The sequence below is a fragment of the Nycticebus coucang genome, chromosome 17 (assembly GCF_027406575.1).
Source record: "Nycticebus coucang isolate mNycCou1 chromosome 17, mNycCou1.pri, whole genome shotgun sequence".
In the NCBI taxonomy this organism is placed as follows: Eukaryota; Metazoa; Chordata; class Mammalia; order Primates; family Lorisidae; genus Nycticebus; species Nycticebus coucang.
In genome coordinates this window covers 949,813-1,093,991 of record NC_069796.1, presented here as the reverse complement: position 1 = coordinate 1,093,991, position 144,179 = coordinate 949,813, and the positions used below count along the sequence as shown (strand labels likewise).

At 41.2% G+C, this 144,179-nt stretch overlaps 1 protein-coding gene across 2 annotated transcripts; it reads left to right on the top strand.

Annotated features, from left to right (window-relative positions):
- Positions 1 to 39,990: 39,990 nt before the first annotated feature.
- CHD1 (chromodomain helicase DNA binding protein 1) lies at positions 39,991 to 131,333 on the top strand. 2 transcript variants are annotated; one of them, XM_053566637.1, is made up of 37 exons: positions 39,991 to 40,382; positions 42,247 to 42,446; positions 74,116 to 74,317; positions 75,258 to 75,377; positions 76,293 to 76,357; positions 78,312 to 78,458; positions 78,599 to 78,870; positions 79,573 to 79,798; positions 80,723 to 80,823; positions 81,018 to 81,196; positions 82,362 to 82,489; positions 88,659 to 88,875; positions 90,996 to 91,085; positions 92,638 to 92,828; positions 93,691 to 93,879; positions 95,718 to 95,880; positions 96,730 to 96,882; positions 99,671 to 99,742; positions 100,391 to 100,540; positions 101,488 to 101,636; positions 102,563 to 102,659; positions 102,747 to 102,842; positions 104,464 to 104,640; positions 109,555 to 109,715; positions 110,983 to 111,024; positions 112,215 to 112,345; positions 112,995 to 113,133; positions 113,336 to 113,486; positions 115,325 to 115,447; positions 115,776 to 115,901; positions 116,342 to 116,605; positions 116,966 to 117,106; positions 122,590 to 122,768; positions 125,177 to 125,273; positions 127,373 to 127,424; positions 127,935 to 128,145; positions 129,785 to 131,333. In XM_053566637.1, the coding sequence occupies exons 2-37, from the start codon at positions 42,394 to 42,396 to the stop codon at positions 130,128 to 130,130; spliced, it is 5,400 nt and encodes a 1,799-aa protein (XP_053422612.1). In that variant the 5' UTR covers positions 39,991 to 40,382; positions 42,247 to 42,393; the 3' UTR covers positions 130,131 to 131,333. The 2 variants fall into 2 exon arrangements, with proteins under 2 accessions (XP_053422612.1, XP_053422613.1); XM_053566638.1 differs by lacking the exon at positions 116,342 to 116,605.
- The last annotated feature ends 12,846 nt before the right edge of the window (positions 131,334 to 144,179 follow it).

The following is a 144,179-nucleotide window of genomic DNA, read 5'->3' as shown; positions in this document are numbered from 1 at the left end:
TAGTAGCTTTAACAGCATCTAGCTCCTGTGCTCAAAAAAATGTCTCTTAAAAAATATTGCTGAGACGGGGCGGAAACAAGATGGCTGACTGAAGCCAGCTTTCCACAGAGGCTCATTTAGCAAGTAACCTGGTGGATTAGAGCTGCACCAATAGAGAAGGTTGAAGAACGCACATCAACCCTGCTGAGGCGAGCTGCGACCACAAGGATACAAACAAAACGTATAAAATCCATCACCAAGCAGATGGGAGTCCCCTCCCGCATGAGAACAGCTCGGAGTGCCCCACAAACAAACGAGCAGAGTTCAAAGTTCCTCACACTACGCTCCATGGGAGGGACCCTCTAAAAACTGGAACTACCTCCCCTATTAGGGTGCCACAGCATTCTCCTGCCAGGCATAAAACTGTATAAAACTGTATATATTCTCTACCTGCAATTCTAAGCTCCCAGCACTCCCTCCACTCTCACTCAGAGGTCTGGAGACCTGTCCCCCAGGAGTCCAGATTCTTGGGCGATTTCTCAAGGGGTGTGGACAGGGCCTAAACTGCAGCTGGTCAGTGCTGACTCTAGGGCATGGGAGTGAGGAGAGGACAGTCGGCTGAGAGGGAACCACACCAGAGTGGCGGTGCCCCAAGGTGCAGAGCAGCAGCCATCTGTTAGCAACAATAGGGATCACTCCTGGATATTCTGAAGCCACACCCACTATCTCCTTGGGCAACCAGAGGAGGCCAGTCATCTACTCAGGTGGCAACCACCATGGAACAGATCTGGGATAGAAATGCAGGCCCAGTGAGTTAAGGGTATGCCTCAGGCGGTACTGGCCTGGATGGAGCGTGGGGACTAGAAACGCATGCGCAGAGCCGGGAAGTTCCCAGGGTGGGGCTGACCCAGAGGACTGCTTTACTGAGCATAAGACGTGCGCGGCCCTCAGGGGATCGTCAGCCTATAGACAAAGGAAGACAGGAGGCTAGAACTGACAGATAATCAAATACAAACCTGCAGGAGCAAAGACAGGGCCTGAGGCACAAGCTCTAGGAACTCAAAACAGCTTCTCTTCTGCAGGGGAATTTAGCAGGGACAGAAACCAAGTCCTGCAAAGTTGTTCTGTTCTGCTCTGTCAGTAACATCCATCAGGGGAGGGGCTGGAACTGAGTGGACACCCCCCAGCCTCCATCAAGCACCCAAGGTTGTCAGGCCTCACCTCCCCCTGCTAGATAGAGGCAGAGCGCAGCGGCCTGGCTGACAAGAAATAGATTTCCTTGTGATTCAGGCAGGTGCAAAACCCTGGAGTATCTGTTCATTACAGGCACCTGGGTCAAAGCCCTGTGGGGCGATCCGTGACTGCGTATGACAGAAGTGCAAGGTGGGGAAGGAGGCATCAACCTTCTCAGACTGATCTATTTGCTGGGTGGGTCCTCCTGACTCCACGGAGTACCGGAGCAAGCCATATCTGAGTAGTCACCAGACCCCTGCGATCCAGTTGCCAGAGACCTTTAAACTCTCCCACCTGAGACAGGTGCTGACTGAGACAATTGATTTGGACCTTTTGAACTGAGCCAATCACCCGAGGACTATTCAGGTGGTGCCCTGGGTGTGTGGTTGAAGGAAGGTTTGATTTTTCCTTTTCTAATTGTTGCCTGTGGGGGGCGGGGTGACTTAATTGCTGGTATTTCTCCACAGCTGAGACTTCAACCCAGAGTAACTGTTTCACTAGGATCAAACAGAGACCAGCTGAAAAAAAGACCGAACCACTTAGCCCCACCACACCAAGCAGGTCCCCAGTTTCTCAGGCCATAGCACTATATGGGTCCTTGACAAAGCTCCAGGGGAAAAATCAAACGGTGTAAAATAATCATGGGGCAGAATCAGTGGGAAAACTCTGGTAACATGAATAACCAGAATACATCAACCCCCCCAAGGAAAGATATGGCAGATGTAACTGAAGATCCCATTCATAAACAGCTGGCTGAGATGTCAGAAATCGAATTCAGAATTTAGATTGCAAACAAGATTAATACAATGGAGGAAAATTTGGAATTAGAAATTCAAGCAGCAATTCAAAATTCAGAATTAGAAATTCGAGGAGAAATTCAAAAGTTGTCTCAAGAATTTAATGAATTTAAAGACAAAACCACCAAAGATTTTGACGCACTGAAGCAAGAATTTGCAGCCCTTAAAAATCTGAAAAATACAGTAGAATCCCTCAGTAACAGAGTTGGAGCAAGCAGAAGAAAGGATTTCTGACATTGAAGACAAAGCCTTTGAATGTTCCCAAACTCTCAAGGAGGAAGAGAAATGTAGAGCAAAAATGGATCATTCTCTCAGAGAGCTCTGGGATAATTAAAAGAAGGCTAATATCTGCCTCATTGGAATCCCTGAAAGTAATGAAATGGCCTCGCAAGGCACAGAGGCCCTTCTCCATGAAATTATGAAAGGGAATTTTCCAGATATGCCAAGAGATTCTGAAATTCAGATAGCAGACAGTATCAGAACCCCAGCACAATTCAATCACAATAAGACATCCCCCAGGCATATTATAATTAACTTCACTAAAGTGAATATGAAGGAGAAAATTCTGAAAGCAGCTAGACATTACCTACAAAAGGAAGAATATTACAATGATTGCAGACCTCTCTGCTGAAACTTTTCAAGCCAGAAAAGAGTGGTCATCGACTTTTAATCTCCTAAAGCAAAATAACTTTCAACCCCAGATCCCGTATCCAGCTAAACTGAGTTTCATTTATGATGGAGAAATTAAATACTTTAATGACATTCATTTGTTCAAGAAATTTGCCATAACCAAACCAGCTCTTCAGGATATTTTCAGACCTATCCTCCATAATGACCAGCCCAATCCTCTACCACAAAAGTAAACTCACTCAGAAACTTTTGATCAAACTCCAATTTCCACAGTGGCGAAAGAATTAAAAATGTAAACTGGAGTTTTGAAAAACTCAATACCCAAAATTTTACCAGACTTATTAATATTAGCCATTAATGTGAATGGCTTAAACTGTCCTCTAAAGAGGCACTTGTGATTCAGGCAGGTGCAAACCCTGTGACCTTGTTACTGAGCTCAACTGGATACAAAAACTCAGGCCAGATATTTGCTGACTGGATACAAAAACTCAGGCCAGATATTTGCTGCATACAAGAGTCACATCTTACTTTAAAAGACAAATAAACTCAGAGTAAAAGGATGGTCATCCATATTTCAGGCAAATGGTAATCAGAAAAAAGCAGGTGTTGCAATTTTATTTACAGATTCAATAGGCTTTAAACCAACAAAACTAAGGAAGGATAAGAATGGTCATTTCATATTTGTTAAGGGTAATACCCAATATGATGAGATTCCAATTATTAATATCTACGCACTCAACCAGAATGCACCTCAATTTATAAGAGAAACTCTAACAGACATGAGCAACTTGATTTCCTCTAGGTCCATAATAGTTGGAGATTTCAACACTCCTTTGGCAATGTTAGATTGATGCTCCAATAAGAAGCTGAGCAAGGAAATTTTAGATTTAAACTTAACCATCCAACATTTGGATTTAGCAGACATCTACAGAACATTTCATCCCAACAAAACTGAATACACATACTTCTCATCAGCCCATGGAAAATACTCCAAAATCAATCGCATCTTAGGTCACACGTCTAACCTCAGTAAATTTAAAGGAATAGAAATTATTTCTTGCATCTTCTCGGACCATCATGGAATAAAAGTTGAACTCAGTAACAACAGGAATCTGCATACTCATACAAAAACATGGAAGTTAAATAACCTTATGATGAATGATAGCTGGGTCAGAGATGAGATTAAGAAGGAAATTGCCAAATTTTTGGAACAAAACAACAGTGAAGACACCAATTATCAGAACCTCTGGGATACCGGAAAGGCAGTCCTAAGAGGGAAATTTATAGCACTGCAAGCCTTCCTCAAGAGAACGGAAAGAGAGGAAGTTAACAACTTAATGGGACATCTCAAGCAACTGGAAAAGGAAGAACATTCCAAACCCAAACCCAGTAGAAGAAAAGAAATAACCAAAATTAGAGCAGAATTAAATGAAATTAAAAACAAAAGAATTATACAACAGATCAATCAATCAAAAAGCTGGTTTTTTGAAAAGGTCAATAAAATAGATAAACCTTTGGCCAACCTAACCAGGAAAAAAAAGAGTAAAATCTCTAATCTCATCAATCAGAAATGACAAAGACAAAACAAGAACAGAATCCTCAGAAATTCAAAAAATCCTCAATGAATATTACCAGAAACTTTATTCTCAGAAATATGAAAATCTAAAGGAAATTGACCAATACTTGGAAGCACGTCACATTCCAAGACTTAGTTAGAATCAAGTGGAAATGTTGAACAGGCCCATATCAAGTTCTGAAACAGCATCAACCATACAAAACCTCCCTAAAAAGAAAAGCCCGGGACCAGATGGCTTCACATCAAAATTCTACCAAACCTTTAAAGAGGAATTAGTACCTATATTACTCAACCTATTCCAAAAGGTAGAAAAAGAAGGAAGACTACCTAACACGTTCTATGAAGCAAACATCACCCTGATCCCCAAACCAGGGAAAAGACCCAACAAGAAAAGAAAATTATAGACCGATATCACTAATGAATATAGATGCAAAAATATTCAACAAGATCCTAACAAACAGAATCCAGCAACACATCAAACAAATTATATTCATGACCAAGTCGGTTTTATCTAAGGGTCTCAAGGCTGGTTTAATATACGTAAATCTATAAATGTAATTCAGCACATAAACAAATTAAAAAACAAAGACCATATGATTCTTTCAATTGATGCAGAAAAAGCTTTTGATAATAACCAGCATCCCTTCATGATCAGAACACTTAAGAAAATTGGTATAGAAGGGACATTTCTTAAACTGATAGAGGCCATCTACAGCAAACCCACAGCCAATATCATTTTCAATGGAGTTAAATTGAAATCATTTCCACTCAGATCAGGAACCAGACAAGGCTGCCCATTGTCTCCACTGCTCTTTAACATTGTAATGGAAGTTTTAGCCACCGCAATTAGGGAAGAAAAGGTGATCAAGGGTATCCATATAGGGTCAGAAGAGATCAAACTTTCGCTCTTCACAGATGATATGATTGTATATCTGGAAAACACCAGGGATTCTACCACAAAACTCTTAGAAGTGATCAAGGAATACAGCAGTGTCTCAGGTTACAAAATCAACATTCATAAATCCGTAGCCTTTATATATACCAACAATAGTCAAGCTGAAAAAACAGTTAAGGACTCTATTCCATTCACAGTAATGCCAAAGAAGGTGAAATATTTGGGAGTTTATCTAACAAAGGACGTGAAAGATCTCTATAAAGAGAACTATGAAACTCTAAGAAAAGAAATCGCTGAAAATGTTAACAAATGGAAAAACATATCATGCTCATGGCTGGGAAGAATCAACATTGTTGAAATGTCCATACTACCCAAAGCAATATACAATTTTAATGCAATCCCTATTAAAGCTCCACTGTCATACTTTGAAGATCTTGAACAAATAATACTTCATTTTATATGGAATCAGAAAAAAACCCCGAATAGCCAAGACATTACTCAGAAATAAAAACAAAGCAGGAGGAATCACGCTACCAGACCTCAGACTATACTATAAATCGATAGTAATCAAAACAGCTTGGTACTGGCACAAAAACAGAGAAGTAGATGTCTGGAACACAATAGAGAACCAAGAGATGAATCCAGCTACTTACCGTTATTTGATCTTTGACAAGCCAATTAAAAACATTCAGTGGGGAAAAGATTCCCTATTTAACAAATGGTGCTGGGTGAACTGGCTGGCAACCTGTAGAAGACTGAAACTGGACCCACACCTTTTACCATTAACTAAGAGATTCTCACTGGATTAAAGATTTAAACTTAAGACATGAAAGTATAAAAATACTAGAAGAGAGTGCAGGGAAAACCCTTGAAGAAATCGGTCTGGGTGAGTATTTTATGAGGAAGACCCCCTGGGCAATTGAAGCAGCTTCAAAAATATACTACTGGGACCTGATCAAACTAAAAAGCTTCTGCACAGTCAAGAACATCAAACTACAGAACTTTGATCTTATTTGTGAGCATTTGATTTGTGAACAAAAAAAGTAGTCCTCAAGGACATGAATTTTTGGTAATAAAGTTAGGAAAGACTTATTGTGTAGATTTGAACATAATCATTGACATAAGTAGAGTGATGGCTCCATTTATAATTAATTACTAGTCCAGAGTTTTTGTGGATTTAATATCAATAATAAATGCTTTAGGCATCCATAGTTAGCTCCATTAAAGTCTAGTGATTGCTTAGATGTTATCTTTATTTTAAGCAGTTTGCTACCTTGTATTATTGAATCATATTTTCACATCCCAGTGTAACTAAAATTCTCTTAATTATAGAAGCTCTAAATATATGAAGTTTAGGAAAGCTAACTTCTTGGTATAAAACGAAAATTTTAATCAGAAATTAAACACTTAGGTCCTAGCACTGTTGAAACATGTAATGTACAGCCTTGTTATTCATTCTTTTCTCCCTAGATTCTCTTAGGTGCTTAATATTGAATTTCTCTAAGCCATTTAATAGGTTATCTGTTTTCACGTTACACTTCGTTTAGATTAATGTAAGAATTAACCCAGTAGAGATTTTTGAATGATATAATAAGAAGATTCATAATTCACTTTTCAATTAAACACATACTAACTGGAACATTTGTATTTACTGTGGCTTTTGTTGTTGTAGCTGTCATTTTGCTCTTTTACATATGAACCGCTTTATATTTCATTAATTTTTACTGTCTTAACATGTTTTACATACAGGCCAGACGGTTTTCCTTTAGTTCTCTTTTCTAATGATTGAAGTTTTCATTTTATTTTTTTTAATTTACAAGAACACAGTAAGTGAAGCAAGCAGACAGCCCTCAGAATGGGAGAAGACATTTGCAGGTTATGTCTCTGACAAAGTTTTAATAACCAGAATCCACAGAGAACTCAAACATTATAAGCAAGAAAAGAACAAATGATCCCATCGCAGGCTGGGCAAGGGACTTGAAGAGAAACTTCTCTGAAGAAGACAGGTGCATGGCCTATAGACATATGAAAAAATGCTCATCATCTTTAATCATCAGAGAAATGCAAATCAAAACTACTTTGAGATATCATCTAACCCCGGTAAGATTAGCCCATATCACAAAATCCGAAGACCAGAGATGTTGGCATGGATGTGGAGAAAAGGAAACACTTCTACACTGCTGGTGGGAATGCAAATTAATACATTCCTTTTGGAAAGATGTTTGGAGATCACTTAGAGATCTAAAAATAGATCTGCCATTCAATCCTATAATTCCTCTACTAAGCATATACCCAGAAGACCAAAAATCATATTATAACAAAGATATTTGTACCAGAATGTTTATTGCAGCCCAATTCATAATTGCTAAGTCATGAAAAAAGCCCAAGTGCCCATTGATCCACGAGTGTATTAATAAACTGTGGTATATGTACACCGTGGAATATTATGCAGCCTTAAAGAAAGATGGAGACTTTACCTCTTTCATGTTTACATGGATGGAGCTGGAACATATTTTTCTTAGTAAAGTATCTCAAGAATGGAAGAAAAAGTATCCAATGTACTCAGCCCTACTATGAAACTAATTTATGGCTTTCACATGAAAGCTATAACCTACTTAGAACCTAAGAATACGGGGAAGGGGGAAGGGGAGGGGAGGGAAGGGGAAGGGAGCAGAAGGAGGGTGATTGGTGGGATTACACCTGCGGTGCATCTTACAAGGGTACATGTGAAACTTAGTAAATGTAGAATGTAAATGTCTTAACACAATAACTAAGAAAATGCCAGGAAGGCTATGTCAACCAGTATGATGAAAACCAGTGTTAACCAGTCTATAAAACCAGTGTATGGTGCCCCATGATTGCATTAATGTACACAGCTATGAATTAATAATAAAAAAATGAGAATAATAAAAAAAAAAGATTGCTGATGTGTTCTGTACTTATGCATGTATCTTTAAGGACAGTGTGTTCCTAGAATCAACAGCAGTAAAAGGCCCATTGTTCCCACATAGGGTTTAGATGTTGGGCTTCAGACCACTGGGTATGAGAACCACTGTGACGACGTGTCACCTGCAGTGGTCCAGAGCAGAGAGAGCCACATTAGAACCGTAAAGGCCAAACGAGATGCAAGAGCCTTACCTCATACATAAACTCCAATTCCTTGAAAAAATTTCAAGGTCAGGTCAGATAGGCGTAGGTAATGCTTATCAAGATCTCAGAAAAGTGGCCAACATGGTGGCTCATGCCTGTAATCCCAGCACTTGGGGAAGCCGAGGAGGGAGTATTCCTTGAGCTCAGGAGCTCGAGACCACCCTGAACAAGAACGAGGCCCCATTTCTACTAAAAATTGAAAAACTAGTCAGATGTTCTGGTGGGTGACTGTAGTCCCAGCTACTTGGGAGGCTGAAGTGGGAGGATCCCTTGAGCCTAAGAGTTAGGGGTTGCAGTAAGCTGTGATGCCACGGCACTCTACCCAGGGCAACAGAGTGAGACTCTGTCTCAAAAAAAAAAAAATCAGAAGAGGTTAGAATTATAGTCAAAGATTTAGGAATCCATTTGTCCACAGGTGCTAATTAATTTCATAGGACTAACAGAATGGAAAATATTTCTAAGGAGACATATAGAGAAAAGAGAGTGAAGAACGGAAGGACAAGGAAGTCGCAAATTCAGAGATGAACGAAGGAAGATAATCCAGTGACAGCAATGTGGGTACAGTCGCCCCAGTAGCAGGATCTAAGAAGGTGCAGTTGATCTCCAAGCCTTTCTTCTTGTCTTTTCCCCCAGGATTGTGCCTCACGTGAGAGGCACAATTAATCAACCCCTTTAAATTTCTTCCACCTGCCTCCTTCTCCACGTATGCTATCTGTCATCCACCGTGGGCCTGGGTCCCAGGAAACAGACCTGAGATCCTGAGGTGTGCATGCAGGAGGCTTGCTCTGGGGAGGAGGGATCTGTCAGGGACAAGGTCTGGGAGAGGGAAAGACGTTGTGCAAAGAGGTCTTGGTCCACCCAGAGTGCTGAAGCCCCGCCAGAGAAGTTCTGAACGCAGGCCAGGCTAAGCCTTTGTGTTCCCACATCAACTAAGGGGAATAAATGTGGGTGAGGCAACTTCTCTAATCATGGCTAATTTCCAGGGAAGCAGCTATGAGCAGCCAGCATTCTGCACAGACAGGGCGTGAGTGTCTCTCTCGGTCTTCAGGGGCTGGGACGGGGGTGTCACATCCACTGCAGGGCTGAACGATGTCTTTATAGGCATGTGCACATGTGTGTCTATGTGTGTGCACACTTGTGTATGTGTGTGTGTGTTTGTGTGCTCACATGAGTGTGCACTTAGCGAGTCTCTGGTTTGTCAGGAAGTGAGTATTATCAAAACTGATCACTGATAACAGAAGTATCAGTGATAGGCTCGGCGCCTGTGGCTCAAGCAGCTAAGGCACCAGCCACATACACCTGAGCTGGCTGGTTGAAATCCAGCCCAGGCCCGCCAAACAACAATGATAACTACAACCAAAGAATAGCCGGACGTTGTGGTGGGCGCCTGTAGTCCCAGCTACTTGGGAGGTGGAAGCGGGAGAATCGCTTGAGCCCAGGAGTTAGAGGTTGCTGTGAGCTGTGATGCCACAGTACTCCACCCAGGGTGAAAGCTTGAGGCTCTGTCTCAAAAAAAAAAAAAAGAAGTATCAGTGATAATTGATGAAATAAGAGCCACACTGCACCCGCCCCATATGCCGGAGGTGGCAGGTTCAAACCCAGCCCCGGCCAAAAACTGCAAAAAAAAATAAAGAAATAAGAACCACACTGGTAAACCCACTACACCTGCTGCTGTTACCACAGCTACTGGAGATTATTCAACTCATACCCCACAGGCAAAGACAAATAAACTAAGGTGAGAGACTCCTCCCTCCCTAAGAGGAATAAGCCAATAAAAACGCCTCCCCCACCTTCTGATCTTCAGTCTCCTCAGATTGCAGGGTTACAGTAGGAACTGTATTTAATCATTCAGAACAGCTAAATAACAACCCAAGTTTTGCCAGGAATGTTCTGAGTAAAGTTTTTGCCAAGAGTAATTTTTAACAAACATACCAGTGTCACTATAATGTGCTATATATAATGATTCTCTTGGGTGGTGCCTGTGGCTCAAGGAGTAGGGCACCGGCCCCAAATACCAGAGGTGGTGAGTTCAAACCTGGCCCCAGCCAAAAAAAAAAAAAAAAAAAAATCATGATTCTCTTTTATTTTTATGTTTTACAGATGGGCCTCACTGTCTTGGTCAGGCTCCTCTCAGACTGGACTCACGTGACCCACTTCAGCCTCCTCGGTAGCTGAGACCACCGGTTTTGCCCTCATACCTGGCTATTGAGGAATTACCCAAACTTGTTACCACAGTACAAAGCAAACCTAAGAATTTTATCCTTCTAAAAAATATGTTGCTGGTTTGTCTCAAATATCCTATAAAAAATTAAGATGTATATGAATATTCACATATCAATAGAAGAGAATAGTTATTGAAAATGAGGGAATAGAGCTCGGCACCTATAGCTCAGCAGCCAGGGCACCAGTCACATGCATTGGAGCTGGTGGGTTCGAATCCAGCCTGGGCCTGCCAAACAACGACAACTACAACCAAAAAATAGCCGGGCCTTGTAGAGGATGCCTGTAGTCCCAGCTACTTGTAAGGCTGAGGCAAGAGAATCGCTTAAGCCGAAGAGTTTGAGGTTGATGTGAGCTATGATGCCACAGCACTCTACTGAGGGTGACATAGTGAAACTCTGTCTCAAAAAAAGAAAAGAAAATGAGGGAATAAGATAAGGAAAAGGCATCAAGCTTATTTGTGAATTTAGATAATGTAAATTAATGATTTTAGAATTATTTGAATTATCAAGTAATTCTGAATTATAAACCCATTATTATTCAAGCCTAAATTTCTTCAGATCTCCCCAGAATCCACTGTGAAGAGCGCAGCTAGTTTCTGTCACCATACAATTTAAGAAATGTTTGGGGGGGTGGGGGGGACAGGTGCTAAAAACAGAACTGAACCAATCCTGCCATCCAGTGGCTGGGCAGTCTCGGACACCGTGAGAGCACTGCAGACTTTAATTGTATCACCTGTAACATGAGCGGGTTAGAGGGTGACTAAGGACCCTCCATGTTCCAGGGCTGATAGACGCATTCTAATGACTTAGCACTGAGTTTAAATAGTACATAGCATGCATTAAACAGGCTTTTAAAGCAGAATTAAATTATTTTTGCCTCTAAAATGTATGTAAGCTGTAGAATTCTTTACAATAGTTTATGATTCCCTCTCCTAGGAAAGAAGAAGAAACAGGCCAAATGCAAAAGTTTGTATTTTAAAATGGTTTATAAGTTTCTGCCCCCCCCCAGCAAATATTCATTTACTCAGAACAGAGGAAGTACATAAACTCACATTCATGTGAATCTGATCAAACATTACAAGTTTTTAGAGTTAATGAGAAAGCCCAGGGCTCTCATTGCATTAAGATATTGACCTATAGAGACAATTTGCAACACATTAGGCATCATGAATTCACCGCATTAAATATCAGTGTAATAAAAAGCATAACCAGACGGGTGGGGACACAGCTGCAAGAGGGACTCCAGCTAACAAAGGCAAACATTGCAACCTAGTTGTCTGTACCCTCATATTAACCTGAAATGTAAAAAAAAGAAAAGAGAAATAAAAAAGCATGAAAACATTTCAAAATGCATACAGATTTATCATCTAGGCACTATTTTGCATATGAAAAAGTAGCAAGGAAAATCCTATCATATAATATACTGGCCAAAACATTATGTTTCCCAAATATCCTTAATGTCTCCAGACAACAAGGGGTGCTATTAGGCATTTGATTTAAATTCCCTTAAATTTTTTTTTTAATTTATATGGATTTTGTCATTGATATTGTTGTTTCATTCTGAGCCAAAAAAAACTCAGGATTTTAAAATTGCAACAGGCTGGGCATGGTGGCTCCAGCCTGTAATCCCAGCGCTCTGGGAGGCCTACGCAGGTGGATTACCTGAGCTCAGGAGTTCCAGACTTTTGAGAACCAGAGAGAAGAACAAACCAGAGCAGGAATGGCAGGGAATTGAGAAAATAAGAGACATGGATTTAGGAAAGACGAAGAGATGGGATCAGAAGGTTGGAAGCAGCTGGTGACTGCAGCCAGCAAGAAGAGTGTGAAGAGGGCAGTGCCTGTGGCTCAGTCCATAGGGCGCCAGCCCCATATACCGAGGGTGGCGGGTTCAAACCCGGCCCCGGCCAAACTGCAACCAAAAAAAAAAATAATAGCCGGGCGATGTGGCGGGCGCCTGTAGTCCCAGCTACTCAGGAGGCTGAGGCAGGAGAATCGCTTGGGCCCAGGAGTTGGAGGTTGCTGTGAGCTGTGTGAGGCCACGGCACTCTACCGAGGGCCATAAAGTGAGACTCGGTCTCTACAAAAAAAAATTTAAAAAAAAAGAAGAGTGTGAAGAGCTTTATTTATATAGAACCTAAACAAAGTTGCAATACTAACAATGTTGCAAATCAGCCAGGAAAGCAGGGGGAATGTTACAAGGCTGAGGGAAAGTAAATGGATAAGTAAAAGGAGTTGTATCATGAACGATATTCTTAATGAAGTGAATCTTAGTACACGGGGTGAAGATTAACTTTAGGGAGAGAAGGCTGTGTGATTTTAGGCAAAAGATAGGGAAGTACACAGAAGCTTCATGACTTCTGGCAGAGGGAGCAAGGAGAAAGGACTGTTGTTGTTTTACAAAGGGGGGAGAAGGCGTTGGGGGGTCGTTCCTTGAACACACCTCCCAGTTGTGGGGGTTCTGCTGTCTCACAGTCCCGCATTCCACAGAGACCCTGTCACTAAAAATAGCCGGGCATTGTGGTGGGCGCCTATAGTCCCAGCTACTCCGGCAGCTGAAGCAGGAGGGTCTCTTGAGTCCAGGAGTTTGAAGTTGCTGTGAGCTATGACACCAGAGCACTCCACCCAGGGCAACAAAATAAGACTCTGTCCAAAAAAAAAACCTGAAAGTAAAATTGCAACAAATTCCCTTACTTCTATATCCAAAAATAAAACTATGGGAATTGTTCATTCCTTCACTTGACAACTTTTATATGTTGAGATATAATTCACATACCATAAAATTTAAAATTCACTCTTTTAACATGTAAAAGTCTGGTTTTTAGCATAGTTGCAGGAACAACTGTTTACTGAATGCCTCCTGTGTGCCAGGTAATTTGATATTTATGAACTAGAAGCCAGTTTCCAAATACATCACGACACGAACAGTCTTCACCGCTCAGATAAACTCGACAATGTTGGAACACTTCATGTTCCATAGCCATTGTGAAAATGAAATATGCCTCCAGGTTACAGACAGTGCAGAGGACAGAGTCCAGAGCTGTTTCCTCTTGGCATAGCCTGGCTTGCTCTGAGAGGGAATATCTGGGGTTGGTTAGACAGATGTAGGATAATCTGTCATCAGATAGAATTTGAAATCATAGAATTTTAGAGCTGGGAGATGTTCTAGGGATCACCTACATCTTATCCCCTACTTTACAGATCAGGGAATCAAAGATTAGAGAGTTAACCAGCCAAAAGTCACAAACTTGGAGCAAAGCTTTCAGGCTTACACATTCCTCACACCAGCTTTCAACTTCTATTCCTCAGGGACTTGGGATCTTGGAGGAGCCTGCAGGGCTTTGGGGATGACAGACAGCAAATGGAAAAGGCCCTGGATTCCAACCTAGCATCTCTGAGCTTACATTTTTTCACATCATACTTTTCTTTCTTTCTTTCTTTTTTTTTTTTTTTTTTTGCAGAGACAGAGTCTCACTTTATTGCCCTCAGTAGAGTGCCGTGGCATCACACAGCTCACAGCAACTTCCAAATTCTGGGCTAAGGTGATTCTCTTGCCTCAGCCTCCCGAGTAGCTGGGATTACAGGTGCCTGCCACAACACCTGGCTATTTTTTTTGTTGCAGTTTGCCAGGGGCTGGGTTTGAACCCGCCACCCTCAGTATATGGGTTCGGCACCATACTCACTGAGCCACAGGCGCCACCCTCACTTCATACTTTTCTAAGCAAGCTTTTATTTAAAAATAGTTTCATGGGCGGCGCCTGTGGCTCAAAGGAGTAGGGCACCAGCCCCACATGCCAGAGGTGGTGGGTGTAAACCCAGCCCTGGCCAAAACTGCAAAAAATAAATAAAATAAAATAAAAATAGTTTCATTACTAAAAACTATGCTAACTTTTTGAAAATAGAAGTTAGTGGGAAAATGATTTCATACTGATTTCATACCCTTCAAAGAGGGTATGTGCCTATCACTGCACTATGGTTTAACTATCCTGCCTGGAAAACTGCGCACTTCCCAGGTCTCTCAGTAATGAGACGTGTTCTGAGGCTTCTCCTTTCATGCTTACAGAGACTTTAAACACACAGTAGATTCTCTTTCCTAATTTTCTTTCTTTTCAGGATAGATTCTTTCAACAAGTAATTTGTAGTAATGGCTGTGTTGACTTCAATTTTGGAGTGTTGTAGCTATGTTAAAGATTAATAACTATTTGGTCTCATTGAAGCCAACACAGAACTTGCTGCTGTGTTTTTTCTTCAGTGATAAATAAAATACTTACAGAATTTCAAAAAAAAAAAAATACAGTAGAACCTCTACAATGATCACCTCCCTACAATGACCACCTCCATAGTGACCACCTCCCTACACCCACCACCTCCCACAATGACCACATCATCGACCACCTCCCCACTGACCACCTCCCACACTGACCCCTCCCCACTGACCACCTCCCACACTGACCACCTCCCCACACTGACCATCTTCCCACATTGACCACCTCCCTACACTGACTATCTCCCACACTGACTATCTCCCACACTGACCACCTCCCCACACTGAACACCTCCCATGCTGACCACTTCCCTACACCTCCCACTGGCCAGGGCTGGGTTTGACCATTTCCTTATGCTGACTGAACACCTCCTTAAGTGGACCTAAGTTTCACAGACTGGACATGCACCACATGTGCATAACAATACAGTAAGCTTGGGCAGTGCCTATGGCTCAGTGGGTAGGGCACCGGCCCTGTATACCAAGGGTGGCAGGTTTGAACCCAGCCTCAGCCAAACTGCAACAACAACAACAAAAACAAATAGCCAGGCAAAAAGCAAACAAATTAAAAAAAAAACACAAAAAACCTGTGGCTTACTTCCTTCAGTTGACTGCCACTGTACGTTGACCAGTTGGTTGTAGTCCCTTGGGCGGTCAACTTACAGAGCTTTGAAAAAAAGAAACTTTTTTTTTTTTGCAGTTTTTGGCCAGGGCTGGGTTTGAACCCACCACCTCCAGCATATGAGGCAGGTGCCCTACTCCCTTGAGCCACAGGCGCCGCCCTTTGTCACCCTCGATAGAGTGCGGTGGCATCACAGCTCACAGCAACCTCCAACTCCTGGGCTTAGGTGATTCTCTTGCCTCAGCCTCCCGAGTAGCTGGGACCACGGGTCCTGGCCACAGCACCCAGCTATTTTTTGTTTGTTTTTTGCAGTTTGGCCGGGCCAGGTTTGAACCCACCACCCTCAGTATATGGGGCTGGCGCCCTACTCACTGAGCCACAGGTGCCGCCCCTGAAAAAAGGAAACATTTTTCACTTTCTGATGGATCTAAATTCAAAAACTTTCTTTTCAAAACTTTTTTCTGGAATATTATTCTGAATGGGAAATAGAAAAGCATCATCTCAAGATTGTTCTTGAGTTGTTCTTTTTTTTTTCCGAATTGTTGATCCTGTTTTATTACCTGAGTGGAAAACACCCAGGGGGCAGGTGGGCTTAATCTCCATCCTAGCCTCCTCCTCCCCGTCCACCTGGCCCTCCCTGGCACTCTCCTTCCTCTGCTGGCACTCAGTGCTCACCCTTGCAGGAGTATAGGGAGACGGCAGCATGCTCCTGGGAGTCCCGCCTGAGGAGGCAATGGGACATGTGTTTGGGAGCCCACACTTAACCCCCACTTCAGCTCCCGGTTAGGAGGATCCCTTGACAGGACTCCACAGGGTCATCTAGGTTTTGTGACACTGTCAACATTGGCTCTATGTACCTGCCTGTGCCTTACCCAAGTGGAGGATGAGAAACTGAGAAAAAGGCTAAAGTAATTCATTTTTAAAAAAATAAAATACATATAAAATGTTCAAAGTCAAATTTTGCCAAAAAGTCATAAAAATGTTTACACCCTAATACTCAGTGAACGTGAAGATACCCTCAACACACACACAGATCCTCTAACACAGACACAGATCCTCTAACACAGACACAGGTACCCTCAACACACACCCTCAGATACCCTCAACACACAGACACAGGTCTCCTAACACAGACAGATCCCCTAACACAGACGCAGGTACCCTCAATACACACCCTCAGATACCCTCAACACACACCCTCAGATACCCTCAACACACAAGCGCAGATACCCTAACACAGACACAGGTTCCCTAACACAGACGCAGATCCCCTAACACAGGCACAGGTCCCTTAACAGACACAGGTCCCCTAACACAAACTCAGATACCCTCATCACACAGACACAGGTTCCCTAACACAGACGCAGGTACCCTCAACACACACACAGATCCTCTAACACAGATGCAGATCCCCTAACACAGACACAGGTACCCTCAACACACACCCTCAGATACCCTCAACACACCCTCAGATACCCTCAACACACACGTGCAGATCCCCTAACACAGACACAGATCCCCTGACATAGATGCAGGTGCCCTCAACACACACACCCACAGATACCCTCAACAGACACACACAGATCCCCTAACACAGACACAGATCCCCTAACACAGACACAGGTCCCCCAACACAGACGCAGGTACTCTCAACACACACACCCACTGATACCCTCAACACAGACACAGATCCCCTCAACACAAATAGAGATACCCTCAGCACACATCCTCAGATACCCCAACACACACACACAGATACCTTCGACACACACACAAATAACCTCAAGAGCGCAGCACAAGCAAACTTGTGGGGGAAAAAAAAAAAAAACAGGCTTAGTGCCCGAAGCTCAGTGGGTAGAGCGCTGGCCACATACACCTAACCCAGTGAGGGCCAGCTAAACAACACTGACAACTATAACAACAACAACAACATAATAGCCAGGTGTTATGGGGAGCGCCTGTAGTCCCAGATACTTGGGAGGCTGAGGCAAGAGAATCACTTAAGACCACAAGTGACACCACAGCACTCTACCCGGAGTGACATAGTGAGATTCTGTCTCAAGCAAAACAAAACAGGCCCTAAAAACCAAGTAGAGGCATTTAAGTTAAAACTAGAGTGGGGAGTCTGACTGCTGTGCTTGTAGGGGAGGAACTGTGCAAGGGCAGCACCAGGGAAGGCCAGTGATGACACACAGACGTCTACACTGTCGTCCAGTCTGCAGAGCTCTGGACTGCAGCAAAGAGCAGCGGGGGACATTGTGCCCCGAGAGGGTGTGACCCCACTAGGGACCCAACCCAGAGGGTGTGACCCCCCCCAGGAAACCAGCCCAGAGGGTGTGACCCCACCAGGGACTCCGCCCAGAGGGTGTGACCTCCCAGGGACCCCGCCCAGAGGGTGTGACACCCACCAGGGACCCCACCCAGAGGGTGTGACCTCCACCAGGGACCCCACCAGAGGGTGTGACCCCACCAGGGACCCCACCCAGAGGGTGTGACCCCCCAGGGAACCCGCCCAGAGCGTGTGACCCCACCAGGGACCCCACCCAGAGGGTGTGACCCCCCAGGGAACCAGGCCGGATAGGGACCCCACCCAGAGGGTGTGACCCCACCAGAGAACCCACCCAGAGGGTGTGGCTGCAGTACCTCCAGCTTGCAGCTGGCCTCTGCCCAGTGACAGGAGGGGATCTAAAGTTCTCTCTCCTCCTTCAGCAGCTCTCAGCCCAGCTGCCTTGTTCTAGGTGTGACCTGTTCCCTGTCAAGTTCCCCTGCCACTTGCTGCAGGAGCCTGTGAGCCCTTCAGGCTGGACCAGCAACCGTGCAGGGTCACCACTTCCATATCTCTCAGAAAGAGCTGCCCCAGCGGCTGCAGTGAGTCGGGGAGCTGACCAACTCCACCTGCCACACCGCTAACATCTTCTCCGTGTCCCAGTGGAGGTCCCCAGCTCTGGGGCAGCCCCCCAGCCGTGGCTGAGTGGTGCTCAGCCTTGGTCATTTCTGCCCAGGGTCAATTTCCCTAAAAGGCAGTATTTCCTCCTTAGCTCCAAACTGGCTGGCTGAGATTTTTATCAAGTCGGTGCCACAGTCTGATGCTTTTCCGCCCACTTATGCTTTCTCCCCGTCATCATTTTCCCAGGAGACTTGACATCATCTTCTGCCTGTGTGGACACTCCGAGTGGCTTGGCTGGTACGAGGGGAGTGGTCAGAGAAGAGGATGGTGAGGTGGGGCTGTGCCTGCTTGTCTGTGTCCCTCCAAAACGCAGACAATGAGATACTAACCTCCAAGGCCTCACCACTGGGTCACACATGAGGACAGCAAGCTTGTCCCTCAACCCTGAGGAAATGGCCCCACCACCAGACGCTGAAATTTGCCAAGGCCTCGATCGTGGACCTCTCAGCCTCTAGAACTGTGAAAAATAATTTTCTGTTTTTTATAAACTATCCAATATTTTGTTATAACAACCCTGCAAAAAAAAAGGAAAAACAGTCTCCCCCCCCCCCCTTTGCTCATGGAGCACTTATGTGTTATGTTGCGGGGAGAGTTGCCCTCAGCCAGCAGTTCTCCATCAGACAGCAAGTGAGTAGTCGGCCATTCAGTTCTGACACCCCCAGCAAGCAGTGCCGCCCCCACAGGGCCAGGGTCCCGTCCAGCTGAATTGCCACACTTCAGCATCAGCTGCAAGCCGCAGTCTGTTGCCTGTACTTCTGACTGACATGCTACAACCCCGGGCTCCAAAATCCCTTGCTCGACTCCCACTCATTGCTAGAATGGCCTGCAGAACTCTTTTCTCTGTTGTTTATTATACAGGTTATTATATATTTTTTAAAGAATGCAGATGAAGAGATGAGAAGGGCAGGACACAGGGGAGCAGGGGCACGGGGCTGCCGCATGGTCGGCAACCCAGAGCTCCTCAAACCCTGTTGTCTGAGAGTTTGTTTCTGATTTTTTCTTTTTTTAAATTTTATTTATTCTATTTTATTTTATTTTGAAACAGGGTCTTGCTCTGCTGCCCAGTCTTGAGTGCAGTGTCGAATCATAGCGCACTGTGATTCTTGGGCTCCAGTGATCCTCCTGCTTCAGCCTTCCTCGATTCCGGGATTACAGCATAAGCCTAAACCCACCTGTCCAAGAGTTTGCTAAAAGCAGCAGTCCCCTCCTCCTGCTCACTTGGTTTCTCTAGTGATTGGCCTGATCTGGAGGCTATCTGGGGCCCCAGCTTAGGTCATCCATTAGCATAAATTCAGGTGCAATAAAGAAAAGAGGTTCAGGATCGGCACCTGTGGCTCAAGCGGCTAAAGCGCCAGCCACATACACCTGAGCTGGCAGGTTCAAATCCAGCCCTGGGCCTGCCAAACAATGACGGCTGCAACCAAAAAATAGCCGGGCGTTGTGGGGGGTGCCTGTAGTCCCAGCTACTTGGGAGGCAGAGGCAGGAGAATCACTTGAGCCCAGGAGTTAGAGGTTGCTGTGAGCTGTGATGCTATAGCACTCTACCCAAGGTGACAGCTTGAGGCTCTGTCTCAAAAAAAAAAAAAAAGAAAGAAAGAAAGAAAAGAAAAGAGGTTATTATGAATAGAAGGCACGCCTGGCTGGGCACCTGTAGCTCAGCGGCTAAGGTGCCAGCCACATACACTGGATCTGGTGTGTTTGAATCCAGCCCAGGCCTGCCAAATAACAGCAACTACAACCAAAAAACAGCCGGGTGTTGTGGCAGGCGCCTGTGGTCCCAGCTACATGGGAGGCTGAGGCAAGAGAATCACTTAAGCCTAAGAGTTTGAGGTTGCTGGGCAGTGCCTGTGGCTCAGTGGGTAGGGCACCAGCCCCATATACTGAGGGTGGCAGGTTCAAACCCGGGACCGGCCAAACTGCAACAACAAAAAAACAAACAAACAAAGAGTTTGAGGTTGCTGTGAGCTATGATGCCTCAGCACTCTACCAAGGGCAACATAGTGAGACTCTGTGTCAAAAAAAAAGCACTCTTAACACTCAGGAAATCCCACAGGTTTCATCTCTGTGACAAGAATGAAGATAAAGACAAAATTCATTTCCTATTATACCACAAACCCACATGAACTAAGGCAGATGGGGCTTGTGGGCTAAACTGGAAGGGTCCTCCTGTCCGTGAAGACCTCATCTGCCCTGTGTTGGGGGCATGGATGGTCCCTGGAAGAATGTGGTGGCCCAGGCACTAAAACTCCACACAAGTGACCTGAGAGAGTTCTGATGTAGAGGAATGCCCTAGTGGGCAAACATTTAGCCGTTCAAATGTCAGTGTGTATGTGTTTGTGTACCATGCACAAAAGGAAAGTGGAAATGTCTAGCAATTGTGACATTGCACTCAGGCCTACAGAAGGTTAACGACAACCTGAGAGGTACTATAAGCAAAAACCGTATAGGCCAGATAGCTTCTTTAGAAGCTTACAAGGAGGGCAGCACCTGTGGCTCAATGAGTAGGGCGCCAGCCCCATATACTGAGGGTGGCAGGTTCGAACCCAGCCCCAGCCAAACTGAAACAAAAACAGCCAGGTGGGGCGGCGCCTGTGGCTCAGTGAGTAGGGTGCCGGCCCCATATGCCGAGGGTGGCGGGTTCAAACCCAGCCCCGGCCAAACTGCAACCAAAAAATAGCCGGGCGTTGTGGCGGGTGCCTGTAGTCCCAGCTACTCGGGAGGCTGAGGCAAGAGAATCGCTTAAGCCCAGGAGTTGGAGGTTGCTGTGAGCCGTGTGACGCCACGGCACTCTACCCGAGGGCGGTACAGTGAGACTCTGTCTGTACAGAAAAAAAAAAAAAAAAACAGCCAGGTGTTGTGACGGGCGCCTATAGTCCCAGCTATTTGGGAGGCTGAGGCAAAAGAATCGCCTACGCCCAAGAGCTGGAGGTTGCTGTGAGCTGTGACGCCATAGTACTCTACAGAGGGCGACAAAGTGAGAGTCTGTCTCTAAAAAAAAAAAAGAAGAAGAAGCTTATGAGGAGACACTTATCTCCTGTTCTGGGAAAACAGAAAAAGCTTAACCACCAACTCAGAACTGAATAATGAAAAAGATTAAAAATCAGCCAAGCACGGTGGTTCATTCTGTAATACCAGCACTCTGGGAGGCTAAGGCAGGAGAATTCTTTGATCTCAGGAGTTCAAGACAATCCGGAGCAAGAGTGAGATCTGCCTCTACTAAAAATAGAAAGACTAGGGCGGCGCCTGTGGCTCAGTGAGCAGGGCGCCAGCCCCATATACCAAGGGTGGCAGGTTCAAACCCAGCCCCGGCCAAACTGCAACAAAAAAATAGCTGGGTGTTGTGGCGGACGCCTATAGTCCCAGCTACTCGGGAGGCTGAGGCAGGAGAATCGCCTAAGCCCAGGAGTTGGAGGTTGCTGTGAGCTGTGTGACGCCACAGCACTCTACCGAGGGCAATAAAGTGAAACTGTCTCTACAAAAAAAAAAAAAAATAGAAAGACTAGCCAGATGTTGTTCTGGGCATCTTAGTCCCAGCTACTCAGGAGACTGAGGCAGGAGGATGGACCCCTTGGGCCCAGGAGTTGGAGGTTGCTATGAGCTAAGATGTCATGGCACTCTATCCTGAGGGAAGAGAGTTAGAATATCTAAAGAAAAAAAAGATTAACGATCAACTGAAGCCAAGATTAAATTTCTTAATAGAAAACTTGGGATCCAGTTCGGCATTTGTAGCTCAGCAGCTAGAGCACCAGCCACATACACCAGAGTTGGCGAGTTCAAACCCAGCCCAGGCCTTCCAAACAATGACAACTACAACCAAAAAATAGCCGGGCATTGTGGTGGGCGCCTGTAGTCCCAGCAACTTGGGAGGCTGAGACAAGAGAATTGCTTAAGCCCAAGAGTTGGAGGTTACTGTGAACTGTGATGCCATGGCATTCTACCCAGGGAGACAGCTTGAGACTCTGTCTCAAAAAAAAAAAAAAGAAAAGAAAATTTGGGACACTAATACATGGGGTTGGACAGCTAGATGAAAGCCCCCAGAGATCTGGCTCCTGAGATTCCCCTGACTGCTCTGGACTGCAGTGGCTGCCCACCTTGCTTATGGAAAGCTAGTTCTCCACCGAAGCAGAAAGACGTCATGGGAGCTTTCCTGAGCAATGCAACAGAAGACCCTCTCAGAACCTATCTTGTTCCTCTCATGGCTGTCACACCAAAATCTAAGATTAAGTCACGGCATAACCCAGATGGGATAGTGCCAGGCCTAATCTATACCTCCAAAAAGCTGCAAGTATCAGCTGAGATATATTAGTAAGAAAGCGAGGAGCATGTAACTGGGTTTTGACGGTGCTCGATCCAGACAACTGAAACATAAGACTGGAAAAGGAAGGCATTTTCCAGATATGAGATTTAACACCCTAGCAGGACCCTTGAGATTTAACATCCCTAGCAGGGATGATCTAAACTCCCTATCAGGAGGGGTCTAAACTACCAGAGGCAGGTAATGGAGAGTGAGAGTAAAAGGTTTACGGGAGGGAGTGGGCTGGGGTGGATATACTGGATTATGTGAGGCCATTTCTTTTTTCTTTTGCAGTTTTTGGCCAGGGCTGGGTTTGAACCTGCCACCTCCGGCATATGGGGCCAGCGCCCTACTCCTTTGAGCCACAGGCACAGCCCTTTTTTTTGGGTGGGGGAGACAGAGTCTCACTATATCGCCCTAGGTAGAATGCTGTGGTGTCACAGCTCACAGCAACCTCCAGCTCTTGGGCTTAAGTGATTCTCTTGCCTCAGTCTCTCAAGTAGCTGGGACTACAGGCACCCACCACAATGCCCGGCTATTTTTCTGTTGCAGTAATCATTGCTTAGCTGGCCTGAGCTGGGTTTGAGCCCACCAGCCTCAGAGTATGTGGCCAACGCCGTAACCACTGTGCTACAGGCACCGAGCCATGTGAGGTTATTTTTAAAATGAACTCAATTGAAGATTTTTAGCATCATCAGGTTTAAAAATCTTAATCATTAAAATATAAAATTAAGAAATCAAATACTTTTGAGAGGCTCACAATTACCAAGAATAGTCTGTGCCTCATCTCTGTGTCCTGTTTCCTGAAGGCAAACCGTTTTCAGCTACCACAAGCTGTTTCTTCTACTAGCCAAGTTCCATTTTCCTATGTTATACATAATTACTAGCCATTTCTTCATTTATATATTTTAGACATTATCTCTTAACTTGTTAGGGTTTTATCAGTTAGGGTACCTCAAAATCTAGTAATCCCATCCCACTGGTCTCAAGAGATGAGAACTGTGATAGGATCAAACCTGCCCAAATAGGGTGAAACAGCCTAAAAGAATCAACCCCTACCCTCTCCCACGGACATCCCACCAGGGAAAGACAAATGGACCAAGCCCCACCCTTACAACAGATGCCCAACCCAGGAAAGGGAATGTCCCAACCTCCCACCTTCCTGACCTTTAAACCCCCCATTTGCCATTACCCATGTGTGGATTTCTTCCTATCCCACCTGTACCCAGGTGGAATAAAGCCCTTTTAATGTACAAACCGGGCCTCCATTTTTCCTTTCGTCTTGTGCCCCGGAATAATCTTTCATCTTTGGCTCCATAACCTTTCAAACTGTGTTCTCCCCATGGTGGGAAGCACAGTTTTCAGGCAGCTTCAGAGTCAGCCTCCACCAGCAGCTACAGACCCATCTCTCTGTGGTCCCTGCACCACCCCCACCCTGCATGGCATCTTTATCTTTAACAGAGATGTAACATTTCCCTGTTTTATAATGACACACACAACACCCAGAGGGAGAAAAGATGCTCACTCTCTCTGGCCTTTCACATTCAAATACAAAAAAAACAGCCCCCAAACAAATAAACAAACAAACAAAAATCTTTGTCTGAATTCCTGAACAAACCTCTCCCAGAGATGGGATCTAACCTGTCACCCTGCTGGATTACAGTGGTGAGGTAAGACCTCACTGATTGCCTTGAACTCCTGGACTCAAGGAATCCTCTTGCCTCAGCTTCCCGAGTAGCTGGGGCCACCAGCAAAGCCACTGTGCCAAGCTAACTATCCAAATAGTTTTTCAGAGCTAGGGTCTTGCTATGTTGCCCAGGCTGGTCTAGAACTCCTGGACTCAAGCCACCCTCCCATCTCACACGTACAGCTATGATCATAGGTGTGAGCCGCTCCAAACTGAGTCCTATACCCAATTCTAAACTCTGCCCTATGGCCAGGGAGTGCCTTGAATTTACTGGCTTACCTGTGCCCACGTTACAGTCTATTAGCGTGGCAAGGGGAGTAAAATTACACTAATCAATTTAGGTTGATCAGACTAGCTCTATAAAGGTGGACCAGGAGGCCACTATCCTATGGGGACAGGAGAGAATGGATGGATGATGGATCAATAGCAGCAGCTTCCCCCAGGGGCAGTCAGCACTCACACTGCCTGCACCTGCCTACAAGAGCATCACCCTATTGTCACCTCATTCATTAAAATCAGTGTTTACTTCATTATGACACTAGATGGGAAAAGGGTATTGTGATTTTTTTTTTCTGTATGATTTGTATGCTTCACTAGTAATTTTTTAATTGTCTATTTAAAAAAAAATTCCTACAAAGTAGCCAGGCATGGCGGTTCATGCCTGTAATCCTAGCACTCAGGTGGTCTAAGGGAGGTCTGAGGCAGGTGGATCACCTTAGCTCAGGAGTTCAAGACCAGCCTAAGAAGAGAAGACCCTGTCTCTACTGAAAATACAAAAAACGAGCTGGGCATGGTGGCAGGTGCCTGTAGTCCCAGCTACTCTGGAGGCTGAAGCAAGAATATTGCTCAAGCCCAAGAGTTTGAGGTTGCTGTGAGCTTTGATGGCCCCATGACACTACCTAGGGAAACAGAGTGTGTGACTCATAATTGACTGTTAGCATATCCTTACCTTTCCCAAACATCTCCCCATATCAGGTTACCAAGCGGCCTACCTATTAGCAAGGAGAAGACATCAGACAAGTGACAGAGGTAAAATAAGGTAGCTGTAAATCATGGTCATTGCCATGAACAGGGGACTAGAGAAAGTGACAGAGGAAGGCCTCTTGCAAGGAGAAGGGCCTCTCCAGGCTGTGGAGAAGGCTCAGGAGGCCTTGAGCGCAGCATTCCAGGCACAGAACCAACCAGGGCAAGAGCCTGGGAGTGGATGGGGTTTGTTAGGCTTCAGGATGGGACGGCTGGGATGTGCAGGGAGGGGTGGAGCCAGACGGCCTGGGGAGGTTAGCCTGACCTGAGTCCTGCAAGGAAGACTCCCTGGGAAGCGGTGGGTGTCAAGTAGTGAAGTACTAACTAGTCTGAAGTTTTTAAAACCCTTTCCTGCCTCGGGGTCTGCTCCCTTGCTTTCCTTCTGTCACTTTCCACAGTTCTTTCCATACCTGCGTCATCTCAGCCTCCCAGAAAAAGTTCCAGGAAGCTTTCTCCAACCACGGCTACTTCTCTTCCCACTTCAATCTCTCTCTCACCCCCCAAGGTGCAATCTTAGTTCCTTAATCATCTCTCTCTTGCCCTCCTTCAGACCAGAACATCAACTCCAAGAGAGAAAACTCCTGTTCATCCTGACAATGTTTTCCGTGTTGTCCTGCCTAGGCGAGGGACAGGCATAGAGACAGCATCCGAGGGTACTCAACCACTGCAATCCGTGGACTCAACACAGATTTAACCAGCCCACGGAGAGTGTCACCGTGCCCAGCGGGGGTAAGACTACCGTGACAGCCCCTTGAAATCTTCCAGGGATGAGGTGATCGACCCACTTCCAACCAGTTATTAGAAAATCTGACTACATCCAATTTGAGTTGCCTTTTACAGAGTCCTTCAGGGCTACTCCTGAGTAGGGACACTGAAGTTCCTTGCTTGGAACCGGGTGCTCACTTCCGGCTGGTGCCGAGTCCCTCGTGTTGAAGAATGAGAGGTCCTGAGAGGCTGCGATGTCTGTGATCTGGGCCTCGCAGACTTTAAGGCTTTATGGCAAGCAACTGGCCTGTGGAGAATTGCCTGCGATTTTCTTTTAGGGAGATTCCTTTTGTATTTACTTAATGCCAAAGACCTTCATGGGTCAGGTTTCTCTGTCCCTGGTCAATGCTTCTGGACTTCTGTTTCCTAGCAACAGCAGGGATTCTCTCCACTCACATTGTTTTGTGTTTCAGCCTCAAAGCAAAGGAGAAAGTCAGAGACATAGCAGCTTCCCCGCTGGGACTGCCCTATACACACAGAGAGTCCCCATCCCGGCGGCTTCTGACACAGAGCGTGAGGTATCATCACATTTCTGCAAGGCATAGAAGGGGACGGGCAGTGGAAAATGTTTTGGTGGGAACTCCAGGATTAGAGTTGTTTAACATCATTGCTCTTCCTTGAGAGTATTATTCCTAAAGTTAAGATTTCACTTTCTGGTGTTCAGTGTAAAAACTTTAGCGTTAGGGGCGGCGCCTGTGGCTCAGTATGTGAGGCGCCGGCCCCATATACCGAGGGTGGTGGGTTCAAACCCGTCCCCAGCTGAACTGCAACCAAAAAATAGCCGGGCGTTGTGGCGGGCGCCTGTAGTCCCAGCTACTCGGGAGGCTGAGGCAAGAGAATCGCTTAAGCCCAGGAGTTGGAGGTTGCTGTGAGCTGTGTGAGGCCACGGCACTCTACCGAGGGCCATAAAGTGAGACTCTGTCTCTACAAAAAAAAAAAAAAGAAAGAAAAAGAAAAACTTTAGTGTTAGAAGAAATGTGGCAAAAGAATTATGTTGCTTTGGAGTAACTTGTGGGTCTGGTCTTACATTCTCAGAGTTTGTTATTTGCAAACCTCAAACCAAGACAGAGCCCTTTCAGTTGTAATTGGCCGAAATACACACAAGCTAGCTGAAGACACAAAACGTCACTATAAGGGTAAATTACGATGAGAATTCATAAATAGCACACTAGCCTTCCAATGGACTGAGGTCAGGAAACAGAAAGCTGTCAGAAGCCAAGGCTGCTGTCACACCTGAGTCTGACAAGACAGCTCTGCTCTGTGAAGAGTCTGGAGGCAAATTCCTGCTTCTGTTCAGTCTCAGCACTTATGTGAGGCAAGCTTCTCAGTTTTCTTGCCTGTAATGTAGGGATAACAGTACAGGTAGAGTAGCCCTAATCCAAAATCTAAAGTCCAAAATGCTCCAAAACCTGAAACTTTTTGAGCACTGATATGACTCCATCAGTGGGAAATTCTACATCTGATTTTATCATGATGGCTCTTATGTTTCATGCACAAAGTTTTTACAAATATTAAATAAAATTATCTTCAGGCTATGTATACAAGGTATATTACATACAACACAAATAAGTTTACTGTTTACCCTTGGGTGCCATCCCAACATATTTCATTATATATATGCAAATATTCCAAAATCAAAGAGAACTCTAGGATCTGAAACACTCCTGGTCCATTTTAGGGACCAATATATACATGCAAATACTCCAAAATCAAAAGAACTCCAGAATTTAAACATTCAATTTTAGATAAGGAATACTCAATCTGTACCACCTTCATAGTTACAGTATTTAGAACACAGAGTGACTCAGTAAGTAATCTGAGATGAGGCTGGGTGTGGTGTGGCTCATGCCTATAATCCCAGCACTCTGGGAGGCTGAGGCAGGATGATCTCGTGAGCTCAGGAGTTCAAGACCAGCCTAAGCAAAAGCAAGAACACTGTCTCTATTAAAAATAGGAAAAGTAGCTGAGTGCTGTGACAGGCGCCTGTAGTCTCAGCAGCTACTTGGAAGGCTGAGGCAGGAGGATCTCTTGAGCCCAGGAGTTTGAGGTTGCTGTGAGCTATGATGCCACACCACTCTAGCCTAGGCAAGAGTGAGATTGTCCCCCCACCCCCCAAAAAAGTAATCTGATATTATTCTTTCTCTGCACCATTGCTCTCAGATTTTATACATGCTACTTGCAACTGAATAAGGCAGCTCCAGCCTAACTTAGTATTTTCTCAGTTCAAAATGATTAGTAGTCTGACCAGCTTCTCTTAATCCTAATTTAAATTCTCAGGACAATCCTACAAAATAAAATAAAATATTTACTCTACTGATCCACTCACCTCAGCCTCCTGAGTGCTGTGATTACAGGCGTGTGCCACCACACCTGGCCCCTTCTAGAAGTTTTTTTCTTTTAGAAACAGAGTCTCACTTCGTCACCCTCTGTAGAGTGCTGTTAACGTCACAGCTCACAGCAACCTCCAGCTCCTGGGCTTAGGCAATTCTCTTGCCTCAGCCTTCCGAGTAGCTGGGACTACAGGCACCCGCCACAACACCTGGCTATTTTTTTGTTGCAGTTTGGCCGGGGCCGGGTTTGAACCCGCCACCCCCGGTATATGGAGCTGGCGCCTTACCGACTGAGCCACAGGCGCCGCCCCCGTCCTAGAAGTTTTATATAAGAATGTTCAGAGCCAGTCCAGGTTGTGAGCCAGAGTGATACCCCACCTCTAAGAAATAGCGGGGCATTGTAGTGGGTACCTGCAGTCCCAGCTACTTGGGAGGCTGAGGCAAGCAAATCACTTAAGCCCAAGAGTTTGAGGTTGCTGTGAGCTGTGATGCCGTGACACTCTACTGAGATGACAAAGTCTTAAAAAAAAAAAAAACTTCCAGTAGGCACATCCATTCCTTTCTCTTGGGCACACCCTCAGGCGTGAAATCCCGGAGTTATGGGGTTAGCGTAAGTTTAGCTATGATAGGTCCTGCCCATCCATTCCCCAAAGTGGCTGGAACCAGCACACTCCCATTGGCAATTAGAGTTCAATTTCACCATAAAATTTATTTAACAAGGAAAATAACATTATAATCAATTTATTATGCTAGTCACATTTCTTAGTTCTACAAAGTGTATTTTATTTCAACCTCTTACTACTGGCTCTAAGCAAGGGTGAATTTAGGCTGAGTTCTGAGGTGGGTGGCCCTCATTTATCAGCCCCCCATCAAACCCCAATCCCTGTTAAGATTTCACTGAAACATATTACCTGGGCTGCTATTCTTTGTAGAGGGTCTTCTTAGCAGGGGACTATTGTCATTTTGACTAAGATAATTCTTGTGAGGAAAGGGGGCCTCTGATGTCTCACAGGAACCTCACCAGCACCCTGGGCCTCCAACTATCACACTTGCTGGACTACCTCTATCAGTAGCACAAGCTCCTCAAAACCCACCGCTTGTGACAACCACAAATGTTTCCAGATTTTGCCAAATGTTCCCTGTGAGGGAAAAAATCCCCCCAACCCCACCAATGGTCATTATAAACCATTGCTTTATAAATAAATGTCCCTGCCTTTCTACGTGTGATCTAAACAAAATACAGTATTAGTCACTACTGTGTTAACAGGAGGATGCCAAGGGTTAGTCTATCCATTGTCACATTACAACCCCCTCTGGGAGCTCTTAGAAAAGGCATATGCTGAAGACCCGCCTCAGAACCGTGGAACAGACTCTCCTACAGGAGGCGGGTGTTGTTACTGGGAAGCTCCTCGGGTAATTCTAAATTTTGGTATGATGGCCAGGCGCAGTGGCTCACACCTGCAACCCCAGCACTCTGGGAGGCCAAGGTGGGTGGATTGTGTGAGCTCAGGAGTTTGAGACCAGCCCGTGAAAGAGTGAGACCTCATCTCTACTAAAAATAGAAAACAAACGAACAACAACAAAAGAAAACCTAGCCAGGCATGGTGGCTCATGCCTGCAGTCCCAGCTGCTCAGGAGGCTGACGCAGAAGGATTGTTGCTTGAACCATAGAACTTGAGGTTGTAGGAGCTACTATAATGCCATGGCACTCTACCCATCTTCTAAATATATTACTCTTCCCGGGAATAGAGCTTTAAAATAGATTTCCAGAATTAGTAGAGGATGAGGCATAGACGTGTACAATAGGAGGTGCTCAGAAACCCTCAAATCACATCCATTAAGTGACCACTCATAGCCCATAGGTATAACTGGTGGTATTGATTGTTCAGTTTCTGTTTGGAAGAAAAAACCCACAAAACTGGACAAGATTTTTTTCTTTTTTGATGACTAATATGTGCTACTCCTTCAACTAATTCTTACACCTAACTGTTCTCTCATATAGCCAAACCCTCTCTCAAAAAATGTTTCCTATTGTCTTTGTAACACCATTAAGTCTTTCACCTAAGCAAACAAATACCCCATCTTCCATCTTCCCTCCCAACTCAGAGTCAGACCCCCTGAAAGAGACATGAAGACGCACTGATTCCACCTCTTCACATATCACAGTCTGCTCCTCTCCAGTCCGGCATCTGGCCCTGTTCCTCCAACAAGACTTACCTCGTTGAGGTGACTGGTGACCATGACTTCACTAGACCCAGTGGATATTTTTCAGGCTATTCCACACGACTCCTTAGCAGGACTGCCTGCTCTTCACCACTCCTTCCTTGAAGCACTTGCTGTCTTCAATAGCAAACAACTGTCTTTCCCCAGCTCATCTTCCTCTACCTATCCCAAAACAAACAAATTGAAGTTTTTTATTGTGTACTCTTAGGCAGTTTTCCAAGTCTAATTCATGAATACTCAACACTAATTTTTCCCTGTACACTTAAGAGCTTTAATTTTCAGTCTAGGAAGGGATGGTGGCTCAAGCCCCCAAATTCCAGCTACTCAGGAGGCTGAGGCAGGAGGATCCCTTGAGTCCAGGAGTTTAAGAACAGCCTAGGCAACATAGCAAGATCTTGGTTCTAATAAATAAATAAACAAGCAGAATGAAGTAAAATAAAATATTTTCAGTCTAGATCTCACTTAGCGCCACACTTCTATCCAAAAGCTTCTTGGGTGATTTAAAGGCATCAGAAATTCCAGATTACAGGCGTGGTGGCTCACGCCTGTAATCTCAGCACTTGGGGAGGCCGAGGTGGGTGGAATGTCTGACTTCACAGGTTCGAGACCAGCCTGAGCAAGAGTGAGACCCCATCCCTAAGAAATAGCCAGATGATGTGGCGGGGGCCTGTAGGCCCAGCTACTTAGGAGGCTGAGGCAAGAGAATTACGTAAGCCCAAGAGTTTGAGGTTGCTGTGATCAGTGACGCCACAAAATTTTATTGAGGGTGACAAAGTAAGACTCTGTCTCAAAATAAATAAATAAATAAATAAATAAAGGCATCAGACATGCAGTAAGTCCCATAATCCACAAAGCAAAATGCCAACAACCTTCAGAATGGGAGAAGATATGCAGACTATGCATCCAAGAAAGGGCTCATCACCAGAATCTACGATGAACTCAAGCCTCACGCCTATCAACAAGAAAAGAGCAAACAACTGCATCAGAAAGTAGGCAAGAGACACGAATAGAAACTTAGCTCCTGAGGACAGAATGGCCAATAAACACATGAAAAAATGCTCATCCGCTTGGTGCCTGTAGCTCAGAGGCTAGGGCGCCAGCCACCTGCACAGCTGGTGTGTTCGAACCCAGCCCGGGCCCGCCAAACAACAATGACAACTACAAAAAAAAAAAAAAAGCCGGGCGTTGTTGCAGGTGCCTGTAGTCCCAGCTACCTGGGAGGCTGAGGCAAGAAAATCGCTTTAGCCCAAGAGTTTGAGGTTGCGGTGAGCTGCCATGGCACTCTACCAAACTGTCTCAAAAAAAAGAAAAGAAAAGAAAAAATGCTCATTGCCCCTAATTATCAGAGAAATGCAAATCAAAACCACTTTAAGATATCACCTAACCCCAGTGAGAATGGCCTACATCCTAAGGTCCTGAAGCAACAGCTGCTGGTGTAGCTATGGGGGGAAGGGAATAGTCCTGCACTGCTGGTGGGCTGCACACTAGCCCAGCCTCTGTGGAGAAGCATGGGGACACCCTCCATTTGACCCTGCAATTCCACTACTAGGCATCGACCCAGATGAAAGGAAGACACTTTCTCACAGGGACATTTTTATTCAAATGTTCAAAGACTCTCAAGTCACTGAACTGTGGCATATGTACATTGTGGAATACTATTCAGTTCTAAGAAAAAAAGAGAAAATTTTGCATCCTTTATAACAACCTGAATGGATTTGAATTTTAATTAATTAATTAATTAATTAATTTTTTTGCTTCTTAAACTTTATTTTTATCTTTTTTTTTTTTTTTTAGAGGTAGAATCTCACTTTGTCACCCTTGGTAGAGTGCTGTGGTGTCACAGCTCACAGCAACCTCCAGCTCTTGGGCTTAGGTGATTCTCTTGCCTCAGCCTCCTGAGTAGCTGGGACTATAGGCCACAACGCCCAGCTATTTTTTTGTTACAGTTTGGCTGGGGCCAGGTTTGAACCTGCCACCCTCGGTATATGGGGCCAGAGCCCCACCCACTGAGCCACAGGCACTGCCCCACATCTCTGAATTTTACCTGTCATGTGCGGAGTATATAACCCGATGGTATGTACCCTTATATTAATCTGAACTTAAAAAAAAATGGAAAAAATTAGTGCAATATGTCCCAAAGCACACATATATGTGATCTCCCTGCCTACATGTCTGCAAATACATTGCTATTGCTATTCAAGTGAATGTCACAACCTTTCAGCTGCAAATGTTGAACTTCTCTCTTCCTCTGAATCGGGAATCCAACCCCATCAAGTCTTATCTACTCTCTCATCTACTTCTCTCCACTCCATTATACTATCCTAGTCCACCATGCCATTTTTTTTTTTTTGAGACAGAGTTACCCTTGGTAGACTGCCATGGTGTCACAGCTCACAGCAACCTCAAACTCTTGGCTCAGGTGCTCTTTTTGCTTTGGCCTCCTGAGTAGCTGGACTACAGGCACTCGCCACAACACCAGGCTATTTTTAGAGATGCGGCCTCCCTCTTACTCAGGCTGGTCTCGAACTCATGAGCTCAGGCAATCTGCCCCCATTGGCCTACCAGAGTGCTGGGATTACAGGTGTAAGCTACCGTGCCCCACCTCTTTTTTTTTTTTTTGAGACAGTCTCACTCTGTCACCCAGGCTAGAATACCCTGGCGCCACAGCTCACAGCAACCTCAATCTCTTGGCTCAAGCCATCCTCTTGCCTCGGCCTCCTGAGTAGCTGAGACTACAGGCGCCTACTACTGCACCAGGTTAATTTTCCTATTTTTAGTAGTGACAGGGTCTCACTTTTGCTCAGGCTGATCTCAAACTCCTTTGCTCAAGCCATCCACCTGCCTCGGCCTCCCAGATTGCTGGGATTACAGGTGAGAGCCACCATGCCTGGTCCCCATCAGGTCATTTCTTATCTGTCAAAGCCTCCTAACTCAGCCAGGAATATTTTTTTTTATCCACTTTGGTCCATCTCTAATCCTTTCTTTGGATTCAGAGTAAACTTTTCAATTTGTTGATCCCAGTAAGTCACCACCTAGTTTTAAACCCTTGAGGATACACTCTACGTATTGGCCCTGAGTGACCATCATCTTGAGGATGTACTCTACGCACTAGCCCTGAGTGGCCACCATCTTGAGGATACACTCTATGTATTGGCCCTGAGTGGCCATCGTCTTGAGGATACACTCTACATATGGCCCTGAATGGCCAGTGTCTTGAGGATACACTCTACGTATTGGCCCTGAGTGGCCACTGTCTTGAGGATACACTCTACGTATTGGCCCTGAGTGGCCATCGTCTTGAGGATACACTCTACATATGGCCCTGAATGGCCAGTGTCTTGAGGATACACTCTACGTATTGGCCCTGAGTGGCCACTGTCTTGAGGATACACTCTACGTATTGGCCCTGAGTGGCCACTGTCTTGAGGATACACTCTACATATGGCCCTGAATGGCCATTGTCTTGAGGATACACTCTACGTATTGGCCCTGAATGGCCACCATCTTGAGGATACACTCTATGTATTGGTCCTGAGTGACCATCATCTTGAGGATGTACTCTATGCACTAGCCCTGAGTGGCCACCATCTTGAGGATACACTCTATGTATTGGCCCTGAGTGGCCACTGTCTTGAGGATACACTCTACATATGGCCCTGAATGGCCATTGTCTTGAGGATACACTCTACGTATTGGCCCTGAGTGGCCACTGTCTTGAGGATACACTCTTTGTATTGGCCCTGAGTGGCCACTGTCTTGAGGATACACTCTATGTATTGGCCCTGAGTGGCCACTGTCTTGAGGATACACTCTAACGTATTGGCCCTGAGTGGCCACTGTCTTGAGGATACACTCTACGTATTGGCCCTGAGTAGCCTGGCCTCAGTGTGGCTTCATTTTGCTCAGCTGCTGTTTGAGCCAGGAGCACCATGCTTTTTACAGTCCCATATAGCAGGTGATGTGTAATTTACCTTCCAACTCATACTTGCTTCTCAGACACTTCTGAGAGCAAGTAAACCCTGCTCTTGGCAAATGGGAAGTGAGTTGACATATTCTCTCCGGCCCCAGGACTTTTGCCCGTGACGTTTCTTTTATCCGGAAGGAATCTCCTCACTCCCTCTTTTGCCTTCTACAGATCAACCCTTCAGTCCCAGGTCATGTCGTTCCTGCAAGGGAGGCCTCCCCACGAGGTTCTCCATTCCAGGTTCACACCCCAGTGTGTCTGTTAACACTGTGTTTCTCAGTTGTGATTTCATAGTGTGATTGTTTCCTGCACAACACTTTTAACTCTGCAAGTGTCGGTTTTTGCTCTATTATAATCCCCCCACCCTCTAGCAAAATGTCAGGTATACAATAAGTTCTTACATTTTTACTGAACAAATGTCAATGTAAAGCACTGGGCAGAAAGCATGTGTCTGCTACAGGCGCCACAGGGCCGTGTGGAGCCCAAGGCTGTGCTAAGTGGCCATCTGCTTGTATGTCTCTGCAGAATGCCCAGCTCCGTGCACTACAGGGAGGTCAGAAATCCACTCTCCCAGGGCCTCCATACGATTGTCAGGAGATTCAACGCTTTCTGGCCATTTGCTTAAACAAACCTAGGAGAGCTTGATCCGTAAGACAGATGGGCTATATATCCATTTGCAATGAGAGAGATTGTTCCGATGACCTGAGGAAAGGTGTCTGAGTGCCAAGTGTCTGCTAGGAATGATGAGAGGCAATGCTGGGATCAGCTTGTAAAAAACTAATTAAAATATTAGTGATAGGGCGGTGCCTGTGGCTCAAAGGAGTAGGGCGCCGGCCCCATATGCCAGAGGTGGCAGGTTCAAACCCAGCCCCAGCCAAATATATATATATATATATATATTAGCAACATATTAAATCCACATACATAGGTTTATGTATATCTATGAATGCAAATATAGGTGATATATAAGCAAGGGAATGACTTCATTAAATTTCAAGTTCAAAGGAAACCAAGAGGGTTTGAAGGGAAAGATGCAGAGAAGACAGAAGCTTAGGCCAGGTGTGGTGGCTCACGCCTGTAATCCTATCACTCTGGGAGGCCAACATGGTGGATTGCCTGAACTCATGGGTTCCAGACCAGCCAGACCAAGAATGAGACCCTGTCTTAAAAAAAAAAAAAAAAAAGCCAGGCGTTGTGGTGGGCGCCTGTAGTCCCAGCTACTCAGGAGGGAGGCTGAGGCTAGAGAATCACTCGAGCCCAGGAGTTTGAGGTTCCTGTGAGATGTGATGCCATGGCACTCTACTGAGGATGACAAAGTGAGACTCTGTCCCAATAAATAAATAAATAAAATAAAATAGAAGCTTAAACTATTAACACAGTACTGAGATTTAGACAGAAAGGACACCCTCATGAGTATAATGGTGAGGAAAAAAAAGGACCAATACAAAATTTCTGAGGTAGAATGGGTGGTACATCCATTACCATCTGTGGGGAATTGGTTCCAGGACTTCAATTTACCGGTATATGGGCGTTAGGTTTTAGGATGCCAGGATTAGATTTTAATTCAATAATTATGTTCTCGTTGTCTAGAGGATTTGTGTATAACAAGCTACTAAAACAATCAAAACACTATTAAAATATCCTAGAATCTCCACCTATCTCATCATCCCCAAGTCCCTGCCCAACCAGAGGTGGCAGTCCCTTATAGGTGACGCTTCAGATTTGCAGGTTTCTGCAGGTACAGAGGGGCGACTGTATTTAAACAACAGTGAACAAAAGATTGCGGTGACAGGATGGAGTGACGTAGCATCAATGTTCCTATTTGATATTTTGAGGTTAGCTTCTTAAACAACTCCTTTTCTTTTCTTTTTCTTTCTTTCTTTTTTTTTTTTGAGACAGAGTCTCAAACTGTCCCCCTGGGTAGAGTGCTGTCGCATCACAGCTCACAGCAACTTCCAACTCCTGGGCTCAAGCGATTCTCCTGCCTCCGCCTCCCAAGTAGCTGGGACTACTTGCCCACCACAATACCTGGCTATTTTTTGGTTGCAGCCGTCATTGTTGTTTGGCGGGCCCAGGCTGGATTCGAACCCTCCAGCTCAGGTGTATGTAGCTGGCGCTTTAGCCGCTTGAGCCACAGGTGCCAAGCCACAATTCCTTTTCTTTCTTTCTTTCTTTCTTTTTTTTTTTTTGTAGAGACAGAGTCTCACTGTACCGCCCTTGGGTAGAGTGCCGTGGCGTCACACGGCTCACAGCAACCTCTAACTCTTGGGCTTATACGATTCTCTTGCCTCAGCCTCCCGAGCAGTCCTTTTCTTTGTATACACATTTTTTAAGTAGAGGAAGTGGAATCTTTGTAGCCACCTCAATGCCTGTTAGATTCTGCAAATAATTTCTTCTTAGTATTATCTCTAAGAACTTGCCATTTGAAATTTAACTTATCGCCATCCAAGAATTTATTAGTCCAAATCCAACACAATGGCCATACACAGGGTGGATGAGCACACTAAGGACGAGCTATAGGGTATCAGCACAATCTGGGAAATTTCCCCAAACGCTCCTAGAACCTGCAAACTCTGCCTGTCAGCAGAGGAGAGGCACAGGAGTGTCAAGCATGTGTAGTCACAAAAGAACCTCCTCTGAGAACTTCTGTCCCCTGCCCAACACCGGGAACCATGGCTCCCCTGATCACTTATGATTAGGAAATTATAAAATGTACCATACATCTTCACCAGAAGATAAGTTAGGATTTCACCGGTTCTAATCAGAGGACTTTCTAAATTTAAGAATCATATTCGGGAAGACCTTCCTCTGGGTTGGCAAGGACCTGGAAGATGATGTCACAGGTTGAGTTTTTGGGATATTTTAATACATTCTCCTATTATTTTAGTGGCTTCTCATATACAACTTCCCTAAGCAACAAGAACATAATTAAGGAATTAAAATCTTATGCTGGCATCCAAAAACTAACAGAAGAGCTATCATCTTCTTTTTGTTAGTGATTTTACAATACTGGCTAAGTGGTTCTCAGTCTATGACCACTTAAGGATACCCCTGCTAACTAGCACTAGTAGAGAATGCCAAAATTAAGGACCCACAAAGTACTATCCTAGATTCTGTAAAAGTAGTATTTTTTCCAGGGAGTACGAAATGGTAAGTTAAATAGTAAAAAATCCCCTTGGCTGTGTTAATTATCTGGGATTTTCACTAGTTGAAAGCTGTGATTATCAACTGTTTGGCTTATTGTTTCATTACCAATAAGGCAAGATACAGAGTTTATTCAAAGAAAAACTGCAAACTGCACTGGCAAGATGGTTGCAACTTTTCATTTAATTGTATAATTCTGTGAACTCATAAAGTATGATTTTATTTGAAATACAAATCTGTAAGTTTCAATATTTTAGTACAAATTCCGAAGATTCTTTTTTTTGTAAAGACAGAGTCTCACTTTATCGTCCTCAGTAGAGTGCCATGGCATCACACAGCTCACAGCAACCTCCAACTGCTGGGCTTAGGCGATTCTCTTGTCTCAGCCTCCCAAGTAGCTGGGACTACAGGCACCAGCCACAAAGCCTGGCTATTTTTGTTGCAGTTGCCACTGCTTTTTTAGCTGGCCAGGGCCAGGTTTGAACCTGTCACCCTCGGTATATGGGGCCGGCGCCCTACCCACTGAACCACGGGCGCCGCCCACTTAAGATTATTTCTCAGAAAATAAAAGTTGCTAGAAGGCCAGGCGCGGTGGCTCACACCTGTAATCTCGGCACTCCGCGAGACCGAGGTGGGTAGGTTGCCTGAGCTCACAGGTTCGACACCAGCCTGAGCAAGAGGGAGATCCTGTTTCTAAAAATAGCCAGGTGTTGTAGCGGGCACCTGTACTTCCAGCTACTCAGGTTGAGGCAAGAAAATCGCTTGAGCTCAAGAATTTGAGGTTGCTGTGAGCTAAGACGGCAAAGCACTCTAGGGAGGGCAAGAGTGAGACTCTGTCTCCAAAAACAAAAACAAAAAACGGTTTGACATGTGCTTTCAGAAAACATGTAAAAAAGGCGGGCCGGTGGCTCAAGCCTGTAATCCCACCTAGACCGCGATGTGGCAGGCAGGCGCCTGAGGCAAGAGAATCATTTGAACCCAAGAGAAAACATGTAAAAAAAGCCTACATAGTAATTCTTTTCGAAAAACAATGACAGAGGGTGACACCTGTGGTTCAGTGGGTAGGGCGCCAGCCCCATACACCGAGGGAGGCGGGTTCAAACCCGGCCACGGGCAAACTGCAACAAAAAAAATAGCCAGGCATTGTGGTGGGTGCCTGTAGTGCCAGCTACTCAGTGGGCGGAGGCAAGAGAATCACATAAACGCAGGAGTTGGAAGTTGCTATGAGCTATGGACGCCGCCACCGCACTGTACCGAGGGCAACAAAGTGAGATTGTCTCTATAAAAAAAAAAGTACATAGGGCAGTTAACTGAGGGCTTTACTATTTGAATTATGCGCCTGATTACAAAACTCTATCTGCTAATGGTTAGTTTCTCTGGAGCTTGTAATACAATAATCCAAGAAAATAAAAAATAAAAAGTATTTCCTGGAATATTTCCCACAGGAGAAAAATATTGTTTTGGGAATGCATGTTTCATAGCCATCAAACTCCTCTGACTTGGAAGCTGGGCCTTTACACCCAAATTACTGCAAATGAGATTAGATGCTTTAAAAAAATGTATCATAAACTTCGAGTGACTCAAAACCGATCTGCAGCCTGGAAAAACAACAAATGAAGCGTAAAAAGTTTTGATTACAAAAACCATGGTTTCAAAAACAGACTAAAGCGGACACCATCCAGGGACAGGAGGGACCGAGAAGGCAGAAGTGCTCGGAGGTCCCCGGAGCCGGCCGAGCACCGCAGCCGCCCGGTTGCCCAGCAGGTGGGTTCCCAGGCTGCCCGGTGAGATGCCGCAGCCCCGCCCGGCCCCCAAACCCGCGCCCCCGGGGAGCCCTAGGGGTGCCGGAAGCCTTGCGGTCCGCTCCGCAAGACCCCGCGTGTGCCCAGCCCGGCCCGGTCGCCGCGGCTCGTTCCACCTCCGCCGTGAGCCTACTGCGCAGCCGTCCGGAGCGCAGCAGCGCCCACACCCACACGGGGCGAGTCCGCTACACTCACTTCCCGGAACTCGACCGCCGGCCGCGCCGGGTTGGCACAGACCGGGGACCCGTGGGCCCGGCTCCAGCCAGAGTTCGCCGGCCTCCGCGCAGCCGCCGCGCAAGCGCCTTCCGCCCCGCCCGGCACCAATTGCCGCTTGCCCCGCCCCCCGCCCCGACGTGGGCCCGCCCCCTCCGACGTGGCCCCGCCCCATGCCGCAGGCAGGCTTCCGCGTGCGCGTGCCCGCCGGCCGCTCGCAGCGCGCGGTGGGGCAGGAGAGTGAGCGAGGTGCTGACGTCGCGCGGGAGGCGGAGGCGACGGCGACCTCGGCAGCGGCTACGGCGGGGACGGTAGCGCTCGCTCGCTCTCTTGGCGTCATGGCGGAGGCCGGGAGCCGATAAGCGGCGGGAGCGAGAGCGGGAGCGCGCGCCGGCGGAGACGACGCTGCTTACTTCAACCCCCGCCGCCTCCGGCGCGGCGCCCTGAGGATGAACTGACTGGTCGGCGCCGCGGGGACCGCGCGTCGGAGCCGCGGTTGGGCCGCCCCCGCCCTCCCCGCACGGACGCCCGGAGCCGAGGACCCGGCGGCAGCGACCGCGGGCCCGGGCGCGGGGCAGGCCGCGACCCTGTCGGCCCCTTCGCCGCTGAGCCCACGCGTCCTCCGGTGAGGAGGGGTATGCGGGGGGCCGGGGAGCGGGGCTGGGTGCGGGCCGGGGAGCGCCGGGCGGCTTTGGGTTGGCGCGGGGGGCGTGGAGCGGGGGCCAGGCCGGGCCGCCCGGGCCTCCCTGCCGCGCGCTCTGCCGGCGCCGGTGCCGCCGCGACCCGGCTCAGCACGTGGGGCGCGGGGAGGGGGAGGGGGCGGCGGCCGGGAGGGCGCGGGCGGGTCTGTGGGAAGTTGGAGGCGGGAAGAGGCTGCGGTCGGGATGGGGGCGGGGGTCCCGGGCTGCGGGAACGGGTGCGCGGGGTGCGGCCTCAGATCCTCGGGACCCTCCGAGGGCCGTCCCGGGACTCCGCGGGCCGGCCCTGGGGAGGCCGGGGCCGGGCTAGCCAAGGGCCGCTGCGCGGGGCTTCGGAGCCCGGGACCGGGCCAGGGTCCGGGGACTCCGGGCGAGGGAGGTGCGGGGAGGTAGTTGAAATCACGGAGAAAGCCATTTTGGGGTGCGAAAGGGAGGTGAGAAGGAAAACGAAAAAAGTGAAGTTTCTTAACGAGGGCTTTCCGGAAAAAGGCGGCGTCCGGGGCGCTCGGATGTTTGGGGACCCTGCCGTGGAGCAGCGAAGCCTCCCAGACTCAGGCGAGCGCTCCGCAATAACTGTTGAGCCAAGCGGTTACTTTTTAGATAACCTGTTCTCTCCGCGCGTCCCCCGGAGCGCTGTGCCGGGCGGGCGGGCGCGGGGCCGGGGGAGCGCACTCGGCCGGGTGGAGGACGGCGCTGCCCGCGGCCGCCCGGCACTTTCTGGCCGGGGAAGGATCTGACGTCTCCGTCCCCCGCTTCTTCCTCTCCCTCCCCTGCCAGAGATCTCTCTCCTTTGTTTATTCGGGGATGGCTTGTAGGTGACTCGGGGCTGTGCTGAAATCTGGAAAGGGGGAAATGTTGTATCTTGGTTTGTTATTTTTGCCCCAAACCACTTACATAAGCCAGAAGTATTAAACCAGGTATATTCTATTTATTACCTTTTTATTTTTACGGAATCTTTGCAAGTGCAAACTGGATAAATATTATTTAAATTGTATCAGATAGTTTTCAGCTTATACCTGTGAGAGAACACGTTTGTTTTGACCTATGCGTTTTCGTTAAGGTAGTGTGATACCTTTTAGTCGCCTGTTACTCCCATGTGAGCATTTTCAAAACTTTCTCTCACTTGAGTATATGAAGTTCTTGATGCTAGGAATTAGGGCTTGCTTAAAGACAACACCCCAACACTTGATTTAATGGATCAAGTTACCTATTAAGACCCCATTTTCTATTTTGGGGGGGATATTATGCATATGTTACATAGGACTGTTTTGTTTAAGTAATGTAGTATATAAACATGGCTGCATGGTTGCAGTTAGTCTATAAAAGGCTTATCACGCCACGTTTTTTATTTTATTTTATTTTATTTATTTATTTTTAAGACAGAGTCTCCATCTTCCTCAGTAGAGTGGGTAGGTCACAGCTCACAGCAGCCTCAAACTCCTGGGCTCAATTGACCCTCCTGTCTCAGCCTTCCCAGTAGCTGGGAATATAGGCACCAGCCACAACACCCGGCTAGATTTTTTTCTATTTTTAATAGAGATGGGTTTTCACTCTTGATCGGGCCACTCCACAAACATTTTAATTTCTTCTGTCAGAAATATATTAACAATAGCCTACTAAATTCTAGGAAGTAATCAGAAATGTTCTTAATAGAATGCTAGATATTCTAAATACAAGGCCCACTCCTCCTGACCACCTCTTCTGTAATCGTAGATATATGTAAGTTCTAAACAGGATTTATTTACTTTTTTTCTACAGGAAATTTTAACTTTGTTAATATATTTTCTTTAGGTGAATCAGAGAGGTCCCAGGAAATTTGTGAATGTTGAAGAGAATTCATCTGTGAATTTTTTTATATTCGAGGAGGAGTTAGTATTTATAGTCATCTTTTAAACTGGGAAGATTTATATTTTATTTTAAAACTTCCTGGTATTTACAATGAATGGACACAGTGATGAAGAAAGTGTTAGAAACAATAGTGGTGAATCAAGGTAAGTGAGCACTTTATTAATCACTTTACCATTAAGTGTTTGCTGTGAAGAACATTGAAAAGTTGTTTGACTTTTTTTTTTTTTTTTAAGTTTTTCCTACAGGTGGCAGAGTTTTCAGATTCATTTTAGCTATCCAAATAGTTGAGAGTTACTAATTTGGGAGCTTTGTTCTATCTAATACAGATTTTAATAATTTTTTCTATTCATATACACAGAGATCATCTTAAATATAGAAGGTTTGGTTTATTTAAATTTATTTAAAGGTTTATGTTTGAGTTAATAATTGGAGCTAGAGCAAGTGAGAAAGACTTTAAATTGATTTGATCATTAGTGACATCGCTAAATGAAGGCAATAAAACTTTCTTCACTTTTATTCTGACACTCTTCTGAAACACCTGTGCTGTCCAGCATGGTAGTTACTAGCCACATGTGGCTATTTCAGCTTAAATTATTCACAATTCATTTATTATGTCACACTAGGTAATCACATGTGGCTTGTGTCTGTGATGTTATACAGCACAGGAAGTATTAGGAGGCTCATCTAGAAGTTTGTTGAAGTATTGCTGCAGCCTTTTTCCATATTTTTTGAGATTGGAGTTTTAATTATCTATAAAAGAATTAAGAGTTCTTCAGTCATGTCTTTGCAAAAAAGATACTGAGCCATTTTTATGTGTTAAGAAACGTCTTCAGATATAAGAAGTCTATAAATTCTTATGTAACCCCCAAATTTTCAGTTATCTGCACATTTATAATACAGCCATTTGTCATGTTGGAATTAGGAATGTAGATACTGGAGTAAGACTGTCTGGTTACTGATCCCAGTTCTATCTCTTATTGGTTGTATGAATTAGGGTAAAGCACTTAACCTCTGAGGTGGATTTTTGTCTCTGTGAAGTGAGGATTACACTATTTAAAACAGGATTAAGTGAGATGCTACACATAAAGGGCTTTAAATAGTTTCTGATACAATGAACACTCCGTTTGCTTGTTGTAATTAGAATGTTTTGTTTAACATAGGATACTGTGTAACTGAATAATTATGGTGATGGAGAGAAAGGATGCACAATAAGCAGGAAAGTTTTGGCAGTTAGAAAGGAGGATTTAAGAAAAAATGAATAGAAAATTAAGTAGTGTGTTTGTATTTGATCTGAGACTTTGGCTTTTCTGGCTATGCTAGATAGACTTCAGTTTATCATCATCTTTCACATGCAGTTTGGATAAGCAAGAGCATCATAGAAAATAAAATTAGGAGCAGTCTGGGAAAGCAGCATTGCTTAGTTGAAAAAGTGTTGGTCTAGGGGTTACAAAACTTGAGTTGACCCTGTCTCTGCACTAACTAGTTTTCTTTCTTTTTTGTAGAGACAGAGTTTTACTCTGTCACCCTCGGTAGAGTGCTGTGGCGTCACAGCTCACAGCAACCTCCAGCTCTTGGGCTTAGGTGATTCTCTTGCCTCAGCCTCTTCAGTAGCTGGGACTACAGGTGCCCACTACAACGCCCAGCTATTTTTTGTTGCAGTTCGGCCAGGGCTATGTTCGAACCTGCCACCCTCAGTATATGGGGCCAGCACCCTACTCTCTGAACCACAAGTGCCACCCTGCACTAACTAATTTTCATATGATTTTCTCAACTGTAAAATGAAGAGGGGATGGAAGTGATTTTGAAGTTTCATCTTACCACTTAATTACAAAGTATATGTAGAAATGTTTCATATGACAGTGTTTGGAATCACTATAGGTGGAAGTTAAATTAGAAGACTTCTGAATTTTAGCCTTGATTCAAACCTCTGTGGGTATATTGTCTGCATTTTCTTACTAATTAGTGTGCAGTGAAGTGGTTAATAGTTAGAAATGTCCAGAGGAAACATAGGAACCAAACTACCCACAAAATGTGAAGACTCTTGAGAGTACTTCCTCTAGTTGGATATGCAGAGATAGCACCTGCTGGTATCTTTTGACCATTTACCTGTTCCAATATGAATTTGCCATATCTGAAACAAGGAGGAATAATAAGTCCGATTTGGTAGTTGAAAAAGATTAAACTCTGTGAAATCAGATTTAAAGTATTCTTTTACAATGCATTTTCATTTTAAATAATTGCAAAGCATATTTTTAAAATTATTCTGAGTCTTTATTTCTGCCAGTCAGGTTTTGTGTGCTTCTGAGAAGTGTGTTACTGAGTTATCTAGTTTTTGCAACTGCCTGGGAGTTTATCAGGTGCAGAGAGTTCTTCTATTTTGCCTTCATTTTCTTCCTTACTGCTGTTACTGTTCTCTTTCTTGCTCTGCTGTCATTGTTAACACTCAGTTCCCACCATTTCTCCAAAAGCTTTTATCATAAGGCAGTATAAAGAATGGGGAATTGGGGCGGCGCCTGTGGCTCAAGGAATAGGGTGCCGGTCCCATATGCCGGAGGTGGTGGGTTCAAACCCAGCCCTGGCCAAAAAAAAAAGAATGGGGAATTGTGCCTACTTGAAAGACTGAGCCTTAGAGCTAGAGGGGTTTTCTTGCAAAAAAACAAAAGGTACCATAACTATGGATATTTTTTTTTTTTTTCGTAGAGACAGAGTCTCACTCTATGGCCCTTGGTAGAGTGCCGTGGCGTCACGCGGCTCACAGCAACCTCCAACTCCTGGGCTGAAGCGATTCTCTTGCCTTAGCCTCCCAAGTAGCTGGGACTACAGGCATCCGCCAGAACGCCGGCTATTTTTTTGTTGCAGTTCAGCTGGGCCGGATTTGAACCCACCACCCTCGGTATATGGGGCTGGTGCCTTACGACTGAGCCACAGGCGCCGCCCATAACTATGGATATTAATGTAGATTGAGATGAAAAATATGCTTAGCTTTAAAAGCTGGTATATTTTTCAAGTAATTTAAGAAAAATTTAAATTTTTTTTTTTGGGCTGGAATTCTAAAATGTATCTTTGTTCCAGAATTTTTCCTTTGTTAAAGTTTATGAAATGAAGTAGATTAAACAAGAATTCATTAGGCATTTTTGGTTGATACAATTGGCTTTCTACTAAAAAAATAAAAACTTAAAAAAATTCTGTGTGGAGAGGTCATTCTATTGACTGAAAGGAAGAAGAATACACAGGAAGATAGGTCTCTTTGGCTGTGTTGTAACTGACACTCTTGAAACTTACTAGGAAATGTGGGCCAGGATGCACCTGTACAGCAGTTAGAGGACACAGCGCTGTATGTAACTGAATTTAGGTTTCTAAAGATAATGCTGGAAGATCCAAAGCATCAATTTACAGCTATGTGGATTTGTTTTGTATTTGCAACCAAGGTCTTCAAATCTTTGTTAGACATTTTACATTTTAAAGTTTTCTGCATGGAAATTTATTCCAGGAATAGATTTATGGGTAAAGATTAGAGATACATGATCACTTTTTATGTTTTGCTCATTTTTGCATGATAGATGCTTGCCTGTAGATTTTCAGTAATATAAGTTTGTACATTTGATAATTTATTTGCATCTCTTTAGTTCCTGTGTTATGCTCTTAAATAATTTCTATAAAGTAGGGAAAAATGTTGGTCTCATCCATTAGAATTAATCCGTAGGTGGCAGTAGAGCTTTGCTGACCTGATTTTTAGAATTCTGTATCCCTCTAGCTTTTTATAGCATTAAACAGTGCTTTCTTTAGTATTTAGTATAGTAACATACGTGTTTTAAATAAATGTGTGTAAATTTTATGTTTACTTAGTGAAACTATTAGGTTATGGTTATGTTTCCTTGCCTTATAGAAGCTATTTTAGTGTTTTATACTTCAACAGTCTTAGAATTCAACTTCTTTTTTTCCTTTTTGGGAGACAGGGTCTGGCTCTTTTACCAGGCTGGAGTGCAGTGGCATGATGGTAACTCGCTGCAACCTGGGCTCCAGCAGTCCCCTCCATCAGCCTCACAAGTAGCCAGGACTACAGGCACAGGCCACCACACCCACTTAATGTTTCTGTGGAGAATGTTTCTCGGCTGGTCTTGAGCTCTTGGCCTTAAGCCATCTTCCATCTCAGCCTCCCAGAGTGCCAGTGTAGGATGACAGGCATGAGCCTGGCCAGGTCTCACCTTCTAATGTTTTGGGGAGGCAGTGCTGGTAGGGAGTGAATAGGAAATAGGGTCAGTGGATATGTTGTTCTAAATGAAAATCTCTTTTTCAGAAATTCACAAATAGAAATTACTTACTAAATGAAATTTTCCTTTAGAAAAATTATTTAAAGTTGTTAAAATGATTAGAAATTAAGGCTTTGAGACTCTCTGTCTAATGACATGTTAAATTTAAGGAACACTGAGTCAAACCTAATTTGAACACAGGCCACGCTTTTCTCTGTGCATCTGTGAGTGTCCTGTGGCACACTATTTGGGGAATTATGGCTTTTTTGTTTGTTTCGAGTCATTGCATTTAGAAATAGGCATAGAAGAAAGATTTCTTTTCTTTTTGTTGAGACGGAGTCTCACTCTGTTGCCCTGGTAGAGTGCTATGTTGCCCTTACAGCTCACAGCAACCTCAAACTCTTGGGCTCAAGCGAGCCTCATGCCTCACCCTCTCAAGTAGCTGGGACTGCAGAGGCCCGCCACAACGCCCAGCTAGTTTTTCTATTTTTAATAGAGATTGGCTTCTCTCTCTTGCTCCGGGTGGTCTTGAAGTCCTGAGCTCAAGTCATCCACCTGCCTCAGCCTCAGAGTGCTGAGATTACAGGGGTGAACCACTGCACCTGGCAGCAGGATTTCTTGCTACCAAAATCAGTTATTTTTCTTTGACTAAATTTTTTTTTTTTTTTTTCTTCTAGACAGGTCTCACTTTGTCACCCTTGGTAGAGGTTTGTCACCTCAAACTCTTGGGCTCAAGAGAGCCTCTTGCCTCAGACTCCAAGTAGCTGGCACTGCAGGCTACCACCACAATACCTGACTATTTTGTTTGTGGGGGGAGTCTCGCTGTGTCTTAGGGTTGGTCTTGAACCAGTGAGCTCAGGCAATCCACCTGCCTCAGCTTCCCAGAGTGCTAGGATTATAGGTGTGAGCCACTGTGCCCCATCCACTAAACAAAGGGGTTATTTTTTAAAGACAATAACAGTGTTATTTCCTGAACTTGCTTTGCAGTTACCTCAGAGTTTTAAGTCAATTAATTTTTTTTTCTTTTGAGACAGAGTCTTACTATGTTGCCCTTGGTAGAGTGTGGTGGTGTTGCAGTTCATTTTTTTTTTTAGAGACAGTCTCATTGTCGCCCTCAGTAGAGTGCCATGGTGTCACAGCTCGCAGCAACCGCCAACTCCTGGGCTTAGGCCATTCTCGTGCCTCAGCCTCCCGATAACAACACGCAGCTGTTTTTTTGTTGCAGTTTGACCGTGGCCAAGTTTGAACCCACCTCCCTCGGTATATGGGGCCAGCGCCCTATCCACTGAGTCACAGGCACCGCCCTCAGCTCATTTTTTGTTAGTCCCTATTTCTTCAATATGTGCTTCCTTCATCTTTCCCCATTATTTATTTTCCCAAATATCTGCTGTGTGTTCTGAATCTATGATTAAATCACTTTTCATTGAAAATTCAATATACCATTTAGCAAGAACTTTAGTAATAGGTTACTCTGTTTCCAAATAGAATCTATCATAATAAAATTTTCACACAGTTTCTTAGGACTGTGATTAATTTAGATTATTGTAAAGTATTTAGACCAACTTCTAATTTGTAAGGGTAAGATAATTGAACACAACGTAACTTTTAAAGACCCAACTTTGTGTCTGTGGGTGTTAGATAATGTGTGGGCCTGCACCAGGGTGAAGCGCCCCCCCCCACCCCTTTTTTTTTGGAGGCAAGAGTGGCCCTGGGTAGAGTGCCGTGGTGTCACACGTCAGAGCAACCTCCAACTCTTGGGCTTAAGTGATTCTCTTGCCTCAGCTGGGACTACAGGCGCCACCACAATGCCCAGCTACTTTTGGGTTGTAGTTGTCATTGTTTGACAGGCCTGGGCTGGATTCAAACCTGCCAGCTCTGGTGTATGTGGCTGGAGCCCTAGCTGCTGAGCTACAGGTGCTGAGCCGAAGTGCCCTGTTCTTACTGTGCTCACGCAGATGCTTAACACCTTCATGGCTTGTGGTCACTTATACAGTTCTGTTTTTAAAAATTAGAGTATTTCTTTGTGTTGAAAGTGTGAAGAAAACTTGAAGCAATTTTTTTTTGTGGAAAAATCTAAAACCACAGAAATAGAAAAATTGCTTTAGTTGTCATCCTTGGGCCAGCAAGCATTGGCATCACTGGGAGCTTGTTATAGATGCAGAACTGTCTACCTGCCCAGACCTCTGAGTTGTAACCCGATTCCTAAGTGGGTCCTGCGTGGAATAAATTCATATGCCTGTGTATAAAGCTGTTCCCTAGGAGTCATTCAGCATCTTGCTACGTTTTTGGTTACTGATGCTGTTACATGTGGTTTTTATTTTCTGGGTATCCCTGAGCAAAGGCACCATGGACCATCCAGCAAGGGGCTAACTAAATTTCATTTCTTTTTTATTTTTTTTATTTTTTTTATTTATTTTTTTTTTTTTTGTAGAGACAGAGTCTCACTCTATGGCCCTTGGTAGAGTGCCGTGGCCTCACACAGCTCACAGCAACCTCCAACTCCTGGGCCCAAGCGATTCTCTTGCCTCAGCCTCCCGGGTAGCTGGGACTACAGGCGCCTGCCACAACGCCCGGCTATTTTTTTTTTTTGTTGCAGTTCGGCCGGGGCAGGGTTTGAACCCGCCACCCTCGGTATATGGGGCCGGCGCCTTACCGACTGAGCCACAGGCGCCGCCCCTAAATTTCATTTCTATAGAAACAAGAGCCGTGGCAACCAGTGATGGTTTAGCTTGCACTCTGATGGAACCAAGCATGGTGCACACTGGAGTATTGTGGATTACTTCAGTTATCAAAAGTTCATACTCACAGACCTCCTGTTATGTACACAGTGTTAGGATTCCCATTCTCCCAATGGGGAAGCTGGATTTATAGACATTTAAGAAAATTGTTCCTTTAAACTATTAACTAGGCTCAGCGCCTGTGGCTCAAGTGGCTAAGGCGCCAGCCACATACACCTGAGCTGGTGGTTTCGAATCCAGCCCGGGCCCGCCAAACAACAATGATGGCTGCAACCAAAAAATAGCCGGGCGTTGGGGTGGGTGCCTGTAGTCCCATCTACTTGGGAGGCGGAGGCAGGAGACTCACTTGAGCCCAGGAGTTGGAAGTTGCTGTGAGCTGTGATGCCATAGCACTCTACCCAGGGCAACAGCTTGAGGCTCTGTCTCAAAAACAAAACAAAACTAAACAAAAAACTATTAACTAAACTCCAGATGTTACCTGGATTTTATTGGTTTCCCCATTAATGCCTTCTCTCTGCTTCAGGATTTAATCTGGAGTACATCATCACATTTATGTTTCCTATGGTCTGTGAGAGATTTTAAGTCTTTCCTTATTTTTGATGCCCTTAACAGTATTGAGAAATACTGGTCAGTTGTCCTGTAGAATGTCCTAAAATCAGAATTTGTATGTTCTTCTTAGGATAAACTAAGGTAATTTGTTTTTTAGAAAGAATACCACAGAGGTAAAGCGCTCTAGTCACGTAATATGGGGAACATGACATCCATCTGACATTCCCTGTGATGCTGACCTGCATCATTTGGTCAAGTTAACCTTTTCCAGGTCTCCACACTGTGAAGTTACTGTTCTCCCTTTTCATCCCATGTTTTTTGAAACCAAGTCACTGTGTCTAGCCTGTACTCAGGAGATGCGGTCAGAATTAAGCTCTGTCTCCCGGTGAGGAGGGTATCTAAGTTCATTAAATGGAATTTCTGTTAAGAATTCTGTTATTCATTTATTCAGTCATTTATAGAGGCATGGATTTATGTATATATATTTCATACCTTTGAGTTGTAATTCAGTAAGTTATTTTGTTGCTGAAATTGGCTATTAGGAGCTTTTTCAGGTTGGCTTCTATGTTTCCTTTACACACTCATACTTTTGTCCTAGAATCAGCTACTCTCCAAGGATCTCTGGTTCCTTGTACTGGAAAGTAGTGTTAGAACCCATGCTGTGGGGCTGGAGGCCATTGCTATTCCTGTCACTGTGTCTGGGCCCTCACCAAACACAGTGGGTAACCTTTATATCCATCAGGGAAAAGCCTGGCTCTCACCATCCACAATCTGTCCATTTAAACCTTAGTATACATGTAAAGCAATTTTATAATTTTTAGGCTGTACTCTCATGAGAAACTAACTTACCCACTAGCATACAGTGAGTACAGCGTACTTGTAAAGTTGAGTTAGCCTTGGAGTTTCTGGTCAAAACACTGTTAGTCAAGTTAGCTCTTATTTCCGCTGCCCCCTTCAGTGTGATTGTTATAAATTTTTTTTTTTAAAGACAGGGAGTCTCACTTTATCGCCCTTGGCAGAGTGCTATGACATCACAGCTCACAGCAACCTCCAACTCCTGGGCTTTGGCGATTCTCTTGGCCTCAGCCTCCTGAGTAGCTGGGACTAGAGGTGCCACCATCATATGGGTTAATGCTTTTTTTTTCTTTTTAATTGTATATCTATTTTTTTTTTGGAGACGGAGTTTCACTCCGTCACTCTCCGTAGAGTGCTGTGACATCACATCTCACAGCAACCTCCAGCTCTTGGGCTTAGGTGATTCTCTTGCCTCAGCCTCCCAGTAGCTGGGACTATAGGTGCCCGCCACAACACCTGGCTATTTTTTGTTGCAGTTTGCCCTGGGCTGGGTCTGAACCCACCACCCTCAGTATATGGGGCCGGCACCCTACTCACTGAGCCACAGGCACCACCCTATCTATTTTTTATTTCAAGTTAATGTGAGGATATAAATACCTAGGTTACAATGTTTACATTTGTTAGGTAACTAGGTTACAGTGTTTGCATTTTGTAGGTAGAGTCCCTTTTGTGGTTGTATCTTGTACCCAGGAGGTGTGCCATATACCCTTACATTGTGCCCATTAAGTGGTAGCACACCCATCCCCCTCCCTCTTCCTCCCACTCCCTCTCCCTGTCATCTCCTCTCCCTCCCTCACCTCCCTTATTCTTCCTTCCCCCAAATTTGAATTGAATTGAGTTTCTCTTCTGTGTGGCCATGTATTAGATCATCTACTGGCTTCATATTAGTATTGAGTACATTGGATACTTGCTTTTCCATTTTTGTGGTACTTTACTATGAAGCATGTGTTTCAACTCCATCCAGATTAATACAAAAGATATAGTCTTCATCTTTTTTTTTTTTTCTTTTTTTTGAGACAGAGCCTTAAGCTGTTGCCCTGGGTAGAGTGCCATGATATCACAGCTCACAGCAACCTCTGACTCCTAGGCTTAAGTGATTTTCCTGCCTCAGCCTCCCAAGTAGCTGGGACTACAGGTGCCCACCACAACACCTGGCTATTTTTTGGTTGTAGTTTGGCTGGCCTAGGCTGGATTAGAACCCACCAGCTCTGGTGTATGTGGCTGGCGCCTTAGCTGCTTGAGCTACAGGCGGTAAGCCAGACTCCATCTTTGTTAATGGCTGAATAGTATTCCGCAGTATACATATACCAGTTTATTAATCCATTCGTAGGTTGTTTCCACATCTTGGTGATTGTAAATTGAGCTGTAATAAACAATCTAGTGCAAATGTCTTTATAATAAAATGATTTTTTTTCTTCTGAATAGATGCCTACTTATGGGATTGAGGAATCAAATGAGAGGTCTAATTTGATTTCTTTTAGGATTCTTCATACTTCTTTCCAAAGAGGCTGTATTAGTTTGTAGTCCTACCATACAGGATGATTTACAAAAAGTACATGTATGTGTATTACATTTTTTCTGTGATACATAGTTTTGTAGATTTTAACAAATGCATAAAGCATTTGTCTTTCACCCAATACTGTACAGAGCAATTCCTTTTCACCTTAAAAGTTCCCATGTCCCAGAACTACTGAATCAGAATTTCCATTTTTAACAAGATACCCAAGAGAATCAATTGTATTATGTTAAATTCGTATGCACATACGTCAAGCTGTTCACCTGTAGTTATTTAGCATCCTGCCATATTTTAAAGTATAAGTTAACTTTAAAAAAGATTATTATAATCTAGGGGTAATAATGGGTAACCAATTATTTATTTGTTTATTTATTTTTTAGAGATTTTTTTGTTGCAGTTTGGCCAGAGCCGGGTTTGAACCTGCCACCCTCTGTATATGGGGCCGGCACCCTACTCACTGAGCCACAGGCGCTGCCCCACATCAGCCATCTTTTTTTTTTTTTTTTTTTTTTTTTTTGACAGAGCCTCAAGCTGTCACCCTAGGTAGAGTGCTGTGTCATCACAGCTCACAGCAACCTCCAACTCCTGGGCTGAAGTGATTCTCCTGCCACCGAAAGTAGCTGGGACTACAGGTGCCTCCACAAGGCCTGGCTGTTTTTTTGTTGCAGCCGTCGTTGTTTGGCAGGCCCCGGCTGGATTCGAACCCGCCAGCTCAGGTGTATGTGGCTGGCGCCTTAGCCACTTGAGCCACAGGTGCCGAGCCAACCAATTTTTTTTTTAATTGTTTTATTATTATTTTTATATTTTTAGAGACAGAGTCTCACTTTGTTGCCCTCAGTAGAGTGCCTTGGCGTCACAGCTCACAGCAACCTCCACTCTGTAGGTGCAGTGACATCACATCTCACAGCAACCTCCACCTCTTGGGCTTAGGCGATTCTCTTGCCTCAGCCTCCCCAGTGGCTGGGACTACAAGCACCCACCACAATGCCCAGCTATTTTTTGTTGCAGTTTGGCTGGGTCGGGTTTGAACCTGCGCCCTCAGTATATGGAGGCGGTGCCCTACTTACTGAGCCATAGGCGCCGCCCAGAATGACAAATTTAAATACGCAATCGAGCGAGTATATTCAAATTCAAGGAGCCATAAAGGCATGAAAATGAAGTGAGAGAAAACGGAGGGTGAAATAATGAGCTATTTGGAAAGTTTTCATAAAGCTGTTTAACTTTTATAAAAACTTGTATAATCTTAATGATGAGAAATAAGAGTTTGGAAAAAAAGAATAAATGATGTATGTTTACAAGAGTGCTAGGGACAAAGGTTTGTACAACAGTCATAGCCCCTGGTAAGGAAGTGCAAGTCCCCTGATGAGGATAATATGTTGGGCACCCTAGCTTTGCAGTTCTTTTTTTTTGTTTGTTTTGAGACACAGTCTCAAGCTGTCACCCTGGGTAGAGTACGTGGCGTCACAACTCATAGCAACCACCAACACTTGAGCTTAAGAGATTGTCCTGCCTCAGCCTCCCAAGTAGCTGGGACTACAGGCTCCTGCCATAATGTCCAGCTATTTTTTTGGTGCAGTTGTCATTGTTGCTTAGCAGGCCCGGGTCAGCTTCTAACCCGCCACCCTAGGTGTATGTGGTTGGCACCCTGCCCACTGAGCCAGGGGCACCGCCAGCTTTGCAGCTCTTTACCCTAAGGATTATTCAGTGTTAAGCTGAAGTTTTTGTGGCTTAGTTCCAAGTGGAGAAAGGAAAAAGGAAGCATAGCAGAATAAATACTACATGTATTGAGAGATACTCGTGGTAGAGTATTTCCCATATGAATGGACAGGACCACTACTTTTAGGGAGAGAACACAATCTTGTATTAGCATCAACTTGTTATATATGAGTGAGAAAATTGCTGCTTACAATTGTAAATACATTATCACTGTGATATGAGGTGACTGCTTAGAAGTCAACTTTATCAAATTGTATTTGGAAGTTTCTTTGGTGTGGATAGAGAGCTACTTATCTCTAAGATTAAAGTAAGTAGGCTTAGCACCCATAGCTCAGTGAGTAGGGCACTGGCCACATACACCCAGCCCAGTGGGTTTGAGCCCAGCCCAGGCCTGCTAAACAACAATGACAACTGCAACCCCCCAAAATAGCCAGGTGTTGTGGTGGGTTCCTATAGTTCAAGCTTCTCTGGAGGCTGAGGCAAGAGAATCATTTAAGCCCAAGAGTTGAGGTTGCTGTGAGCTATCATGCTATGGCACTCTACTGAGAGTGACATAGTGAGACTCTGTCTCAAAAAAAGAGAAAAGATTAAAGTAAGTAGATGCACAAAGCTAGAGACATGCAAGGTTCTCCCTAAATGTACTAACTTCTGGAATTCATGTCTGCAGAATCTCCCACAGCTGAGGCATAAGATTCAGGAATAAGGGAAAGTCTCCTTTTAATGAGGATGATTCCCAGTAGCTATTTCTCAGCTCTCCTTCTAATATTTTCAGAAATGCAACAGTTATTGGTGGCGCCTGTAGCTCATTTGGTACAGCGCCAGCCACTTCCACTGTGGCTGACGGGTTCGAACCCAGCCTGGGCCAGCTAAAACAACAATGACAACTGCAACAACAACAAAAAATAGCTGGGGGTTGTGGTGGGCACCTGTAGTCCCAGTTACTTGGGAGGCTGAGGCAGGAGAATTGCTTAAGCCCAAGAGTTTGAGGTTGCTGTGAGCTGTGACGCCACGGCACTGTACTGAGGGTGACACAGTAAGACTCTGTCTCAAAATAAATAAATAAATAAGAAATACAACTGTTATTGAATTAATTTAAATGATTAAGCAACTACTGTGTCATAGATACCATGGGATACTCGAATTTGAGTTTCTTAAGCTTATAACTGAGATATACAAGCCTTTGAAAATGTATGTAGTACTTAGTATCAGCTGGAGAAGGAAAATGCAGAGATAGTAAAATCTGTGCCAGTTCAAATGTTAGATCATAAGGACGAATAATTCACTTCCATATTCAATGCAAATGGGGTTTATTTTTTTGATGGATCATTTAAGACTGCGATAATCTTAAATTTTATGTCTGTTAAGAATGTGCTAGTAATGTGGCTTTTATGGTAGTGAGATATTTTGACAGGCTTACGCAAAAAGCGAAAGAGTAAGTATTATGCCAAGGAACACAATGTTAGTAGAGGATCCAGAGTTTTTATCCAAAGGCATGGGGCCACTGAAAAGAGTGAACTAATAGGCCAGGCACAATGGCTTGCTGCTGTCATCCCAGCACTCTGGGAGGCCCATGAGGGTGGATTATTTTAGCTTAGGAGTTTGGGACCAGCCTGAGCGAGACCGAGATCCCCATCTCTACTAAACAGAAAAACTGAGGCAAGAAGATTGCACAAGCCCAGGAGTTTGAGGTTGTGAGCTATGATGACACCAAAGCACTCTACCCAGGGAGACAGAGTGAAACCCTGTCTCAAAAAAAAAATGGAAAAGAGTGAACTAACAGTCTCAATTCCGTAACATCTAAAACAAAAGATTCTTCTTTTTTTTTTTTTTTTGAGGCAGAGTCTCATTTTATCACCCTCGGTAGAGTGCCGTGGTGTCACAGGTCACAGCAACCTCCAACTCCTGGGCTTAGGCGATTCTGTTGCCTTAGCCTCCCGAATAGCTGAGACCACAGGCACCCACCACACTGCCCGGCTATTTTTTTGTTGCAGTTTGGCCGGGGACGGGTTCGAACCCTCCACCCTCCGTATTTGGGGCTGGTGCCCTACTCACTGAGCCACAGGTGCCGCCCAGATTCTTCATTGTTTTAGATTTTGATTACTGACATTAATCCAACTTGTGCAGTACTGTTTTCAAAGTTGTAAATGACTAAATCCTGAATTACATTAATAAGAGGAAGGGGTTTGATCGGAGAGGAAGACACACAAGAAGCCCTGTGGGTACTGAGAGTTTAAACGTGCTTTTCTTCCAGTCTTACATGCATTTTATACCAGAGGTTTAACCTAATGTGCAATAAAGTGTATTTTTTTCCATTCCATTTTATTTTATTTTATTTATTTTCAAGATACACTCTCTCTGTCATCCAGGTGAGCCTGCCACGGCTTCAGCCTACCTCACAGCAATCCAAAAGCCTGGGCTCAGGGGATCTTCCTGCCTCAGTCTCCCAAGTAGCTGAGACTACAGGTGCCTACCACAATCCTGGGCTAATTTTTCTATTTTTAGCCACAATGCTGGGCTAATTTTTCTATTTTTAATAGAGATGGAGTTTTGTTTTGCTCCAGCTAGTCTCAAACTCCTGACCTCAAGAATCCTCCCACCTCAGCCTCCCAGAGTGCTGAGGTGATAGTTGTGAGCCATCGTGTCTATTTTTTGTTGTTTTTTTTTCTTTTTGTAGAGATCGTTGTGAGCCATCGTTGTCTATTTTTTGTCGGTTTTTTTTTCTTTTTGTAGAGATAAGATCTCACTCTGTTGCCCAAGCCAGAGTGCATTAGTGCCATCATAGCTCACAGCAACCTCAAACTTCTGTGCTGAGATGATCTGTCCTGCCTCAGCTTCCCAAGTAGTTAGGACTACAGGTGTACACCATCACATACAGTAGATATTTTTAAATTTTTTGATTTTTTTGTAAAGATGGGGTTCTTGTCTAAATGCCTAGGCTGGACTCAAACTCATGGCCTGAAGTAATTGGCCTCCCAGAGTACTAGAATTGCCTGTGAGCCACTGCCCCTGGCATTGCTCTGTGTTTTACACCAGAAGATTGTCCTAGTACCTAGTGCCGAGTGTCATAGCCATGTGGTTATTTCAGTTGTAGGGAGATTTTGTTCCTAAGTATGCTTCCACTGTGATGAGATATCAAATTATAAATAATTTTATTTAAAATTTTATAGTGCTGGTAACTTGTAGCAGAGTTCACTAAAGTAATTAGGCTTGGTGGCTTGCGTCTATCCTAGCACTTTTGGGAGTTTGAGGTGGAAAGATTGCTACAGCTAGGGCAGGCATTTTTTTTTTTTTTTGAGACAGAGTCTTACTTTATTGCCTTCAGCAGAGTGCTGTGGTGTCACAGCTCACAGCTGCTTCCAACTCCTGGGCTTAGGTGATTCTCCCGCCTCAGCCTCCCGAGTAGCTGGGACTATAGGCACCCACTCACAATGCCTGGCTATTTTTTGTTGTTGTTGCAGTTTGGCTGGGGCTAGGCTCGAACCCACCACCCTGGGCAGGGGGTCTTGACCTAGGCAATACAGTATGACCCTGTCTCTACAAAAAATAAGCAAAAATTACCACTGGTGGTTGTGGCACATAACCTAGAGTTCTAGCTGTTGAAGAGGCTGCTGCAGGAGGATGGTTTGAGCCCAGGAATTTAAGGCTGTGGTGAGCTATAATCATGCCTTTGCACTGCAGCCTGGGTGGTAGAGCTGTCTCAAAAAAATACAGAAATATTATGGGTGATTTGGTGTATGTACAGTAGTGACGGTAGTAAACTGTACCCCACGTGTGTTGTCTCATTACAGTGTGCTGTATTTTGCCGTGTACGGTGTGCATTTTCTTGCTTAAATTTTTGAAAGAAAAATAGGGGTTACACATGTATAGTACTAATTTCATACCTATATAAATGTTTTAAGTTCTTTATTTATGCTTATGCATTGAAAGTATAGCCCTAGAAAGGAATAATGATATATGTTTGCAAAACAATACCCCAGAATATGATAATCAGGTACTTTTCAGATACCCTCCCTCCCCGGCTGCCTCCTCCCTGGGTAGGCACCATAGCAGAAGGAGCCCCTATCCTCCCCAGTTTTTGCTGCTGTCTTGGAAGTCTGTACACCTCAACTGTGTCAGCCTCTGGACCTCAGCAGGAGGGCAGAAGGTGTCCTGCATCCTGAAGTGGCACCCCTTGTGAGGGCTCCTGACATTAGACCCCTGCCCTCTCCAGGCTGCCTCCTTTGTGCATTGGCCCATGCTGAGGCCCCCAGGGCACCCACTGAATTACATGTGAATTACCTCCCATGCTGAAGAGGGAGATCCCTAAGCCTGGGGTCTGCGAGGCCCGGGTTCTGAGACCCGGTTCTGCTAGTGGCCTGCTGCTGTGACCCTGGGCTTAGTCCCCATTAATTTTCTGTCTGCCAGGGGTGCTTGACAGAGATGCATGAAAGCTCGGGGTACCTGAGCCTGTAGACCTCTGACTGACTTGTCTGAGTGTTGAGATGGTGGAATTTCTCGAACTTGCCAGTGGGAAGAACCATCCAGGATGCTTGTTAATGAAACTGATGTGCAGGTATCCTGATTCAGTGGGTCTGAGTATGGCTCAGGACTCTCATTTCAGCTGGTCCCCTGGGTGATCTGTAGGATTTGCAAGTTTAGGAAAGGATGGTGTCACTCACTCTGACATTACTGAGTTCCCAAGGTCTGGATGGCTCAAGGAGGTCACAGTTTAGTCACTGAACAGAAATGTAAATGCAGGTCGCTTCACTGAGGTGTCATTATGGAAGGCTCCTCCTCAGCACGGTGTCCCTGGGGCCTCATCCTGGGGCAGCTTCGAGACAGAGACACAGACACTGACACACGAGGCAGCCTGGAGAGGGCAGGATCTGCCGTCAGGGGCCAGGGCAGGCAGTGCTGGCCCTGGCCCCTCACACAGATTCCCAGGGGTTCTCAGCAGAGTGTCGGTGACCATGTGCCCACTGACAGACATGGGTGGGAATAGGAAGTGAGAACATGTGGGGACAAGGGTGGGCTGGGAGGGGACAGTTTGGAGAGATCAGGTGCTCGGGTCACGCAGACCACTCTTAACCTGCCCACTCTCAGCTTCTCTGCAGTGGCTGGCTCCGTGCTTCCTGCCTCTCATGAGAGAAGGAGCAGGCCACTTCCACCCTCCTTTAAAAAATTAGAACAAAAGATTTTTCCCTGAAGGTTCGAGCCAAAAATGTGGGTGTACATTATACACAGGAAGGCATTTTACACAGCAAACTATGGTATTTCATCTCATGGCCAACCTAGTTTAATCTCTTAACTCCTACCTTCTACCTTCCCCCACTCAATTTTTTTATTTATTTATTTTTTTCAATTATTTTTGAAACAAAATTTCTGTGTATGTTAGACTTCTGCCTGATAGGTAGTGTTCATAGAGGGAAAGTCATCACGCCTCGCCTAGTTGTTGTGATTATAAATTATGGAATTTGAGATTTTTATCATGTCATTAATATTGTAATGAATTTCATGTGGAGTTTATGAACTATTATTCAGTGACTGTTAAAGGTGTGTACACAAAGCCCTTCATCCTCATTTAATTGTTCCCTGAATAAACACTTAACTACACTTTCCAGTTTGTTGCAGATTCAGTGTGGCTCCATAATCATATTTTAAATTAGTTGCACTAAAAGCCATCCTTCCTAGCATCTGTGTCTAGCACAATTTTTTTTATTGTTAATTAATTAAATAATAAATTTATATTTTTGAGACAGTCTCACTATGTCACCCTTGGTAGAGTGCCGTGGTGTCACACCTCATAGCAACCTTAAACTCTTTGGTTTAAGCGATTCTCGTGCCTCAGCCTCCCAAGTAGCTGGGACTACAGGCCTGCCACAACACCTGGCTATTTTGTTGTTGCAATTGTCATTGTTGTTTAGCTGGCCTGGGCTGGGCTCCAGCCAGCCAGCCTCAGTGTATGTGGCGGGTGCTGAAACCACTGTGCTTTGGGCATGGAGCCTGTGTCTAGCAGTTTTAGTCCCATTTCTTTTGTTGGAGACTTTAAGGGGATAGAAGCATAATTGCATTTTTAAGAGAGTTTACTGGTGGGGCATGGTGGCTCACGCCTGTAACCCTAGCGCTCCAGGAGCTGAGGTGAGTGGATTGCCTGAGCTCTTGAGTTCAAGACCAGCCTCAGCAAAAATGAGACCCCATCTCTATTAAAAATAGAAAACTGAGGCAAGAGGTTTGCTTGAGTCCAAGAGTTGGAGGTTGCTGTGAGCTATGATGCCATGGCACTCTGCCCAGGGCGACAGCTTAAAACTCTGTCTCAAAAAAAACAAAACAAAAAAAAAAAAACTTTACTTTGTAATACAGGCTTGTCTTGGAATGATTTTTTTTTTAGAATACTGAAAGGAACTTTTCTAGTCAAAACAGTGGAACTATCTGCTTTTCAGAGTCACACTGATGGAAAGATTTTCTGAAACCTTTTGTAGTTATTATGTCCATTATTTCATCAAACTTGTGTTTTATTTACCAATGCATATGTGCATGATATAAAATGTATTATGTAGGTCAGGGTCCAGAAAGCTTGAAAGCCATTGCTTGCCTTTGGCTACTACATTCATTTTTTTACCTACTACTTCCCAGCTTGTTTCTTCAGTCATGCTGAAGTGGATAGTGGTTTATAAAATAAATAACAGTCCTGATTCGGTGACTTTTAAGATTTAGTTTGGAGAGAGAGATACAGTGTATAAAAATATTTGCAATATTGTGAAGGAATTATTAATAATGTAATAATGTAAGCAAAATATTGTGGAAACGTGGGCCAGAACAGTGACCTGTATCTGGGAGACCAGAGAGGCTGAGCACAGTGCATGGTGTTTGGCGCATAGCACCAACTAGTAATCATAGTTTCCTTTCTTTCTTGAATAATTTATTTGGGACTGGATGCAGTGGCGCACACCTGTAGTCCCAGCTACTCGGGAGGCTGAGACAGGATGATCGCTTGAGTCCAGGAGTTCTGCGCTGTAGTGTGCTGTGCCAATTGGGTGTCCGCACTAAGTTAGGCATCAATATGGTGACCTCCTGGGAGGCGGGGGCCACCAGGTTGCCTAAGGAGGGGTGAACCGGCCCAGGTCGGAAATGGAGCAGGTCAAAGCTCCTGTGCTGATCAGTAGTGGGATCGCATCTGTGAATAGCCACTGCACTCCAGCCTGGGCAACATAGCGAGACCCTGTCTCTTAAAAAGTAAATAAATAATGAAAAAGTAATTTATTTTGGAAATTTTAGTAGATGTATATATTTTGTTCATAGACATTCCTGTATTTATACTTAATATGTCAATTCAAAGGACATCTTAACGCAGATTTTTAGGTAAAGATTTTGATCTTGAACTCAGGCAAAAGATCTGTGGTTTTTATCTCTAATAACTCAATATTGAAACCCTACTTTTTGTTGGGCACTTATGTTTTAATCTCTTTTTGTTTTCATGGTACTTTAAACTTCATTTTTTGAGACAGAGTCTCATGATGTAGCCCTCAGTAGAGTGCTGTGGCATCACAGCTCACAGCAACCTCTAACTCTTGGGCTCAAGTGATTCTCCTGCTTCAGCCTCCCCAGTAGCTGGGACTACAGGTGCCCACCACAATGTCCGGCTTTTTTTTTCTTTCTTCTTTTGTTTAGCAGACCCCGGGCTGGGTTTGAACGCACCAGCCCCGGAGCATGTGGCCGGCGCCCTAACAGCAGAGCTACGGATGCCCAGCCTTTAAACTTAATTTAAAAAAATTTGATTTCATGTCATTCTTACTGAACAGAATATTTTTTTCTGGTCATTCAAGTTATTAAGAACGCTGACTTAGAATAACTTGGGAATATGGGGGAGAATATTGGCCTCTGTGCCAAAAGCACCTGTGAGGATATGAGCTTGGAGTATTTTGTCCTCCTTTTCCTGTTGTGAGCTGCAGACTTTGAAGGAAAACTAAGAAGGGCCAAAAAAGGGAGCACCTCCTAACTGAGACAGCTGCCACTGCATAAGCTTCTGAGAAGCACAGACCGGCGTTCTCGTGTCTCTGTGCTGGAGCATCAGCCCACAGCCCACCCATTACGGGGAGCTTGTGCTGAGCACTCTGCTTGCCTGTTGGCCACGACACTGGGACTTCTATTACTGAAGAAAACATGACAACATGCAGAATTGGTCAAATAGCAGTTTTTGAGGCAGCCATTATACATAATTGGCATTTAATTTCTTTTCCTTAACATCCATTTCTTTCCCCCTTCACCTATCATCTACACATTGGCTTTTCAGATTTCCTAAAAGTTTTATGCAATTCCTACTTTTCTACCTTTCTAGTAGAAATGGCCAATTTATTGACTGATTAAATATTAGAGAATTTTATTTTTATTTTTCATGCCATTGAGTGTTTACTCATATTCATTTGACTTCTTTGGCTTTTAAATTTTCTCATCTTTGTATAGTTTACTACCTGCAAGTGAAATTTCACCATTTGGGGTAATAATGAAGAAAACTTGTGATATTGAAAAACATTTTTGTTTATTAATTTTTTTAAGTCTTGAGTTTAATCATATGTGCAATATGTATTTTTTTTTTTTTTTTTTTTTTTTGTAGAGACAGAGTTTCACTTTATGGCCCTCGGTAGAGTGCCGTGGCCTCACACAGCTCACAGCAACCTCCAACTCCTGGGCTTAAGCGATTCTCTTGCCTTAGCCTCCCAAGTAGCTGGGACTACAGGCGCCTGCCACAACACCCGGCTATTTTTTGGTTGCAGTTTGGCCGGGGCTGGGTTTGAACCCGTCCATATATGGGGCCGGCGCCTTACCCACTGAGCCACAGGCGCCGCCCTGTATTTTTTTTTTTTAATCATTTGAGAGTAGGTTGCAGAAAGCATATTTCTCACACTGTACATACTTGGCTGGAATGTTGCATCCTGGCTGCCCTTGTGTCCTCCAAGAGCATCACACCTGGAGTTCTGCCACCTGCCCAGCCCTTTGGTGGTCATGTGTGGAGTGGTTTGCCCACTATATTTTCAAATTTATCCATTATATTTAATAAGCAACTTAAGGGAAGGCTGTGTAAATAATTTATTCAATAAACTCTCCCCCCGGATTTAACATTCATTGATGATTCTTGCCCAAACCAAAATTTCCTATGATGATTGCAAAATGATATTTTTCTAACTCTGCCACCCTGTCCACTTTTACCAGTTAGCATTTAGAGCTTTCTCAGAGCCTTCTGTTAGTTTTTCTCATCAGGATGGACTCAGGAGTTCCTGCTTTTTTTTCTTTATTTAATGTGTGAGTCCCACATGGCTAGTGGAAGCCTCTGCAGGTTGGCTTTCACATCCTTTTGTCTTTCCATGTACTTTGTGTATGTCCTCATCTTTTATATTTCAGAGTATTTTCTTTTCAGCACAGATACATAGTTTAGGTTCATAGTGTACCTTCTCTGTCTCAGTTCTAGAACCTTACTACTTCTCAAAAGAGCTATATAGTTTATTTAAGGATGGCATAGTATTTAGAAATCAAGGTCTGGGTGCTAAGTGATTGTAAATTTAAATCTTCAAAGATGTGTTTACATTGGTTGATGTATAGAATATCAGAAGACATACAAAAATAAATGCAAAAGGTCATTTTTAAGCATTACTATTTGTGGTATCATTATTGGAAGCAAAACATTGATCCTGACTGTCCTGAAGCTGTAGCACCTGGACAGGGCAGTATGCACCTCTGCACAGAGAGTGGGTAATGCTTCTGCTGTGGGAGGATGGGCTTCCACAGAGGGCTGTGTGTGTAACATGCTGCCATTTATTTACAAGTTTAAAATATGTTAACAATGTTTATGAAAGGGGAAATATAAGTGTTCTTTTTCATAATTTTCTTATATTTGAAAGGAGGAAATAAACACTTTAAAAATAGTGATTATTTGGGAAAAGAGGACAGTGTAGAGGAGACAGGGATGGATGCTGAATTTCTGCCTGTAGCTTGTTTGGTAGTTCTGAAGTTGAATCTGAGTGAGTAAAGCAACATTAAATCAAAATCAGTAAAAAAGCAGTCCTTAAAAATAAATAAAAAGCAAGGGATCCAAATTTTTGGTCACATAGAAATAAATGACTTCAGCTGATGTTGACTATTTGAGTTGAGTGTTCCTGAGGACAAAAAGGATTGGAAACAGGCCAGCCTCTGATAGCACACACCTATAATCCTAGCACTTTGGAAGGCCAGGTAGGAGGATGCCTTGAGGCCAGGAGTTTGCCACCAGCCCGAGCAGTATACTGCCAGCCCGAGCAAGACCTGTCTCTACAGAAAATACAGAAGTTAGCCAGGCATGGTGATGCACACCTCTAGTCCCAGCTATTTGGGAGGCTGAGGCAGGGAGACTAGCTTGAATACTGAGTTTGAGGTTGCCGTGAGCTGTGAAGACACTATTACACTCTAGCCTGGGTAACAGTTGAGACCCAGTCTCAAAAAAAAAAAAAAAAAGCTAAGAAATCTTAGCTTTTAGTAACTTATTAGTAATAATAGTATTATTTTGAAAATAATATATTTTAATATATTATTTATGTAATATATATTATTTAATTTAATAATACTTATATATTTAATAAATATATTAAGTATATTTAATATATAATAATATTCTAAGATCAAGCAAGGAATTTTATTAGTGTCATTTTGAACCAAGAAACTCAACCCAGATGGTAATATGAAAATAAAATCAAAGAAGTAAAAAAACTAGCAATTTTGAATTTGAAGTGTAAATACCAATATGAATTCTTAGTTTATTTTCTCTAAAAATACATATATCCTGGCAAATTCCATTAAAAACTCATAAAAACCATGACCAGTCCACTAGAAATAGGCTTACCATGTATATAGATTGCAGTGTAATTCCCAGTTTAAATAGAAGTAGGAATTTTGATGAAATGGCTGAGTTAGAAATAGACAAGATGAGCCCCGTTCGTCTGGTCACACCAGAAAGACAAGTGGGTTGTAAAAGACTACTGGAAGTCTTGTCAGATGTACTTAGGAATTAATTAAAGGTGTCTTGTTGGTTAAAGATATGACAGGTTGGAAATTGACAAAGATGTTGACAGGACATTAAAAATTCATCAAATAAATTCAAATCCATGACTTTATAGTGAGACTTAAAGAATTACTGGTCTCTTTGATAGGTGTCTATAGTCTCACTGTGTCGCCCTCAGTAGAGTGCTGTGGCGTCACAGCTCACAGTGACCTCCAACTCGTGGGCTTAAGTGATTTTGAAAACTGGTAAATAAGACAAAGCAATGAAAATGCATTTTCTTCATGAACTGTGCCTCAGAGTTAACAAATGCAAGGGAAAGTTTATGGAAAGTATTCCATCTTAACACCTAATGAAATAATATATTGGGTAAATGAAGAATGATAAAATATTCCCACTTTATTGCTTATAATTAGATAATGGATAAAGCCGTATGGTCATCAGTGGCTGCTAACAATATTAAGTATGAGCTGACGGGAGATTTTATAATAGATGGAAAAGGCCAACAATACCTTAACCTCACACAGAAAGAGACAAGCAAACATCAGGGGCCTTCTGGTGGAAGTCACAACACCACTTATAAAATATTCTTATCAGGAACAATTGACCTTGAATCTGATGAAGCATCTCTATATGACAATCAGTTTGTAAGAAATACAAAGGGCAGAAAAGTGTGTTAAAGGACAGCATGGGTGCAGTTAGCACAATCCAAAAGGCAAGGATGCCTGCAAGAAAAGTTACCTGATTTCTTCCACCACATAGGTTGCAAGGAAAAAAGGAAGAGGGAACTTTCAGATTATTAAAAGAGATGTAAGAAACATGAAATCAGATAGAATGTGGGAATCTTGTTTAGGTGAGATTTCATTCAATTAGAAAAAACAAAATCGTAAGACCAAAGGAGTATTCTTGAGTGAACATTTAATACGTAATACAGGTAACTTAATGCTTAATATTGTATCTCAGTATAATACCAAAGAAATAAGTGATTTTTCAAGGTATGAGGCTTGTATTGGAGAGGTTTAAAGTAGTGCTGATTTTCATTTGAAATAGGATCTGTATGAGTTGGTAATTGGGGAAATAGATGATAGATATGGTATATAGCAATTCATTATATAACCCTGTAGATTGTATTTGAAATTTATATAATTCAATTGTAGTTTGTAAATATTGTAATTTTAAATACAATCTACAGGGTAATATAATGAATTGCTATATATCAATTGCTTTTATGAATGGCATCTCTTTTGTGCCAGAGAAACTTTTATTTGAATTGCTGCTTTTTGTTTTAAGTGTGATTTTTTTTTTTTTCTTTTGTGTATTTTTTTTTTTTTCCCCAAATTGATATAGGGATAGGCTACATTGTTCTCACTCCCAGGATAAAGTTCCATTTGTAGACAAGCCCCTCGCCCAGGGGGCATGTTAAACACCTTCCCGATGTGCACATTAGGTGAGATTTCGCCTCATGTCCTCCCTTTTCCCTCTTCCCTCTCCCCCTCGAATAATGTTTTATTGTTCCTAGGAACATGTAATTGTTTATATATTGATTTCATATTAATATGGAGTACATTGGATATTTATTTTTCCATTCATGTGATACTTTACTAAGAAGAATGTATTTCAGTTCCGTCTAGGCAAATGTAGAAGAGGTAAAGTCTCCATCTTTTTTAATGACTGAATAATATTCCATGATATACATATACCATAGTTTGTGGATGCATTCATAGGTTGATGGGCACTTAGGTTGGTTCTATGACTTGGCAATTATGAATTGAGCTGCAATAAACATTCTAGTGCAGATGTCTTTGTGGTAAAATGATTTATGTTCTTCTGGGCAGATACCTAGTAATGGGATTGCAGGATCAAATGGAAGGTCTACTTTTAGATCTTTGAGGATTCTCCATATTTCTCTCCAAAAAGGCTGTATTAGTTTGCAATCCCACCAGCAGGGTAGAAATGTTCCCATCTCTTACTGTAAGTAGTATTTCTACTTAATTTACCCTAAGAAAACAATATAATTTTTTTTTTTTTTTTGAGACAGAGTCTCACTGTGTTGCCGTCAGTAGAGTGCTGTGGCGTCAACAGCTCACAGCAACCTCCAGTTCATGGGCTTAAGTGATTCTCTTGTCTCAGCCTCCCAAACAGCTGGGAGTACAGGCGCCTGCCACAATGCCCAGCTGTTTTTTGTTGACAGTTGTTGTCGTTTAGCTGGCCCAGGCTGGTTTCGAACCTACAAGCATCGGTGTATGTGACTGGCACCATAACCACAGTGCTACAGCGCTGAGCCAAGAAAACAATATAATTTTATCACAGCACCAATAAATACAATGGTGGTTTTTCTTTTGTAAACTAAGGAAAGTGAGGGAAAGAACTCACTTTTTTTTTTTTAGAGACAGAGTCTCACTTTATTGCCCTTGGTAGAGTACTGTGGCATCACAGTTCACAGCAACCTCCAGCTCTTGGGCTTAGGTGATTCTCTTGCCTCATCCTCCCTAGTAGCTGGGACAACAGGTGCCCACCACAACGCCCGGCTAAGAACTCAATGTTTTTTTTTGCAGTTTTTGGCCGGGGCTGGGTTTGAACCCACCGCTTCCAGCATATGGGGCTGACGCCTTACTCCACTGAGCCACAGGTGCCACCAGAACTGAGTGTTTTTAATAATTCACCTACCACGGGCGGCACCTGTGGCTCAGTGAGTAGGGCGCCGGCCCCATATGCCGAGGGTGGCGGGTTCAGACCCAGCCCTGGCCAAACTGCAACAGAAAAATAGCCGGGCGTTGTGGCGTGTGCCTGTAGTCCCAGCTGCTCGGGAGGCTGAGGCAAGAGAATCGCGTAAGCCCAAGAGTTAGAGGTTGCTGTGAGCCGTGTGATGCCACGGCACTCTACCCGAAGGCGGTACAGTGAGACTCTGTCTCTACAAAAAAAAAAATAATAATAATAATTTACCTACCACTCTATTAGTGTTGTGCCAGTGAGATTTAATATTCTTAATAAGGATAACTTTTAAGTGCTGTACAGATAGTAAGTTGTATAAAAGATTAGTATTTATTATTAACTAAAATGTTAGTTGGAGCTCCAGCAATTTTTTTTTATAACCAAATGGTAAATTGTGAGTTTTATATTAGCATATATGCCTATCTCTTTGATTTATTCAGTCTTTTTCTACCCATGAAACATACTTTGAGTGCTCACCATGCAGAGAACAGTAGTTGGGAATCCCAGCACTCAGGAGCATGCATGGTGTCAGGACACTACAACCACAGCAGAGCACTCCTGTGAGCACACTGCCTGTGCTCACAGCCATGGGACTGGTGTGTACAGGAAGTCTGTGCCTTCTAAGGAAGGGTACTGATTTAATGTTGGGTTGAGATAGAGCTGGAAGTGATTTGTTGGAGGACTAATTGTGAAGTGGAACTCAAGAATTACAATGCAAAGAGAAGGAATGGTGCAAAAGCAGGAAGGGAGAAGAGAAACTGGTTCTCAGAGACTGATGTGCAGCTGCAGAGCTCCAGCTACGTGTCTGCGTGGGGAACTGGCTGGCAGCAGGTTGGAGAGGTTAGGCAGAGGCAAATTTCTGAAAGCCTCATAGGTGCTTGAACTTTGTTTCAAACTGAAGACTTACAAAAGAAATTTAGGCCATGGTCAGCTTTTTATTTTAGAGCATTTGTAGCAGTTAGGGAGAAGCTTTTTACCTGGTTCAGCTCAGAATTTTATGTGTAAATATGGATTTTTTTCTTCTGTATTTTTGAATTTTCATTTTATGAGAATTATGCAAAGCATTTTTATTAATTTCAGACTGAAGACTCTTCCCAGAATTAGTTTCTACAAGAATAGCATTTTCTTCTCCCACCCAAGTGCAGACCAGGCCTGACCTTACTTAGCTGCCGAGATCAGGCCCATTCAGGCCATGAGCAACAGTGCTTTGTTCTAAATGTTCTCTGATGCTGACTGTGAGACCAGACTTAACTGTATTTTCAGTGCTCCTGACAAACCTGGATCAGTTGTCTTAAACATAACACAGCATGGTATTAGTTTACATGACTGTCTTCAAGATTAAAAATTCTTTTAATGGTGAGGACTTTACCTCATCTCGGTCTGCTAGCACATGATAGTTCTCAGTAAAGTTCATTGAAATGAAAGATTTCTTGGCCTGGTGCCCGTAGCACAGTGGTTACGGCTCCAGCAGCATACACTGAAGATGGCGGGTTTGAACCCAGCCTGGGCCAGCTAATCAACTGCAACAAAAAAAATAGCTGAGCATTGTGGCAGGCACCTGTAGTCCCAGCTACTTGGGAGGTGAGGCAAGAGAATCACCTAAGCCCAAGAGTTGGAGGTTGCTGTAGCACTCTATCGAGGGAGACATATTGAGACTCTGTCTCCAAAAAAAAAAAGAAATGAAAGATTTTTTTTGCCTTAGTGGGTTAAAGGAAAAAAATAAAATCATATGCCAGGAAAAATATCTTCCCTTATAATCCTTACTAAAATTTCTTTCATGGGATGCAAGTATACTGTGGCTTTAAAAAAAATAATAAAATGTACTATGCTGTCTTCTGACCTCAGAACGTGTGATGAAAGGGTAAAAATTGTGGCAAAAGTGACCTTAATAGCGTGACACTTTGAAGAAAATAAGTATATTTTTTTTGGTTTGACTTTGTAATTTTATTTTAAATCATTACAGGTACATAATAGTTCTATATCTGCATAGGGTACATGTTATGTTTTGATATAGGCATACACTATGAATTAAAGAAATCAGGGTTATTGTATCTATCACCTCAGGTATTCAACATTCTCTGTATTAGGAAGATTACAGTTCTATTCTTTTAGTTATTTTAAAGCACACCCTAGCTCTGCTGTCTCCAACCCCTGGGCCAGGCTTCGGGCTGGTGGCTGCTGGGAACTGGACTGCGCAGTGGGAGGTGGGAGCGTGCACCTTCTGCCCATCTCCACCCGACCCCACCTCCTGCTAGACCAGCAGCGCTTAGATTCTTCCAGGAGTGTGAGCTTTGCAACACCGTGCATAGTGGGGTGTCTAGGTGAGGTGCTCCATATGTGATGCCAGGTGGTGCTGAGGTGCTGGTGTTACCCTGGGACTGTCTAGTTGCAGCAAAGCCAGCTTAGGGCTCCCACTGATCTTGCATAATGGATAGCTGTATTATTTTACTACATATTACAGTGTAGTGATAAGAATAAAATGTGCAATAAATGTAATGCTCTTGAGTCATCCTGAAATCATCAACTCCCCCTACCTCTTCATCCCGTGTCTGTGGAAAAATTGTCTTCCATGAAACCGGTCCCTGGTGCCAAAAAATGTTAGGGACTACTACTGTAGCTTATTGTTGAATATAGTCACTTCATTGTGCTGTTAAAGACTACTGTTCAGTCTATCCATCTAGATACATATTTGTATCTATTAACTGTCCTCACTTGTCTCCCCCAGCCTCTCCAGTAACCTCTGTATACTCCATGAGATCAGTTTTTAATGTTTTCCTCCCACATTTGTCCAGTCCTGTCTGTGATTTTCAAAAGTGCCACCAGATGGAGATGCTACTCTAAGAAAACAGATTGAAAAATAAAAATAACTCTTATCAAGTACTTAATATACTTTCTACATGGAAACAGAAAAATAAAAGTTTGCAAAGACTTCCGATTCTACAAGTTAGGTACATAAATGCTTAAAAGTATGAACAAAGGCCAGGTATAAGACATGGAGATTTGTCTTTCTGTGCTTGTCCTGTTTCATTTCACATAAAGTTCTCCAGTCCCATCTGTATTCCATTAGTTTTTCAAAACATAGATATGCTGGTTTATACTTTATAATTACTATTACTATTATCTTTGTTATTTTGGAAACAGAGTCTTGCTCTATAGCCCTGGATAAAGTACAGTGGCATCATCATAGCTCACGGGTTCAAGTGATCTTCCCATTTCAGCCTCTCAAGTAGCTGGGATTACAGGTGCATGCCACCACACCTGGTTATTATTTCTAAGTTTTATAGAGATGAGTTCTTGTTCTTGTTCAGTCTTATCTTGAACTCCTGACCTCAGTCTGTCCTCCTGTCTTGGCCTCCCACAGTGGGAGGACTACAGGCATAAGCCATTGTACCCAGCCTTTGTTCATACTTTTAAGCATTTGTGTACCTAACTTGTAGAATCAGAATTCTTTGCAAACTTTTATTTTTCTATTTCCATGTAGAAAGTATGTTAAGTACTTGATCTGGGAATAAAAAGAGTTATTTTTAAGTTTTCAGTCTGTTTTCTTAGAGTAGCATCTCCATCTGGTGGCACTTTTGAAAATCACAGAGGACTGGACACAGTGCTTTCCTATTCCCGTACTAGCTGCACTACCTGTGCCTTCATATAAAACCAGACGGAGTTACATCAAAAGCTGACTCCACCACGTGAACCAGAAATCTAATGAACCAGAAATCTACAATTTCAATAATTCAAAAGTAAATACCATGTAAACAAGTGATTGGGGGGGGGGGTATAATAATTTGCAAAATCAATTGTTTAGTCCAGACTATTTCTAGGCTATCTTAAACTATGATTTAAAAATGGAAAAAAAAAACAGTTTCTCAATGAAATGTTAATTGCTTTCATATGTAAATGTGTAGATGTTAGGAAATATGGGCACTTGGGTTGTTTCCACGCATGTCTTTGTGATTGTAAAGTGTGCTGCCATAAACATTGGAGCATGTGTCTTTATTATGCAATGTCTTGGCCAGGCATGGTGGTTCACACCTGTAATCCCAGCACTCTGTGAGACTGAGGTGGGTGGATTTCTTGAGCTCAGGAGACCAGCCTGAACAATAGTGAGAACCTATCTCTACTAAAAGTAGAGAAACTAGCTGGGTGTGGTGTCAGGTACCTGTAGTCCCAGCTACTAGGGAGGCTGAGGCAGGAGGATCATTTGAGCCCAAGATTTTGAGGTTTCTGTGAGCTACGATGAGACCAGGACGATGTACTCAGGGGCAACAGAGTATAACTCTGTCCAAAAACAGTCTTTTTTTCCTTTGTTTTTATTTATTATTTTTTTAAATTTTGTCTATACATGTACATGTGTTTATTTGGTTTCCACTTTTTGCCTTCACAGAATTAAAAAGGCTTAAAATTTAATAACAATAACAATGTTTAAAATAAGGACTAGAAACAAAAAAACACATAAAGAGCAAAGATAAATACATTCAGAAAAGAAATCAGACGATTGCTGCAATGAAATATTGAGCAGTAATAACAATGCAAAAAAAGTAACATTCGCATTGTCAGATAAGAGTATGTCTATCATAGAATGCTTTGACTCTGAGGTTCAGTATGGAGTCATCAGTTAACTGCTTATTTTTTTTTCCAAAGTCTCAAAAAATGCACAACTAATATTTATAAATAAAAACAACAGATAATTTCAAAAAACAGATCATGCCAAATCTTACACACAATAGAAAAAGAAGAAATACTTCAAAATCATTCTATTTTATCTGGATACACCTGATATTAAAATTGGAAAAAATATATGTATATGTGTGTGTGTATATATATATATATATATATATATATATGTATGTAGTTAGAGTCTATAGAGTGCAGTGGCATCACAGCTCACAGCAACCTCCAACTCCTGGGCTTAGGTGATTCTCCTGCCACAGCCTCCCGAGTAGCTGGGACTACAGGCGCCCGCCACAATGCCCAGCTATTTTTTTGTTGCAGTTTGGCCAGGGCCGGGTTTGAACCTGTTACCCTTGGTATATGGGGCCCGCACCCTACCCACTGAGCCACAGGTGCCGCCCAGAAAAAATATAAAGGGAAATTACAAACATATTTCACTTACAAATGAGGATGCAGTATCCTAAACAACATATTAACAAGTTGAATTAAAAATTAATGTTCAAGTAATGTACTTTGGTCAAAATTAAATCCAATTTATGTGAGAATTTTCTTCTCCTTTCCCTCACCCCCACCCTTCTTCTCTCTCTGTCTGTTCTCTCCTTCCCCCATGCCCCACCATGTCATTAATTGTCTTTTTTATTTTTATTTTATTTTGGAGACAGTTTCTTACTTTGTCACCCTCGGTAGAGTGCTGTGGTGTCACAGCTCACAGCAACCTCAAACTCCTGGGCTTAAGCAATTCTCTTGCCTCGGGCCCCCAAGCAGCTGGGACTACAGGCACCCGCCACAATGCCCCACCATTTTTTTGTTGCAGTTGCGATTGTTGTTTTAGCAGGTCCAGACCAGATTCCAACCCACCAGCTCCGGTGTATGTGGCTGGCACCCTAGCTGCTGAGCTACAGATGCCGAGCCCTTTTTTTTTCCTTTGCATAAATACCTAGTACAGAGATTTGCAGGATCAAATGGTAGGTATACTTTTAAGTTCTTTGAGGAATCTCCATACTACTTTCTATAGAGGTTGGAGTAGCTTGCAACTCCAACTTGTTGCTCCACAACATTGTGTTCCATGCCAACATTTGTTGTTTTGGACTTTATCATGTAGCCTTTCTCCCTGGGGTTAGGTGATATCTCAAAGGCGGTTTGATTCGCATTTCCCTGTGAATTAGAGGTGTTGAGCATTCTTTCATGTGGTGTTGGCCATTTGTCTGTCAGACAGATTTGTTCATGTCACTTTCCCAACTTTTAATGGAGTTATTTGATCTTTTCTTATTGATTTGCTTGACTTCTTTGTAGATTGTGGTTATCAGTTTTTTATTGGATGTATAGCAGGCAAATATCTTCTCCCATTCTGCGGGTTATCTATTTGTTGATTTTAGTCTTATTCTCCTAGTATGATAGAACCGTTGATACATACTCTTGAAGATAAGCAGAAAGTATGAAAATTTTTTCAACTTCTTACTATAAAAATTTTTAACTCATTTAATCTCTACACAATTCTCGCTTTATAATTACATAACCCTTTAAAGGTGGGTACCATGGCTTAAATTTCTCTTCTTCCACATTTTTAGCCCAGTAATCCTGTACTTGGTAGATTTTGCTTGTTAATCTTAATGCTTCTGTTTTAGCTAGAAGTGTATTAAATCTATCAAATATGTCTTATTACTATGGATTAACTATTAATTTACTTCTATTTGGGCACAGAGTTGAAATATGAAACAAATTTAACAATTTGGGGCTTTCTGATGACTTTTATGAAAGATTAAATTTGTAATGGATTTTTGTTTGAAATTTATTTTCACATTCTAGCCAGTCGGATGATGATTCGGGGTCGGCTTCAGGCTCTGGCTCTGGTTCGAGCTCTGGAAGCAGTAGTGATGGGAGCAGTAGCCGGTCAGGTAGCAGTGACTCCGACTCTGGGTCTGAGTCGGGCAGTCAGTCGGAGTCTGAGTCAGACACTTCCCGAGAAAACAAAGTGCAAGCAAAACCGCCAAAAGTTGATGGAGCTGAGGTAATAAAACAGCCAGTGAAAGCTGGATGGAGTTTTTTGTATTACCTTGGAAAAATTTAAAGGATTGGTTTATACCATTCTTAATCTAGCTTTTAGAAAAAACAAAAAACATTTTAGACATTAAAATGTACTTTAGGTGATTCTCAAATGTGTTGCTGTGTATCTGTAGATTAAATTGACGTGGAAGAGAGATGTGACTATAAAGCAGCAAGGGTGAAATACACAAGTAAAACTTTTTTGGTCTCTTAGGCAGAAGTTGAGTTTCATAAAGTCTCCAGATCTGCTTACTAACCTTATAGAGCATGGCCTCTGCTTCCAAGATCTTCGGAGAAGATTCTTTATTGCTAATAGTAGGATTTAATAGAACTCAGATTCCTCAAGTATAGTTGGTAGATTAGGGTAAGGGTTCTGTTTGAAATAAGCTACTGTTACACAGTACATACCAAAATGGGTCTATATTTCATGATCGTGTACAGTGTTACCAGTGCATGATGAGATCAGATGCTTGAACCAGAATATAAATCAACACAGATTCTTTAAGAGAGAAAATCTTACTGTAAAAAAAGTCTACTGAACTAAAACAGTGTGCTGTGACATAGGGGAATTATATCCTGGCTCTTTCCTTTTACCAAACACCAGTAAAATAAAGTGCTAATGAGCAGTATGGCAGGTCATCACTTTGTTTTTGAAAATAATGCACTTACCACCAAGTGGATATTGATGGATTTGGGCTGTGAAATTTAGTACATCATACATTTTTTATATACAGCTGAAGCTCAGCATTTTACTTTAATTACATTATAATATATTACATAAGAGTAGGAAAAGTAGTCTTAATTTATAATTTTGAGCCAGAGAAATGTTAGTACAAGTGTTTCAATGAATTGACCTTCTCCCCAGTTCTCTTTTACTTCTTTACTGGTTCATGTTTCTGTTGCAGTTCTGGAAGTCTAGCCCTAGTATTCTGGCTGTTCAGAGATCTGCAATGCTTAAGAAGCAGCAGCAGCAGCAGCAGCAGCAGCAGCAGCAACAGGCCTCATCTAACAGTGGCTCAGAAGAGGTGAGCCTCAGTATGTGCTGCTGTTACCTTACCTGAGAGTAAATATGGTGACTGTTCGTGTAACTGGTGTTTATGAAAACAAGTATTTTGAAAGAATAGATAGGAAGTACTTGAAATACATGTATTAAGCATCTTGAAATTTAGATATTTCGTTATTTAATAATTTTGCTTTTAGGGATTAGTCCAAAATAATTAGTGGGAAATTTATGTGCATTTGTTCATCACAGCAAAACTATAAATAAACTAAACATGAAATCTAAGGAAATAATTATGAAATGTGTCAGACATGTATGTACACAGACATCTTTGGATAGAGAAATATTATACCATTAAAATATATTTGTAACTTTAAATATATATGCATTTTTCTTTCTTTTTTTTGGAGACAGTCTCACTATGTCATTCTGAGTAGTGTGCTGTGGCATCACAGCTTACAGCAATCTCAAACTTTTAATTTATTTATTTATTTATTTATTTTTTGAGACAGAGTCTTACTATGTCGCGCCCTTGGTAGAGTGCTGTGGCATCACACAGCAACCTCAAACTCCTGGGCTTAAGCGATTCTCTTGCCTCACCCTCCCAAGTACTACAGGCACCCACTACAATGCCCAGCTATTTTTGTTGTTGTTGTAGTTGCCATAGTCGTTTGGTAGGCCCAGGCCGGGCTCGAACCCTTGGTGTATGTGGCTAAAGCCCTACCCACTGAGCTACAGGTGCTGCCCTTTACTACCTATCTTAATTTGCAATAAAAATATTAATTACTTTAAGCTAGTTAATGATATAAGTAAAACTGGATGAAAGGCTTTATAGGAACTGTTACAAAGCAAATGTTAAATTATATAACAAGTAAAAGTTTGATATTATGGTTAAATTCTAATCGATAGTGGATGATACTGACTTTATTTTTTTCTGCAGGATTCCTCTAGCAGTGAAGATTCTGATGATACATCAAGTGAGGTCAAGAGGAAAAAGCATAAAGAGTAGGTTATTTTGTTAAACTGTCTACACTCTTAACAGGATAATTCTACTGATTTTGTATTTCTTCCTTTATGAAAACTGTAGAAAGTAGACTTATAAATTCTTGGTTTGTGACATTTTATAAATTAACATAGATCTTTAATTTTTTTTTCTTTTTTTAAGAGACTGACTGTGTCACCCAGGCCAGAGTACAGTGGTGTGAGTATAGCTCATTATAACTGTGCACTCCTGGACTTAAGTGATCCTTCTCCTGAGTAATGAGGGCTACAGGTTCATACCACCATGCCTGGCTCAGTTTTTAAATTTTCTGTAAAGATAATTTTTTTTTTTTTTTTTATTGTTGGGGATTCATTGAGGGTACAATAAGCCAGTTACACTGATTGCAATTGTTAGGTAAAGAGACAGATACCCACTTTGTCGCTCTCAGTGGAGTATGTGGCATCACAGCTCACAGCAACTTCAAACTCTTGGGCTCAAGTGATTCTTTTACCTCAGCCTCCCAAGTAGCTGGGACTACAGGCTATTTTTGGAGACAGGGTCTTGCTCTCGCTCAGGCTGGTTTTCAACCTGTGAGCTCAGGGAATCCACCTGCCTGGTCTCCCAAGTGCTGGGATTATAGGCGTGAGCCACCATGTCCAGCAGAGATGAGGTCGATATGTTGCCTAGGCTGGTCTTGAACTCCAGGGCTCAAACAGTCCCATTGTCCTAGCCTCCCAAATTGCGGGATTACAGACATGGGCCACCATGACAGGCTAAGTCTTAAATCCTTAATTTTTTTTTTTTTTTTTTTTTTTTTTTTTGTGTGTGACCATGTGATGTTATCACACCACTTCTTCATCTCCCCTTTCCATTCCCATTCTGATGCCCATTCCCATTTCCTTCTCACTGTTGCCCAGGCTAGAGTGCAATGGTGTTCTCATAGATCACAGTAACTTCTAACTCCTGGGCTCAAGTAATCATCCTGCCTCAGCCTCCCCAGTAGCTGGAGCTACAGGTTCCTGCCACCACACCTGGCTTAATTTTTTCTACTTTTGGTAGAAAGGGGGTCTCGCTCTTGGCCAGGCTGGTTTCAAACTTCTGACTTCAAGCGTTGGCCTCCCAGAGTGCTGGGTTACATGGTGAGCCCTGCTGTAGACCATATTTTACTCTCTGGTACTCGTGTAAATGGATGTATGTGGAGTCATCTGGTTTATCTTCTGTGAATCTTACTGTGTCATGTTTTTAATACATTTTTCTATACCATATTTTAAGCTTTTCTTAATGAACATGTACTATTTTAAAAGCAGTGGGTTTGAGGTTTTTTGTTTTTATTTTTATTTTTTTTGAGACAGAATCTCTGTCACCTGGGTTGAGTGCCATGGTATAGTAGCTCATAGCAACCTCAAACTACAGGGCTCAAGCGATTCTCTTGCCCCTCAGCCTTCTGAGTGGCTGGACTATAGTCACCTGCCACACCACCAGGCTAGTTTTTCTGTTTTTGGTATAGATGGGGCCTCCCTCTTGCTGGGGCTGGTCTTGAACTCCTGAGCTCAAGCATTCTACCTGTGTTGGCTTCCCAGAGTGCTAGGATTATAGGCATGCCAGCCATAAAAGACGTTTTTAAAAAATCATAGCCTCTATAAAATTAAAACGGAAGAATTAGAATTCTATTTTTAAGGGCAAGTATAATTAAGATTTTTAGAATTAAACCCTATGACTCTTAACTTAGCATAATGTATTTTCATCCATAATGAGAATAAAATGTCATTTATTTGCTGTTCACTAAGGTATAAATTAACAAATTTCAGAGTTATGAGAAAAATCTATGAATATTTTCCAGTATTTGTCTTACTCTACAGACACTATCTTTTAATGTGAATAAAAGCAGTATATAGATTTGATCATCTTTGCATTTTATTAGGGACAAAATTTGCTATATAAGTATAAATAAAAGTACTTTATAATTTTTATCTATAGTGAAGATTGGCAGATGTCTGGGTCAGGATCTCCATCTCAGTCTGGTTCAGATTCAGAATCTGAAGAACAAGATAAAAGTAGTTGTGATGAGACGGAATCTGATTATGAGCCAAAAAACAAAGTCAAAAGCAGAAAACCTCAAAACAGGTGAGTATAGTATGGTCTCTGTGATGGTGGAAATTGTTGATTATGGAAGGCATTCATTGTTTTGTATATAATTTCTCAAACCTTGTTTTGTGCTAACATTTCTGGAAAACACTTGTTTTTTCCCCTCTGTCCTTCCCTAGATCTAAGTCAAAAAATGGAAAGAAGGTTCTTGGACAAAAAAAGAGACAGATCGATTCATCTGAGGATGATGATGATGAGGAGGATTATGATAATGATAAAAGGAGCTCTCGTCGCCAGGCAACCGTCAACGTCAGCTACAAGGAGGACGAGGAGCTGAAGACAGACTCTGATGACCTGCTGGAAGTCTGCGGGGAGGATGTTCCTCAGCCGGAGGAGGAGGAGTTTGAAACCATAGAGAAGTTTATGGACTGTAGGATTGGCAGAAGAGCAGGTATTTTTTAAAAACACATTGTTTGGTTATTTAGATAATACATATTTATAAAGGTAAATAATTTCTTGGAGATTTTTCAGTTTTAAAAGTAAGAAGGTCAATTTTAATTCTATTTTACTTATTTCTTAGAAAAATACACTTTGCCTAGGTTGAGTGAGTTCTTTGGAGAAGATGCCCACAGAATGCTGTCGTGTTAGGTGTTGTCAGGTGTCTGACTCACTTGGGTTTGCTGCTGCTAAACAGGAGCTGTTGTTAGGGACTTTCAGTTTCACAAATGGAGTTTTGAAATTTTTTTCCTTTCATCTTAAATATGTAAATTATTTCTAGGTAATCTTGGCATGTAGTTTTTCAGGGTAATTTTAAATTATTTTAATTTCCAGTTATCAATCTTCTACTTATAGGTTTTTATAAATTAGTGTCTGATCTCAGGTGTATTTCTGTCTTTTGGCCTTGATTTTTTTTTTCCTAATTTTAATACTACACTTATTAAGTGAGGTAGATAATTCTTCAATTTTAAAATTCTGAGTTTCTTTTATCTGTGTGAAATATAAATTCCTATAAGTCTCTGTCTTGTTTCCCAGATACTTGACTTATTACTTGCTTATTTAATAGAGTCTGTATTTTAGTATTCCTATTCCTAAAATTTTGGGTTGAAATAGTCCTACAGAAGAGTTACATGAAGGTCTCGTGTTCTGCCCTCAGCTACCGGTGCTACTACAACCATCTATGCAGTGGAGGCAGACGGCGACCCGAATGCAGGGTTTGATAAAGACAAGGAGCCTGGAGAGACCCAGTATCTAATTAAGTGGAAAGGATGGTCCCACATTCATAACACTTGGGAAACAGAAGAAACTCTTAAGCAGCAGAATGTTAGGGGAATGAAAAAATTGGATAATTATAAGAAAAAAGATCAGGAAACAAAAAGATGGTAAATATGCTCTGTGTCATACTTTTTTTTAGTAGTCTAAGCTTTTTTGTTAATGAAGAATACATAATTGAGAATTAAATGATGGCCTAAAACAACTGTAGGCTTTATAGTATAGTTGTTCTTCTGTCTCTGCTGGTTCTGCGTCCTTAAATTCAACCAACTACTAATTGGAAATATTTGGGAGGAGTAATCCAAAAATAAATTCAGAAGCAATGTGTCAGCTACTTCTGTAGGTAGCATTTGTATTGTATTATGTATTATAGGTGTATCTGGAGATTAAAGTATATGGAAGGATAGGCATAGGTTATATGCAAATATTGTGCCTTTTTATGTAAAGGGCTTGAGCCTCTGTGGATTTTAGTATCTTCACAATCCTTAGCAGATACTGGGGGGATGAATGGTTTCCATCTCAAGGTAAAACTCTAAGGGGCAGCCATATCTAAACCTCTTTTTGAAAACAGCCACATAGAATGTGTCTCATATGTTACACATTCTTAAAGTTAAAAATTAATGGTGCTTTATTTCTGTTTCAAGTTCTTCATTGTTCAAACGTGGCCCACATGAAAAGGACGAAATGGGAGATTTTGTGTTACAGACAGTGATTGGGGGAATGGGTTAATTTTTTTTGAGACAGAGCTTCAATAGTGCTGTGGCATCACAGCTCACAGCAACCTCCAACTCCTGGGCTTAAGCGATTCTCTTGTCTCAGCCTCCCAAGTAGCTGGGACTACAGGCGCCTGCCACAGCACCTGGCTATTTTTTGGGTTGTAGTTGTCATTGGTGTTTGGCAGGCCCGGGCTGGATTTGAACCTGCTAGCTCGGGTGTATGTGGCTGATGCCTTAGCTGCTTGAGCTACAGGCACCCAGCCAGGGGGAATGGGTTAATTATGGGAGAGTTTGAAGCCTGGATTAATAATTTTTCAGGTTGAAAAATGCTTCTCCAGAAGATGTGGAGTATTATAATTGCCAGCAAGAACTTACAGATGATCTACATAAACAGTATCAAATAGTGGAACGTATCATTGGTTAGTAATAATTGATTCTCATTAAACTTTTGTATCTTCATGCTTTAAATCATCTGAAAAAGTCATACATTTATTGTTTACACATCAAATTCCATTGCTTGAGATTATTGTAAATTAGATGACTAATTTTTGTAGCTTTTACCAAGAATTGTCTCAGATTAAATGTAAAAATAAATACCTGATTTATTTCACAGCTCATTCCAATCAAAAGTCAGCAGCTGGTTATCCTGATTATTACTGTAAGTGGCAGGGCCTTCCATACTCAGAATGTAGCTGGGAAGACGGAGCTCTCATTTCCAAAAAGTTTCAGGCATGCATTGATGAGTATTTTAGCAGGAACCAATCAAAAACCACTCCTTTTAAAGATTGCAAAGTGAGTATTGTTTGATATTTTTAGTTATTAAAAATGTATCTATGCATTGTGAATATTACAAGCCTAAATAGGATAATAATGGTCCTGATTTCAAATAGAGTAAGGGAGAATGCTTCTTGGTTGGAAGGACTTGTAGGAATTGCGGTTCCTGTAATTGCTATTTAATCTGAAAGGTGGCATTGTCCTTGGTGAGTGGCACTATGTTAGAAGATGATAAAAATGTCTGAAAGTGGTAGTGATAGTGGTAGTTGTAAGGAGTAGGTGTGGAGACCAGATAGGGAAAATTACTTGGAAACTAGACATATGCTTAGTTTAAAAGGTAGCAGATATTCCCTTTGAAGGTGGGGAAGAAGAGGACAGAGCCATACAGAGTATCCGTGATTACCTTGCACAATACTTCTAGAGACTTCATAGTGTATCTCAAGTACTTATAATAGCTTTAAGGTCTGTGTTCTACTAGAATTTGTGTTCTTTTCTTTCTTTCTTTTTTTTTTTGGAGAGGAGAGTCTCAAGCTGTAGAGTGCTGTAGCATCATAGCTCACAGTAATCTCAAACTCTCGAGTGTAAGTGATTCTCTTGCCTCAGCTTCCCAAGTAGCTGGGACTACAGGTGCCTGCCACAATGCCAGGCTATTTTTTTGTTGTAGTTGTCGTTGTTTGGCAGGCCCGGGCTGGATTCGAACCCACCAGTTCCAGTGTATGTGGCTGGAAGTGTAGCTGCTGAGCTACAGGCACTGAGCCTAGAATTTGTTTTCTTATTACAAGATTTAATTAAATTCTTCATAATGGCAATTTAGAAATCAGAAATTGAATGGGAAATTAAGTCAGTTCTATGGTTTATTTCTAGCTCAGGAATGGAGCAATGGTTATGAAAAAATTTAACATAGCCTTTGTGAAATGAGTGAGACCCACGTATTTTGGTAGGAACTTAATTTTTATTTTAAAAGAAGAGGGCAAAAATAGTTTACTAATTACGCAGTGCATTCTTGTTAGAGGATTTGAAAGTTATTCTTTGAATCCTTAGACATATTTTAAGTCATGGAATCTCTAAGCTTGGTGATTTTAGATGAAATTTCAGAATTTATAGGAAACACTGCAATTTTCATCTTTTTGTATAATTTCTTTTGTTTAGTAATTCTGCATGTTAACATTTATTTCTACTAAAGGTATTAAAACAAAGGCCAAGGTTTGTAGCCTTGAAGAAGCAACCATCCTATATTGGAGGACATGAGGGTTTAGAATTAAGAGACTATCAACTAAATGGTTTGAACTGGCTTGCTCACTCTTGGTGCAAGTAAGTATATTTTGAATCATCTATTTAATTTGAGAGAGAAGAATTTTACAAATACAGTATTCAGAAAAAAATTGCTGTTAACTTAAAGTATGAGCCCCTTTGGCATTTTATATGCTGATCTTTGTATTTCCTAGTTTGTATAAGCAATACCACACAGGAAGAAGAGAATTCAGGAGAGTTTGACTTTAACTTGTTCGATTGTTGCAGTTCTTAAATTATTATTCTATTCAACTTAAAATCAGAATGTGTATACATGCCTGTTCCCACAGTTCCTGAATATTTCTTATGTTTCCTAGTTATATCTAATACCCCTTTAATCCTCTACATTTTTTCACTATCTGCTGGGGCCCACTGTCTACTCTTAACAGTATATGTAGTGGGGGGAGGAGCAAGACAGCAGCCAAATAACAGCTTTCTTGCAACTGGGCACAGTGAAACTGGGGAGAGAAGACTCTAGGCATCTCTGGCTTATGGGATCTGAAACATCCCTTTGAGGACACGGGGGGCCAGCGAGAGACTTCTGGACCTCATGAGGACAAAAACAGTGGAAAACAAGCAAGTGGTTGCGTGTGTTCGTTCGGACTAATCTCGCTGACAGCTGACTCATCAAAACCCTAGTCCAGAGGCCTAGTAACTTAAAGAGCAAGAGGAAGTGAAAGGAAAAGTAGGGCAAGGAAACAGATAAAAGAAAATACTTACGAGGAAGAATCAGCAGAAAAATCTTGGCAACATGAAAAACTAGTCCAGAGCAACCCCACCAAGGGACCATGAGGTAGCTACTGCAGAGGATTTCACCTATAAATGTTAGAAATGACAGAAAAGGAATTCAGAATACAGATGAAAACAATGAACGAAATGATAGAAACAATGAAGGAAACTACTGATGAGGTGGAAAATAACCAAAAGGAAGTCCAAAGATAATCAAATAAGATATGAACAATATGAAGAATATGGAAAGGATATAGCAGAGCTGAAGGAACTGAAGCAGTCCATTAGGGAACTTAAAGATGCAATAGAAAATATCAAAAACAGATTAGACCATGCAGAAGAAAGAATCTCAGAGGTAGAGGCCAAGGCTCTTGAGATAACTCATATAGTTAAAGTGGCAGAAAAGAGGAGAGAGAAAGCAGAACGTTCGCTGACAGAATTATGGGACCTTATGAATCATTCAAACATGAGTTATAGGTATCCCAGAAGGGGAAAAAGAATGCCCCAGGGCAGTGGAAGCCATACTAGAGAATATTATAAATGAAAATTTCCCAAATATCACCAAAGATTCCGACACACTCCTTTCAGAGGGATATCGGACCCCAGGTCACCTCAACTCTAACTGAGCTTTTCTAAGACACATTGTGATGAACCTGTCCAAAGTTAAGACAAAAGAAAAGATTCTGCAAGCTGCCAGGAATAAGTGCCAGTTGACCTACAGGGGCAAATCCATCAGGGTGACTTCAGGCTTCTCTAATGAAACTTTCCAAGCAAGAAGACAATGGTCATCTACCTTTAATCTACTCAAACAACAATCTCCATCCCAGAATTCTATATCCCACTAAGCTAAGCATTAAAATTGATGGAGAAATCAAATCAAATCATTTACTGATACACAAACATTGAGGAAATTTGCCACAACAGGACCAGCCCTACAGGAAAATACTTCAACCTGTTATATACACTGACCATCACAATGGATCAACAGCAAAGTAAGAACTCAGAAATTACAGGATAGAACTTAACTTCCATAATGATGGAAAAGATAAAACTAAGCAATGGACTCTCACAAAATAAGATGAATAGAACACTACTACACTTATCAATTATCTCAATATATGTTAATGCCTTGAATTCCCCACTGAGGAGGCATAGATTGGCTGACTGGATTAAAAAACACAAGCCATCCATTTGCTGTCTGTAGGAAACACACGTAGCTTCAAAAGACAAAACTCCAAGTTAAGGGACAGAACACAATTTTTCAGGCAAATGAAATGTAGAAGAAAAGAGTTGCAATCTTATTTTCAGATACATACGGATTTAAAGCAACTAAGGTAAAAAAAACAAAGATGCTCACTTTATATTGGTCAAGGGCAAAATACATCAAGAAGACATTTCGATTCTAAACATTTATGCACCCAACTTAAAATGCTTCCAGATTCTTGAAACAGACCTTACTCAGTCTGAGCAATATGATATCCGATAATACCATCATAACAGGGGACTTTAACACTCCTCTTACAGAGCTGGACAGATCCTCTAAACAGAAATTAAACAAAGATATAAGAGATTTAAATGAGACCCTAGAACAACTGTGCTTCATAGACGCATATAGAACACTCCACCCCAAAGACAAAGAATATACATTCTTCTCATTACCCCATGGAACATTCTCCAAAATTGATCATATCCTGGGGCACAAAACAAATATCAACAGAATCAAAATAATTGAAATTTTACCTTGTATCAGACCATAAGGCACTAAAGGTGGAACTCAACTCTTAACAAAACGTTCGACCCCACCCAAAGGCATGGAAATTAAACAGTCTTCTGTTGAATAACAGATGGGTGCAGGAAGAAATAAAACAGGAAATCATTAACTTCCTTGAGCATAACAACAATGAAGACAGAAGCTACCAAAACCTGTGGGATACTGCAAAAGCAGTTTAGAGAGGAAAATTTATCGCTTTAGATGACTACATTCGAAAAACAGAAAGAGAGCACATCGACAAACTCACAAGCCGTCTTATGGAATTGGAAAAAGAAGAACAATCTAAGCCTAAACCCAGCAGAAGAAAAGAAATATCCAAAATTAAATCAGAGATCAATGAAATATGAAAAGATCATTAAGAAAATTAATGAAACAAGGAGTTGGTTTTTTGAAAAAATAAAATAGATAAACCTTTGGCCAGACTAACTAGAAATAGAAAAGTAAAATCTCTAATAACCTCAATCAGAAATGATAAAGGGGAAATAACAACTGATGCCACGGGAGATACAAGAGATCATCTCTGAATACTACCAGAAACTCTATGTCCAGAAATTTGACAATGTGAAGGAAATGGATCCATATTTGGAATCACACCCTCTCTCTAGAGTTAGTCAGGAAGAAATAGAGCTCCTGAAGAGACCAATTTCAAGTACTGAGATTAAAGGAACAACAAAAAATGCCCTGGTCCAGAAGGCTTTCCACCAGAACTCTATCAGACTTTCAAGGAAGAGCTTATTCCCGTACTGCAGAAATTATTCCAAAAAATTGAGGAGGAAGGAATCTTCCCCAACATGTTCTACAAAGCAAACATCACCCTGATTCCAAGATCAGGAAAAGACCCAACTAAAAAGGAGAATTTCAGACCAATTTCACTTATGAATATAGAGGCAAAAATTCTCAACAGAATCCGAGCTAATAGATTATGGCTTATCATCAAAAAAGTCATATATCATGATCAAGTAGGTTTCATCCCAGGGATGCAAGACTGGTTTAATGTACGCAGGTCCATAAACATTATCCACTATATTAACAGAAACAAAAACAAAGACCATATGATCCTCTCAATAGATGCAGAAAAAGCATTTGATAAAATCCAGCATCCTTTTCTAATTAGAACACTGAAGAGTGTAGGCATACGTGGCACATTTCTTAAACTGATCGAAGCTATCTATGACAAACCCACAGCTAATACTTTATTGGATGAAGTAAAACTGAAAGCTTTTCCTCTTAGAACTGGAACCAGACAAGGTTGTCCTCTGTCCCCATTCCTATTCAACATAGTGCTGGAAGTTAGCCAATTCAATTAGGCAAGACAAGGAAATAAAGGGTATCCAAACGGGAGCAGAGGAGGTCAAACTCTTCCTCTTTGCTGATGACAAGATCTTATACTTAGAGAATCCCAAAGACTCAACTACAAGACTCCTGGAAGTCATCAAAAAATACAGTACTGACTCAGAATGTAAAATCAATGTCCACATGTCAGTTGCCTTTGTATATGGTAATAACAGTCAAGATGAGAGGCTAATTAAGGACACAACTCCCTTCACCATAGCTTCAAAGAAAATGAAATACCTAGGAATATACTTTCTGTATAAAGAAAATTATGAAATCCTAAGAAAGGAAATAGCAGAGGATATTAACAAATGGAAGAGCATACCATGTTAATGGAAAAATTAACATTGTTAAAATGTCTATACTTCCCAAAGCAATCTACTGATTCAATGCTATCCCTATTAAAATACCAACATCGTACTTTGAAGACTTGGAAAAAATGATTCTGTGTTTTGTATGGAACCAGAAAAAACTGCATTGCTAAGGCAGGCAGTTCTTAGTAATAAAAACAAAGCTGGGGGCATCAGCATACCAGATTTTAGGCTGTACTACAAAGCCATAGTGGTCAAGACAGCATGGTACTGGCACAAAAATAGAGACATAGACATTTGGAATCAAATAGAAAACCAGGAAATGAAACTAACATCTTACAACTACCTAATGTTTGATAAACCTAACAAGATCATACCTTGGGGAAAGACTCCCTATTCAATAAATGGTGCTGGGAGAACTGGATATCCACATGTAAAAGACTGAAACTGGACCCACACCTTTCTCCACTCACAAAAATTGATTCCAGATGGATAAAGGATTTAAATTTAAGGCATGAAACAATAAAAATCCTCATCAAAAGCATAGGAAAAACACTTGAAGATATAGGCCTGGGGAAAGACTTCATGAAGACTGCCGTGGCAATTGCAACAACAACAACAAAAATAAATTAATTAAACCGAAAGGCTTTGTATAGCCAAGGAGACAACAACCAAAGCAAATAGACAATCTACACAATGGGAAAGGATATTTGCTTTTTTTTTTTTTTTTACAGTTTTGTTTGAACCTACCACCTCTGGTATTTGGGGCCGGTGCCCTACTCCTTTGAGCCACAGGGCTGCTTGATATTTGCATATTTGAATCAGACAATAGCTTGATAATTAGGATCTGTAGAGAAGTCAAATTCACATGAAAAAAGCCAATAATCCCATATATCAATGGGCAAGAGACATTAATAGAACCTTCTCTAAAGAAGACAGATGAATGGCTAACAAACATGAAAAAATGCTCATCATCCCTAATTATTAAAGAAATGCAAATCAAATCCATCTTGAGATTCCATCTAACCCCAGTGAGAATGGCCCACATTCTCGCTGGGGTTAGATGGATGTGGAGAGAAAGGAATACTTTTACACTGCTGGCGGGACTGCAAACTAATAACAGCCTTTTTGGAAGGAAGAAGAATCCTCAAAGAACTCAAGCCAAACCTCCCATTTGATTCTGCAATCCCATTACTGAGCATTTACACAGAAGGAAAAAAATCCTTTTATCATAAGGACATTTGTACTACACTATTTATTGCAGCTGAATTTACAATTGCCAAATGTGGAAACAGCCTAAATGCCCACCAACCCAGGAGTGGATTAACAAGCTGTGGTATATGTACACCATGGAATATTATTCATCCATTTTTTAATGGAGACTTTACAGCCTTTGTATTAACGTGGAACAAACACATTCTTAATAAAGCATCATAAGAATGGAGCAGCATGAATCCTATGTACTCAATTTTGATATAAGGACAATTAATGACACAGTGGGGGAAAGGATGAGCAGAGAGAGGGAAGGAGGGAGGGTGTTGGGGTCTTGGTGTGTGCCATACCTTTTGGGGGCAAGGCATAATTGTAAGAGAGACTTTACCTAAGAAATGTAATCAGTGTAACCTGGTTTCTTATACCCTTAATGAATTCCCAACAGTCAATCAATAAAGAGTATATGTGACTCTCTAGGCTGCATTATAGCTATGGTTTTTGCTCACGTTTTCTCTATAGACTTTTTACTTAATGTATTCAGACTCCACTACTAGTAGATGAATCGTGTTTTCAGCTTCGTAATTGATTAAATATAATTTTTTTTGAAATTTCTAAGAATTGCATTCATCAAACTCTTTATTTACAATATTAGTGATTAAGTCTTTAGCCAGATGTGTTTACATTTATATTTGTAGCTAATAAAAATGGCATATTCTATATAATAGCTATCAGATTAATTTTATTTAACTTCATATAAATTCAAATATGTAATTTTGTTTTCTTTGAATATGTCCACCTTAGACTCCATGTGTTTGTTTTTTTTTAAATGTTGTAGAGGAAACAGTTGTATACTTGCAGATGAGATGGGCCTAGGGAAGACCATACAGACCATCTCCTTTCTGAACTACTTGTTTCATGAGCACCAGCTGTATGGGCCTTTTCTGCTCGTGGTGCCCCTCTCCACTCTCACTTCCTGGCAGAGAGAGATCCAGACGTGGGCCTCTCAGATGAATGCTGTGGTTTACTTAGGTGACATTAACAGCAGAAACATGGTAAGCTATTTACCTTCACACCTAGAAATAAAGACATAGTTGTCTTTGAGGATAACTGTTTTTCTTTTGTCTTAGCTTCTGGCATAATTTCTGGCTAGAAGTTGCCACAAATAAGTATTAAATATATGTTGGATTGGGTATAATAAAAATCAATTTTAGTTTAGTATTCATATTTTTAATTTTAATGGAAAATTTCAAATATATGTGAAAGCAGACAGTAGAGTATAATAAGCCATCATGTTCCAATCTCTAGTTTTACATTTTATTTTTTTTTTTGAGACAGACTTTCGCTTTGTTGCCCTTGGTAGAGTGCCATGGCGTTACAGCTCACAGCAACTCTTGGGCTTAAGCGATTCTCTTGGCTCAGCCTCCCAAGTAGCTGGGACTACAGGAGCCTGCCATAATGCCTGGCTATTTTTTTATTGCAGTTTGGCTGGGGCTGGGTTCAAACCTGTCACCCTCGGTATAAGGGGCTGGCACTCTACTCACTGAGCCACAGGTGCCACCCTACAATTTATTTTAATTTAATTTAATTAATTATTTTTTTGTAGAGACGGAGTCTCACTTTATTGCCCTCGGTAGAGTGCCATGGCATCACAGCTCACAGCAACCTCTAGCTCTTGGGCTTAGCAGTTCTCTTGCCTCAGCCTCCCTAGTAGCTGGGGCTACAGGCATCTGCCACCATGCCCGGCTATTTTTTTTGGTTGTGGTTTGGCCGGGTCTGGGTTTGAACCCACCACCCTTGGTATGTGGGGCCGGCACCCTACTCACTGAGCCACAGGCGCCACCCTTTTTTTTTTTTTGAGACAGTGTCACTATGTCTCCCTCAGTAGAGATAGAATGCCTTGGTGTCACAGCTCACAGCAACCTCAAACTCTTGTTCTCAAGCGATTCTATTGCCTCAGCCTCCCAAGTAGCTGGGACTACAGGTGTCTGCCACAAGGCCTGGCTATTTTTTGTTGTTGTTGACGTTGTTTAGCAAGCGCAGGTCAGATTCGAACCCACCAGCCCCAGTGCATGTGTCCTGTGCCCTAGCACTGAGCTACAGCGCCGAGCCACTAGTTTTACAGTTTTTTTTTTTGTTTGTTTGTTTTTTTTATTTCGAGACAGAGTCTCAAGCTGTTGCCCTGGGTAGAGTGCTGTGGCATCACAGCTCACAGCAACCTCCAACTCTTGGGCTTGAGTGATTTTTTTACCTCAGCTTCCCAAGTAGCTGGGACTATAGGCACCCGCCACAACACCCAGCTATTTTTGGGTTGTAGTTATCATGGTTGTTTTGCAGGCCCAAGCTGGATTCTAACCTGCCAGCTGTGGTGTATATGGCTGGCGCCCTAGCCACTGAGCTATAGGTGCTGAGCCTAGTTTTACAATTTTTAACTTACTGCCAGTTTCTTTTTTTTTTTTTTTTTTTTTTTGGCCGGGGCTGGGTTTGAACCCGCCATCTCCGGCATATGGGACCGGCGCCCTACCCGCTGAGCCACAGGCGCCGCCCAACTTACTGCCAGTTTCATTTTGCCTGTACCTCTACACACTACTCTATCCTTCTGATCATTGTGAAGCAAACCTGAGACATCATATTTCATCAGTAAATATATTTTGGGCGTGGGGGACAGAGTCATTCTGTTGCCTTCGGTAGAATGCCATGGCGCCATTGTAGCTCACAGCAACCCAGCCTCCCACGTAACTGGGATCACAGGCACTCACCATAAGACCCAGTTAGTTTTTTATTTTTTGTAGAGACGGGCTCTCACTTTTGCTCAGGCAGGTCTTGGACTCCTAAGATCAAGCAATCCACCCACCTCAGCCTTCTTGAGTGCTGGGATTACAGGTGTGAGCCACCGCACCTGGCCAATAAATGTATTATAAATGAATTAATCACTTGTGTTTTGTTAGATGACAGGTTTCTTTAGGGAAAGATGTGTATTAAAATTGTATTTAGTTTTGATATGCTTGGCATTTACATTCTATTTATGATCAACATAGCATGTTCTACTATAAAATGAATATTACCTGAACATTATGTAGTTTTATATATTTCGAATGGACTTTTAATTTAGATATTTAAGTAAGAGTGAAATTTGCCTAATGTTTTTCTTAATATTCTTCAAATTGCTCGCTAGATAAGAACTCATGAATGGATGCATCCACAGACCAAACGATTAAAATTTAATATATTGTTAACAACTTATGAAATTTTATTGAAGGATAAGGTATGTATTGCGTGTGTTTTTGTTTGTTGTATGTCAGTTTTCCTTCATCATCAAATGTTGTGAGCAGGATGAGCGGACAGCTTAAGTCATGGGCCAACAAACTAGTCTGGTAGTGGTAGTTTATGTCTCTCAAGCCAGGAATGGCTTTTATATTTTTAAAAGTTTTAAAGGGTTACATTTAAAGGGATGTTACAAAGTATGTATGACAGAGTCCAGGCTTTGGTCTGCAAAGTCTAAAATATTTACCATTTGGCCCTTTATAGAAAAAGCTTGCCAGCTCTTAAATGAGAAATGAGACCAGTTTATAGTAGTGTCCACTGCTTGGTAAAGAAGAGAAAGGTTCAGGCTCGGTGCCTGTAGCTCAGCAGTTAGGGTGCCAGCCACATGCACCGAGGCTGCTAAACAACAATGACACCTGCAATGAAAAAAAGCTGGGTGTTGTGGCGGGTGCCTGTATTCCCAGCTACTGGGAGGCTGAGGCAAGAGACTCGCTTAAGCCCAGAAGTTTAAGGTGGCTGAGAGTTGTGACACCACAACACTCTACCCAGAGCAACATAGTGAGACGCTATCTCAAAAAAAAAAAAAAAAAGAGGAGGAATGTTCCCAGCAGCATTAATCTGCTACTTCGTGAAGCAGTGAAGCATTTTTTTCTAAACCTTTTGTAGCTGCTGTCTGCTCCCATCTATTTTATAAGATATTTGCTTTTTATACTGTATTGAAAAGAAAGGGTGGCGCCTGTGGCTCAGTGAGTGGGGCGCCGGCCCCATATACCAAGGGTAGGCGGGTTCAAACCCAGTCTCGGCCAAACTGCAACCAAAAAATAGCTGGGCGTTGTGGCGGGCGCCTGTAGTCCCAGCTCCTTGGGAGGCTGAGGCAAGAGAATCGCGTAAGCCTAAAAGCTTGGAGGTTGCTGTGAGCTGTGTGACATCATGGCAGTCTACCGAGGGCAGTAAAGTGAGACTCTGTCTCTACAAAAAAAAAAAAAAAAAAAAAGAAAGTAACTTAGTCTCAAGAAAAGAAACTCAAAAGAGTTGTGTGAATTTGCTTCTGATCACACAGCTATTAAATGACAGAATCAGACCTCCTTTGTATTTTAAGTCAGAGACCTAAGTTTATGTATTAGAGATACGTGTTTGTGAAAGTCATGTAGTGAGTTACACCTCTACTTGGAGCACTACACTGTCCTAAATTGCTGTCATAATTTCTTCACATTGACCTTAATATAGACCTCCACTGGGCTTAAGCTAAAAAAGTTTTATAAAATTTTTAAATGGTACTTTTGGGTTTTTCCCCTTTATTATTAGTGTATAAGCTAATAAAAACTGGCTTGATATTACTACACCCTAAAGTTTAAGATAGTCATAGAAGGAATGCTTAATTACTTGATTTGGAGATTCCAATAAACTTGAAACAATAATTTATTTTGGTAAAGTAGGTAAGTTTATTTTTAATTAGCCTCACTTTAGTCATTTGAGTTCAGATTAAATGGGAAGACTAAATTTGAATTCCATTTTATTCTCAAAATATTAACTGTTTTTCTGTTCATTTTAAGGCATTCCTTGGAGGTCTCAATTGGGCATTTATAGGTGTTGATGAAGCACACCGATTAAAAAATGACGACTCTCTTCTGTATAAAACTCTGATAGATTTTAAGTCCAATCACCGTCTCCTTATCACTGGAACTCCTCTACAAAACTCCCTCAAGGAACTCTGGTCTTTGCTACATTTCATTATGCCAGAAAAGTAAGACAAACTCGGAATATACAATTTTGGTCATAGTTCTGTATGGTAATTGTTAGCAGGAAAATAATTATTGCAGCTAATAAAGTCAGTAAGAGGTTTTATTGCCCTAAACCTTGGATCACAAATTATTAAGAAGGAAAAAAGGAAATGGGGTCAGTGTTTGTACTAATATTCGAATTTTTCAATTTTATAAACCTTTTCATTTTTTAAATACAGAGATGAGGTCTTGCTCAGTCTGGAGTGCAGTGGTACAATCATAGCTTACTGCATTCTCTTAACTCCTGGGCTTAAGTGATCCTGCTTCAGCCTGCTGAGTAACTGGGACTGCAGGTGCTAGCCACCATGTGCAGCATCAGTTTTATAAATAGACTTAAGCTGTATAATAAAATTGCAGCAGTTGATTTTGCATGTGTTCAAAATACACAGTCCCGGTTCTTTGTATTTAATACTGGCAGTAACAACAGTGGGGTCTTGGTAATCTGTAAGGAAACTAGCCTAGGCAAGATTAAATCATTTCCCCAAAGCCACATGTATGTTATTTTTGAATAACTCCAGTACTTTAAAAGTACGTTTTTTAAGAATTATTTTAGTGGTAATTACTGTTATGCTTGAAAATACTTCATATATATTTAACTCAAGGAGAATCAAACTTATAAAACCACTTATTTAATACTCTGTATAGACATACAGTGGACTTCTTAGAAGGGAGATTTCTAAAAGTGATTAATTTCAGCTAATTTTTTGTCACTAAAAATCAATAGTATTTTTTTAATAGTATTTTGTTTATAGATGACTGTCCTGAATAATCTCAAATGTAGTTTGACTTTTTCAGTGATTGTTCCATTTTTTTTAACTTCTAAAGGTTTTCTTCCTGGGAAGATTTTGAGGAAGAACATGGCAAAGGCAGAGAATATGGCTATGCGAGCCTCCACAAGGAGCTCGAGCCGTTCTTGTTACGGCGTGTTAAGAAGGACGTGGAAAAATCTCTTCCTGCCAAAGTGGAGCAGATTTTAAGAATGGAAATGAGTGCTTTACAGAAACAATATTACAAGTAAGCTGTACACAGAGCACGTGTTCTGAATAACCCTCCTTGTCCCTCTCATCACAGTGCCTCCACCTGCCCCACAAACGGTGTCTTAGAGCAGTGGCAGCTTTCATAATGGTTTTTAGAATAATTTAAACCTATATTAGAGCAGATTTATTTTGTGGAATAAGGGGGAAAGGGAGATGTGATGGCACGTCCAGAATCATAATTCATCTTCTAACTTAATAAGAAAGTTTATTGCTTTCTTCGATATTCAAATGTTACTGTACAGAGTTCCTTTTAACTGTTAGGATTTCCATGGAGCTGAGGCATTATGTAACTGTGGTAATAGACAGGTGGAGGTAGAGTCCAGAGAGAGGGAAACTTAGAACAAAATTTTGGGCTCTCTGCTTTTTGAAGAATATTAACAAATCATATTCGTGTAAATTTTTTGTGTCAGGATCTATATAGTTTTTCTGAGAATCATAAAGGAAAATCTGTTCTCATACCTATTTGAACATTTAATTGCATAAAATGAGATGTTGTTGTTGTGTACACTTGGAGTCCAGGAATGTTTATATTTCATGGTAAAATCTGTAAGTGCCATACATTTAAAAATATATTTACTACATAATTTTTAGGTTTTTATTATGGAAAATATTAGACACACACAGACGATTACATAATGAACTCCCATGTACCCATTACTCAGCTTCTGTGTCAAGTCTTTGTCAGTCTTGTTCCATCTCTAGCCACTCCCACTGCCCTCATCCATTTGAGGCAAATCAGAAATATAATTGTTCCATTCATAAATATTTTTCTATGTACCTCTAATAACTGATTTAAAAAAATACTAGTATCCTGCTGGGTGTGGTGATGCCTATAATCCTAGCACTTGGGAGGCCAAGGCGGGTGGATTGCCTGAGCTCATTGGTTCAAGACCAGCCTGAGCCAGAGCGAGACCCCGTCTCTAAAAATAGTTGGGTGTTGTGGTGGGTGCCCGTAGTCCCAGCTACTCAGGAGGCTTAGGCAGAAGAATCGCTTGAGCTCAAGAGTTTGAGGTTGCTGTGAGCTATGATCCCATGGCACTCTACCAAGGGCAATAGAGTGCGACTTTGTCTCTAAAAACTAGTATCCCACTTTAATCTTTTTTTTTTTTTTTTTTGCATTCCAAAACTAGGAATACCCATTAAAATTTTAACAATAATTTCTTGATACCAGTGTTCAGTGTAAGTGTTCACATTTTCTGTTGGCCCCAACACTTTTTTTAAAGTTTGGTTGAATCGGGATTAAAATAAGGTTCTTATGGTAATTGATTTGCCTTTCAAGTCTTTTATCTGTAGGTTCTTCTTTTTGCCTTTTTTCTATTTGATGAGGAAAACAGTTACTCTGTAGAATATTTCTGCGTATTATTGCACAGTACTTCTCTCTGGAGTAGTTTGACAATATCCCTTGTATTTCCTATAGATTGGTGGGTAGATCTAGATGTTTGTTTAGATTTAGGTTTTAATTTATGTCAAGAATATATTTTGTAGTGCAAAATTGTGGCATTTTAATTTTGGTATTGGCTTCTTAAAAAAATATTCATACCTTTTATTTGTGTAAAATTTGAAAAATTGAGGGTAGACATAGTCACCTATGCTCACTAGGTTACATCATGCCTTTACTGTGTACCACGGATGGTTCTGATATCAAGCTGTGTGTTCTCGTAAGTCTTGTGAAAGAGGCTGAGTCCATGGTATACCCAGTTACAAGTTTCATGAGGTGCAGTTTTGCTTTGGTATAAGGGTTTTTAAAATGGTTTTAGAATTCATCTTGATAATTGTTCTACTAAATATCATTTTTATGATTTTTTTTTTTTAAAGGTGGATTTTAACTAGGAATTACAAAGCCCTCAGCAAAGGTTCCAAGGGCAGTACCTCAGGCTTTTTGAACATTATGATGGAGCTAAAGAAATGTTGTAACCATTGCTACCTCATTAAACCACCAGATAATAATGAATTCTATAATAAACAGGAGGCCTTACAAGTAAGAATTTGTATGGTTGTTACTTTGTGGTAAAGTAAAATTCTGGAAATGTTGAGTTATAATTGAAATGGCACAGTGCTGTAATTTTGGTTGGAAGTTCACTTAGTTAATGGTGCATTTAAATAATGTTCTTTACTTTTTAGTCTTCATAAAAAAGATTCTAAAATTCTAATTTAGTTATTTTGAACAATTTTCTAAAAATAGAATTCTCAAGCTGTGGCCTGTAGTAACTTATACAGCAAAAATCCACACTATATTCATAATTTGGGAGGGGAAATTTATTAATAGTGTTTATATTAAATTTGTGATTTGACAAATGGTAGTCTAATGGACATTGTAGCCTCAGTTGTTAACCTTTTCCAGCACTTGTGAAGGACAAATCAGAGGGGCCTGTCTGAATGCACAGTTGCAGTCCAGCCGTACATGTGCTCTGAGGGACAGTGTCAGTGGCCAGTGTGCAGTCATATTAGAAGGCATTTGCTTATTATTCATTTTAAGCCTCAGATTGCTCAGTTGCTGCTCCCATAGTATTTGTTTTCTTGGCTAAAATTTATGGAGAAATACTATAATGTAGTTACTGTAACTAGCAAAGTGAAATAGTGTGTTTTTCCCCTTGGAAATTCAATTAAAACCCTAGGTTAAGTTAAGTGGTAAGGAAAGTTTTAATTAAAATCATAAAGCAAAATGGTAAATGTAGAAAATTTTGAAAACTGAAGTAAATTGTTTTGTAACATTAGGAAAGTTTAAAATCTCAACTGAAAATAATTAAAACAACTGAAGTGTTAAATGAATAATTTGTATTATTTGCTTCTTTTAACATGAAATAACAGTTTTAAATTATTTTCTTAGCACTTAATTCGTAGTAGCGGAAAACTAATTCTTCTTGACAAGCTGTTAATTCGCCTGAGAGAACGAGGCAGCCGAGTGCTGATCTTCTCTCAGATGGTGCGGATGTTAGACATACTCGCCGAGTATTTGAAGTACCGCCAGTTTCCCTTTCAAGTAAGCATTTCAGTTACATTTGCCATCTCCTTTTCTTCTTCACACTTAATAAGAAAGCAAATTTTCTTTTCTCTAATTGTTATTTTAATTCTTTCTCTTCTTTGATAGCTTTATATTTTAAGAACTGAATTAAGGCAGTTTTCATGATTGGACAGATATAAAAGGGGAGATTTGTGTGTTAGGATTTAGTCTGGAGAAGGAAAGAGCAAGCCACCCTAGTCGGTACTATTGCCCAGGTGTGGTGACTGACGTGCTCACATCTGATGCATAGTTTGCAGAATAAAAGATACTTTAGGGAAGAAACCAAAGACCAAACTAGGCTTATATTCCTGCCCTCTGTTCAGGATGTATATTGAAGTCTGTTCAGTATAACCAAAGCCAATATTGACTGGTAAGTCAGCTGCTGTTTTCGGTATTTCCCATCTAATGCTTTATTTAATTCTTAGAGCATTTTACTAAACCATGTCATAGCAGACGTTCAGTATGTACAGCAAGTTAACTGTATATTTAATGCAGGTAGTAAAATAGGAATAGAGTTATAAGAATGAGACTCAACACATATCCCTGATTTGTTAGAGCTTACAGTCTGGTGTGGGAAACAGGCACTAAAAAGTAATTACAAATGTAATATCACAATTCTGGTAAGTGGTGGGAAGGACTGGTGTTTAGTGATACATGAACACGATTGAGAATATGTATTCATTTGGGGGAAGAGTAGAAGAGTGCCATTAGCTGAGGTTTTTAAAACACCTTTATTGAAATATAATTCCCATACCACACAATTCACCCATGCTGAGGGGCGCAGGTCAGTGGTTTTCATTAGGTTCTCAGTTATGTGTGATCATCACGGTAAATTTTAGTCTGTGACCCTGGAAAGGGACCTATACCCTTTAACTATCCCTTTGTCCTTTCGTTCCTTGTCCTCTCCTTACCCTGATGTTGGTTTTTTTTACTTTATCTTATTTATTTTATATTTTATTTCATTTTTTATTTGATATTGTGTGTGTATATATTTTTGGGGGGAGTGGGAGACAGAGTCTCAATCTGTCACTCTGGGTAGAGTGCTGTGGCATCCCAGCTCACAGCAACCTCAAACTCTTGGGCTTAAGCGATTGTTCTGCCGCAGCCTCCCAAGTAGCTGGGTATCTGGCTATTTTTTGTTGTTATAGTTGTCATTGTTTGACAGGCCTGGGCTGGGTTTGAACCTGCCAACCTCAGTGAATGTGGCCCGGTGCCGCACTTTTTTTTTTTTTTTTTTTTTTTTTTTGAGATAGAGTCTCATTATGTCACCCTCAGTAGAGTGCCATGGTGTCACAGTTCACAGCAACCTCAAACTTTTTTGGGCTTAAGCAATTCTCTTGTCGCAGCCTCCCAAGTGGCCAGGACTATAGGCACCTGGCTTTTTTGTTGTTGTTGTTGTTGCAGTTGTCATTGTGGTTTAGCTGGCCCAGGCCAGTATCAAGCCCACCAGCCTCGGTGCATGTGGCTGGCACTGTAACCACTGTGCTACAGGTGCTGAGCCTGTTGGTTTGTTTTAAAAGGAATTAATTTGGCCCATATGGCCAACAAGAGGACAGTACAAGAGGGTTGACAAGCACCAGTGCTCTTCCCACCCCTCAACTGTGGGTCACTTCCCAGACAGCATTTTAGATTTTGTTTTAGGCCATCCCATAATAAATGACATACCTCTATTTTCTATAAATCTTTACTAATTATGATTTTTTTAGTGAAAAAGAACATTTTAAATTTTTTTCAATTTTGGACATCTTTGTCCTTTGTATAACAATTTAGACCATTTCACTTAAGCTAAATCACTTAGCATAAATTATTTAAAATGTTTCCTCATGTTTTCATTTTTAGAATTAAAATTTATGTAGTAGTAAAGGTTGAAAGATAAAAATATTAGTTGAATCCATCAGCTAAACGTGCAGATCACAGGAGACAAGTTATTTCTGGTCTGTTAGTAATCATACAGTAATTGCCATTTATGATTAGAGTGGAAATAACTAAAGCTTAATAAGCAATCAGTATATGTCAGGCACTGTGCTGAGAGTTTTCCTATCTCTCACTGAGTCCTCTCTCTAGTGGGGAGGAACTTTTTTTTTTCTTTGCTTATTTTACTGAGAAGGAAACTGACATAGAGAAAAAGTCTGTGGAAAAGAGGCTAATTAGTGAGTGAGCTGCTCAGATGGACCAGTTTTTAGCTAGCACCTGTGCTGCCCCACAGGTGGGCTTTCTCAGAGTGTGTTAGGTTAACTGGAGGCCTTCTGCTGAGCCCTTTCCCTAAGGTTTCCTTTATGTAGTAGGTCTGAGGTGGGGCTCAGTGATTTGTATATCTACACTCTCAGGAACACTAATGTTGTTCCAATATCCATACTGTACTTATTCAGTCTTTCAAAAAAAAAAATCACAAAACTATGGGTTATAATCTATTGATGGATCTGAGAATCAGTTTAATTTGTTGCACCAACATTATAAAAGCAAAATAGATTATAAAATTACGAGAATATCATATGATACGTTATTTCAGGAAACTTGTTTGGGGTGTTTGCAGTTGTTAACCTCTCTCTCACAGTGGGTCTCAGCCTTAGCTGAGTGCTGCTCTTGGGGAGCACAGCCTGGGGGGTCGGGGGCAGCACCCACACCCTCCTTGTCTCACAAGAACTTTCCTCTCAGAGAGTCTTGGCAAAGGACACATCAGACTTTGATAGTGCGTTTTGTGATTGATTTTAATTTTTTTTACATTTCATTTCCCTTATGTACAGTATTTTAATGTGTTTTTTTCTAGAGATTAGATGGATCAATAAAAGGAGAACTGAGGAAACAAGCTCTAGATCATTTTAATGCTGAGGGATCAGAGGTATGAACGCTTTTAACATTGTGTAAATAATTTTGCTTCAGTCTTTACATTATATTTTATGTTAGACATTTTTTGAGTATGTCCATTTGATTTTTATTTATTTATTTTTTTGAGACAGAGTCTTAACTTTGTTGCCCTCGGTAGAGTGCCGTGGTGCCACAGCGTACAGCAACCTCCAGCTCTTGGGCTTAGGCGATTCTCTTGCCTCAGTCTCCCAAGTAGCTGGGACTGCAAGCACCTGCCACAAGGCCCGGCTATTTTTTGTTGCTGTTTGGCCAGGGCTGGGTTTGAACCCGCCACCCTTAGTATGTGGGGCCAGCACCCTACTCACTGAGCCACAGGCGCCACCCTGCATTTTGTTTTTTAAAGAAAATTTACAGCTGTAATTGAAGCCTTATTTCTTTCCTGTTCCCTTTCTTTTTCACCACCAGAAGTAAACACTGTATTAAATTTGGTGTTTGTTATTGCCGTATTTCTATTTTGGAGTCTTATTGATTGGTTTTGCTTAGAGGTTTATATAATAGAATTAATATTGCCTGTAAGTTTAATTACTAAAGTGCTCTTTAAATTCAGAAAGTCAGTTGTATAATTATTTTTGAGTATTCAGTAAAAAGAATTAAAATTTTGCATATTGACAATTCCTTACAGGATTTCTGCTTTTTGCTTTCCACGAGAGCTGGAGGTCTAGGGATTAATTTAGCCTCTGCTGACACTGTTGTTATATTTGATTCTGATTGGAATCCACAGAATGATCTTCAGGCACAGGCTAGAGCTCATCGAATTGGGCAAAAAAAGCAGGTATTTTTAATTCGTTAATTTACTATTTTAGAATCTTTTAATATTCTCATGATTAATGTTTGGAAGTGATTTTAAAATCCTTTAGAAGAGAGACCAATATCATTGGGTCATTGGAAGATTGCTAGAACAGTCACTGCTGTTTAACAGTTAGGGTGCTAAGGAATCCGTTAGTTCACCAGAATCACCCAGAGCATCTGACAGAGCTGATGTGACTTGCCTGATAGGACCCTGTGCTCTTATTTTGATCCTATGTTCTCTTTGTAACTATAGAGTGTAATGTTTTTTCATTCAATATAAAAACTTTAAAATATTTGCTTATTTTAACTTTTGAAAGAGAATTTGAATAACTCAATGCTGCTTTTCTGTTAGCCTGTGTTTTGTCCACGTGCTCATAAGATTTACTGTCCATGTAATGAAAAACCAGTCTCACTTTATAGTCTCTGCACAGCTGTCTGGCATGGTTGTGACAGTGTACCCCCAAATGATGGTTCTTTTTTTATGTCATGACTTCTTCCTTGGCTTAGGGAATGGTTTGTAGAACTTTGTATTTATATAGATTGATGAAAACTATCAAGATTGAGGGATCCAGTTTGAGACTGCCAGAAGCTTACCATCCTCCCCTGGTTCTCCCCCACCCCCCCAGCTTAACTGCAATTTAAAAATTGCTGTTTTTCCTAAAGAATAACAGAAAAGCAATAAGCAAATAAAATCTCCTAACCAAAATGTAAGAAGAAAGGACATATTCTGAAATTGTTCTTTAAGTTCTTCTTAAATTGAAGAACTTCAGCTTTACACATAATGTTAGGTAGATTGTTGTGTCCATTTGTTTCCGAATAGTGAGAACTGCATGTTGGACGAGCGTCAGTCTGTGTGTCAGTGTCTGGGCACTTCAGGTCAGCAAAAAAAGTCCTTTTCCCGCAATGTGTTTCCTCGTGCGTATTTTACAGGTGAATATTTATCGTCTAGTTACAAAGGGATCAGTTGAAGAAGATATTCTTGAAAGGGCCAAAAAGAAGATGGTTTTAGATCATCTTGTGATTCAGAGGATGGACACAACTGGGAAGACAGTGCTGCACACGGGCTCTGCCCCATCAAGGTGGGCGGCTCTTCCATGAGGGGCTACTGGAGCACAGGGGTGCACTTTGTGAAGGGCTATTAGTAGATCATTGAAATAGCATATTAATGTTTGTTATACTTTTGAAGGCTTTGGTCTGATTTCTAGTTAGAAAAGATACATTCAGGGTGGCGCCTGTTGCTCAGTGAGTAGGGCGCCGGCCCCATATACCGAGGGTGGCGGGTTCAAACCCGGCCCCGGCCAAACTGCAACCAAAAAATAGCTGGGCGTTGTGGCGGGCGCCTGTAGTCCCAGCTACTCTGGAGGCTGAGGCAAGAGAATTGCATAAGCCCAAGAGTTAGAGGTTGCCGTGAGCTGTGTGAGGCCACGGCACTCTACCCGAGGGTGGTACAGTGAGACTCTGTCTCTACAAAAAAAAAAAAAGAAAAGATACATTCAGTACCTGGTTTTGCCTCTATAGATTGATGATTTTAAGGGAAATCTCTTTAATGTCTTGTGTTTAGAGTGCCTGAGTTTTTTTTTTAATTTTTTTTTAATTTTTATTTTTTTTGTAGAGACAGAGTCTCACTGTACCGCCCTTGGTAGAGTGCCGTGGCGTCACACGGCTCACAGCAACCTCTAAGTCTTGGGCTTACGCGATTCTCTTGCCTCAGCTTCCCGAGCAGCTGGGACTACAGGCGCCCGCCACAACGCCCGGCTATTTTTTGGTTGCAGTTTGGCCAGGGCTGGGTTTGAACCCGCCACCCTCGGTATATGGGGCCGGCGCCCTACTCACTGAGCCACAGGCGCCGCCCATAGAGTGCCTGAGTTTTTAAAGAGCTGCACTCATCTGACTTTCTCTTGTCACTGCTGAAAAGGTTACTAGGTCAGTTAATTAATAAATTTGCTATGTGAATGTTATTTAATTATTAATGTTAAGTATTTTTATTTGTTTTTCCTGTTTTTAGTTCTACTCCTTTTAATAAAGAAGAGTTATCAGCCATTTTAAAGTTTGGTGCTGAGGAACTTTTTAAGGAGCCTGAAGGTGAAGAACAAGAGCCCCAGGTGAGAGCACAAACTTCCCCCTGAGAAGTGAGTTGCCTGTGGACAGGAGACAGGATTCAGGTGTATTTAATTTTCTTCTAATTATAGGAAATGGATATAGATGAAATCTTGAAGAGGGCTGAAACCCATGAGAATGAACCAGGCCCTTTAACTGTGGGTGACGAATTGCTTTCCCAGTTCAAGGTAGATTTTTTTTTCTTTCTTTTTTCTTTATAATTATGTAACTTGAGATAGCTTATCATATAGTGCTTTGTTAATCTTTGAGTATCATCAGTAAGACAGTTTTTTTTATTAAAATTTGCGATTGTATGAAATTTATACTTCCTTGTTCAGACAAAAGTCACTTTAGAAGTTGCTCTGATCACAGGTGGGAGCATCTAGGGGAGTGCCTGGCAGATGACCCAGTTTCAGATACACATGTTCTCTTTGTTACGTACATTTCCTGGATAAAGGCTTTTAAGCTGACTTTCATTGCAACCAATTTTGATGTTAGATTATCTTAAGAATGATCTCCAAGAAACTCAGTCAGAGAAAGTCAGCAGTGAGGTACTATTTATTAATATTTTAAATGTCCTCTGGTGAGGGCTGAAGGGTTACAGGGAGTCAGGAGGCTCAGCGTACGTCAGCTGAGCCTGGTGTGAGTGGAGTGCCAGTTGATGAGGTTAAACGCTGCTTCTGTACTCCAGGTCGTGTTCTGTGACTGAGGTTTGTAAGGATTAATTCAATATGTCATTATTTCAACAAATGTTTACAGAGCCTCTGCAGTGTAGCACACACAGGGACACAGGTGAATAAAACTCTGATAATTTTAATGATATTTTCTGGCTACTTGGCGGAAGATAGACCCTGGCAGGGAACTGTAGGTTACACACCTTCAGTGACCCTCTTAAGAGATGGGGATTTCTGAAACTGGTTCTCACTCATTGGTCTAATTAATGCTTTTTCCTTAATTTGACTAATTGGTAATTAGAAAAAAACTGGTAACTAGGTTAAATGTAGGTTATTTTTACACCATTGAGTTGATAATTTGTATGCAAGTGGCTTTTAAGGCCATGATATTTGAATAACAAACAGGACAGAATAAATACTCTATTTTTTAGCTTGATTCCTTATGTAGAATAAACATAATTTTCTTGTCTTCAGTTTAGTTATCTACACATTTTAATGCATTGATGTTGATGATAAGATCTTATGAGTCCTTGCTGTATACCATATTCTGCACAGTACCTTCAGTGAGTTAGATCTTAGTTACTCCTCACAAAAGTTGTATGCTGTTGCTATACCTGTCTTTTGCTCTGAGGAAACTAGGGCTTAGGTCATATAAATCATTTATCAGAGATCTCAAAGAACTCCGGGTGTCTGCCATAACTCTTTAGGTCCTCTTTTTATGATCATAAAGATACTGTTAGGTTGTTCCACAGCACTCCCTAGATGAACTGTTGGTGGTTTGGGGATTCTCGCAGAAGGTTCTCTAACATACTAATAGTATAATTTAATTTTTGTTGTTCAGTTAACTGCCTCTATTTTTACTGCAGTGATAATTTTCTTGAGCAGTAGGGAAAAAGAACATCCTGCCTGGAGGAGCATTCTGAAACATGGTTTGGTTGGAGCAGCTCGCCCTACTAAGGGCGCAAGCCTGAACTGCTTGTCAGTTTGTCCCACCACAGCCCACTCACCACCCGCGGGTGCTGGGGTCTCACTGCATTGCAGCTCTTTCCTTCACCTTAAAAAAGGAAAACACAATTTAAAGATCAGTTTTTCTTACATTGCTGTAGTTATTCTATTAAATTCTGGAATTTGTCAGGTTGCCAACTTTTCAAATATGGATGAGGATGACATTGAGTTGGAACCTGAAAGAAACTCAAAGAATTGGGAGGAAATCATTCCAGAAGATCAAAGACGACGGTTGGAAGAAGAGGAGAGACAGAAGGAACTTGAAGAAATCTATATGCTTCCAAGAATGAGGAATTGTGCAAAACAGGTAACTCCTGATTTAAAAAATACTTCTGTAACATGAGAGTATCCACCCTGGATGTCGATTTTGTTTGTGTGAAGTGTTGGTCCGTAGATTTTTTCTGTAATGTCTTTGATCTAGTGTGTTTTGTGAAACAAGTTGAGAAATGTATCCTCTTCTTCTATTTCTGGGAATACTCGGTGTAGAGTTGGGATTCTTTCTTCCTTAAATGGGAGTGTTTGTCAGGGAGGCCATCTGGGCCTGGAGTTTTCTTTGCTAGGAAATTGTTAACTTCAGTTTCTTTTAGAGAAATGGAATTATTCAGGGTATCTATTCTTGAGTGAGTTTGATGGTTTTGTTCTTTTGAGGGTCCATTTTATCTCTGGTTGCATTTACTCGTGATACCCCTCCTTAAGCCTTTCATTGTCTGTGGGATATTTAATGATGCTCTTCTTGCATTCTTTTCTTTTTTTTTTTTTTTTAGAAACAGAGTCTCATTTGTAGAGTGGGTAGAGTGCCATTCCATCACAGCTCACGCAACCTCCAGCTCTTGGGCTTAGGCAATTCTCTTGCCTCAGCCTCCCGAGTAGCTGGGACTACAGGCGCCCGCCACAATGCCTGGCGCCCTACCCACTGAGCCACAGGCACCGCCCCCTTCTTTCATTCTTAATATTGATATATTTTTAGATCATTCTAGATAGAGGTTAATTTTATCTTTTCAAAGAATCAGCCTCTTCCCCAAAGAATCAACTTGATTTAATTGCCTTTTTTTTATTTTTTTCCATTTTCAATTTCATGGTCTTCTGGTCTTTTTTCTTCCTTTTTGTTTAATGTGCTCCTCTGTTTTTGGAGTTGAAATTTTTTTCTAATATTGTCATTTAGTGCTACAAATTATTCCTTAAGCACCACTTTTTCTACATCTTCCAAATATAGTGGGGTTTTATTTCTTTAATTTCAAAATATTTTATAATTTGTTTTGTGACTTCCTGCTTGACCCAAAAGAGTTTTAACAAATGTTTTAAATATTTCAGAGATTTTCAAGTATCTTTATTGATTGTTAGCTTAATTCTGTCATGGTCAGAGAGCATGCTTTGTGTAATTGGAATTTTTAAAAATTAATGAGATTTATTTTGTGACTTGAACAGATACCAAATTTTAAAATAACAGTACCAATGCCATGCCATGCCATGTTATATTGTATCCTTTGCATAAAGGGGAAAACACCCTAATATTAGATTCCTTTCTCCATTAACTTTTACTTTTTAGAATGTTGCATTACAAGGTTATCTGTCTTGTTTACTGAGTTTTTGATGCCTTGTAAATTTTTTTTTGTAGAGACAGAGTTTCACTTTATTGCCCTCGGTAGAGTGCCGTGGCGTCACACAGCTCACAGCAACCTCCAACTCCTGGGCTTAGGTGATTCTCCTGCCTCAGCCTCCCGAGTAGCTGGGACTACAGGTGCCCGCCAAAACACCTGGCTATTTTTTTATGTTGTTGCAGTTTGGCCGGGGCTGGGTTTGAACCCGCCACCCTTGGTATATGGGGCCGGCGCCCTGCTCACTGAGCCACAGGCGCCGCCCGCCTTGTAAATATTTTGAGCATGAGGCAAGTGAGGGACTTGGCTCATTCTACTCTCTGTTCTACTCCTGTTCCCTAAGGGCAGAGTTCTTGTCTCTTCTTTTCCTACACCCAGGTTAAGTTTTCTCCTGTGCCCTCAGTTCAGCAGGTCAGAAGGGTCTGGCCAGGCTTCATCTCTGTTCTCACAGAGTTACCTGTTTGCTCCCTTGTTGAGGTTTGTACTGTGGGGGAAATTTTTCTCAGTCCTCTGCCATGTTTCTAGTCTTTCCCGTGAACACCTTGTGCGGGTGTATGGAGAAGACCTGAGCCTGGGTGCAGGTCTTTCCTGTGTCTCAGCTCCCAGGGTCCAGTGGTCTCTCCTTAGCTGACACTAAGCTTTAAGCAGTTTTAGCTGACTCCCTCTTACCTGTTTTACGGCACCTGATAACTGCCACCTGTGCTTTTCACAAGCGAGCCACTGTTGAAGTCCCATCTCTTCTTGTAAGTTTCTGTCTTTCCTAATAGATGACCAGTTGCCCTGTGATGTTAGGGTTTTGTAGATTAGATTTGGGATGGGGGGCAGCACCAGCTTCCTACATGACAGGCTGAATTGTAGCCACACATTTTTGCCTGAAAGCGACTATATATGCTATTTTGTTTGTGTTTATTTCTGCAAACCCAAAGTGATCAGAAATATTTTACATCATGTGAAATGATAAGAAAAGGTTAGAATTAAGATCTGAATGCTGTTCTTGACTTGAGTTAGCTTTCAGCATATTGGGGTTTCAGGCTATGTACTGAGGCTTTGGAAAAGTTCCAGAGTCTTGCAGAATATGTTTTGATGTATCACATTACAATAATGGGTGTTACAAATAGGTCTTCATGTGCAACTGGCATTTTTTCTTTCAACTATCTAATCAGTCTAGTTAGGATAACAAGTGGATACGAAGGAGAACAGAAAAAAGGGCAAGTAATTAATCTGTCCAACCAGAAATAAGAGTAGTAATGGTATTATTGCAATAGACATTATTCCAATTTTTTTTTTTTTTTTTGTAGAGACAGAGTTTCACTTTATGGCCCTTGGTAGAGTGCCGTGGCATCACACAGCTCACAGCAACCTCCAGCTCCTGGGCTTAAGCGATTCCCTTGCCTCAGCCTCCCGAGTAGCTGGGACTACAGGTGCCCGCCACAGCACCCAGCTATTTTTTTGTTGCAGTTTGGCCGGGGCTGGGTTTGAACCCGCCACCCTCGGCATATGGGGCCGGCGCCCTACTCACTGAGCCACAGGCGCCGCCCTTATTCCAATTTTTTAAATGTGAATCATTTGCCAGATTAAATTGGAGTCTTTTTTTTTTTTTTTTTTAGCGATGGAGTCTCATTTTATTGCCCTTGGTAGAGTGCTGTGGCATCACAGCTCACAGCAACCTCCAACTCCTGGGCTTAGGTGATTCTCTTGCCTCAGCTTCCCGAATAGCTGGGACTATAGGCTCCTGCCACAACGCCTAGCTACTATTTTGTTGCAGTTTGGCCGGGGTTGGGTTTGAACCCACCACCCTTGGTATATGGGGCCAGCACCCTACTCACTGAGTCACAGGCACCGCCCTAGCATGTTATTTTTATTTTAAAAAATTATGAGTGAGGTAGTGCAATTTTGTATTATATTTGCATCATTTGATGAATTGCTTGTCTATTTATACTTTTACAAAAGGATAATGGTCATTTTCTTCTTGTTTTATAAGATTGCTTTAATTAGTAAGGCTACTAATAAACTTTATTAACATGCTGTATTTTTCTATTTACTTTTTAGTTATATTTATGTATTTTTTTCTCAGCAATTGCTGCAGTTAATTTTTGAGTACCAATAATATATGTAAGTGTCAAATGATCACATTTTTATAACCTATCCTTAAATACACCTATAATTCTATATCAAAGTTAATTTGGAGAAATAATAGTTACACAATTGGCCCCGGAACTTAGGCACATGCAGACCCAGGTACACATATTCTGTTGAAGAGGAAGTTTTTTCCCTTTTCAGACTGTTTCAAGCTCACTTTGGGTGAAGTTCATGTCTGCAATCTCTGGTTTTACATAGCCTTGCAATTAAACAGTAGATTCTAAATAAATAAGGGTAGCACAGTGATTGAAAATACGGATTTTTGTTTCAATTCTGTCACTTGGTGTGACCCCTTCTAGAGCTTTTTGGGGTTTTTTATTTTTTAATATTCAGATTTTATCTGTTTAAATTAGCTCTTGGTTGCTAATCAAAACCAAGCTGGAGTAATTATTTGGATTTTAAAACAGTGAAATAGAACAGTAAAGTGAAGCCATTCTTTTTTTGGTAGGTGCAAACTTTAGATCATACATGAAATATTTTACTGAATTTTGATGCTGTTTTTTAACTTGAAGTTTATTTATTTTAATTGATAATTATTTCGGAAGTAGAGAATGAATTCAGAAAAAAAATATTAGTGGCTTTCTAGAAATTTAGAAAGCGTAAATCATGCTTTCTAGAAATCTTTAATATTCATTTAAGAATTACTGGGAAATTATGTCTATGAAATATTATAATTGAGCATCAGCAAAGGATTAAAGTTCAAACTACTGGGTAGATTTAAAAAATCTGTTGAATAGCTGTAGTTTTTTTTTCCCCTTATGTACTATAATATCCTAGGCTTTTATGGCTTTACTTTTTAATTTTTATTGGCTTGAATATATTAACAAAGTTCAAGAAAAGAAAAACTTTGCTATGTTTCTTTTCTGGTCATTATTATTATTCTTTTAATTTTACGATTCTTCCTGAAAACAGTTTTGTCGTATACAGGAGGCGATTGTTAAAATATGACCCACTCGAGATATCAACTATTGCAGTAATGACAGTGGAAAATGCAGGGCACCGATACTGGACCACAGGAGCCATGTCTCTCCTCCAGACCACCTCTGCCTCTACCCGTCATTCTGTGTTTTACTTTTTTTTTTTTTTTTTTTAACATATACATGTGTTTATTAGGTTTTCACTTTTTGCCTTCACAAAATTAAAAGGGCTTAAAATTTAATAACAATAACAACGTTTAAGATAAGGACTAGAAACAAAAACCTCATAAAGAACAAAGATAAATACATTCAGAAAAGAAATCAGATGATTGCTGCATCCAAATATTAAGCAATAATAATAATGCAAAGAAAGTAACATTCACATTGTCAGATAAGAGTATGTCTATTATAGAATTCTTTGACTCTGAGGTTCAGTATGGAGTTTTATGTGTTCTTGATACGTTGAATAGCATTTTAAAAATACAGTGTTTATGCTTGCTTTTCCTTGCTGTTAAGATAAACGCCCTTTTTAAACTGAGCTTTGGGCACACGTTTGTTTTCCAAACGCAGATTAGCTTCAATGGAAGTGAGGGGAGGCGCAGCAGAAGCAGAAGGTGCTCCGGGTCCGACAGTGACTCTGCCTCAGAGAGAAGGAGGCCCAAGAAGCGTGGACGACCACGGACCATCCCGCGGGAGAATATTAAAGGATTTAGTGATGCCGAAATTAGGCGGTAAGGCCACATAAGACCATCTTGCTTCAACGTGGTTTTGTTAGAGGGTAAAACTAAAATGTAAAATTCCGTTATTTTCAAAAGTTAATTTGAAGGTTTAGAGGAGGTAAATATATGATTTGAGTAGGAATTGGGTGGTGTTGGTTTTGGATATTAATTATATCCGTGAAAAAAAAAAAAAAAAGTTTTTTTTTGCATGTTATTTATCTCATGGATAAACTGTTTACTGAATTTTTTTATTTTTGTGGTTTATTGTAGTGGTCCTTTTGAATAATGAAAGTATATTTTATACATTAGATTTTTTAAATTAAAAATTCTCATTGTATTTATGACTCCCAACATTATTAATCTTTTGTGGTAATAATTTAGTTGTATGTTTTTCTAGTTTCTTAACAATGAGGTGATTTCCTTTTTGAAAGTAACCATGTTAAAGGCATTTCTGATAGGTCCAAGGTAGGAATTGAGGTGAGGTATGGTTGATGGTGCAGGATAAATTGTAGCTTCGACATATGTTTATTTATACACCTGTTTCTTCAAGGGGGAATGGGGTGACAAACAGCTTTACTTTTATTTGTATAATAGTTTTGCATGTGAAATTATAAAAACATTTTTTTATTTTTGTATTTCTAGTTTATTGTTTCTTTCAATCCATTGTAACTCTTTTCTTTTCAATCATAGACCTGACAAAGTTCTTCCTCATTCTTTCTACCAGAAAACTAAACACATTATTAGCTTTTCTAAGGGTACTTTTATGACCACTGGACTGTCTGTCTTTAGTTGAAGAAGCATTTCAACTTCTGCTTTTCCTGGATTCTTTTCCTCATCCGCCAACTACTTAAGTAAAACCATCATTTTCCATTGTTGGTATAATTAATACCATATATCTGAATTAAAGTCATTCAGGCAACTTTTATCAGCACTTAGAATGTGAGGAGTTATTGTACAATTGATAAATATTCTGGAGACTCTTCTCGAGGGAGCTTTGAACCTCTTTTTGCCTTGTGAAAATAATAAAGTAATTTCTAAAATTAAATTTAGCTTCTATTGTTTTATTTATATTGATTCCAAAACATCGTTCTGAGTGTTAAATTATGTCCTGTCTTAGTATATCTTCATGTTTTTTGTTTGTGGTATAATTTATTCATTCTTGTTAGTTACAATGCTCTGAATTTTTGCACTAACATATTTTCTTCTATATACATTGTTAATATATTTTTTTAATGGCTGGTGAAGCATACATTTAAACCAAACAATTATTTTCTGGTAGGTTTATCAAGAGCTATAAGAAATTTGGTGGCCCTCTAGAAAGGTAAATACATTTTCATTCTCTGAATTATGGAACGCGTCAAATGGTTTCAGCTTTACTTATTTATTTGTACCAGCATTCAACTTAGCTGCTTTGTTAAATTTGCTTTTAACAAGTTCTTACAAAATGAATCTGTAGCAAGCAAATACCAAGATTTTTTTAAAAATGTTTTTATGTGATCCTTAATTGTTTCCAGTCTTTAAAATTGTCTTAACCTATAATTAAAGTTGTTTATAAAAAAGTTGCATTTTTATGACCTTCATAAGGTACTTTACACAATCTTTTTTATCATTTTTTATTGATAGCTTTTAAAGTGGCAGAACAGATTTACCCGTAGAGGCCTAGTTGCTAACCTAGCCTTCTGGCAAGTTCTGTGTTCCCTAACTAGGGAGATTTTCTTAATTTCTCTAATTATATCCTCTTTATTATACAGACTGTATTATAATTGAAATTGCTACCAACAATTTTTTGTAGTACCAGTTCATCTTAATTAGTAGTGATTTGAATATTGTTGTTGTCTAAATATGGAATGGCAAAAGTCATTAATTAGTTCTGTTTTTTCTCTAAAAATATCCCCTTAAGGTAGACATATTTTCTGTTTTGTTTGGAGATAACTTGCTTAAAATACAATGAAATACTTGCATTTTTTTTTTTAGATGATGGAAAAATGGCTTGAATGTTCATCATTCTTCATATCTATTTCATCCACGGTGAAAAACTATAGGACTTAACCCTTATCCCCCCCACACCTTTTTTTTTTTTTTTTTTTTTGCAGTTTTTGGCCCGGGCTGTGTTTGAACCCATCACCTCTGGTATATGGGGCTGGCGCCCTACTCCTTTGAGCCACAGGCGCTGCCCCTTACCCTTTTTTTTCTTTTTTTTTTTTCATAGTTATAAAGTCTTACAAAGTCCTTTTGAACTTCTTAAAATTTGGTCAGTTGTGAAAAGCTTTGACAGAATTGCTATATAAACTTTTAATTTGTTCTGTAATGAATTAGTTAAATTTATTATTATCCTTGACAGTGTAAATGAATTGTTTCCCTGGTTTTCACAAGTTTCATGCCATTTATACGAACTAGAATTTATATAGCATGCAGTAGTGTGACATTTAGATCTTAAAATAGAGTGAAACTTAATTTTATCTTAAATGGCACTGCTTTATTTGACATGTTTACCTGTTTACCTTATTACAGATTAGATGCAATTGCTCGAGATGCTGAGTTGGTTGATAAGTCAGAAACAGACCTGAGACGATTAGGAGAATTGGTACACAATGGTTGTATTAAAGCTTTAAAGGATAATTCTTCAGGAACAGAACGAACAGGTAACATTGAAATGAGAGTGATTTAAAGAGAAGTTTTAAATGTGCTTTTGTTGAGTTTAGTATTTTATCTTAAGTTACATAACTATCAAAAGATGCTTTATAAAACAAAGGCCATTCTGGATAGTAGGAAATAGAGAACCAAATTACAGTTTTTAAAACAGTATAATGTGTCCCTTACAGCCACTGGTATATTCTGGCTGGGATGTAAGATCAGGAATTATTATTGTTTGTGTGTGTGTGTTTTTTTTTTTAGTACAGATGACCAGGGAAAGATAGTGTAAATATATACATGTAAAATTGATTTGGGAGATACTTACTATGCTTATTTTTTTAATTCACCTACCTGAACAAAAATAATCAGATGTACTAAAAATTCATGCTAGAACTCTTACTAAGTGGCTGGCAGTGCTAATAGATTGATGCATTTTGTGGTTGTTAAAGCAGTTACATGGAGCACATCCTGTGAAGCCACATGTGCTAAGTGATGACCACTAGAGTCTGTGCAGTGAGATTCATGACTTGCCAGCAAGCTCTTCCTTGATAATGTAAACAAAGAATACTAATTAATTTAGAATATGTTGCTTTGTGTTTTGTAGAATTACGTTTTATACTTTGTTCATACTTTTTTTTTTTTTTAAATAAAATTAAGGTGGTAGACTTGGAAAAGTGAAGGGTCCAACATTCCGCATATCAGGAGTACAGGTGAACGCCAAGTTAGTCATTGCCCATGAAGACGAATTGATACCTTTGCACAAATCCATTCCTTCAGACCCAGAAGAAAGAAAGCAGTGAGTGATATTCTTCGTAAAATTTTTGTTGTTCAGTAATTACAATATGAATGAAATTATTATGGTGTTATTGGCTAGTTTTGAATAAATTTTTTTAAAAAATATAAAGCATAGTATTTTGAAGTTCTAATGACTCATGTTTTTCAAAATTTTTAAAGACGATATTTATAAACCTGACAGCAGTTATTAACTTCAATGGCAGGTATACTATTCCATGTCACACAAAACCAGCTCATTTTGATATAGACTGGGGCAAAGAAGATGACTCTAATTTGCTAATTGGTATCTATGAATATGGATATGGAAGCTGGGAAATGATTAAAATGGATCCTGACCTCAGTCTGACACACAAGGTACTCTTCTGTTTCTCAATTCTCTTGACCATTAATTTTGAATTAATTTATTCTAATCTTCACTTTTAAATTATGTTGGATAAACATAACTGGTAATCAGGAGACCAAGGCCCTAGCTAGCTTTATAATGTTGGCTTTTTTTTTTTTTTTTTTTTTTTTGAGACAGGGTCTCACTTTGTAGCCCTTGGTAGAGTACCCTGGCATCACAGCTCACAGCAACCTCCAACTCTTGGGTTCAAGTGATTCTCTCACCTCAGCCTCCCAAGTAGCTGGGACTACAGGCGCTCATTGCAAGGCCGGGCTGTTTTTAGAGACAGGAAACAGGCTCAGGCTGGTCTCGAAACTCTCGAAATACACTGCTGCTGAGAGTCCACCCACCTTGGCCTGCCAGAGTGCCGGGATTATAGGCATGAGCCCCCATGCCCGGCCCGATGTTGGCTTCTTTATAAGCTGCTTTTCACAAACTTTATAAGCTACTTTTTATGACTGATTGAATTTGAATGATACCTGAAAATTTGCCTTAAACTCTGAAATCATGTTATTTAAGCCATTAGGTGTTATTTTTCATTGGATTATTTAGGTATCATTCCATCATTAACTTTTTAAATATTTTTATTGATACATAATATACATATGTATTTTTAGGTACATCTGATAAGTTGATACATTCATATACTGTGTAAAGATCAAAACAGGTAACTGAGATATCCTTCACCTTAAACATTCATCTTTTCTTTACTCTGGGAACATTTGAATTATTCCCTTACAACTAAATGAGTGACAGACCATTGTTATGTTGTGTCACTTATCATACTGACTGTGTGAGAGGCGATTGCTGACCCAACCGCCCTGTTGACCTCTGCACACTGGGCTTGTCTGTGCTGGGTGCTCTTTGTCTCACTCTTCACTCAGGAAAGGACAGAACAGAACTCTGAAAATTTTTTATAATTTTTTAACATCACCATTTGGTATTTTTGGTTATTTCCTTCACCTACAGTGGAAAACACTAGAATTTCCTTACTATCTTGCATTGTTACCTTTTCACTGACACACAAGAACCTCTAGATGTGAGCGCTTTGTGCTGTGTTGATGTGAAGGAGGCACTGAAGGAGCCCAGTGTCCCAGGGGGAGCGTCCTTCAGCGTCTGCCGGGGGGCTCCTTCTAGAAGCGTGATTGTGTGCTAGGAATGTTTGTATGTGTTGTAGGTAAATACACTGCTGCTGAGAGTGCAAAAGGAATTTAAGCATAATGTAATGTCTGAAAACACTTGATGCAGTTTTGTATATTTGGAAAAAATTTGTAAATTTACGTTTTCTGTTTTCATTTTGAGAGGAAATAACACGAGGGATTTTGAAGTATATTTACATAGAATTCATTTCCAGCTTGATAAAATCTTTAAACTCTGGCATACTATAAGAAATATGTTTTACATTGAATTTTTTTTTTTTTTTTTTTGAGACAGTGTCTCACTTTGTAGCCTTCCATAGAGTGCTGTGGCGTTACAGCTCACAGCAACCTCAAACTCTTGGGCTTAAGCAGTTGTTAAGTAGCTGGGAATTCAGGTGCCCACCACAATGCCTGGCTATTTTTAGAGATGAGGTCTCGCTCTGGCTCAGGCTGGTCTCAAGCCTGTGAGCTCAGGCAATCCACCCATCTCGGCCTCCCAAGTGCTAGGATTACAGGCGTGAGCCACCGTGCCCAGCCTCATTGAATTATTTCTAAATACTAAGAATTATAATTTGTTAGTGAATTAATATTTTGAAAAGTGGTCAAGAATTTTTTTGTCCAATAAATTTCTCATTTATTAAAGATAACCTAAAAATAAATTGCCTTTTCAGATTCTTCCAGATGACCCTGATAAAAAGCCACAAGCAAAGCAGTTGCAGACACGTGCAGACTACCTCATCAAATTGCTCAGTAGAGGCCTCGCAAAAAAAGAAGCTCTGAGGCTTTCTGGTGCAGTAAGTTAAAATTCAAATGCTTTAGGGCAGTTTACTTTTCAGTAAGATAAATCTAGTTTACTTGACCATGCTGGACATTGTAGTCAATATGAAGTTATATAAGTATATTTTCCTGTAATTTATTAGTTTTATTTGACTATGTTACCATATTAAAATTTTACCTTAAATTATCTCAGCACACATGTCTAAAGCTCGTGAATCATTCCTTTCAGAAGTAGGATCCTATTTTTTCTGGTTTTGGCGAAGGAGAGAGAAAACTAATTTAGAATTCTTTTTGGGAGATCAAATAAAGACCATGGAATTGATTCAAATAAAAAATTATTTTTAGGGAGGTTCAAAGAAGAAAAAAGCAACAGCTAAGAAGAATAAAGCAATGAAATCTATAAAAGTAAAAGAGGAAATGAAGAGTGATTCTTCTCTGCCTTCAGACAAGTCCGATGAAGATGATGATAAGGTAGAAATGTATTTCAGAACAGCAACCTTTTCTATGGCGTGTTTTTATGTACTTTACATTTAAACTAAGGCCCAACTTTTTCACTTTTATGTACTCAAGTTTTTTTGTTTGTTTTGTTGATAACATAGTCTTACTCACAGAGTAGAATCCTGCCTGTCTAGTAGGTGCTGTATATCACTAGAGGCACAGACCAAAGGTCCTTCCTTTTCAAACATTTGCCAATTAAATGAGCTTCTGTCTCCTTTAATTTTATTCCAAATTTGAATGGGACTGGCTTACCTTAGTTCTTAGGCAGGTGAACATTGCATGTATTGTTAATTAGGGAGATTCTGGTTTATCTCTTTCAGAATCCACATACATGCAATGTGTAGACACGTGGAGAAAAACTAGTCTTTGTCAAAATTGGTTAGTAATACGTTGGCCATACTTGCACTTTCCAGGATGAAATCACTTCTGTGAAACATCCAAATAAAAAAATTAAAACAGAAAGAGACAGTGAAGAAAAACCTGAGCCAGATGTTTGTATAAAGAAGGAACCAGAAGAAAAGAGGGAAGCAAAAGAAAAGGAAAATAAAAAAGAACTTAAAAGGGAGATGAAAGGAAAAGAGGATAAGAAAGATATAAAGGAAAAAGATTGTAAAGAAAAAAGAGAAAACAAGGTAAAAGAAGCTATGCAGAAAGAAAAAGACATGAAGGAAGAAAAGGTATGCCAATCGTAATGTAAAATTTAGAAAATAAAACAGCATATTTACGTGTTAGGAGACTAAATTACGTATCAACCCATATTAGTCACAGTCACCGACTTCTTCAGAAGGAGTGTGGGTCTGTAGGGAGGTGAGCACGTAGGTGTGAGCACTGTAAGTGCCTTAACTGCAGGGTGGTATTAGAGTAGCTTAGTTTTGGCTTTCCCAAACAAAACTGGGGGAACACAAATTAAAATAGATTAAGAATATTCAGTGAGCATAACCACTTGTAGAATAAAATGAGATAGAAATTGTTTTCTGAAAGTGTTAATCATTTTGCCTTCGTTGTTGGGTTTTGTTCTATTTTCTTTTTTTCTTTAGTTGAGTGAGTCCAAGTCTGACAGTAAGGAAAGATCTAAGAAATCTGTAGCGTCAGATGCTCCTGTTCACATCACTGCTGGTGGAGAACCTGTCCCCATATCTGAAGAGTCTGAAGAGTTGGACCAGAAAACATTCAGCATTGTGAGCGACAGACTTTGTCATCCTCAGTATCAATTTAGAAGACATTTAAATTATAATTTTATCATTTACAGCTTTTAATTTAGAAATGTATTTGAATTTGATACCACTGCAATTTAGATTGATAAGAGCAATAGATTGAAATTTTGAAAGGTATCTTACTAAATTTAGAATCAACTTGAGAACATTTCTTAGGAGAGGGACTTAAGGAATACTTACAGTGACCTTTTTCCTTCCAGCTTTTGGAGTTTAAACTTCTTAATTCTAGGGAAAAATAAATAAATAAACATGTATACATTTCACACAGAGGGCACCAAGCAAATGGTGCCTTTTTAAGAAAGGAAAAAGCTGTATTAAAATTATAATACTCATCACATTTGACTTTGGCAGTTATAAGAGATAGAAGATATTAGACATTAGCAGTGTATATTATCAGAGTTACAATTTTTTTTGAGATTCGTTGAGGGTACAAAGAATTAAGTTACACTGATTGCATTCGTTAGGTAAAGTCCCTCTTATAATTATGTTCCGCCCTCGTGAGTTATAATTTTAACACAATTTTTTTCCTTTCTTAAAATATGTATACATTTTTCTGGTACTATCTATATATTGGTTCTCTATGCTATCATGCTTTTATGTTCCTCAGTAAGGGATTTAATCAAGAAGTCATAAGGTCATCTCAACTATGATATTTCAGGAGTAAATTTTGAGGCCATTTTATAGTAAGGTGGCAGCGTGGGCAAGCAGTGTGTGTGGTTTGTGTTCTGAGTTGGGTCAGAATGTTGCTGTGTGGAAAGAAAGAATTGGCACATGGAAGCTTTTCAAAATAGTACTGTCTTCAAAAAGCAGTAGGATTGTGGTAGAGGTTATTGTTACTGAATTTAGGCATGTCAGCAGATTGATCAAGACTGAAAAGTCCAGATGCAGAGTAAAATAAGAAAGGAGCGATGATGTTAGAGAAGGGACTGAGTGATGTGGACAGGTGTGATAGGGAATTGCCAGAGCTTGACAGGACCAGGGAACGTTTCATTATAGGCAGCAGTGAAGGAAACATTTATAGTCTGTCATATCAGTGAATCATTCACACATAGTACACTATTCAGAAATATATGTAAATATATATTCAAGTGTTTCCTCTAGAGATGTCTATAATCTGAATCTCTTACTCTACTGTAAGCAGGTACTATGCTTTGCTCACTTCCTGGACCTGAGTATAACCTTAGGTCACTTTTATCACCTGCCTGATCAAATACTGTACTTGAAAGATGGGGATTTTCACCTTCCAGGATCACACGTGTGTCTGACCTGTGCAGTTCTAGACCCTCAGCTCACCCTGCTGTCCCACTGTCTCCCCTTTTTTGCACGCCGACCAAAGAGTGTTGATTTAATGAGCCTGTTCATTTTTTCCTTACTGATTTCTGTGGCATACACTAATGAAGCTTCAGACATTTTCAGCACTTTAAATATAAGCGTTTCTACCACAATCTGGTTCTCCTCGCTGTTGGCTCTCATCCTTCAGTCTGGAGAGCACTGGGAACCCGCAGCTGCTGCTGTCCCATCCTCCAGTGTGCCCCGTGGGCCACATGTGTGACCTCTGGACTTGTACTTCTGTCCCTTCTGCAGGTTCCTGTGTTATGGCTCCTTGTCTCCTTTTTAGGATAACCTTTCTGTTTGTGAGCTGGTCCTTAATCCAGCTTTTCTGTCCATTTTCAGTTTTGTTTTACCCACTCTGTAGAGGATAAAAGTGAGGGAAGATTTGCTATCTTTTTTTTTGTTGTTTTGTTTTTTTGTTTGAGACAAAAAACAGTCTCACTGTGCTGTGGCACCACAGCTCACAGCAACCTCAAGCTCTTGGGCTTAAGTGATCTTGCCTCAGCCTCCCAAGTAGCTGGGACTATAGGAGACACCACAATGCCCAGCTATTTTTTTAGAGTCCAGGTCTCACTGTGGCTCAGGCTGGTCTCAAACCTGTGAGCTCAGGAAGTCAGTCCATCCGCCTCTTGTCTCCCACAGTGCAGAGATTACAGACATGAGTCGCTGTGTCTGGCCCTAAGATTTGCTTTCTTGAAGTGAAAACATTAAATCTTCACTTGAACTTCTACCTGGTTCATTACTGAGTTAGGTGAAATTATACCTCTTGCCTCGTTTCTCTGCCCATATTTCCTCTTTAGCCTTCTGACTTTTTCTTGGAACTACTGAAATGGAAAACTTTCTCCTTGCCCAGTGCATGAATTTCCTCTTCATTCATCTTCATGAGTGATTTTTGTGCATCACAGACATGAAGACTAGAATAGTTCTAAACATAGTCTCAGGAGCCAGGCTTTTGGGGGCTTGATTGATTCCTCTATGTAAGGAATTGCATTTTATTTGGGAATAGCTCTGAATGTTAAGAAATTCAGTAACCTTGGCTCAGTGCCTGTAGCTCCAGCCACATACACTGGAGCTGATAGGTTTGAATCCAGCCCAGGCCTGCCAAACAACAATGACAACTGCAAACCAGCCAGGTGCTGTGGTGGGCGCCTGTAGTCCCAGCCATTTGGGAGGCTGAGGCAAGAGAATCAATTGCGTATGCCCAAGAGTTTGAGTTTCCTGTGAGCTGTGACACCATGGCACTGTACTGAGGGTAACATAGACTCCCAAGAAAGAAAGAAAGAAAGAAATTCAGTGGCCTTTTTTCATTCTTCCTGACATCTTTGCCTCATCTGGCACCTCCTGGTTCTTCTCACCTTGCACAATGGGTCTTTCTAAGCGATGGTTTAACGCAGAGGGCAGAGGGTGCCTCACAGCGAGGACTCGAGCGTTACAGGAGCGGTCAACACGGCAGGAATGTTTGTGCCTTAATAACTCTGACATCAAGGAAAGAAAGAGCGAGTGAGGGTTTGAGGTTGCAGCTGGATGGACAGATGTCGTTTTGTTCTGCATTTCAGTCTCTCCTGTGAGGCAGAGCCAAGTCCTATTGCAGAGGATCAAGTGAGGTTCATTCCCAGTGATGAGGCCTCTGCACATGGGGCAAGCTCTGCGCCTGTCAGGGAGTCCAGGCACCGTCTTCAGGCTATCATGCAGATTTTAGTCATTGGCTCCTCCTTTTCCCCCACTCTCATCTAGCCAGCAAGAAACCCTGTTGGCTCTCCCACACGGACGTAGGGCCCCAGGCATCTGTCTTTTTGCTGAATGACTTCAGACGCCTCGTAACTGTTCTTAATGGTCATACCTCAGTCTGCCTCACACAGCAACCACAGTGGTCATGATGTTGGAGGTAGAAAAAAGTCACTCCATGTCACTTCTTTGCTTAAAGCTCACCAGTGACTTCTTATTTTGGAGAAGAAATTCTTAACAGCCTAACCAATACAACATCTGGGTAACTCCCATAACCTCCTGCCACTTATCTCCCCCTTCTTGGTCCCAGCCACACTGGCGTCAGTGAATTCCTACAACAGGTCAGCAAGGTCAGCTACCTTGGCTGGTTCTGCCCTCGAGGTGGAGTGACTTCCTCAGTCATTTCCTTCAGGAGGCTGCTCCCGCCTTGCCCTTCCATGAAATCTTAGACAAAATAGGAAGCTCCCTCCTCTTTTCTTGCTGTCCAATTCTTCACCACTGTTGTCACCATCTGTTAGCCACCTTGTCTTACTGGTCGGCTTTCTCACACTAGAGTCCAGGTTCCCTGAAGGCAGGTGTGTTTTATTTCCTGAGTCTAGAACGATGCCAAGAATAAAATATGTACTCAACTTGTATTTGTTGAATAAATTATTTTCTAGCAGAGTATAAACTACCTAATTTGAACAAAAAATAGTAAACATAAAGAACAGCTATGAATAACACCAGAAATTATAAAGGAAATTAAATATTTTTCCTTTCCTCTTTTTTTTTTTTTTTTTTTTTAAGAGATAGTCTCACTTTTACCCTCGGTAGAGTGCTATGGCATCAAAGCTCACAGCAACCTCCAGCTCTTGAGCTTAGGTGATTCTCTTGCCTCAACCTCCCAAGTAGCTGGGACCACAGACGCCTGCCACAATGCCTGGCTATTTTTTGGTTGTAGTTGTCATTGTTTAGCAGGCCCGGGCTGGGTTTGAACCCACCAGTTCCAGTGCATGTGGCTGGCGCCATAGCCGCTGAGCTGTAGGTCCTGAGCCTATTTTTTCTTTCTTAAAAAAGGCATCAGTTTGGGCTGGATGTTAGTTTTAACTTTACACAATTCCAGTGTTATTCAAATTACTCCTGACAAAAACTGGAAAACTCGTCAATTGATTTGGATAAATAGGTCAATAAAAGAATAAAGTACTGAAGAAACAAATTCTGAGAACTACAACCACTCAATAAGTAAAAGTAGACCTTCAGAGCCGTGGCGGCGTGAGGATTTTTTTTTTTTTTTTTTAAATAAATGGTGTTAGATTGTCCTGTGTTGTCCCAATCCTCAGATGCAGGATTCCTGGAACTAACCCAGCTTGCTCCTCCTGAGTATAATGTCAAGTCTTAATTTGATTTTGCATTGATTTTTACAAAGTTTATTGAAAGCTTGCCGTTTTACTCATACTGCTATTCTGATTTTGGTATAGATTGTAGTTCTTATTTTTATAATAAATTATACAATTATTGATATGTTATCCATTTATTAGCATGCTGGGCAAGGATGGATAGGGCAAGGAAAGGTCCATCTTTATCAACCACCTGCTATTGCCTAACCACCCCAAAGATGAGAGTAGCAAAAGCCATTATTAGCCATTTTGTGTGTCCCAACAGTTTGGAAGAATAGACAATTTATACATTCAGCTATAGTGATTTTATTTATTTATTTATTTATTTTTTTTTTTTTTTTGAGACAGAGCCTCAAGTTGTCACCCTGGGTAGAGTGCCATGGCATCATAGCTCACAGTAACCTCCAACTCCTGGGCTAAGCGAGTCTCCTGCCTCTGCCTCCCAAGTAGCTGGGACTACAGGCGCCCGCCACCTGCAACGCCTGGCTATTTTTTGGTTGCAGCTTTCATTGTTGTTTTGGCGGGCCTGGGCTGGATACGAACCTGCCAGCTCAGGTGTATGTGGCTGGTGCCTTAGCCGCTTGAGCCACAGGCACCCAGCCCAGCTATAGTGATTTTAATAGCTTTGCTAGTATGCCACATATTTTATCACATGAATTTATTTTTTATTTTTTACTGTATATTATAGTGGATAATAGACTATTAAGTTGTATTTCAAAACATTTTACTTTTAATGTTTAAGACTGCTTAGAACAGCATGCTGTAGTATAAAAAGTAACAGTTTATGTAGATGATAACATGAAATGAAAAGCTTTTACTTACACAAAGCTAAATGGTTAGTGGAAAGCCTTACTTTCTTAGGAAAAAATCTGAAGGGGAAAAAAGGCAGTGAGATTAAACTACTTACTTTAATAGCTTATATCAAACAATGCTATACCATGTAAATATCATTGAAAGAAGGTCTTGTTGAATTCAGGGTTTTAATAAATATATTCTTATTTTCCATTTTTCAAGTGTAAAGAAAGAATGAGGCCTGTCAAAGCAGCTTTGAAACAACTTGACAGGCCTGAGAAAGGCCTTTCAGAAAGAGAGCAGCTGGAGCACACCAGACAGTGCCTGATCAAGATCGGAGACCACATCACGGAGTGTCTGAGGGAGTACCCCAGTCCTGAGCAGGTGAAGCAGTGGAGAAAGTGAGTGTGACACTTCTCAGGACACACATAAAAATGATGTAGCTGTCTTTTATGTTTCAATTTAGTTTTCTACTTCTGAAGTTTGGGTAACAAAGTAATGTTTAGAAAGGTGACCTGAGGGTGTGATTGTTTTATTTTTTCCTTTTAAAGCTTTTTATTCATGAGTGATTTACTTAATTACGTATCATAATATACTGCAAGTGAAATAAGAAATAGTGAAAGCAGTTTCATTAAAGTTCAGTTTGCATTTTATTTTAAACAGCAGTCTTTGCAATTCACCAAATTACTCTCAGTAATCTTTTTTTCCCTGAGTGTTAGAAATTAATGTGCCCTCAAAGTGTATAGTTACATAAATTTAGCAATTTATCTTCTAGGTACATGCATAAAGTTACAAAAATTAACATTCTCTAGCAATGTGAAATGTGAACTTCTATTTTCTTTTTTTTTGAGACTGAGTCTCACTTTGTTGCCCTTGGTAGAGTGCTGTGGCGTCACAGCGCATAGCTATCTCAAACTCTTTGGCTGAAGAGATTCTTTTTCCTCCGCCTCCCAAGTAGCTGGGACTACAGGCACCTGCCACAATGCCCGGCTATTTTTAGAGACGAGGTCCCGTTCTGGCTCATGGTGGTCTCGGACTCCTCAGTTCAGGCAATCCACCCATCTCAGCCTCCCAGAGTGCTGGGATTACAGGCATGAGCCACCATGCTCAGCTCAGACTTCTATTTTCACAGTTGATCTTAAAATGGTAAATTTGTGCTCCTAAAATTACCAGATCCAAATCACTGTTAAGCCAAACTACTAGATAAATTAGAAATAAAATTAAATGAGCATACATCAGGCACGGGTACCATTGTCAGCCTGCTGGCTTCTCTGCTCTCAGTAGTGCATCTGCACATTAAAAAGGAGAGTGGTAATAAGGATGACAGTGAAGTTTAAAAGAAAATCCATTCTTGTTCTCTTACTCTGTAATCTCAACCAAGACCCATTTAAAGAAAGGAGATAGAGGTAGACCTGTGATTACAGAAGAGCTGACAAGCACGTTCTCACAGTGACCATGGTTATCAGCTTTATTCATTGTTTGTAGATATTTCTATATGTCTTTATATCTTATGGGTCAAATTTCTTGAAAACAAATAAAATACAACACTGGTTTTTGTTTGAAGATTGATAGAGTGATGATCAGAATAATAGGATGTGTGTTTGCATTTCATTTTTCTATCAAATACGTCTCATTCTAAATGATCCTTTTAGTAGTATTACATGTACCTAGAAGATAAATTGCTAGTTATTCATTTTACAGAAGGAAAAAATGGATACAAGTGCTGAGCTATATAAGGCTCGGACTCTGGGACATGACAGAGGAAGTTTCTAGAAGCTGGCCTTGAGAAAGAGGCACTGGGTTTAAGGCCACGACAGTGCTGGCCCCAGCTTTGGGGCTTTACTCATGGTCAGCCACTATGCAGGTTAAATACTCAAGACCAGGATATAATTCCTCACTAGATTTTTATAGGGGAGAATGTATTTTTAAGAATAATTTAATTATGAACAAAAAGATTGAGTTTATTAACTGCCTGACTTTTATGCTCTTGTGAATTAACTGTAGAGGGCAGGTATGTTAGAGATAGTCTGTAAATCCATGTAGAGGCTAGATAAATTTTCTTAGTTCTGTGCATTTTAGTTCAGTCAGGTGTCATTTATTTTCTGATTTAAGTTTATTCTTAAAATTTATTTCAAGGTAAATGTTCTATCTGTAATTAGTATATTTTTGTCTTTTGGGGACTACTACGCACACACTTTTTGTTTGAGGTATGTTTGACAATTAAAAATTGAATATATTTAAGGTGTACAGTTTGATGATTGGATATACATTGTGAAACAGGCAATACAATCTGAATAGTTACTAATTCCTGCCTTGGGATGGGAAGAGGGACCTAGAGATGCCATGCTGTACCTGGTTCACAGTGTCTAGTCCTGTTACTCTTGGGACCATTATATTATAAAACAGTAATTGGATTTTTAATGAATTATTGAGGGAAGTTCTTTATAAGCTTAATTCATATTATCTGATGCTCTTTCTACCAAGACTAATACACCTGTTCCTCAAATACATAATCTAGATCACAGTAAGAACTTCTGAGTTCCTTCCCGATTTGTTACTTGGCACGTTTCAACTTAGGATTTATTACTACTTTTCACTGCAAAGATTATGAAATGAAGGCATTTGGAAGAGAAATAAAATTGTGTTCATTTTCATTAGTGTCTTATTCACGTACGAAGTTTTAAAAAATATGAGAATCTGATTAGACTTTATCCCAGAGAGGGCTGTGTTTGTTTTTGTCTGGAGGGGAGGGGTTTAGTGAGAAAGCTAAATATTCTCCACCAGACTAATTTGCCATTTTTTCTTCTAGAAACCTGTGGATTTTTGTATCTAAGTTTACTGAGTTTGATGCAAGAAAATTACATAAATTATATAAGCATGCTATTAAAAAACGGCAAGAATCTCAGGTAAAGTAGTGAATCATATTTTTTCTCTTAATTGTGTGATATTCTTTCTTACAAAAAAATTCTATTAATAAGTTTAGAAGGAATGAGGGGAATAGAAATCCACCATTAGAATACCCCAATTATGATGGCTGCAGGAGATGCCACAGAAGGTGGAGGACAGAGCGGCAAGAAGATGGGTTATTGGTGGAATCTAAAAAGATCTCTTCTGAGATGTTTAGCATCTTTTTTTTTTTTTTTTTTGTAGAGACAGAGTCTCACTGTACCGCCCTCAGGTAGAGTGCCGTGGCGTCACACGGCTCACAGCAACCTCTACTCTTGGGCTTACGCGATTCTCTCGCCTCAGCCTCCCCAGCAGCTGGGACTACAGGCGCCCGCCACAACTCCCGGCTATTTTTTTATTGCAGTTTGGCTGGGGCTGGGTTTGAACCCTCCACCCTCGGCATATGGGGCCGGCACCCTACTCACTGAGCCACAGGCACCGCCCGATGATAAGCATCTTTGTTATGATATTTATTGACAAAAGAAAAATAATTTTATAGAAGAAAAACTTGCCTGAAGGACCCTGACCTGGGTTGGGGGTCAACAAGGGGAGATGACGTTAGGGGAAAATCATCAGACTCTGCACCAGCTTAATGCAGAGGCTGAGAGGCCTGGAGAGGCAGCTGTAACTCTCTGACTGTTCAGAATCCTTTATTGATCTCTGACACAGAAGCGTACATGCTCAATATGAAGGGGCCAAAATTCCTATCAGATTAGAAGAATCCCAAGTCCCCAGGAAGACTAGGTTAGGAGGACATGCTGAATGATGGGGAACATTGGCTAGTGAGTTGTCAATAATGGCTGATAACATATTTAGAAAAAGGGGAAGGGGAAAACAAATTTCATTCCTGCAGGGCAAGCAATAAGGTTTGGTAATCTAACTGCCAATCTGGACTTCAAAGGATTTAGATCCACCCACCTGCTGGGGGTAGGGATGGTCTTAGTGACTTTGCCTGCCTGGGCCTGGGGCTCCTTTCATCCTTGGAGGTCTTGATGAGGCTTCAGGGATTCTGAGGCGCCCAGCTGAGAGAGAGGCCTGTTTGCCTCCTACAGGACACCACTGTCAATAAGTGACAAAAATGGGGACCTTAACCCTCCTTACCACTATCATGACAGGTCAACATCATGGATTCTCTGATGTGCACTGTGGAAGGCACATCACTTGTGGGGAATTGTTGTCTAAAAAGTATGGCCCCGGTCTAATACATCATATAAGAAAAACCCCAGGCAGCACCCATAGCTCAGTGGGTAGGGCACCAGCCACATACATTGAGGCTGGTGGGCTCGAACCTGGTCCAGGCCAGCTAAACAACAGTGACAACTGCAGCAAAAAAAAAAGTCAGGCATTGTGGCGGGCGCCTGTAAGTCCCAGCCACTTGGGAGGGTGAGGTTAGAGAATTGCTTAAGCCCAAGAATTTGAGGTTGCTGTGAGCAGTGATGCCACGGCACTCTACCAAGGGCAACATAATGAGACTCTATCTCAAAAATAAAATAAGAGAAAAGAAAAATACCAGACCAGCCCCATTGGAGGAATCTTCTTTACTTTCTGGTACTCTCCAAAGGTATCCTGATTACAAAATGTAAGACCAAGGAACTATACCAGAAAAAGACAACTAAGTGGAATGTAGGGTTCCCAGGTATATCTTGGAGCAATAGAACATGAGTGGAAAAATGTGAAATCTGATTGAAGTATAAATTCAGTTACTAGTAATTACCTGTTTCTGATCATGATACTATGGTCAGGATTTACGTTAGAGGACAGGTGAAGGTCTTTGGGTACTCACAGGACTATTTTTGCAACTTTTTTGCTGTGTCTAAATTATGTCAAAGTCAAATCTCTCTTAAAAGTGGCATGGGATAGTAGTTTATAGTTTTTTTTTTTCTTAGAAGCTTACAATTACAGTTAAGTTTTTACTTTTTTAAAAAGATCTAAAAATACTATGAACATTGTTATGGGAAGACATTGTTTAGATTTTCCTCTTGTGAGCTCCCCTACCCGCTATTCTGTGGGAGTATCTGAGGTCCCTTAAGAGATTCTTACATGTGTGCATTTATTCCAGCAACATGGTGATCAGAACAGCAGCTTGAATGCTCATATGATTAGAAATCCAGGTAAGTAAATCTTACTAATTGTTGTGGAAAATCAATTTAAATATTGTTTTCCTTCCTTTGTTGTAGAGAAACCAATATAAAAATGGCTCTCAGGTTTTTTTATTTAGAAATACCTTTGTATTGAGAAGATAATGTAATTCAAAACCATACCTACATTATGTTATAAAATCTGTTCTCTCAAGCAGTAATCTGTTTTAACTCCTTATTCCTTCTATTAACCAACCTTTTGCCAGTGTCCAGAAATTATATAATAATTTGTCTGAGAAGGACATGGGCTCCATACTTTCCAATTGTGGTTTTTCTCACATTTCAGAACCAAGTGGCCCTTTTTAAAGCCTTGGTATGATTTTTTTGACCATTTCTACAGCCTTAAAACTGCCTCTGTTGTTTGGGAGCTGACTTTGTTTTGACAAGAGTTAAAAAATGAGCTTTTGTTATTTAGCAAAATTAGTTTTGTCATATATTTTTTGAAAGTCATTCACAAAGGTGGACTTTTTTTTAATCTAACAGATGTGGACAGATTAAAAGAGAATGCAAATCACGATGACAGCAGCAGGGACAGTTACTCTTCAGACAGACACTCGTCTCAGGGCCACGACCGGCACAAAGACCGGCACCAAGGAGACTCGTACAAGAAGAGCGAGTCCAGGAAGCGGCCCTATTCCTCCTTTAGTAATGGCAAAGACCATCGGGAGTGGGGGCACTACAAGCAGGACAGCAGGTAGCCCTGTTGCTGTCACACCTTTCTCTTCCAGGTTGTGTTAGCCGCATTAGCCCTACCAGCCAGCCAGTCTTCAGGCCCTGAGACAAGACTTGTGGAGAAAGGTCTCAGTGCATAATTAAGAAAATTTGATATGTACTGCTCTTTGTTAAAATTGAGGTCAAATGTACAATAAGAAATTATTTGGTGGAGGGAATTCTATCATTATCAGTTGTAGAACTCATTTTTATTAGAGAATAAGTTCAAATACTCTTTTAAATATCACAGTGGAATAAAACAATAGCTTGATGGAATAATGCGTCAGATTTGGTTGGAGAAAGTTGGCATTCTATATTTTTAAAAATGAGAGGAGAAAACGGTTTATATGAGCACACCTCATTGAGGTTGAATATAATCTTATCAATTTGAGATGGTCTTGAAACCAAGTTTTCTTGTTTATTGTTTTTTGAAGCTTTTAAACAGTGGGTGCATGAATGTCATGACAACACGAGAATACTTTTTATTCCTTTATTGTTCGAGGTGCATTTTCTATAGTTAATGATCTTAGCTAAAAGTGAACTCGAAAGAATAATAAGGTTAGAGATTAATTATAAGACTGTGTGTCTTAGTCATACTCACTGTGAAACATGTGCTCTCTGAGACCCATCACAGCACAGGCACGCCCTTAGGTGTCTCCTATCAGGGGCCATGTAATGAAAGGAAAAGCCATGTATATAATAGTATGTATTTATGATTTCACAGAAAATTCACAGGGTGTATTTTATGTTGTTTGTAGAAAGGACTTGTCAACCAAAAGACTTATTTGTTCAGTGCATTGTCTGGGAAAAGCAAACACTTCAGAGATCACTTTTCATTAAACTGCCACATTCACAGGTGGAGAAGGTTTCTCGAGGCTTATTTATGCTTCAAGTCTCATTATACGTAATTAAGTAATTAGACCCGACTTGAGGGAGCTCTTAGGAGACATCACCAACCAATGAAAATTTGCCTTTACAGATTATTTCATAACTATGTTCTAACATTTTTGTTTTTTCCTATTTGGAAGTGTGGAAAAGACTGATTTCAAGGGTATTCTGGATAGTTGTAGTTATTTTAATTTCAACTTCCAGGCAGTTAAGATGCATTAATACAAATGATATATAAAATAATAAGCTAATTCTCAGCTGGACACTGTGGCTCACACCTGTAATCCCAGGACTCTGGGAGGCTGAGGCAGGTGGATTGTTTGAACTCAGAAATTAAGAGACCAGCCTGAGGAAGAGTGAGACGTTGTCTCTACTAAAAATACAAAAACTAGCTGGATGTTGTTTCTGGAGCCTGTAGGCCCAGCTACTTGGGAGGCTGAGGCAGGAGGATTGCTTGATCCTAGGAATTTGCAGTTGCTGTGAACCACGGTGAAACCATAGCATCAGGGTGCACAGTGTATGGTTCATTTTAGTTTTATCAATCATAGTTTTTTCAAAGAACTATTTCCAGTGATTTTTAAGTTAATTTAGGAAGTTTTTAAGGAAACACTGGACTTGCATACTTAAAAGCATGTTTTAAGTTACTTTTTGATTTTGCTTTTTAATAAGATTTTTGGTAATATTTCAATTTACATTATTAATCTGACTAAAATCCCCTATTTCTCTTTTGTTAGATATTACAGTGACAGAGAAAAACACAGAAAACTGGATGATCACAGGAGTAGAGACCACAGGCCAAATTTGGAAGGAAGTTTAAAAGACAGATCTCATTCTGATCATCGGTCTCATTCAGACCATCGGTTACATTCAGACCACAGGCCAAGTTCTGAATATACACACCATAAATCTTCCAGGGATTATAGGTATCACTCAGATTGGCAAATGGACCACAGAGCTTCCAGCAGTGGCCCCAGGTCACCACTAGATCAGAGGTCTCCTTATGGCTCCAGATCTCCGTTTGAACATTCAGTTGAACACAAAAGTACGCCTGAGCATACCTGGAGCAGTCGGAAGACGTAACAAACACTGATACTTCGTCTTTCTGGACTTTTCTTTTAGCCATATATCCTAAACCAACACAGTGATTGCCTTACATGACTTGAACGATATGAGCAGATCTTCTATCAGTAGCAGTATCGTTACTTCTTTCCAGGATGCAAGGTCTATCATCCCAACAGAAGAGAAAATATTTTTATATTTAAGGATAATGCTGCACTGTACTACAAATACTGTAGTACTTTTTTTTTTTTCTTTTTTAAAGAAATGGAAAATGTTTACTATTACAGGGACCTCAACACTGCCCTCACATATAGGCTGGATAAAACTGTTTTTAAGTCAGTATTTTAGACTGACCTCCATTTAAATTATGTTTATATATGAACTTTTACTCTGCCCTGTGATCATGTTTCAGGAAGGAATGAAAGAGAGTTCTTTCTTAATAAAGAGAAACACTCAAGGACTTTGTTCACTTTCCAAAGCTACTTGTTTACATTGTACACTGCGACCACCTTGCCGCTTTTCATCACAAGCTTGAATATTTAAATTCTGTACTTATATCTGTAAAATAGCCAGGAATTTTCTGTTTGTGATCTATTATTATGCCTTTTTACAAAAGAAAAAATGGCTGTAAATTATTGTAAATGGATTAAATGAACTTTCCTTAGTTATTTCCCCTTCTCAGGCTTTTTTTGACTGTTCCTTTCCCTACCAACTCAGGCATTCTTATTAAAAAAAAAAAAAAAAAAGAAAGAAAAAGAAAAATCAGTGTAATAACACTTTTTAATGATTTGTCTTGATGGAATCATTGTTTAGAATGTAAAAATGGGGAAAGGGGCCACTTAATTCCATTAGTCCTCTTTTATATTGAATATTTTATTACATGTTATTTCTTCCCCCTTTTTCTTTTTTAGTCAATATTGTGTTTGTAGTTTTTTTTAAATCGTGAGATAATATGTAAAATCTAAACTGCATGCTCTGAAAACTTTTTTTTTCAGATGCATTTGGTTTATAAGGGTAGGTGTATGAACACTCAAAATCCAAATGGCCAAAAGTTACTGTAAATCCATTTGTTTTCCCTCTCACATGGGCAATAATGTCAAATGTGCTATGCAGCCAGGTTAACATTTTAGATAAACTTGATCGACTTTTAATATAAAATGTTACAATGCACACTGATTGTATATAAAAACCTTATATATGACAAATTAAATTTAAGAAAAAGGATGTGTGGGCTCCTGTAATTTTCTGCTGCATTCTTACTCCCTCAATGCATTTAACTTTTTTTTTTTAAAGCAACAGCTCCCAGAAAAAGGATATTTTGGTAAGAATTGGATACTGGTGATGTGTGGCGCTACAATGGAATCTATTTTGAAGACGGTGTGACTTTGTGTAAAATAAAACTTAGGTCAGAGAAAGTGTTGTTGGGCTCTTAGCTTCCTGCAGTTATTTTCTTGAGACACCTTATATTTATTCAGAGTTCTATTTTGTTATATGCAGTGGGGATTTCTAAATCATGTGCATGCATACTTGGAGGTGTGCTGCAATGTAACAGTTTGAATCTTGGACGAGTACGTGTACGCACAGCTGTGACACCTACACGTCCCTGCTGATTGGCCGTGGGAGCAATCTATGACATCTGTTTGTAGATGTATTTTTTACCATTTTCCTTTTATCTGGTTAGGTCTAAAATTTATGCTCTGTGCAAAATCGTTGTTTTTTTTTTGTACTCCCCCCTAAGTAGTGATTTCCCTTTTAGATGCATTTAACTTGAAGAAATAATGGCGTTTCATTTCTTTTCTGGTATATAAGGTAACATATCAGGGAATAACTCAGATTTTTAAATATCCAATTTATAATTAAATATAAAAGTCATGAAAACTTGTAGCTAGCATGCGTTTCTAAGCATTTTTTGCTTTTTTTCTACATTTACTATAAATAATTTTTTCCATAAGATAGTGAATACTGGTTAGTGAAGTCATAATATTAGCAGTAAGTGGATGAGAACTGGCGTTTTAAAAGTCATTTTTTTTTTTTTTTTTTTTTTGTAGAGACAGAGTCTCACTTTATGGCCCTCGGCATCACACAGCTCATAGCAACCTCCAACTCCTGGGCTTAAGTGATTCTCTTGCCTCAGCCTCCCGAGTAGCTGGGACTACAGGCGCCTGCCACAACGCCCAGCTGTTTTTTGGTTACATTTCAGCCGGGGCCGGGTTAGAACCCGCCACCCTCGGTATATGGGTCTGGCGCCTTACCGACTGAGCCACAGGCGCCGCCCGAGTCATCATTTTTAGATGGGTCATTTGTCCTGTATCCTGTTGTATAAATTGTATTGAACAATAACTATTTTTTGACACAACAAGAAGAGGCTCTATCAGTGCTGCATTTACAACAAGAAGAGGCTCTATCAGTGCTGCATTTAGTTGAACATTTTAGTTAACTGATCAGTTGAATGAGAAATCTAAAACTATCATTAATTGGTAGAAGGTATGTTAATTTGTATGAAATCTGCAATTACGTAGAAAAGGAACAAGCCACGTGTTCTTTAAGACACAATGGAGAAGAACATTAGTATCATACAGATACATGAGTTGCTACAAAAGTTTTGAAGCAGACTGTGTTATGGTCCATTGTCTGACTTCCCAGAAACACAGTCAACAGTGTCCTTTCTGACTGACCCCGTGCAGGACGCTCCTAGCCCAATTTTGCAGTGTTGCTGCGAGGGCTGTGTTTGTTCCTTACCACACAGGTTTACATTTCCTGATGTTTGTGTATCTCAAAACTTTTGTAATGACCTACGTGTAACAAGGAACATTCTCTATAAAATAGGCTTATTTTTTGTCTTTTACATGCTCATTCTACTTCGCTATTTTCATTCAGCTATGTTTTAATTTTTTAAAGAGGAGAGATTATGCGCATTTTCGTACCAGTTTACCCTCCACTTTAATAATATCCAATAAAAGGATTCTTACTAAAAGCAATGGCCTGTTTACTTATAAAGGAAGTAGTCTTTGTTTAAGACACATCCATTTGTTTTCAGACTGGAAAACGAGTTTCATTTCGTTCATTAATTTCAGAATGAGTGGTTTAATAAAGTAAGAACCTTTACAATCTCATATGTAGATTACATGTATGATTACTTTTTTGGAATCTTGTTTTTGTAGTTACATAATGACAGGGTTCAGTAGGTGATGTGCTGATTTACACAGATTACCATTCGTCACTGTGAGATTTGCAAGAACATGCAGCAGGTTAAACGGCATGATTTCTGACTAGAAAATGATTTGGGGGCCATAAATATAGCTTCATAAATACAACAGCTTTAAAAAGGAATGGGGTTTGGAAAAGCAGTTAATCTTTAAATAATAGATTGTTTTTAAGACCTTCCCGGCTTCATCTGAAATAAACATGAACAAGTAAAAGTGGATTGTTACAATTCATTACTGAGCAAGTAATGCAAACAGGTCTTTAAATATTTCTGAATTGGTATATAAATAAAAGCATTAATATAGATGTCTATCAGACACGTTATTTAAATTGAAGACAAAAAAATACAAGTGAAACTGTTTTGTGTATCACAGCCCCTCACTGTGGCAGGTTGAGGGGTTGCAGGGCAGGTGACCAGTCAGGTGCAACAATAAAAACTGGAGGAGGTGGCAAAATCTGCGAAAATTCTTAAGTCATCAATTCCATTTAAATTGTTTTCTGCTAACAACTTACAATTGGTTTTATAGAATACCTTCTGTTACTTTTTATTTTTTAAAAAATTAGGGGGTAGGCTCAGCACCTGTAGCTCAGTGAGTAGGATGCAGCCACATACACCAAGGCTGGCAGGTTCGGGCCTGGCTGGGGCCTGCTAACCAACAATGACAACTGCAACCAAAAAATAGCCAGGCATCATGGCAGGCGCCTGTAATCCCAGCTACTCTGGAGGCTGAGGCAAGAGAATCTCTTAAACCCAAGAGTTTGAGGTTGTGAACTGTGACACCATGGCACTTTACTGAGGGTGACATAGACTCTGTCTCCAAAAAAAAAAAAAAAAAAAATATATATATATATAAAGGAGCTAATAGGTTAATTTCATTATGGAAAATTTTGTGAATTCTTAGTAAATATCCACAGAGAGGAAGTCTTAGCTATGTAAAAGGATGAAAGATGAGATTACTTAAAGTGGGATTTAAACTTTCCTTTTTTATTTTTCTGAGTACCTATGCAGATTCTCCAGTGGGACTTCATGTGAGGGATTTTCTGCCTTGGAAGTCTACTAGTCACCTTGCACTTTAGCTTTAAAAAACAAAAATCCAATCTTGATTTATCCCTAATGAATGAGGTACTTTTAATTCTATACTATGTTCTCCACTCTACAATTAAATCTTGATCTAAAAATACTAAACTGAAGAAGTGTGAACAGTGTAAACTCAATGATTCCACTGTGGAGGACAGGCTGTGAGGCCACGGGGCCCCTGAGCCTGGGGAGACGTTCAGGGAACGACCTCCCAGCTGCTTCTCCTTTAACAACAAACATTCTCTTTTCCTTGGCCATAAGTCATGTGGCCCCTGCATACTTAACTTTTTATCTTGCAGCAAGCACACAGCTTTTCCTTCTTAAAGTTAATCTTTACCCTGTGTGCCAAGATTTACGTCATTTAGCAACCTTGTTAAGATAGTACACATTGTTGAGAGCCGGCTGCAGTCCCAGCTGCTCCAGCCCTCCCGGGCCCCTCTCTGTCTCTCCTGTGTCTTATTTCCTCACTCCCCACCGTTCCCTCTCTGGTTTGTTCCTCACACTGGTTCGAGAAATTCTATGAATTAAGGATATTGATGACATACAGTTATCTGTCTGAAAATGTGCGTCACATCCTGTATATCCTACTACAGACAACCATTAATTAGGTTTCCAGTCTGCAGAGTGAGCTGTGGGACTAAACCACCACCAAACACTTGATTCCTCTCTGTTTACTGTTCACACCTTTGCTTTGTCTCGGGGGTTGTTCAGTTTGTATTAGTTCTTACACTCTTTGCTCGGGGGTCCCTCTTACTCAGTCCTCACTTTCTGGAACTCCTGTGCACTGCTGTCAATAGGACTTTATTTCTCTCCTCTCAGCAGCTTTACTGTTTTTCCTCTTTCTGCTTCTGTGCTGAATGTCCCCAGCATCTTCCCCTCCCTGAACTCACCTACACTTAGACAGCTGGTAGGGCCCTAGTTCTAGAATACGTAAAATAAGACTTAACCTCTCTATTCCAATGACATTAAAATGTTGAAAAACCACTTACCTTTGATAAATGAATTCACAGCTTTCTGCCTAAAGCACTCTCCCTCTTAGCTGATTCTGGGTTTTATTTGCTTTGTTCTATTCATGCTACTTTCGTTCGACTACTTAGAACACAAAATATTCATTTCTCTCATCATGTAGTTTTTCACTGTACAAATATTGAACATATATTGCTATGATTTATTCCTAAGTTGTTCATATTTTTATTTACATAATTATTTTGAGAGTCTCACTCTTGCTGTGGGTAGAGTGCTGTGCTGTCACAGCTTACAGCAGCCTCAAACTCTTGGGCTCAAGTGATCCACCTGCCTCAGTCTCCTGAGTAGCAGAGACTTCAGGCACCCACCCTGACACCTGGCTAGGTTTTCTTTCTTATCTTGGTTTTAATTTTCTGTTTTCTTGGTGTCTTAATATGGTGGTTAAGGTCATTAATTAAAAAGCTTTCTTTATTCTAATACAAGCATTTCAAGTAATACATTTCCCTGTAAACACTGTGTAAGGGGCATTCCCCAAATGGTGCTATATTGACTTTTTATCTTCATTCAGTTCAAAATATTTTCCAATTTTTTTGTGATTTTGTTTTTGACCATTAGTTTATTTAAAAGCTTATAATTTAAATTATATTTTTACCAATACCCCAATTATGGGTACTTGGAGAAAAAACTGAGAAAGATTATGCCTGCACAACTAATTCACTTTTTTAGTACGTGTAGCTAACTTGTCATTTTGGAACATGTTCTTTGGACCTTTAACAGACTAGTTGTTATATCCAACTGCCAGAACTGACTGACCTCCACGCTTCTCGTCCCCCTGGTCACCGCACGTGACTAGTTCCTGTCAGGCGTTATCTAGGTATAATATTTTTTCTTATGATTGTTTGCTTTTAATTTTCTAAGTTTCATCTTTTCATTGATTTGGATAAGCACAGTAAACACCTGTTTGTTTTACAAACATTTGTATGTAAAAGAAGTAATTCTTTGTGGTTGTGGCATTACGCATCTCTCCATTGCTGTTGGAGAGAGATGAGGCAGGGTGTGGTCCCGTCCCCTCGGATCTGGACTGTCCGTTAACTGACTTTGCCCGAGACAGGGAGGTGGAAGCCATGCAGTGTCACTTTGGGGCTTATGTCTTGAACCGCCTTGTAGTTTCTGCTTCTGCATTTTTGGGATATAGCCACCATGGACAGAGGCTCAGCTCCTGAGAAGCCACGTGGACCTAGAGGCCAGCTGGACCAGTCCATCAGTACCCAGTTGAATCAAATCCCCCTCACACCCTCAGTGGAATCACTCAGGCTAACATCACTAGAGATGGACCCTCATTCCTGCCAGGCCTGGACTAAATCATGAGAAATAATTAAATCATGGTTGCTTTTAAGAAACTAAGGTTAGAGTGTTTTTTAATACAGCACTTTATAACACAAGCAGGAGTTGATACTTAGAGGTTGATTGTGGTTGTAACAAAAATGGGTGATGTTAGTTTTTTATGATTGTGCTGCAGGTGGAAACCAGAAAAGCAGGGCAGTGCTGGACAGACCCAGAGGACCATGAGTTGGGACAGAGGAGCACCAGTGAGGAGGCTGGCACAGTGCTGGGATGTTCGGCATCACGGTTGAGTGATGGGGAAGTTAGAAAGTGCATGTACCAAAATTAAACTTGGCCCAGGAGACTACAACAGTGGACGTCCCCTCTCTCTTACCAGCATGTGGTAAGAGAGGTTAGCTGAAGAAGGAACTGTTTTTCAGATTTTCAAGAAGGATTTAGAAAAATAAAAAGGACTCAACATGTGTCTGTCCTTGAAAGATTTTCAATATACGAAATGGTAACAGCACAGATATCAAATTCAGGATGTTGCCAGTACAATGCGCTGTGAAGATCAAGCCTATGTGTGGCTGGAAGACCGTTTGGCAAGACCTTGGAAATGTTTATGGTTGTGCTTGTAAGCACCCTGTTAGCCAAAAGTCCTCCTAAGAAGTTTAAAAGCATCATCACGTAGCAGCCGGACTTCCAACATATAGAGATGTCTGTTTCAGAATTGTGAATATGTCTTTCAAGGCATTAAGTAAAGCCAGTAAGTTTCACAAAAATCCCATGGAGTATTTAAAAGACTCATATAGCTGACAGCTCCATCTGTCTAGACTGAAACAGTCCAGATAAGAAGAGGCTGTGAGTCTCCAAGTTTTGTGGGTAGGAAGCAAACTGAAAAGATGACTGAGCCACAAAAACAGCCCATTTCTTTTAAAATAGGAAAGTTTGGCCAGGCACAGTTGCTCACACCTGTAATCCCAGCTCTCTGGGAGGCTAAGGTGGGAGGATCCCTTGAGTTCAGGAGTCTAAGACCAGCCTGAGCAAGAGCAAGACCCCATCTCTACTAAAAATAGAAAAATTGCCTGATGTGACGGGCACCTATAGTTCTAGCTATTTGGGAGGCTGAGGCAAGAAGATCGCTGGAGCCTAGGCATTGAGGTTGCTGTGAGCTAGGCTGATGCCATAGTACTCTAACCTGGGTGACAGGGTGAGACTCTGCCTCAAAAAAAAGTTCTATCATTTTCACTCTTTTCTTTTCCTTTCCTTTCCTTTCCTTTCCTTTCCTTTCCTTTCCTTTCCTTTCCTTTCCTTTCCTTTCCTTTCCTTTTTCCTTTCCTTTCCTTTCCTTTCCTTTCCTTTCCTTTCCTTTCCTTTCCTTTCCTTTCCTTTCCTTTCCTTTCCTTTCCTTTCCTTTCCTTTCCTTTCCTTTCCTTTCCTTTCCTTTCCTTTCCTTTCCTTTCCTTTCCTTTCCTTTCCTTCTTTCTTTCTTTCAACCAGACTCCACTGGTTCAGCTTTATTTTAACAATTATAACCTAAAAAAGAAATGTACCTATTCGGGAGTTGCGCAGGTGAACTACCTTTGTAGCAGTAACAGCTTTACACATTTACTTCTCCCCAAAGATAGCATGGTAAGCTCATTACATGGATACTAACCATGAAACAATTAAAATTTATACCTACATATTATAAATGAGAAACTTCAATCCAGAGAATTAGCATGTTAGCTATACCAGAAAGGGAAAAGAATCTGTAAGAATTACAACTTGCAGCTGTAGTTTTCTAGGGCAGCTGCAACTTCATAACTCCTGAGAGCTGAGCTAGTAATAATGGTGATTGTCCATTTTCTTTCTTCTTTTCCTCCCTTTTTAGCCATCTGTCTGTCTTAGGCTCAACCCCACTTAGTTCTGGAGGCTGGAGAATCCCAGACTGAGACACCACATCCAGATCTGGAACCTGGCTAGGGCCGGCTGTTCTCTGATTCCCAGAAGGCACCTTCTTGCTGAGTCCTTACATGGTGAACAAGCGAAAAGGGACAAAAGAGGCGCCAACGCTGTGTCCTCACGTGGCGGAGAGATGCCAGGTCCCTCCCTTGCCTTACATCTGCATCATTACTTGTTATTAAAAGTTGCCTCATAGAAGACCTTGATCTGATTCTTTTTGTCCCTTTTCTACATCCACTGATTTATTTAAAAGCAATTTCCCCACTGGTTGTCTAGTGGTTAAACAATAATAAAATAAAGGCATTATTTTGCTTTCTAGAAACAAAAGGATTTGACAGGACCATTGTATTTTCTAACACCAAGTAATCCTGATTCTTTATATGGACATAATATAGATTAGAAAATTAATTGGGGTTTGGAGCAGTCAAAAATGCAATTGTTGCAAGAATTTCTTTTTCTTCCTTTCACTGTGTCTGCCAAAGATACATCTTTGCTAGGACTTTCATTCCAGATAAGCATGGGAAGGACTTAAGTAATGATTTTGCCACCGTGTACCTCACCACCAGTGCTTTCTTTTTTCTTTCATTTTTTCCTTTCCATCGTTTCTATTAGATCTTACCTGCTCTTAGCTATATCCCCACTTTCAGAAACCAAGCCTAGACTTGGGTTTCCATAAGGCCATGCAGAAGGGCTGTCTTGGTGAGGTCAAGGGTCAGCTACTAATCTGCTGAGGACACTCCCCGGGAAGGAGCTGAAGCGAACCCAAGAGCCAATAGGCCAGGAGGCTGGCCTGGGAGAGGGTCTGGTGGGCAGGGAGGCCAGCCTGGTAGTGGATCTAGTGGGCAGGGAGGCCGGCCTGGGAGTGGGTCTGGTGGCGCTTTGCTCTGCGTCCAGGGAGGCCAGTATGGGGGTGGTTCTGGCAGGCAGGGAGGCTGGTCTGGGGGTGGGTCTGGCAGGCAGGGGTGGGCTTTGCTCTGCGCCCTCCTCCCAGCATCCATCTGCAAGCAGGAAGCCACAATGGCCCCGACCATCATATCTGCGGCAGGCTGGGTGTTCCTGACAGAGGACCCCTCTGTGCAATGAAAGGGCAGCGTCCCTGTGGTCACGTGCTGCGCCAAGAGCCACCGTGGCCAGACCCACCCTGCATTTTCATTTTGGTTCTGCACATGGGGGCTCCCTTACCTCCCAAGAGTAGTTTACAAATCTCCCACCTGTTCCCCTAAGCAACACAATCAATTCCTGGTATAAGTGTCTGGGCTGTGGGCCTGTCCTCTAAGCCCTCAAGTTCAATCCTGAGTTCCCATGGTATTCTTAAGTAGGCTTACTATCCTCTGCTCCTGAGACTGCCCTGTTCGCTGGAGTGGCTAGGCAGGTAGCCTAGAGGGCCAGTGGGCAGTGGGCTCACCCCAGCGCCCCTTATCTTCTGCAGGTTGAGGAGGCTCTGCCCTGCATGCACATGGTGCAGGCATGTTCTGGCAGGGGTGAAATGCCGCTGGGATGACGGGGTGCCTGCCTGGCTCTCTGGATCCTGGTTTTGATCCCTTACGCTAGTCCGTGTCTTGTGAGAGGGTAGTCGATCCATTTGTGTTTAGAGGTAATACTAATATGTACAGCTTTGTTCCTGTTACATTGTTAGCTGACTTCCTTCCAGCTGTTTTGTAAGTTGCGTCTTTATTTTCTTTGTCTTTCTGTCTTTGTGGTTTGATGAACTTATGTCCTGTTGTCGTTTAATTCCTTTTTCCTCCTCCTCTGTGATAGTTTTATGTTGTCATGTGTTAGTTCTATGATGGTGAGTATCCCCCTTTTGTTCTCATGTTTAAGACAGAAGTTAATGCTCTGTCCTGCGGGGGCATTTCCTAACCCTGCGGGAAACACTTCAGGAAATCCTGGAGCAGTTCCCACAGGGTCAGTCTGGTGGTGATGAATATGCTTGATGCGAGCTTGTCAGTCAAGATTTCATTTCTCCTTCATTTATGAAGTTTATTCTGGCAGGATATAAACTTGGCTGGCAGTTTTCTTCTTTCAGTGCTTTGAAAATGCATTCTGGGGCGGCGCCTGTGGCTCAGTGAGTAGGGCGCCGGCCCCATATGCCGAGGGTGGCGGGTTCAAACCCAGCCCCTGCCAAACTGCACCAAAAAAATAGCCGGGCGTTGTGGCGGGCGCCTGTAGTCCCAGCTGCTCGGAAGGCTGAGGCAAGAGAATCGCGTAAGCCCAAGAGTTAGAGGTTGCTGTGAGCCGTGTGACTCCACGGCACTCTACCCGAGGGCGGCACAGTGAGACTCTGTCTCTACAGAAAATTTAAAAAAAAAAAAGAAAATGCCATTCTGTTCTCTTGTGGCCTGTAAGGTGCCTGCTGAAGGGTGATCTGAGGGGGTTCCCTTTACAGGTGACGCTTTTCTCTTGCTAACTTTCACCTCGCCTTTAGTCATCCTGAGTATAATACGATGAGCTGAAGTCCTTTCTGACATGTGTTTTCTTAAAAATTGTTCGGGTTACTATATCCAAATGTCTAACTTTCTCATTTGTGTTTGGAAGTTTTTATCAATTACTTTCTTAAATAGATTTTCTAAATTTTTGATTTCTCTTCTCCTCTTTGGTTTTTTCATATAGTCCCAAATATCTGAAAGGCTTTGTTATTTTTTGTTCATTCTTTTTTCCTTATTTTAGTTTGTTTTATTTATTATTGAGCCTTTCATTCATCTGCATTATAGGAAAACATGTCAAATAGATTTTTCAGATACTTATTAAACAATTTTATTTCATATTATCTTGATTATACACAACCCTCATTATGGATCTTCTAGGCTGGTGCAAATATTTATTCTTGCTGAATTTGGCAAAGTTGAGACTATAGTATGGTACTTTGGCAGAAGTTTCCTGTCACCATAACAGGAAGTGTATGTCTATAAAACGAGCTGTATCCAAAGGTACATTCTGACTACAGATCAGAGGTGAAAAGTGCTCTCTTGTTTTTAACTTCTGATTGAAGTAGTAAGATGCCCTTGATGAGTGCAAGTATTTTGCAAAACAGATGCTATGAAAGGGCTCTGGTAAGGATATACATAAATAATTAAATGTTCTGGACATGAAAGATCTCTACAAAGAGAACTATGAAACTCTAAGAAAAGAAATAGCTGAAGATGTTAACAGATGGAAAAACATACCATGCTCATGGCTGGGAAGAATCAACATTGTTAAAATGTCCATACTGCCCAAAGCAATATAAAACTTTAATGCAATTCCTATTAAAGCTCCATTGTCATACTTTAAAGATCTTGAAAAAATAATACTTCGTTTTATATGGAATCAGAAAAACCTTGAATAGCCAAAACATTACTGAGCAATAAAAACAAAGCAGGAGGAATCATGCTACCAGACCTGAGACTGTACTATAAATCCATAGTGATCAAAACAGCATGGTACTGGCACAAAAGCAGAGAAGTAGATGTCTGGAACAGAATAGAGAACCAAGAAATGGATCCAGCTACTTACCATTATTTGATCTTTGACAAGCCAATTAAAAACATTCAGTGGGGAAAAGATTCCCTATTTAACAAATGGAACTGGGTAAACTGGCTGGCAACCTGTAGAAGACTGAAACTGGACCCACACCTTTCACCATTAACTAAGATAGACTCTCACTGGATAAAAGATTTAAACTTAAGACATGAAACTATAAAAATACTTGAAGAAAGTGCAGGGAAAACTCTTGAAGGAATCAGCCTGGGTGAATATTTTATGAGGAGGACTCCCCAGGCAATTGAAGCAGTATCAAAAAAACACTACTGGGACCTGATCAAACTAAAAAGCTTCTGCACAGCCAAGAACATAGTGAGTAGAGCAAGCAGACAGCCCTCAGAATGGGAGAAAATATTTGCAGGTTATACCGCCGATAAAGGTCTAATAACCAGAATCCACAGAGAACTCAAACGTGTTAACAAGAAAAGAACACGTGACCCCATCTCAGGGTGGGCAAGGGACTTGAAGAGAAACTTCTCTAAAGAAGACCGACGCAAGATCTACAAACACGTGAAAAAAAGCTCATCATCCTTAATCATCAGAGAAATGCAAATCAAAACTACTCTGAGATATCACCTAACCCCAGTAAGAGTAGCCCACATAACAAAATCCCAAAACCAGAAATGTTGGCGTGGATGTGGAGGAAAGGGCACACTTCCACACTGCTGGTGGGAATGCCCACTAATACATTCCTTCTGGAAGGATGTTTGGAGAATACTTAGAGACCTAAAAATAGACCTGCCATTCGATCCTATAATTCCTTTACTAGGTTTATACCCAGAAGACCAAAAGTCACAATATAACAAAGACATCTGTACCAGAATGTTTATTGCAGCCCAATTCATAATTGCTAAGTCATGGAAGAATCCCAAGTGCCCATCGACCCACGAATGGACTAGCAAATTGTGGTACATGTATACCATGGAATACTATGCAGCCTTAAAGAAAGATGGAGACTTTACCTCTTTCATGTTTACATGGATGGAGCTGGAACATATTCTTCTTAGCAAAGTATCTCAGGAATGGAAGAAAAAGTATCCAATGTACTCAGCCCTACTATGAAGCTAAATTATAGCTTTCACATGAAGACTATAACCCAACTAAAGCACAAGACTATGGGGAAAGGGCCAAGGAAGGGGAAAGGAGGGGGGAGATTTTGGTGGAGGGAGGGTAATGGGTGGGGCCACATCTATGGTCCATCTTAGAATGGGTACAGGCAATTGCACTAATGTACACAGCTATGATTTAACAATAAAAAAAAGAGAAAAATAATTAAATGTTCTAACCAAAGTCCACATTATTAGATTAAGACAATAAAACACTATGAAATGTCAATATTAACAGTTAAATTATGTAAAGAAGTGATTGAAATTTTAATTAGGTAACAAATATTAATTGCATTTTTTTAATTTATGATTTACTATGTTATAATAAATAGTATTAATGCAAAGATTCTAATCTTTGAATACTATTGCTGACAAGTCTCGATTTGTGAGCACACCCAGCTGCTGCTACTAGGGTCAGGATCATCTCTGGATCAAATGTGTGATCCTGCTGGTGTCACTCTGCCCATATTCTGTCTCCAAACCCTGCTCTTCAGTAACAGGGAGACTCTGATGACTGAGCCTGCTCTGTGGTTATAGTGTTAGCATCCCCAGAAAAACAGAACCATGGGGAGATAGATCAGCATCTCTCTACAAATCTATATAGATACATTGTATATGTTCCATCTGTACAGAAAGCAGGTTAATTCCTCTTCCATATATATGGCCACAAATGTATATAATAGACTTAGTTTAGACTGGGTTGGATTTAGCTTAGGGAGCTGATTACAGGACTGGGGAGGCTGGTAAATCCTAAATCCATAGAAGGAACCAGTTAGAAACTCAGGTGGGAAACTCAGGTCAGAGTTGAGGTTGCAGTCTAGTGTCTGAAACCAGCAGGGGAAGTCAGGCAGGACCGACTGAGGCAGCAGGGCTTCTGTGTTGCAGTAACTGGAGAGTGCTGTTCCCCAGAAACTTGAATCTTTGCTCATG

Excerpts from the sequence above, each read along its gene's own strand:
- CHD1 (XM_053566637.1), top strand. The coding sequence starts at position 42,394 with ATGAATGGACACAGTGATGAAGAAAGTGTTAGAAACAATAGTGGTGAA. Across the intron at positions 80,824-81,017 it reads AATAGTGGAACGTATCATTG|CTCATTCCAATCAAAAGTCA; the intron begins GTTAGTAATAAT and ends TTTATTTCACAG. Across the intron at positions 111,025-112,214 it reads TTTGGTGGCCCTCTAGAAAG|ATTAGATGCAATTGCTCGAG; the intron begins GTAAATACATTT and ends ACCTTATTACAG.